Here is a 117,397-nt window from a genome sequence, read left to right as displayed (position 1 = left end):
CCCAAATTCATTTTTACCCCAGCTGTCATCCCGTAAAATGTTTGTTCTTTTAAATGTGTAAAATATTAATGTGAATACACATTGGCAATCGGATGTGGATCCGGGCGGGTGATGTCAATAAGCCAATGTTGACCATTATAGGTGCATGCGCATACATTCGTAATTCCGAAGGTTCGGATATTCCGAAGGTTCGGATATTCCGAAGCTTCGTTATTCCGAAGGTTCGGATATTCCGAAGGTTCGTTATTCCGAAGGTTCGTTATTCCGAAGGTTCGTAATTCCGAAGGTAGTCCGAAAAGGAAATGATTAACGAACCTTATTTCGTTTTCGGACTAACGAACCTTCGGAACAACGAACCTTATTTCGTTTTCGGATTAACGAACCTTATTTCGTTTTTGAATTAACGAACTTTCGTCCTTCGGAACGTCGAACCTTATTTCGCTTTCGGATTATCGAACCTTCGGAAGAACGCCACAAACGTTCGGATTAACGAACCCTTTTAGGTTTTCGGATTAACGAACATCGAGGTATAGGTAATTTACGTGATTCGGAATTACGAACCTTCGGAATTACGAAGTGTCAGGGCCGTCACCAGCTTTTTTCTAGGGGGGTGCTTTTTATGAAAAAAAAAACACAAAAAACAACGTATTAACTCAATTTCATGCAGTTATATAGCCCGCCGGCCAGATATTTTTCAAAAGAGCCTTCAAGTATCCCCTCCGGTTGTTTTTTTTTTTGTTTTTTTTTTTTTATTTTTTTTTTTTTGGTTCTGAAGGGGGGTGCGTTCGCACCCTCCGCACCCCCCCCCTGGCGACGGCCCTGAGTGTAACCAGGTGCATGTATATTTCTGATTAAAATGGGTACAAAGTCATGGAAGTTACCATGAGAGAAGAGGTTAGCTTCAAAAGAAAGGAGGATATCATAACAAACTAGACCGTAATTAAACCATCTAAAATATCCTGACCAGCATGATAACGTATTTCACCGTTGACATTTTGATATACAAGAGAATGGGAACTATATTCTGATCTTTGAAGTAGTGAGTTTCATTAAATGTGACAACTTAGATGAAAAAACTAGGAAAAATATGAGTACAACGAAAATTAGTCTGTGCCAAATACCCTCTTATGCCTGTTATTAAATTGGGACAAAAATGACGTCATTATTGAGTCCTGGGTGGTGTTTCATAAAAACCGTTCGTAAAGTTACGCACAACTTTACGAACGACTGGAACATGTTCTTATACGTAAGTCAGCTACATAACGATATATCATATAGCACAAGAAAGGGTCATCAGTCGTGCGTAATGTCATTCGTAACTTACGAACTGCTTTATGAAACGGGCCCCAGGGACCTCTTCTCCACCCCCATTAAAATTTGGCGCCTCCCTCGGACAAAATAGGATATCGATGAGCCGATCACGGCTATGCAATCAAATTCATTCTTTTCATTCCATGTGACACTGACGTCATCATAATATTAGTCAATACTGGATTTCATTCTGCAACATCGAAAGTATAGTATTCATGGTATTAGTGATTCGAAAGTAAAATGATGCGACGGCCAGCAGTGACGTCATAATTAATGAAACTACAGCATAAAGAAAACCATGATGACGCAATGTGAGTCACATGGATTAGTTAAAGAAACCGAAACAACATGAGTAGTAAGCTTTGAAGAAAATAAAATAAAATAATAGGCCTACATACCAACAATAGTAATGAAATAACTAAAATCTATATAAATGAATATTAAGTTTATTCATTTATATAGATTTGAGTTATTTCATGTTTTTCTGAAATCTAAACGCAAGATTACCACTGATGCAACGAAATTACAAGATTGAAAATGGGGGGGGGGGGCACGTGTGGCTCTGACAGTGGATCTCCACAGGGGTGAGGGACGACTGCCTCTTGTGATTTTTCAATAGGGAAGAAAAATTAAATCAAAGAGAATAATTAATTCAGCTATAAAAAATCAATGAATAAATAAATGTTTAAGCGAATAACTCAGAAGGGAAGAGAAATAGACAGATAGATAGATATATAGATAGATAGATAGATAGAATGAAACAATTACGATTTCATGTAATAGCATATAAAAAAGGCGAAAAGCGGGGATGTGACATCATCAGTCTAATATTCATTACGAAATGTATATGACTGTTTTCACAAAAGATTGCTAAACTTTAAAATTCAATAACTTGGCTTTTTGTCATCAGATTTTGATGGAATTTTCAGCATTGTGCTCTGTGAATTTTACTCTATTTATTTGGATATAAACGTTTTCAGCCCGGAGTGTCCCTTTAATGACCAATGCCCATGCGTTGTCATGGTTGTCCGTAGAGATTATTGTTGGTATATTGTTCCTTTTTTTTCACACACCCACACGTAACATCCACTGACCTCGACCCGATATAGCAAGTCTGATAAACTAAAAGAACAATAGTTGACCACCAGGTGGATTATAAACCCCTATAAAACGAGGGGCAATCCCTTTTTTTCACCAGTGCAAATAAGGAAATTGTATTACCAAACAATCAATCACTGATAATAATAAAAAAAAAAAACGTGCAAAGCTCCCACGACCCAAGGAGCTTCCTTACCACGACCACTAAACCATCCCACATGGCCCCGGGGAGCAGGGGCGCTGCTGGTGTCCCTCCTACGGAAAAATTGGTATAATAAAAGTAAAATCTAGAGGTTTTATCCAGAGCAAAATACCCTTTTTTCGGGGGGGGGGCAATTGTTAACAAAACAGAGTACCCCCTCTTTAAAATCATTCATAGTCCCCTGTCACTTTAATCCTTGTATAGAAAATATCTTTATTTTGGTAAAAATGTTTCTCCGTCAATATAATTTTGTCGGATGAAAAAAAGGGGGGGGGGGGCAATTGTTAACAAAACAGAGTAACCCCTCTTTAAAATCATTCATAGTCCCCTGTCACTTTAATCCTTGTATACAAAATATCTTTATTTTGGTAAAAATGTTTCTCCGTCAATATAATTTTGTCGGATGAAAAAAAAGAGAAAGATAAATCTAAAGGCCTGGTCACACCGCCCGAGCGTCGTTGGAGCGGTCGTGGAGCGGTAGGGAAAGAGGGTCGAATTTCGCTTTCAAAATTGGGGGACAAAATCGAAAACATACAAAACAATCAAAATCGAAAATGGTGAACGGTAGCGAGCAGTGATGATTTTTTTCTCTCCGCTCCACGACCGATCCAACAACGCTCGGGCGGTGTGACCATGCCTTAATCATATAATGAACAACGGGGGGGGGGGCAGTCTGCGAGTCACAACCCATACAAAGTCACAACCCATGCAAAGGACGTATCCCTGCCCCCCCCCCCTGACGAGCATGAAACATCCTATTTGCCCCCCTGACGAGTTTGAATACCTTTATTGCCCCCCCCCTGACGAGCTTGAACGAGCTTGAAGACCTTCTTTTTTTTGCTTTTCACTTTTTTTCTGCTACAATATCCTTTATTAGTGATTTTTGTGATTGAAGACCCTTTATTTTTTTATTTTGGCTTGTCAATTTTTTTTAGCGGACGGTTTTGCCCCCCTCCCTGTGGAAAATCCTAGGTACGCCACTGCTTATCAACAAACTGATCAAATTTTCCCATGCAATCATGCCAATACTTGTGATCGGACACGAATATCATCAACACATTGGTGAGTGTATTTAAGTAGAGTGGAGTATTCAATAGGCCTATATACAAGCTATCATGATTGCATTTATATAGCTTCTCTCCTGTATGCTTTGAAAAACAAATCTACCCCATCGTGGATTTTTTTTTTATAACTGAATGATAACTCATGTACCATGGACCAAAAGTGTATAAATACATGTATACCACGAAACAATGGCTAAACGACCCGAAATGCTTTTCACAAGCTTCGTCATATTTGTTTTAGGCCTATATTAATTCAAATAATTTATTTTTGAACGAAGGATTAAATTAAATATTGGGCCCCAAAAGATGCAATGCATGTAGGGGGTGGGGCAAAGGGGACGCGTGCCCTGCATAATGAGCGACATTTTCAGGGAGTGAAAGGGGGACGATAAAGGAACTTAAAAATACAATTTTAAGAAAAAAAAACATTGAAAGAACGACCAAAGAAGTCTACCAGTGTCAAAAGTTGGAAGGGAATTTCAGAGGGTTGGAGGCAAAATACGTTTAGGTTTATATAACTCTATGGTTGGAGGGGATATACAGCGCGCATTGTCTACACCACATCGGGGGAGCGTTTCATGAAAGGACTTGTCGGACGTTTTATCGGACAAGTCCCATTTTATCCGACAGTTACCATAGGAACAGTGCCTCTCAGCCAATCAAATTCATGGAAAGATGTGAGATCTGACAACTTGTCGGATGAAAATGTTGATGAAACACTCCCCAGGCCTGCACCACATGATCTATCTGATCTTGCTCAGATGTTGGTTAGGCCCTAAAATACAGTACTTAAGATTATACGAGGGTTTATTTGCCAAACACTTATGGTGGTTTATACAACCATTTATATACCATTTACCTGCTTGAATTTTAAAAGCACATAAGCAAATACAGCTCGATGCAAATTATGTTTGACCTATCAAGTGACAATCTGTTGTACTTGATTAATTTCATTTTTAAAAGCCTGTACTACGTTTGGGATATTTTTTAAGATAAATGTCACGGCTTCACAAGTGAAATTTCATCTCATTGCAGATGAAAGGAATAAAAGAATGTTACGATGAGACAAAATTGCGATATGAAAAACTGGTAAATTTACTTTTATATTTATCATAACGGCTACTGTACGTTTGTAAATTTTTGAATGCTTTAATCACGGTCAAATCTGTAATAAACATCATTGATGGGTAACGTGCATGTAATGACTACAAAGTACAGTATTTCTTTGTCTGCCTATTGACTGTATTCAACTCAAAACAGTACCATATTAATTAAAAGATATATATCATCATAATGTATGTGTCCCTCAAAAACGGATAATTATCGATGATTTGTCGTAACTAAATCACAAATACAATAGACAAATTTCATATCATTGTAAAGTTTAGAGTCATCTGGTACTTGGATGATTTCCCATTCACGGATGAATGATCGATATATACAGGCCTATATATATTTTTAAAGGTACCAAAAAGTCACTTGGCGGGCGGTATTTGATATTTAAAAAGAAAATCACGTGTCTAACCAATTAGACGTCTGCTCTTTAATTTCAAACCACAATCACAGAAAATGGTCAAGAAATAACAAAGTTCCGTTTCTTTGGATGTCTCCTCGGATTACCCACCGTAAACATCGCACGGTTAACAAAAGACTTTATGCATGGCTGCACGGAGTGTCGAGAAAGTCTGACAGCTCGCCTGAAAAACCTCTTCATTTTGTAAGATTATTGTAATTCAAGCGAATTCAAGCCTTATTTTAGATTTACAGAACTTACTTATTTCTCCACTATTTCTGTAATCAAGGAATCAAATTAAAGTGCAGATATTGTACTTTCAATTTCAAACATGTAATTTTTTTTATACTCATACCGCCCGATGACAGCTGACTTTTTGGTATCCTTTCTTAAAATTGTTTTTGCTCACTCATGCGTGAATGAGGAATCATCTACTATAGTATAACAGGGCCCCATTGTAGAGTTACAATTTTTTATTGATCCGATCAATCGTAACTCTATGGAAATCCATCAGTGTCATAATTTTTTCTACGAAAAATTTGCAAAATGTCCTTTGTAATCAAAGGAGAACCCTCCAAATTGTCAAGAAATCAATGAATTTATGTGGATTCATATGTAGATTTTTTTTTTTGAACAAACATGCATTTCATATGTTGACTGTTCTGGCTTTCCATAGTTGCGATTGAATGGATCAATCGTAACTCATTGTACAGTGGGGCCCAGATGAAAGGGGAGACTCTAAGCTTAACACCGATAGGTCAATTTATTTGTGATTTAGTTAGGATAAATCATCGATAGTTTCGGTTTCGTGTTCTTTTTCCTGGGACACACTGTATAACAATATGGCCTTTAAATAAATCAACTTGATATGAAATGATTACTATAAAAGAAATTCGATAGACCAGCGACCTCGACCTGCGTGTATAAATGGTCAGCCAATTGAATAGCCTCGTATTGCATTTGGTATGAAACGCTGTCTCAGTGGCAAACCAACGGTATATTATTATCAAGCTGCCCTGGTCTGAATCCGGGGGTCTGTCTGAATTAGGGAAAACCCCTTTCATCTCCAATTTAAATTCGATAGCGGAAATGGGGACTCCAGGGCCCAATTAGGCTGCGCCTTGCATTTTTCATGTTAAAGGGCAAATCCCTTTGCTTCTTATACCAAAGACAAACGGTAGATTGCCAACTCGTCCACTGCCTTCTCGTCCACTCACCACATGGTCTACCTTCATTTAGTCTAATGCCATTCCGTCCATCAACATTTCGTCTAACAACCATTAGGTCCAATTTGGTCCAATCATCACTTCGTCTAATCACCAGTTCGTCCATGACCATTTTGTATCATAACCAGTTGGTCTAATTCGTTTTATTTTCATTATATAATTTTGCCCAATTAACACTTAGTCTAATTAGACCTAATTGTATATGGACTAAATGGCTATTGGACCAACTGGTTATTAGACGAAATGGCCATTAGACCATGTGGATATTGGACGAACTGATGGTAGACCAAATGATAGTAGAAGAGTAGGCAATTGGACGAATTGGCATTGGACCAAATGAAAATAAACCAGACAAACAGTGGGCCCAATATTAGATTTGAATATGAAAAAAAAAATATTTATAAAAATAGAATTTTTCAGAAATGCATTTTGGTGAAATATTACCGTTTACATGCTGAATAATTTTTACAATCAACGTTTCTACCATGGCTGTAAGTCCTTTTGAAACCAACCCAAGAAATATGACCAAATAAAAAAAAATGCTTTCAAAGTTATGACATTTACAAAAAAAGGTTAAGATTTGTTCTGAAGAAAAGCGAGACCTCTGCAAGTGTAATAGTGAAAACTACCCAACACATTATTGTTATATTTTGATAAAGTATAAAAAAGGGGGAATAAAAATAACAATATAAAAACTAGGGCTTTAGCAAGAAGTTCGTGGGTAAAAATGATGATCCATAACAGTCTTTTATTGATAGATGAAATTGTGATTTTCGTGTTGATCAGCACGTACATGAATTTCTAGGGTGCAAGGATAACGCAGTCTCTTCATTACGGTTACACTTCGTAATTCCGAAGCTTCGTAATTCCGAAGGTTCTTTATTCCGAAGGTTCGTAATTCCGAAACACGTAAATTGCCTATACCTCGATGTTCGTTAATCCGAAAACGAAAAAGGGTTCGTTAATCCGAACATTTGTGGCGTAATTCCGACGATTCGTTATTCCGAAGGTTCGATAATCCGAAAACGAAATAAGGTTCGTTGTTCCGAAGGTTCGTTAATCCGAAAACGAAATAAGGTTCGTTGTTCCGAAGGTTCGTTAATCCGAAAACGAAAAAAGGTTCGTTATTCCGATGGTTCGTTGATCCGAAAACGAAATAAGGTTCGTTTTTCCGAAGGTTCGTTAATCCGAAAACGAAATAAGGTTCGTTAATCCGAAAACAAAATAAGGTTCGTTTTTCCGAAGGTTCGTTAATCCGAAAACGAAATAAGGTTCGTTAATCCGAAAACAAAATAAGGTTCGTTAATCCGAAAAATGAAAACCTGGAAAGCAGAGGCAAAGGCAAGGGGAGGGGGCGGGGGACACTGTTGCCGTTCAGTTATCATATGAGGATGGGAAGGCAAGGGCGGCCGAACGAATTTTTGTTGGGGGTAAAGCCAAAAAATGAAATTCATACGTCAAAATTGGGACTGTGGTGATATTTTCACCTGAAGATTATCATCTGCTTGAAGTCATTGTCTGTTTGATAGTGATTAAGTAGAGAATAACTTTTTTGAAGTGACTTCTTATTATGGCAAAATGTATATTTAGGCTTTATTTTTCGGGAGAGAATATAATGAGCGAGCGGCTTGGTAAAACAAATTCAAAGGTGAAGTTGTATAACGTTTTTTGTGGTCAGTTATTCTTAAAATGGCATTATTGCGAGGTGTTGCGAGCGTGAATCACAAGCTAAACTTTAGGTTATTTCAATAAAGATGAAAATTAGTTTTTAAAAATCCGAGCAGATTTCTGCTGTCATTAAAAAGATGTGCATCTAAATAAAGAATTAACACGAGCGCAAAACGCGAGCTTGAACATACTGACCAGAAAAGGAACCTGTTATAAAGAAAGCATTTAGTGACCTCTTTAGGATGCATATTGCACAAATCGAATGAGAGTGCAAAGCGCAAGCTGAAATTTTTCAATATTCCAGCCTGAAAACTTAACTTAACTTGTATACTTTAAAAAGAGTATTTTATTTCGAAAAAAACATGAAAAACGGCATATTTATTTTTGAAAAAGGAACTTTCCCATTTTGGAAAATATTAAAAAAATTCATGCAACGGGCCCCAGGTCAGTATATAAACAAATTACAGCTCGCCCTCGCATTAATTCTTTAGAAAGATACACATCTTTCTCACGATTACAAAAAATGCTCCGAATGCTCACTTCACGTCTTGTTACATGAAATGTCTACTAGTTTCAGCTTGCGATTCGCGCTTTCAACATCTCACAAGGACCATTATTAGTATTATTTTTATTTTTATTACCAGCAGAAGTCGTTATTAAAAATGACATCCCCTCCAATACAAATCCTATTATCTAGAGGTTGCTCGCACGCTTCCAACACACTTGATCCCCTGCATCTTTAATTAAACCATTTGCTTATAGGCAGCAATTGCTCAGATAAAATCGAAATTGGCCTATGCTTGATCAGGCTTGATCAAACACACATCATCGATCGTTATTACTATATCATTGCATAATATCGTGTAATCTTGTAATGACAACATCGTTTTTGTTACCAAAATGAATTATTTTCATTTTCGGAAATACGAACCTTATTTAATTTTCGGATTAACGAACCTTATTTCGTTTTCGGATTAACGAACCTTCGGAATTACGAACCTTATTTCGTTTTCGGATTAACGAACCTTCGGAATTACGAACCTTATTTTGTTTTCGGATTAACGAACCTTCGGAATTACGAACCTTATTTCGTTTTCGGATTAACGAACCTTCGGAATTACGAACCTTATTTCGTTTTCGGATTAACGAACCTTCGGAATTACGAACCTTATTTCGTTTTCGGATTAACGAACCTTCGGAATTACGAACCTTCGGAATTACGAACCTTCGGAAATACGAACCTTCGGAATAACCGAACCTTCGGAATTACGAAGCTTCGGAATTACGAATGTATGCGCTTCGGGTTAATGGATATAAACGGGGTTGTTCTGCTTCAATTTCAGAGAATATAGCAACAGTGTAAATATATATTCTTTTAATGGACTATATGCGAAATTGCATCTTCCCTTTTCCTCTTACAATGAACTCTAAAAGAGGTTGTATAAAAAAAATAGGGTAAAGGGAACACATATGTTTTTTGAGTAAAAAATATGGTTACATTTTTATACAATACAAAATAACCACATGTATTTGGTTTTATTTTTTTCTCGATCTTAATCTAACAAAATATAGAGAAAAACGTTTTCAGAGTGTATATAGGCATATAATAACATTCATGGTTAAAGTTATATGATTTCCATTTTAATGAAATATATTATGTCCAGACCTTACTGACGTTGATATTCCTGATGATTTTCAGGCGTTGTCAGAAGATATGAAGAATTTCATAATGCTTGCAAAATTATTAAGACAGGCACTGCACCGCCCGAGCAAAGTGCATGTAATCACTTTAATGTAGGCCTACAGTATGGCAAAAATAGTCTGATTTTAAAAAAAAGATCTGATAGTACAGATCGGGTTCGATTATTGTAATTATAATCTTTGTGATGAAAGGTATAAGGGGCGTCACTAGAAGAAAAAAAATGGCAAAAAAATGTTTGAAAAGCCGCTGGCATTTATAAGTAAAAAATAAGAAAAAGTGAATGAAATTGAATATGTGAAAAAGGGAAACGAATGAAAGAAAAGAATTAAGGAGAGGGGAATAAGTATTTTTTGTTCAGACATCAAACACCACCACCAACATCACTTTCACCAGAATGATACTCCTCTTCACCACCACCACCATAACCACCACCACCGTCATCATCATCCCCATCATCATCACCATTACCATCATCACCAACACCATTATCATCATCATCATCACCATCATCATCATCACCATTATCACCATCATCATCACCATCACCATCATCATCATCACCATCATCATCATCATCATCCCCAATCATCATTAATACCATCACCATCATCACCACCACCACCACCACCACCACCGTCATCATCCCCATCATCATCACCATCATCATCATCATCATCATCACCCAATCATCATCATCATCATCATCATCAATATCATCACCATCATCATCACCATCATCACCACCACCACCACCATCATCATCCCCATCATCATCACCGTCATCATCACCACCAACACCATCATCATCATCGTCATCATCACCACCACCATCATCATTATCACCACCACCATCATCATTATCAACATCATCATCATCACTATGATCATCATCATTATCTTCATCATCATCATAATCATCATCAGCACCACCATCATTATCAGATCCTTATTATCACTCTTATCATCATCTTCATCAATCATTACTCTATTTACCATTCAAATCATAATGCTACCCAACTACAGATCACAGCATTTACAAACCAATTTCAATTTATCCTAGTTTTTTCTACAATTCATATAGCTTCTTGGCTTTCAAGAAAAAAAATAACCCAGCGAGTGTTACAATATTTACATCTGATTAAAATATTTATTCAAGAGATTAGCAGTGATTTTTAACCAAGGACAATGCTCCGGAAACAAATGAAATGACGTTCATTCGGTTTGCAGATCTTTATAACAACTTATTTTGAGAACTTCTTGATAAACAAAATTGTTTAGAAAATGGTAAGAAATATGACGTCATCTCAATGCGTAATTGAGGATAAACCATCGTTAGTAATAGAAGTGTTTTTTGGTGAAGATAATCGCGCGTGATGTAATTAGTTGGGCCTCATTATCAGTTATATTGACAAGGTATAGTAATTAGTTGGCTGGCCTAAGTTTTTTCAAGCCTCTTTTATCACATTATTTTGTGGTTAGGGATAAATATGCACACCCACAACTCCCTTTTTTCTCTCTCTTCCTTCTATTTTTAAACTTTCTGTGACCCCCTCTGTCTTTCCACATCACGTCATATAAATCAATTTGTGGCCAGCGTCATATTTTCTAATTTCAATTGGTTGATGTGAACGCTAGTCATTGAAAACACTGACCCAATCCATTGTGGGAGAACGTAAAATATTGACCCATTAGCATTATGAATTCATTATAGTGTAACAAATGGTTGACCATCCAGCACCATCATGACTTGGTCGACTATCAATTTTTGTTCAATAGCCATTTAGTCTCACTACCACTTGGTCTAATATCCACTTTGGCTAACTACCACTTGGTCTAATTATTATAATTTCATTTGGCATTTCTAAACATATAGAATACAGAGTTACAAGCAAATCAAAGAAAAGATTAATTACAATTTTGCATAATAAAGAAAATAAGACCTGGGGAGCGTTTCATCAATATTTTCATCCGACAAGATGTCAGATCTGAAACGCCCCCCAGGATGAGAGTTGGAGAGGCTGCCTGGGTATGGAAAAGGCTAACTTAATAACCATAACCCACAGGTCTTCCTTCCTTAACCTCCCCAACTCCATCCATGTCAGAATAAAAAATAAATAAGATGAAGATATTCATTAATAATAATATAGGGTATTTATATTGCACACATATCCACCTTGTTAGGTGCTCAAGGCGATCCTATATTACCCGGCTAAGCTAGGCGTTCATAGCGCACACAGCTTCTTGAGGAATTACTTCCTACCGGTACCCATTTACCTCACCTGGGTTGAGTGCAGCACATTGTGGATCAGTTTCTTGCTGAAGGAAATTACGCCATGGCTGGGATACGAACCCACGACCCTCTGCTTCAAAGTCTAGGGACTAATCCACTGGGCCACAACGCTCCTCATTTAGATATCCAAATAATCTAAAATATCTTATCTAAATATCTAAAAAATAAAAGGAACATAATGTTAAATTTTCTAATAAAATGGATATTAGACCAAATGGTTTTATATAGACAAACTAGGATTAGACCATGTTGGATTAGACCAAATGCAAATTAGACCAAGTGGATGTAGACCAAGTGCAATTTATCATTAAAAAACAGTTTGTGTTTCACCTGATGGTGTAGTCAGTATTTGTATTTAAAGGATTAGTCCACCCCAACAAAAAGTTGATCGGAATAAAAAGAGAAAAATCCAAAAAGCATAACACTGAAAATTTAATCAAAATCGGATGTAAAATAAAAAAATTATGACATTTTAAAATTTTCGCTTAATTTTACACAACAGTTATATGCACATCCCAGTCGGTATGCAAATATGGAGGCTGATTACGTCATCCACTCACTATTTCTTTTGTATTTTATCATATGAAATATTCTAATTTTCTCTTCATTGTCAAGTGAAACAACAATTAATTCCTCCCTGAACATGTGGAATTAACGATGTTTAATACTATATGGTTCTGTCAACTTGGTCCTTATCAAATTTGTAAAAAATTACATATTGTATAATTCAAAAAGCATAAACAAAACAAAAGAAATAGTGAGTGATCGACATCATCGACTGTCTCATTTGCATGACACTGATTGTGTTTCAGCAGAACCTTAAACTGTCATAACTTTTTTATTTTACATCCGGTTTTGATGATATCTTCAGTGTTCTGTTCGTTTGATATTTCTGCATATAGCTAATAACAAACCATTATTTTGATTTGAAAGAAATGAAGGTTTAAAATCTTGCAAAACAAAAATTATAATTAAGACTTTTACCCAAAAATTATATAGATATATTTTTATTTTACTTTTAACAATCTTCAACATTGGATTAGCTTTAAAGAGGATGTTCACCCTGAAGAAAACTTTGTTGTAAAAATAGCAGAAAAAATGATAAAAAATATTGGTGAAGGTTTGAGGAAAATCCGTTAAAGAGTAAGACAGTTATTAGAGATCAAAGTTTTGGATTTGTGACGTCATAAACGAGCAGCTGCCCCATGTGTTATGTAATATAAAATGCATGAATTTCAAATTTTGTATGGTTCCTGATGACTTATTTTTGTTTTCTATTCATGATCGAGTGTGAAGGGATTTGTCTATTGATATACAAAAGGTACAGTGAAAAACAATTTCAATTTTCTGAGAAAATGACATTTCATTGATTTTTTACCATTCGCTATGTAGGAATGCTGCTCGCATATGACGTCACAAATCAAATAATTGAAATTCCAATAACTTTTTAATCATTTGATGAATTTCTCTCAAACTTTCGGCAATATTTTTTATTATTTTTTTCTGCTATTTTTACAATAAACTTTTTGTCAGGGTGAACTTCCCCTTTAACACTGCAATGAATGGGGGAATTTCCAAGACTCTTTTCAGCATTTTAGGGCCCCCATGTAAACTTTTCCACTGTAAACAAAGCTGTTGGCAAAGGATCAGCTCTAATTCTGCTGGGCTCCTTTCCCCTACTGGTCCAGCCTCTTCATGTCGGACCAGTAGATACCAGGTTTTTCCATTTTGACTGGTCCGAACATTAAATTTACTGTTCCCCCCAAATAAGGAAAAACATGAAAAAAGGCTCTCGAGTTTATTTTATTGATTATTGCTACCCATCCCCACAAAACAAACAGTACATATACATACACAACATGATTTCTCAGAGCCATTTCTCAATTTTAGAGAGCTATTTTTATAATTTACAAAAGAGAAGAAAATATTTATTTGTATCAGTTTGATCTATTTTTTTACTGGTCATGTCGGATCATTAAATCTGGCTATTTCTGAAAAGTTATTGGCCCAACAGCAATTTTTACAGGTCCGGGACCGTCGCCAGTGTCGCACACTGAATTCCGCCACAAATACACATGCTCAGTTTCCACATTGTCTCCCCAAACAGAAAGTAACGTAGATTCATTAAAAACAAAAGACAAATTAAACTGCCAATTTCAATATATTTCAACAAAAACAAATTTAATCTTGTTCCTTTCTATGAAGTTTCAGAAAAAAAACAGTCTGCTTTATAAAGAAACATTTTGGCAACGTGACATTACACTGGAAGCAATAGAACTGTCTTAAAATTACAATGTAAACAGGTTCCTTTTCTACACATTGTGTTCTGTTTAGAGCGGGAATGGCATTAACATGATACTATCAGCGGCCACGGAACCGGGGGGGGGGGGGGGGGGGGGGGGGGGGCTTCAGCCCCCCCCATTTTTTCAAAAACCGTGTACAAAAACGAAAAAATGACCATACGATTGTGATTTTTAGCATGGTCAGCCCCCCCACTTTGAAAACCGTTCCGCGGCCCCTGACTATATAGCTGGTTAATGCCTTTCTAGTTCTGAACAGATGTTACAATATATGAACACAACTTTCAAATTCTGAGCAAACAACTTATCCAATCAAATTAATGTGTTTTTTTTTGTCTATAAATGCGTTTAAATTTCTAGTGTAAACAGAGTCTTTACATGCGACTCCAATGTGATCCACAGCTCACAGCAGAATAGTGCAAACAGTCTCCCGCACACTTTTCAATGTTTGTTTAACACAGAGGAAAACGATGTATGAAAGAGGTATATAACTGAAACCTTTAAAACAAATATGACAATATTTCAATGAAAACTATAACCATAATTAAACTCAAGAAAAAATCCCTTTGAAATGAAAGTGGAAATAAACCTTGCAAAGTGACAGCCTATTCTTTATATTGTGCAGTGCATTCTGATAATAAATAGAAATTACATAATATGTCTTACTTATTTACAATTTAAAGACAAAAACATTGAAATTGCTATACACAAAAGTCATATGATATCATCACCCATTGATTGCATTGATCAATAACACATTATCCAAGGCATGGTCACAAATGTTTTTTTTTAATCAAGACAAAATGATGTTGATTTCAAGTTCACTCACAAAATTTCTACCCCCCCACCTTGAGAATGAAGAAGTGTTCAAACAATAGTTTTAAAAAGTAAATATATTACATTTCAAAACATAGGCAACTATTAGGAAAGTAGTTTGTGACCTCTCTATACCTAAATCAAATATGTGAAAATTTTTGCACAATTAACGTACATGGACCTAAGTATTGTCCACAAACATTTCCACAAAACCTTACCAATAATCATTTGTTAATCTCTGAAGGATATTTTGTACCAACATGAGTTTTAAAACGCTTAATTCCTCAATTTCAGAACAGCTAGTTTCCTCATGGAGTACTAAAATACCATCCAACTGAAGGCAAATGCTTCAATTTTGTTGTATTAGGGAAAAACTTTTTAAAGTGCATTTTTGCACTGTACCCAAATAGCTATGGTGAGTCCTTATACCACGCACAAATGCAGGAACTTGTGTCTTTCTTGCACCAATGTGACAAAATAACATGTGGTTCTCTTGAAATTGGCATGGTCCCAAAGAATGTTCATAATTCCATTGATTAAAAATGATTACTGAATTTGGTATTTTCCCCAAAACGTGGTGGTGCAGTGACCACCCAGATCTAGACGGTTAATTAAGGCAAGATGTTTTTCCCTTTTCTCTCTTTCATTTTCTCAATCTACAATCACACAAATGAAAGATACCACATTGCAAATAATTCAACGTCATATCAATCTTACAATTTCAAATAATTCAATATATCATCCCCTTCTTGCTGTTAGAAATAAAGCAACAACATATTTTTCCCAATGACTTCATGAAAATAAAGAATAAATTGTTGATAAATTTTCAAGCATAAGCATGACAACGATATACTGAGGTATGCTTATAAAAAAAGGCATTCTTATAGACAAGTATGAATACATGCTTATTGCTACAATCAATGAAATTTCATGGTATAATCTTACAAACACCAAGCAACCAATCCCTGTTAATTTTTTTAAATTCAATTTTCATGCAGTTTACAACAAAATTGAGTGAATCCATCCTTAGGGTATATAATAACCAACTCCTTTTCTTTCATAAACATTTACAATTCCGATAAATTGTCCATAAACTCGACATCAGCATCATTTTCCCAAATTCTAGATTAATATCAATCAAAGAATTTTTCTAACACAACATCCTCTTGGGATGAAGCCTAAGTAATGTTATCACAAGGATTGCCATGGTAACGATGCTTAATACATGAAGATCTCAGAGATTCTGGTGACAATGGAGCAATTACCATATCATTATGCTCGTTTTCAATTTGTGCCAGGCGCCTGATCTGAAGATCACTTTTGATTTCAGTGGTGAGGATTGACGAGGGAAAATCCCTGATCGATAAAAAAACATTGCTAAATAATGAAATCGGGGCTATAATCTATTCTCATCTCTATTTTCAGTATTGTTCTTGGTTTACATTTTCTTTCAGTCGAGCAGGGAAAAACCCCTCAACGTCTACTTTGTTAAATCCATATATTTTCTTCAGATTTCATTACACAAATCTCAAAAGCTTCCTTCAATGCTATTTTATATTTTGCTTCTCAGCAAATCTCATCTTCCAAGAAAATCATCCCTGTTACAAATTGCATTCTTGTAAATGTAAAGCCTTATCTCCATTAAAGCATTAGATATAGATTTTTCTTTTTAAAACAAAAGTTAGATTAAGGATAAGCTCCTTACAAAAAAATCTGTATGCGCTAGATATATCAAGCAACAAGATAAAGATCTTATAGAGTTTATGAACAAAGTTTTATGTATTTTTCATCATCCTTCTTAAGCTAATAATGGTATATTCTTATTTCTTAATATTAATTTCATCAGAATTTTTTGTTGCTTTCAATAAAATATTTTCCTTTCGATAAACATTAACTTGCTTTGTTTTGTCAAAGTATTACTTATTTTAAAGTTGGGATTGCTCAAACTCATCTAATAGGGGGGGGGGGTGCTGTTAATTTTGTTTTCACTTGTTATTTAGTCACCAAAAAGCTCAAGACTTGTCAGACATATTTCAGAATTTTATAAATCAAAACCTGATTGTTTCATAATAACAATCTCACTCACTTTCAATAATATGAGAGTAGCTTAATATATATTGACATTTGTATTTTCCCTTTTTGTGCTACCTACAGCGTGTGAATTTCAGAATTGTAAAAATGTATTAACATGAAAAATTCCCTTATGGGAAAATGATATATTCAGTCCATATTTCCTTGATCTAAACTGATATAAAATCCAGTAATATCTGTAACCTTTTCAATTAAAAATGTACCATTTTTATCTAATAATTAAATCCAAGGACCCCTTCATGATTATACATTCAAACTTGAATCTCGTCTTTTTGTGTTTAATGGAAATGTCTCAAATCAACAAGGATATTTGCTCTTCTTTCCATCAAGAATACTTCCCTAATTTCCCCATAAAAATAAATTCTGATAAATTACCAGAAAAAAAGAGCATGGTTCAAAATAATAGACTTCCTGAAAGAATTATTCAGTAAAATAACACTTTCTGATTACAAAACAAATCTTGTCTGTCGATATCCAAGTACATAATCCTTTACAAGAGTAACTGCTACCAAAAATAACCACATTGCAAAGATCACTTTCGAATTTTATGCCGGATATTACCTTTGTAAGCTTTGTGACATTTTGAAGAAGCCAAAAACAATTGACCTTTCTAAATTTTGCCATCTTACTCTTGTAGCCTTCCTAAAATGTTCCCTCTTCAGTTCTCATTTCAGCACACCCCCCCCCCCATTTTCTGGATGCAATCAACTGAAGCGTCTCATAAAAAGTATCGAATGTAAATTTATGATCTAATAGCAAAAATGTGTAAAGGGCACCTGCCCTTCTTATCGGCATTTCTTCGTCCACAATCCCTCCCATATCTCCCCTTGTTCGTCTCTTGCTATTCAAATTTAAAGTTCACAACTGTCAATTAGATGGCGAAGGGGAAAATCCCAACTGATACACGTCCCGGCAATTAGGCATTAATTAATCAGCAGGAGATAGATAGAGAGAACATGTGTTTTGCCAAGGCCCGGGGTCCTTGCTGAATGTTGACAGGGGGGAAAAAGGGAAAACACCCTCTTAAATTTGCTCATGAATTATTCCATGACTCAACACATGTTTCTGCCGTAAGTAATTCACAATCTCCAAAGTTACGCACATAACACCTGCCTGCCAACTTCGTTTAGGGCCCCATTCCACGGAGGATAACATAGAATACAGCGACAGGATTTAGTGATACACATGAAATGATCACTCATTAGATTCTAGAAGGGGAATGCGCAAACTGTAAGGATCGATTTTGAAGAAGAAATATGGCAAGAAAATCATGCATTTTTTATTCGATTGAAATTGGCCTTCCTGTTTCAAAGAAAGAATATCTAAGCATGACCTAGTTAAATAAAATACTGACCTATATAATTTGTCAATTGTTTGCTTGCTTGCCTTAGTGGCTTATTATTAGAAAGAAAAAGAATTAAAAAAAAACACTTGTACATGTAGAGATGCATAGGAGGGATAGAGAATATTAAGAGAGAGAGATAGAGAAAAGGAAAAAGAAAGAGAAAGTAAGAAAGAGAGGAAGAAAGCAGGAAAGAAAGAAAGAAAAAGAGAGAGGAAGAAAGTAGGAAAAAAAAGAAAGAAAGAAAGAAAGAGAGAAAGAAAGACAGAGAAGAAGAATGCAAAAAAGAGAGAAAAGGAGAAAAAGAGGGAAAGAGAGCTATGAAATAAAATCTTACCTCTGAAAACTGAAAAGATATTTTCTTCAAACATATTTTAGCCATAACTTTTTCAACCCAAAAAATGTGTCATTCAAACAATTGGTCTTAAATCAAACAAAGAATTTCAATCATGTAAATGCTACATGTAATAAGATCACTCTTTTTGGAGGGGGGGGGAATTACATTAACTGAAAGAGACTGCTCAGCTACGAAATGAAAATATAATTTGGAGTTTTCAAAGAAAATTAAACAGTTTTCATAACAGAAAGCTTTTGTTAAACACACTTCCTTCTATTTTCTCCGACTTCTAATCCTGTCAACCAAATATTCTTCTGAAGTTTACCTCTGTCTGAATGATAGCATTTAATTTGGCATAAACCGTACCAAATGAACTCTTGAGAGAGTTCACTCAATTGGGGGACTGTTGCACAAAATGATGCAATAGAAAACAACTGCCATAATCTATTGCTACTAAATATTCAACCAATCAGGGGAGTGGATTTAGGGACTTACATGTGATTGTATGTTATTGTGCTTGAATGCAAGTACATGTATTTGTGCAATCGTTTCCAGGTGTGACAAGGCTTTACAGCCAAATGTCAATTATTTTCCAACTTTCTTATTTACCTTTCACAAACTTCCTCCTTGTATATTCACACGGTTCCAAAGAACTTCCAATCAAATATCACAAGGATGTATGGCATGTCTACATGTCTCTAATAACCTTTTGTTACTTATGTCTACAAGAATGAATTTTATCTCAAATAACCTTTGAACCTTCATCAAAGGTGTAAAAAAAGAGCTTATTTTAAAAAGCTGATCGAGCATGGTTTTGTGAAACCCTACCTATGAGACCTCATTTCACAGGATATTAAACCAAAAACAATTCTTGAAAAAAATTAAAAGCAAGTATAACTTTAATTACAATTAATATCCATTTATTGGCTATGTTGCTGGGCAAACACCTTTGCCTCTTCAAATGGCGATGTGTGCGCTCTATAAAACAACATAGTTATAATTATCATCAAGTATATTATCACTCCTAACGTGGATTACATTTCTTTTTAGAATAGCAGCTTGGATAGTCATTTGAAATGTCAAGGGATATAATCAAAACAAAAATTATATTTGCACTTGTCCAAATGTAATTATTACAAATACTGCATGATTTACATTATTTTGTCCATTTAATTACTCTGTGCTTGGACCTAGAGAATTATGAAGATAAAAGTAGCTCATGATGATAGGAAATTAGAAGGATTACATTTTTTTCTATCGCATTTTTATCATTTTTAAAATGCCACAGACGCAACCATGACGACCTTTGTACTACAATATGTATAATTTAAAAATATATATAGCACCACATTTTTTGTCCTATTTATAAGTTTACAAGTAAATGTACGTTGCCTTCTTTGTTTCTTGCAACCCTTCTCTGCAAACTACAAAACATGCTTGTGCTTGGCTGACGGGCAACCCAGTCTTTGTTTTCAACGTACCATGACAGATTGGGTGATTTCAAGTCTGGTGTTGGCCTTGGTGTTGAAATTTGGATTGCTTCCCTTAGCTCCAAAACATATTCAGAGTTTGTAAAACTGATCCAGATCACATTATTGACATCTCAACAACTAGTGAGTGACTTTTCGGGACCATCTTCATTTTATGTTTGGTGTATAAATTGACCTAACACCAACCAATCATGTAAAAATTGACCTAACACCAACACCAGGTCAACACCAGGTCAACACTGAACTTGAAATCACCCATTGTGAATTTGCTACAATTTTAACGAAACATCCCTGCCTGATTTACATTTCAGTTTTTTTTTCATTTTTACAAAAAAGGCACACAAACGGCTGAAATTCATATTGTAAAATTTGTTTCTGATTTTGTTTGCTGTATATAAGCAATGTTCATCCAATAAAACAAGGTGATTTTGAGAGAATGGGTGGGGGTGAACTCAAAGTAAGCTAGTTCCTCATTCTTCTTATTTATGTAAGGTGGGTTGAGGAAATAAATAGTATTTAAAGCAACGTCTTGATTCTACATACTGTAATATTCTAAACTTGGATCAATCCGTCATCTAAAATGCTTTCATTTTTTTTTCATGATGGTTTGACACGTATATTCAATTAAAAAGACAAGGATATTTCCTATTGTACAGAACAGATTTAAAATGATGTGTATTTAATAATTATAATGCACACTAATAATGATATTTTTATGAATACATATATATTTATACTTCAGAAGTAGTTTATGAATTGGGCACAAGAAAGTGGGTGGGTGTCCAATCAAATGACATACATGAAGGGTTTAAGTTTCATAGTGCACTAACAGTTGTTCTGGAATAAAAAGGATTTTATTCAATGTTAAAAAAGTTAGCCAATTGAGAATTGCAATTAGCCTAAGCCCAATTGGTATAATCCAATAGTCTAAACCAATTTGATTCACAACTATTTTATTTAGAGCCCAATTGGTCTAATTATTATGCTGTCTAACTGTTGATTTCGCTATTAAAGTCTATTTTCACTTGTTTGCATGAATACGGTTTTTGCCATAAACTTATTTGCAGTTGATTGCTTTTTTTGTTGGACTACATTTTTTCTCTCCAATTTCCATAGGAGTTCATATGATCATTGTAACTCATTCTCTTTATGCATGATGAAGGGGGCCATCTAATAGATCTTTACATCACTTAAAACATGATTATATTTACAAGAAAAAACAAAACAAATGCATATCCAGAGAAAAATACATGTAATCTGTATAAATAACATAGATGATGTAAACATCAATTTTTAGTTCGACATGGACTATTAGATGAATAGTTTCACTCAAGATTAGTGCAAATTCGTGCATATAAATGCCTCAGTTATCAATCTTTAATGGCATATAAAGCCTGCATGTACGTACATATTTTATTGCAACTGTTCAGTGTAACACTTCAATGTAGCTACTATATATATTACTTTCATTTGTACTGTCGAAGTTTTACACTAATTGATGAAAGTCTCCTCGATAATGCCATTTACAAATGTGGTTTTAATCTCAGGAACATAATCCGGTTTCTTTGCATCTTCCTTTTCCCGACTCTTCAAAATATCCTTTTCATTTTGAACGTCAGTGAGATTTGCTTTGCCATCCTTTTCATCCTCAGTCTTTGGCTCATTAACGTCTGCACCGCCATTTGTGACGTTGGGATTTGTACTTGATTCAACGTCTATTGCGGTGGGTGGGGATGAGTTATTAATATCTGTTTTGGGATGTTTGTCTTTCTCCCCCGCATCTTTTTTACTGACGTCGCTTTCCCCGGATTTGGCGTCATTGATTGTGGTTTGTTTAATGTCTGCCTCTGTCCCGGTGACAACGATTGTCACAGCTTGTTTTTCATATGGTGAAGGAACTGAAGGCGACACACTCCCTCCCGCGACGCTATTTTCATTTTGTGGTTTGCTTGATTCCTGAGATGAATTAATGTTTGTTGCTGCCTTCTTTGGCGAAGGAGATGCTTTCGGCGGATGCGAGAGCGATATTGAAAGCGATGCCACTCCGCCGTTTGTCGCGGGAGAGCTGGCTTTCTTGATAGGTTTAAAGGCGGAGCTCTTCCCTCCTCCCACCTTGGCTGCCTCCCCCTTCGGCGAGAGTGGTTTGGGCTTGGTGGCAAAGCTGCGAGATGGTGACTGTGGCAACCTGATATGGGCATGCACAGGTTTCTGGATTGTACCATTAGGTGAGGAGGGGGTACTGTAAAGTAAAGATCGTTTGTACGAGGGGTGAGTTAAATGTCTGGTGATCATGCGGGGTTTGGGCAATAGGTGATATCATGCAAGGAAGGCAAAGACAAGAAATAAGATTCATTCTTTAGAATCTGACACATAACACAGGCGCTCAAGTAATCTGGATTAAACTGAATTCAACAATAAGTTCCGACTTCAATTACTGATAAGAAATTGAACGAAAAAGAGGAATACACATCATGAAAATTAAAATAAATAGAATGTCAAATTTGAACAAAATTATTATTTGCCGTAAATGTGGATGAAAACAATACCGTAGGTTTTTGTTTCATTATAAAAGGAAAGAAAAGTAATCTCCTGAATACGTAGAGCATGCATGTTATTTCATGTTTAATTGTCATTTTCATTTTCTTTGAACAGTGCAGGGAATGATCAAATAAAAACTCCATCTCTCTCATTCCCAATTCAGAAACAAAAACATGCATAAATAAAAATAGAAACAAAAACAAAACTAAAAATAAGAATTAAAACATACAAGAAACAAAACTAACAAAGAAACTTTCTAAAAGACAAAGTAATAATGCTTGAACAAAGTAAAATAATAAACAAAAAGTTAAGAGGAAAGTTTATCTATGGTGCTTTTTTTTCTTTAAAAATTACTTTGTGATGCTGGTACAACTATGCCCTGTTAAAGAAATCAAACGTGTGGGGAAAGAAAGAAAGAAGAGAAATAAGGGAATTGATTTGATTTCGACACAGAAGAAAACAAATTTATAGAAAAGTATTTCTAAATGTGTGGAGAAATAAACATACAAGAGAATTATAGGATAGTTTAGAGGTAATTCTTGATATATTTTGTATTTGTGCTCGATTCAGTGCAAAAGCTACCAAATTATAATAAGAAGATTCCCTCATAGAAAATTGAATAATAACAGGGTGAGTACCAAAAGACAATAATATATGATCAAATAGGATCAAAAGAGATAAAAGACAACTTCAAAAGATAACGGGAAAGTGACAAACAATTATAAATTCAAGGTCTGCAGTAATTTAAAATGAAAAATACAGAGTAAGGTATATGTTTACATCTATCAAACACCAATTTGCAACTACTCACTATAATTAAAGGAAATAAAGGAAGTTCAAACACCAACGTAAAGATCCTCCCACTTAAGGTATCCTCAAAATAAACACTGGATTAAAGAATGGGGTCATAGTAATAATAATAGCAATAATAATATAATTGCCAAAGGACGCCAGACCGCAGTGGGATTCGAACACACGACCCTCTGTTTACAAGGCGAGAGTCAGAACCACTACACCACGGCTCCTCCACGAGGAGGATATATTATAATATACAATCTCAATGCTCTTTCAAAGGACTCAGATGTTAATACCGTGGCTTTGGCCTTACACGGGCACACAAGCTTACAGGAGCAATGGCATGGTGGCAGAGAGACCATTAGTTTATCCTAACGTGGAGGAAAAGGAGAAATAAAAAAAATAGGAAATAGGAAGAAAAAAAGAGTTAAAAAGAGAGGCCTAAGGTCATTTAACACAAAACCTTCTCTACCATTCAATTGAGAACAGAAAAAAAAATCAAATTTCGACCCCTATATCCCCAGTCTCCTTACCTCTCTTGGACCACGTTTGCATCATCCATGTCGTTCGTATCCGTTGCCTTCACCATCAAACTCTCCAGGTCATCCAAGGCCTGGTTGACGTCCGCAAGCTGGTAGGACTGCGTGGTCACGGTGGTGGTGGTCGTCTTGATCGACTTCCTTGACGAGGGTTTGGCAGCTACCGGCGGCGGTGATTTGACCTGGTGGGATATCGGAGGGGTAGGAAAGATGTTTCATGCAGGTTGCCATGTTGGAGAAACGTATATATTTTTTATTGGTTATCACTTTCATATCATTGTGGGACATTAAACCTCCCTTTCTCAAATTATGGCTTAAGTCTTTTGAGGGAAGTTTATCTCAATGTTAATTTGAAGAAAAAAACCCATAAGAAGCACATTAATGAAGGTTTGATAAAAATCCATGTCCATCAAAGAAAAACCAAGTTAGAATTTCCCAAATCTTAATTTTGAAAAGTCACAAGGGAGCAGCTCCCTATATGTCATATGATTTAGATTGAATAAAACACCATTTTCTTAGAATATGAGCATGGTTTTACCTGCAAATCTATTCAAACATACATCATTTCACACATGCTTCTATGAGCAAAATATTTTCAGTCCTTATGAAACGAATATTACATGACAATGACCAGCTGCTCGCACATCTCTTATTTTGTGGTGGATCTTTGTTAAACCTTAACCAACATTTATTAGATTTCTCAAAATTTCTGCTTTGATTAAAGAAATTCAATATTGTGGTTGATTTTCCCTTCAAAGGACTACATAATCTATTATGAGAGGTACTGTGTGAACCCACCTTTCATTTTAAAAAAAAGAAGCCCCTGTATTTCAAAGGGGAGCATAAAAGTTTGGATATCAAACAAGCAAACTGGAATGAGAACCAATCAATTCTCTTCAAAGAAGATGATGCAATAAACACGAATCGCAAATTTGCAATTAATTATAAGACTTAGGAGGAAAGAGGAAATCTCTGTTTAATGGGCCTACGTGAATATAGAGTTCATCTACTTTTATGATTATACAAGAAATAAGAGTAGAGAAGAGATAGAGAAAGGTGGGGGGGGGGGTGGTATCGACACCCTGAGGGGTACCAAAGAAGAATGAGAGTTAACGGTAACCACTCAACAAGGTAAACACAAAATAATATGATGCACCTAAACTAGCAACATGGAACACAAACCCTTGGCGGAAGACACCGTGTTTGACAATGACGTTTTGAATGACTTGGGTAAGGAAAATTAGAGAACATTAAGTTTTCGAGCAGGCAATTGAAATATCGCCATAATCGTTGGGTGATGATCGTGCAAAACGGGGATGTGACTAGATTAACAGTGGAGCACATGACAGATGAAAGGAGAGAGATGAAGAGAAAGAGATGGGAAAGACAGAGAAGAGAGGAACAAGATCAGAGAAAGAAATGATATATAAAGAAAATTAGGAGGGGGGAAGAGGGGGGAGAAAACACAGAAATGAAAGGGAGATATGGAGGGAGGGAGGAAGAAGAAAGGGGGAAGAGGAAGAGAGAAAGATGGGAATAAAGAAGAGGTGTGAAAGGAGAGGACTGGAAAGAAAGTGACAAAGAGAGAGAAGGGAAAGGAGCAAAAAGAGAGAAAGATTGGGGAAGGAAGGACAGAAAAGAAGGGATGGAGAGAGAGAGAGGGGATGGGCAGAAAGTGAAAGGAAAGAAAAGAAGAGTTGGAAAAGGAAGAATGGGGATACATCAACTTGTGAATAGTGGACATAAAATAAAGGAAAATAAGGACACAAAAGCTCTCATAATGATTCATTATTTATCCGATCATATCCATCTGCTCATAAATTGTTTTCAAGATGATAATAAACACTGAACTATTTATTACTTCCTCATTGCAATTGTCCTTGGAAGCACATAAAGGTAACTAGGGCAGGTCAGATAAACATAAACTATGTTGTTGGTTGCTAATTCCATCAATAGTTTGCTAATGACAATGGATGAAAACGTTTTTCTTTTGAATAAGCACCATTAAAAAAAAGCTTCTTGAATGGGATTTAGAGAATTGAAATGATGGAAGCATGCTGTCTATGGAAAATGCTTATCGGAGAATGGGGGAAGTAGGGGATGGGGGTACAAAATAGGAGAGTAAAGGAAAGAGGTGAGGGAGAGTGACAGAGAAGAGAGGGGGAAGTAATTGAAAGGAAGAGAGAGATGAAGAGAGGGAGAGGAGATGAGGAAAAGGGAGGAATGAAGAGAAAAATGGGCAAAATACAAGATAAATGGGGGATGAATGAAGAAATAAAATCCATACAAATCCATAATTTATGGTTTGAAATAGACATGAAATGAAGTACTCTGAAAATCTGCTTTGCCCAATTGATCGTGGGCCCGGCGGCCGCTGTGCAGCGCCAGATCGACGAGGCTCTATCCCTTTAATCGTTGAACGCCAAACAGGGTAGCAGCAACTCCCATCTTTTTACGTCTTTTGGTCTGACGCGGCCGGGGTTCGAACCCCCGACCTCCTGGTTGTGAGATGGATGCTCTACCAACTGAGCCAACACACCGGTTAAGAAAGAGTAGGACATCAAGAATAAAAAAAGAATTAAAGGAGGTGAAAGAAGGGTGAAATGAGTATTAAAGAAAAAAAAGAAAGAAAAAGACAGGTAGAAGAAAAGAGATACGAGAGAAGAGAAGAGGATAGAAGAGAAGAGGATAGAAAAGAAGAGAAAGATGGATATTAGGTGGAAAAATTCTAGAGACAAGGAGAAAAATTATTGGTGGGAAAATAAAGGAGAGTTAGCGAGAAATATAGAGAAAGAAAAAGAAAGACACAAAGAAATAGAAAAGAATCGGGCATAATGCTGCTTAAACTGAACCACTGCTTCCCATTTTCTGAATACAATAGGCAACTCCACCCTATCATTGTTTGACATGTAACAACATAATACTTCATTGATATTATACAATTTTTCTGAAACGAAAGGGGAATCCCAGAAATAAATCACATCTGAAATCAAAGACAAAGGGACAAAAGGAAACATGTGCCGTCGTCACATTTTCTCGATTAGCTTTCAGTAATTGCCTCCCCATGAGCACAATGGGACATATCAAGGGAAAAAAAAATCCTTAACGAATAAATGTGTTTTTCTTTTCATGTGGAAAAGAGAACATAATGATTGAATGATGTGGGGCTGTAGTTGATTAGTTTTTATGAATACAAGCCGATGGTGGAATTCTTAATAAAATTTCCTTCACGTGTATATTGAGGTTCTTGGAATCTTTCAGAATACAAATATCTTTAACGACAAAAGGGAATATTGGGAACATAACGATAAATATTAAAAAAATCAAGATGAAAATATGTATGGATTTATATTCAAATAACTGAATGAAACAGGGATGTTGAAAATGATTCTCAACAGAAGAGAAAATTCAAGAAAGTCATTGGAAAAACCCCAACATTAAATATTCTTTTTCAAACATTTGCTCAGATTTCATTAACGATTGAAAAAAAATGCCTCACTAATAAAAGAATTTGATCTATTTAAATTCCTTCCTTGACTATACTATGCATGTTTCCACTATTTCCGATCACTTTCAACTTAAATGAAATATTTAAGAAAACAAATTTCATATCAAGTCAGTGCAATCTTTGGAAAATGCAAAAAAGGAATTTAAAGAAAAAAAATCAACATCGAGTGAACACTATATTGAACTATCAATATTCCATTTGAAGGTATACTGGTAGTTTAATTTAATTTAATTAAATAAATGAGTGAAAAGGGAAAATGGTGAGACAAATAAAGACGAAGTCCACATGAGTAAGTAGCTAGATTTTCAGAGCTCAAACTACTAATAATGTGTCAGATAGGCTTATGCAGTGCTGCCATCTAGTGGTCAAATAATATACATTTTTACCAAGATGTACCCAAATTTTATTCTATTCAATTAAAACAATTAAAAAAACCCCTCTCCAAACATATATGATCACATGGACTTTACAGCCATCAGAAATATATAATTACACCAATCTGCATAATTGCTGGAATTTCACCAATATTTCAATATAATTGAGAATGGTTTGTTAATGTATTTTTTATTTACCGATATATTTTATTTTGCCACATTCAATGTCAATCACAATTAATCATCCAAGGACTATTGATTTAATAATTCAAGCACATAAAAATGGGGGATTGATTTTAATACTTGAATACTGACTGCCTCTACAAATAGTCATTTGCCAAATCATGTGAATAAAAAAAATATTGAAAATCAATGGACTCTGACAGATTGCTTGATGTAAAGACAATAACTTTTGAAAATGCCTCTTTTCAGTCTCGATTAACTCGATGAAATCTACTAAAATTAAAACCATCCTGAATTAGAAATTAATTGTGATCGAATCAGAAAAGTCAGGAGGAAAGATCAATAAAAACTTTGAGAAGACTTGCTGAAAATAGCAATGACACAAAAAATGGAAGTTATAATCTATCTTTCAGTAACAATGTCCGTAAAGGAAAGAAAAGTTATATTTTTGCCATTACTACAAATAAAATCGATTTGATTTAATAAACAGTAAGAGCACTCAGCCCCCAACTAATTTGCAAGTGTAAGTCTTTGAATGTTGATAATGATTTAAAACTGCAAATGAAAGCAGATGAATGCTAGGTCCTACTATGTTTTTTTGTAAAATTGCCTTCTTCTTTTATTTTGGTTTTTAACAGAAACAATTCGCACAATGACTGCTTTTTTTCAAATAAAAACAAGATTCCTTGTGCTAGAATTAACTCAAGACTGTATGTTGATAAAACTGCAATTTTATAAGGTCTTTGTCTGAAGACTAGTCCCTATACATGACCGATTGATCATTATTACAAGTGAAACAACATCATTGAAAAACAATCATATAAAATCAATGAACTGAATAAAATACACAAATTATTCCAATCATTTATATCAATCATCATATCAAGAATATATCATCATCCCATTTCCAAATCTAATGTCATAAATCAAATACAATTCATAAAACGCCATCACATCAACAAACACATACACAACCACAACAACAAAAACCTATAAACCATCAATCCAACCACCACCACTACTATAACCAACAAAACTGAACTCACCAACAAATGATTTGTCATATAACCCATCACCAAATCAAAATAAAATATCATATAACCAATCACCAAATTAAAATAAAATATCGCCAGGATTATATGGCTCTTTTATAATTTGAGGAACTAAAATGAAGTTGGTGTATTTGTAAGCTATTTCTGTGGATGTTTGCAGCTTTTGTGTTAGTAAAGGCAATGAGATTGAAAGGGTAGAGCAGTATCGATTGCATAATTATGTCAAACAAACTTTTCTATTTTTGTTCCATAAATAAGTCTGATACACAACGATGACACAATCATCTCATAAAACCGAACTTTGTTTTTTCTTTGTTTGTTGGTGGTGCATGTATCATGAAATGCATAAATTGTCACTATATCTCTTTCTTATTCCCCATTTTGTCTTTTGACCAGATAAACAGAGTGGTGATAAGATAAAAGTGATCAGACAAAATGAGTTTGCTTAACTGGAAAGTAAACAAGATGATAAGTTAGCCTAAATGGACTTAGACCAAAGGGTTTTGACCATATGAAATGAGCCAAATGATATTCCACAAAATTGTTTAATCTCAAGGGCTAAATTCACATAAGGATAATCTTAAATAAACTAACAGACAAGTGAAAAAAGTCATTAACTGAATAGTTTTAAATGAAATGGCAAAAAAAAAGAATTTGACCAAGTGGCAAATTTCTGATGTGATTTTCTCACACGTACCAAGAGGGAATTAGATCAAATGCTTATAAAAAAATTTGGTTGTAAATAAAATGAGTTTTATGATCATGTAGAATATAAAATTAGACCAAATTGGCATAATACAGAATGGTTTTAGACAAAGTTGCAGATCTTCCTTGTTATTATCATTACAAAGCCCATATGAGTTTGACATATGCAATACATACTTGCCCATTAAGGTATTAGTAGTGATATGTGAAGTTTCAGTAATAAAAAGTGAAATAGATAGAATTCTACACTTCTTATGTTCATAGTCGATTTTCACCATATAGCCATACTGTTTTATTACCAATTTTGTGTTTTTTAACAAGAATAGGACCAAATCATTTATGTGATAAGTATGCAAAATGGGAAAAGTTTTGATTTTGAAGAAGTAAAATTTGATGAATATTCATGTGAAAATTCTAAAGCAAAATAAATGAGGCTGTGTTTAATAAAAGAAGTCCAGGCAAACACAAAAGTGATTGAGAATTCTTACATAATTACACATTTGTCTGGTCAAAGAGGTTATTAAAAACTAAAATTTTGTCTGCTTCTTTCAAATTATAAATAATTCTCTCACAATTTTTCTCTAGCTATACAGTGTATACCTATAAACAGTGCAAAATCTTATTTCCTTCAAAATTAGACAAAACAAAGGAACAAATTTAACATTTTGAAGGAGTAATAACCAAAATAGATTATATTTGTAAAAAGGCTGGTATTTCAGAACTATACTTGTTATGTAATGTTTATAGCAATACGGGCACATCAGAGTGAGAAAATGTGTTTTTGTGGGGGGGGGGGTGACAGGAAGAAAGATCTAAATGAAAGCACAGGTCAGGGAACTAGAGGTATCGGTAGGATGGGATGGGTGGAACTTTATTTTTCAAACATTATGTTCAGCATTGTTTGCTTTAACATTGATTTATGGGAAGCTTTTGCTGCATCACTATATGAGTAACTTACCTCTTTGTCTTTTGGCACTTAATAGACCAGGGGGGTGTTTCACAAAGATTTAAGTATGACTTAGAGTCGCACTTAAATACCGAGTTGCGTACGGTATGAAAGGCTTGACCGCATTGGTCAGATCGTGTGATGAGGACGCGCACTAATGCGTTTCTATCAATAAGATCGCGCGTTGCATATCATGTACGCGTCGGCATTTAAGCGCGACTTAAGTCATGCTTAAATCTTTGTGAAACACCCCCCAGTTTTTATTTAGAGAATTGAAGGAGATCTCCACAAATATCAGTAGAAAAATAATTTGTAAGTTCGTGATTCGACCTATCACATTAATGGTCAAATTCTAAAAGGCAAAATAGTGCAAACATTGGTCAGTACTTCAAAATAACTAAAAGGAAATACTGATGAATTTTTAATAAATTAAACTGAATTTAAAACACTGGTCTATTAAACATCAAATGATGAGGAGGCCAACATGATAATTTGTAAGATAATGAATGAGATGTTAACTCAATCTTTGTATTTTTGGATGAATTCTTGGCTGCTGCTGAATAGTGATTACAGTGTATATGTATTTTGCAAAGACAATAAAACCCGGCGCACACTATGCGATCCAACTGTGATTTTTTAATAAATCATATTTTGCATTAAACGTGAAGGTTCCTAGAAGGAAAATTATTTTATTTGAAGTTTTTCATTATGTTATGGATAAATAAAATCATAATTTTGCTTTGCCATGTGGTTGGAGTTAAAAGTCCAAATCGGCTTCAAGTCGCAGCCGATGATGACTTAATTACTATTTTACATTGAATTTGCTTTTATTCCTACTGATAGGTTCGAACTAGACTGAATTTTGATTTCAGTGGTTCTTACCATTATTCTGAACTCTGATCACTAAGATTTTTCTGCTTGAACGTTCATCTCAAATGTTTCTTTGAAATTCATATCGCAATGAATCCCATAGTGTGCGCCAGACTTAAAGGAACCTTGTGAATTCTTTATGTCTTTATGTTAAAAACTCAAACCCAATAGGTGCAAATGGTAAATATGTGTTAGATGATCAAATAAAATATAAGAATAATAAAATAATAAAAGAAGTGGAAAAAGCATAGACAGCAGGATAGAGCCCAATTACCAGAAACTAAAAAAAAAATAAAGTCCAAATTATAATCTAAACAGATGAGAAGGGAGGTGGTGGCAAAAAGAGAAGAAATTGCATTTTTTCACTTCCAAATTGCATTATTTGAAATGAAGGCTGCAAGGAACTAATTTTGGAAGGGGGAGAGTGCTGGTTATGCACTAGATGTTAAAGAATATATCAAGGGGCATGGAGGTAGCTGAGAAGGGATTGTTTTGCTTGAAGGGGGTAAAAATCACCTCTTTCTTTTGTGGACTGCTCCCGGGTTGGGCGAGGTCTGCAGGTTTTTCGGTGGCAGCGGTGGGATGGTTCTCAAGGTTGGTCTGTTTAGGGACGGCAGCGACTGCTGGTTGGGGGTTTGGTCCATTGGTGGGTCTCTCATCTGGAGCCTGGCTGACATTTTTGTCCTTCTGAATGTTCTGAACCTGCATCTGCCGAAGTTTGGCATACTGGGCTTTGAGTTGCAATGTTCTGAGGCTATCCTCGTTCCCAGCAGATGTAGAAGGTTGGAGCTTCTTCGGTCTAACCACAGGGTCGGTCTCCCGTCGTTTGATTTCAGCGCTAGCAGGTGATACTCGAGGCAATTGACCTGAGGAGTCTGAATTAGTTCTCCTTGGACCGGACACTGACACGACCACTGGTTTCCTAACTGGTGAGGAATGTGCAGAGTCAGGATCCTGGATGATCTGCTGTTGTTGGACACTGTAGATGCCTTCCGGGGGATACATATCATTGTCAGGAGAACTGGACAGGCAAATGTTCTCTGCTGACTTGGCCATCCTACCCTGATTGGTCACTTGAATCGACCGATGGCCAGGCCTCTCGGGAATGGTGATCTGCTTGGCATTGTTATTGATATTGTTCTCACTAGTAGCAGTGACTAGAAGTTTCTTTGCACGTTGGGTTGGTGAGTCCATGCATCCCCGAGGAGGCTTTGGGGGAGGTCCGACCTCACCTGAGCAAGGACTGTTTGCTTTTTGTGAACTATCTCCCTTCTCATGATCTCGCCTTAGCAGCCTCGCCAAGGCCCCACCCATTTTCTTAGATTTTGATTTCCCACTACTATTACTACTACTACCCTGCTGCCCACTTTTGGACGGACTCCTACTGAGGAATGATCTTTTGGTCTGTGACTTGTCCTTCCCTACCTTCCCATTGGAATGTGCCACACCCCCATTCCCGACTGTGACCAGAGTCTGTGAATGGAATGATCCATTGATTTCTTTAGGGGTGGTGAATTCTGTTGCACCCAGGGACGGGGTTGATTTGGATGTCTCTTGTGCTTTGACTGTGCTGGTGATTGGCGGGGGATCCACCGCGGCAGTTACTGCGTTGATTAGACAGTCTGCGGAAGTGCTGGAAGTATTACTCAAGGGTTTCTGTTCCTCAGTTCCCCCCTCCCTTTGATCTCCCACCCTATCACCCACTGCTTGAGATTCAGACTCAGGCATACTCTCAACCACTGCCTCAGACTCAGACTCAACCTTCTCCTTGACAACCACTTCTTCACTAGGCACCTTGGGCTGACTAGTCGTCGTCGTGCTCGACCATGAGATCTTCTTGTTGGCCTGCTCAGGAGATGCAGGTGATGCTGGGAAGTGCTTCCTCGGTGGAGGCGGTGGTGGAGGACCTTTCTTCTGCCCTCCTGCAGCTTCTTTCTGAGCCTCCCTCTTGGCCGCTTTCTCCGGGGTGATGATCGGTGTCATGGAGTCGTGGTTCTCTTGATCAAAGATCTCGCGCAGGAAGCGGCGTTGACGGGTCTGGTTTGCCTCTACGTTGTTTGTCTTGCGTAGCACCTCTCGCTTTCCTGAGAGCGTACTTTCAAACTGATCCTGCTCTTGGGGTGATCTGAATCGATGGGGCAGGTCATGGTGTACAACCTCATCCTGTGCATGAATTAAATGTGTTAGTTGTATAGATTAAAGAATAGCCCGTTATCCTTATTACTTTACAAATAAAAATGTCAGTAAAGTGATTTTATATCAGAAGCTATATGTGCTACCTGAGGTGAATTCATGACACAACTGGTCAATGAATTCCAATAACTTTTTTTTTCAAATGATTATTTATTTGATTTTCATTCTATTCACTTGACTGACTGCGAGGAAAGACGTTAGTGAACATCACTGACAAAGTTCCATGAAATCCTCCTCAGGTATTACACTTTGGTTTAATTTTATTGAATACATACACAATGAATAAAGAAAAGTAAATAACAAAAGAGAGTTTTATTTATCGTATTAATTTTTTTCATTAAAAAAATCTGTATCTTTAATGAAAGTTCAATGTTCATTACTTTCAATGATACTCATCATCCCTGTTGTTTGAGTAATTTTCTTCAAAATGTCAATGAGCAATTTTCTTACTGGAAAGTAAATATTCTATGATAAAATCTTTTTCTTAATCCAAAAACAAAAGTACTACTGATTAGCATTTAAGAAATAGCTAACATTTGACAATAAAAATGTGAGTGTAAGAGAATAACTTATGATGCAAATTTAATTTAGTCCCAAAATATTGTTACATTATATAAATTTAACACCAAATATTAAAAGTAGTTTTGGCAATTTAAATAAGAAAGGCATACATTAAGAATGTAGAACATGGCATTTTTAAATGCTTGACAACGATATACACTTTGTGAACACTGAATCATACATATGGCAATATGTGAGGAAGGAAATAGGCAATTATATTTCATAGTGTGAATTTCTGAAAGCTATTGTTGGTGCATGTTACTGTTTGTGCCTGTGATCTAAATATTGTTTAAAAGAAGTAATAAGAGAATCTATCAATGATAACAAAAAGTTACATAACATATTCAGCTGATAAATATGTAAACATATATATATGTATAAGTGCAGAGGTACTTCTTTTAGTGAAAATAAGTATCGGAATATAGTTAATATGATGAATGTGCATGACAGTAATAAAAAGCATTCATGTAGCGTCATCTATTTAAAACTAATTTAAAGCATTGATAACACAGCAAAGATAATGTCTTACTTGATCGCTCTCCACTGTCTCTCGTTTAGCTTCTAACGACGTCGGGAGAGGGGCGCTCTCAACCCGAATCACCTGCCTTGATGTGGTCACGGTAGGGGTGATGGTGGGAGTGACAGTAGGGGTAAAGTTAGGGGCACTGGTGGGGGCGTTGGTAGGAGACGAGGGGGAGATGATGTAAGGTTCCTCGTTAGTAGCTGCCATCCTGGGGGAGAGAAAAATGGTTGAGGTTAAGGATTTTATGGTAGAATTTTGAACTGCAAAAATGTGAATATTAGTTTTTGTATGAAGAATGCAGTTTTCATTGAAAGTAATTGTAGTTTTTACCACTTTTCAATCATTCAACTTTTCCATTCGCACTCATTCATTTGATAAATTCATATAATTTTTGATAGATTTCTGTTCTCAGTCTATTCATCCATCCGTCCATCTATTCCTTCCATCCTTCCTTCCACCCATCCATCCATCCATCCACCATTCATTATTCCTTCAATCTATCCATCCATCCATCATTCATCCATCCATCTACCCACCCACCCATCCATCCATCCATCCATCCATCCATCCATCCATCCACCACCCACCCACCCATCCATCCATCCATCCGTCCATCCATCCATCATCTTACCTCTTCAGCGTATACAGAGTACTAGTGATCTTTTTACATCTCTTGAAATGATCGTCCAACCTCTGTGGTTCATGTTTCATCCAACTGTAAACAATCAAACCAAATATAATCAATTAAAATGTTCTTGTTCAATAACATATAAATGAACCCTATTCATGCAAACATGATCATTATGCATCAAATCTGACTGCAAGTAAACATTCATATTTCTCATTAGAAAAAAAAACAACAACCAAGCAACAAAAATCACTGCTCTTACATCAGTAGTTGACTTTTTAATTCATTTTTTTTGTTAGGGGATAACTGCTAGGCAGATTTTAAGTCTTTTAAAGGTCAAGTCCACCTCAGAAAAATGTTGATTTGAATCAATAGAGAAAAATCAGACAAGCACAATGCTGAAAATTTCATCAAAATCGGATGTAAAATAAGAAAGTTATGACATTTCAAAGTTTCACTTATTTTCAACAAAATAGTTATATGAACGAGCCAGTTACATCCAAATGAGAGAGTCGATGATGTCACTCACTCACTATTTCTTTTGTTTTTTATTGTTTGAATTATACAATATTTCAATTTTTATGAAGCACAAAATGTTAAAATAATGGAATTCCACGTGTTCAGGGAGGAATGAAACTTCATTTCACATGACAATGACGAGAAAATAAAAATATTTCATATTTCATATAATAAAATACAAAAGAAATAGTGAGTGAGTGATGTCATCAACTCACTCATTTGGATGTAACTGGCTCGTTCATATAACTATTTTGTTGAAAATAAGCGAAACTTTAAATTGCCATAACTTTCTCATTTTAAATCCGATTTTGATGAAATTTGCTTGTTGAATTTTTCTCTTTTTATTCAAATCAAGTTTTTGTTGGGGTGGACTTGTCCTTTAAGAAACAACAAGTGCAATATTTCTTATTTCATTGCAGCAGGAAGCATGCCCCTTTTGTCTGCACCCGCCACCCCCGAATTGAGACTAAATAAATGGTTTAAAGAATGAAAATGAACTTACTTCTCTTCTCTGACAACTATCTCCATCTCTCCTTCCTGAACAGTCTTCAAATTCTCAGACAGAACTGGGAAATTCACTATAAACCAGAAAAAAATACACAAAAGACCATATTATGTTAACTGACTCACATACATACTGATGAAGGTCTGGACCAAGGAATAAACCAGCTCTAGTACACAATGTATGAGAAGCTTTGGGAAAAAATAAAACTATTCCAAATTAACTACTTTTAGGACTTACATGACTGAGCACTGTATCATTGACCTTTGACATTGTGACCCAAAATCTCATTAGATCACCATCACATATTGTACATACTGTAGGCATAAATGGTTAGAGATTGAAGTTTAATCAAATGGGATTCATGTGCAGTTTCATTTGATGAATTCAAGACCTCAATGAAGTCACCCCAAATTCAAAGGGTAACATTGATTTATCCATGCACATCTCCTAGTTCAATGAAATTGATGATGATCTTTACCTTTCTGTTCTGCGATTCCTCTGCTGCAGTTGCCTAGCAACTGAGCTTGTTGCTCCAGGCTCTCCATGTCGACACTGCCTCTGTTATTAATCGTCTTCTCTCGCAACTTGTCAACATTCTCGTCCAGTAGTCTGCAAATACATTGAAAATCTTGACTTCAATTCTCACTCATTCATGTAATGACATAACAAATATGATAGAATTGAAACTTTCGATTGAGTCCCATCATTTTCTGTTATGATCAATTTCTGTTTTGGCATCCCAACATGAACCCTACTTTGTAGGTGCTGGCTACTTTCCTCAAAATGAAAGATTAGATACAAAGATTCACTTTATTGTTTTCATACCAATTCAAGTACAAGTGTTTACTTTTCCTTTTAAAATGTTTGTGTAAAATTGATCTTAGATAACACATAAAAGACAGGTGAAGAGCTTACACTATTCCTTTGAATGGAGTAACCATGCACATTCTAACCAATGGGCAATTTCTTAAAGAAATGTGAATTACAATATACATCTAATTTTTGACGCAAGTTTGAAAAATATATCAATAGAAATCAATATTGGTAAATAAAATTTTCAATAAACAAATCATGTGAAATAAATATTTCATACAACTGTGATAGAGATGAGTAATACTTCTACAGTATAGAGAAAGCCACAACTAATGTTAAAATCTTTGGTTCTCATACTACTCCAGGGCACTGCACCAATTACCCTCAGCCTACGGAACAAAATGTTTTTTTAGACATCTGATCCCATTTTCTTAGCTGCGTGCCAAATTTACATTACTAAAAGCTTTCATAAAACAATAAATAACAAAATCAAATAACTAATTTCTGGAAGGTCCAAATAAGTAATAATAATAATAATAATTAGACCATTTATATAGCGCAGTCACTATGTAAAAAATGTATATATTCAAAGTTATGCATCGATTGATTGATTGGTTAATTGGTCGGTCGGTCGATGGGGAGGGGGATAGAAAGGGTTAAACATACAGATTTAATGGAATACCTTTTCATTGGTGCGCTCGTGTCCTTTGGTAAGGCATTAATCCTCATTACCAAGGTCCTTCGGAGAGGACCTTAAGCCGTCAGTCCTCTGGTTGTTTGCTTACAAGCATTCAGGCTCTCTTAGCAATCAGGTAAAAAATCCCCATCGACCGACCGACCGATTAACCAACCAACCAATCAATCGATGCATAACTTTGAATATATAAATTTCACAATTTCTTACCTTAGATCCCTTTCAATTGCTTCCTGTGTCTGCATATACTTGATGTAATCCTGGTGGACTCTGGCTCGCTGGTTTCTGATTGGATGAATATCAGAGCCTGGGGCGCCCTCTAGAGCCAAGCGGATCTTGTGGGATGTCGAGCGGAAGTTATTGTTCATCTGTTGCACCTGTAGATATGCAAAAATGACAGAAAAGGTATCAGCATGTTTTTACTTAAAGTACCTCTTTTCATCGAAGAGGGATGTTAATTTTGAATACAAATTCTTTTAAATCATAATATGATAAATGAAAAATACTTCTATTACTTCTTTCTCTTCTCTTTTTAGTTTTTTGTTTTACCTTCGATTGATTTTAATTTGCTAACTATTAAAAACTGAATTCTTTAACTTCTAACAATTCAATTTGACTACCATTACATTACATTGCAGTAATGGATTTAGTAGCTGAGCTAATTATTACAATGCAGCTACTCACCATATTTAGATGCATTTTCCTGACTTGTTTGAGTTGCATTCTGAGGTCGGTTGTGCGGTGTTTGAGCACCATGGCGCTTCGCTGGATGTTGACGCCCCCTGGATGGTGCATACCGGGTCTACCTGCCACGCCCGTACCGGGGTGCGACGAGGGTCTCGGGGACTGGGGGCCCAGTGTTCTTGATTGCTGTGGTGGGGGTTGATGCTGTTGTGGGGTGATGGTTCTTGATTGCTGTGGTGGGGGTTGTTGTTGTTGAGGTGTTGGGGTTCTGGCTTGGACCGGGGCAGAGTCTATCAAATGAAGGGGATGGTGGGACGGGGAAAGAGATCAGAAAAAGGATGACAAAACTGACAAATACAGAAGAAAACTCAACATGATTATAACTATATCACAAAGTCTTATTGCAAAGGGGCACCCCGCTAAAAAAAATGATGCTTGAACACCATCTTTCACACCATGTATTTTTCTGACCCTCCCCATTTTCATGTGACTTTCTCCTTAATAATCTACAACATTAACTAACTACATGATATGCACATGAAGTACATTATTTTTGTGTAAATATACACTGCATTTCAATTCATTAAAATAAAGAAATCAATTTCATTAGATTCCTGTTCCCTCTGTACTATTTTCATTTGATAATTTGTAAACATGTAAATAATTATGATGATGGTGTCAATATGCAACAAAAAGAGTATAGCTATCTTCTAACATACCTGTTCTCATGGGTGGGGCAGGCCGATCCCCTGGTGGTCTTTGGGCAGCATCCTGAAATAGAACATCATATAAATTTTATCATCTAATACACAACATGTGTCAAGATTATTATTTGTTCTATACTTTGTATGCTTTCTATGACGTTTCTATGTCTAACCTGGAATATAAGCAACTGAACATTGATATGATAAAAAGCAAAAATTAATGCAAATTGCTATTCTATTTCCAATGTACACAGTGTCATTCTGGAATTCTAAAGACTGTAGTAAACTCTCTAAATGTGCTACTGATGATACCTTAAATTGAATTGTGCAGTAATCATTTATTTTGACTTATCATATATCCATATTTATTGTAATACGTTAAAAGGAAAGGTTTTGATAATTGATGCCAAACACATTAATTATTTTCACCATTAGTGTTATGACTTGGATGGGGTTGGGAGGTTTGGGGAGGAAGACCTGTGGGTTATGGCTATTAAGTTAGCCTTTTCCATACCCAGGCAGCCTCTCCAACTCTCATCCAGGTCTTATTTTCTCTATCATGTACAAGTTTGATTGATCTTGTCTTTGATCTGTTTGTATTCTTTGTTTTTCGAATGTCAAATAAAATGATAATAATAATAATTAATTCACATCTTAGGGAAGTTTTAAAAGAAGGGCCGTACCTGGGGAGGATGTCCCTGTCTCGGTGGCGGACCATTATGTGTTCCAATGACAGAACGAACCATGCCGGCAAGATTGGCTATCTGCTGCTCCATTGCAGTGATCCTTTCGCTGAACAAAAAGGTCAAAGGGTGATAAATTAAAGGTCAACTGAACCTCAAATATGGAATAACTTAAATTTATACTTACTATATTCCATAAAAACTTTATAGTTCATTGCACTAACTAAAACAATCTATTGCATATTTTTGACACATTAATCTAACCTATAGTTTCATTTATTGTAATGAAATAGCAAAAAAAAACTTTATTAGAGGGTAGGGGAATTATTTCATTACTTGTTTTATAAGATCTCTCACCTGTAACTATGGTCATTAATTATACCAAACTTTCACATCATCTTAGAGCATTTTTCATAAGTAGATGAACACATAGTGCAAAATGAATGGTCATGTATGTCTGAGAAACAAATCACTATGTTAAATTTTGCTTTATCATCTTATGAATAAGACAAATACAAATGAAAAACAAAGAGTAAATCATCTTACACCAACATGAGTTGTAGACAAATGTGAAAACAAAATGGTTTTGTTCAGAAAATGAGTTAAATCCCAAAAATGAAATTACATTATAACACATGAAAATAATGTTTACATGTATTCTGAAAGCACAAAATAATGAGGATGAGTATTTACAAACAAGTGGAATGCCTCTGGCCGTCTCACCTGCACCACGCGGTTCAATATAGCAGCAGTGCTGACTTTAAATACTACTCGAACTCGCACAAGATGTTCAGTGATACATGGTTACTCTTATGTCCACTTTTTATGAACTAGACCAATAAACTTACAGAGATATGATGGTTATTCAACAAAAAACCCCAACATGGCCAAAGTTCATTGACCTTACATGACCTTTGACCTTGATCATGTGACCTGAAACTCGCACAGAATATTCAGTGATACTTGATTACTCTTATGTACAAGTTTCATGAATCAGATCCATAAACTTTCAAAGTTTTGATGGTAATTCAACTGATACACCCAATTCGGCCAAAGTTCATTGACCTTTGACCTTGGTCATGTGACCTGAAACGTGCACAGGATGTTCAGTGATATCTGATTACTCATATGTCCAAGTTTAATGAACTAGACTAATAAACTTTCAAAGTTATGATGGTAATTCAACAGATACCCCTGATTCGGCCAAAGTTCATTGACCCTAAATGACCTTTGACCTTAATCATGAGACCTGAAACTTGCACAAAATATTCAGTGATGCTTGATTACTATTATGTCCAAGTTTCATGAATCAGATCCATAAAATTTCAAAGTTATGATGGGAATTCAACAGATATCCCCAATTCGGCCAAAGTTCATTGACCCTAAATGACCTTTGACCTTGGTCATGTGATGTGAAACTCATGCAGGATGTTCAGTGATACTTGATTAACCTTATGTCCAAGTTTCATGAACTAGGTCCATATATTTTCTAAGTTATGATGACATTTCAAAAACTTAACCTCAGGTTAAGATTTCAATGTTGATTCCTCCAACATGGTCTAAGTTCATTGACCCTAAATGACCTTTGACCTTGGTCATGTGACATGAAACTTTAATAGGATGTTCAGTAATACTTGATTAACCTTATGGCCAAGTTTCATGAACTAGGTCCATATACTTTCTAAGTTATGATGTCATTTCAAAAACTTAACCTCAGGTTAAGATTTGATGTTGACGCCGCCGCCGCCGCCGTCGGAAAAGCGGCGCCTATAGTCTCACTCTGCTTCGCAGGTGAGACAAAAACAATAATGGGAATAGAACATCTAAAAGGTACGAAACTTCACAACTTTCTTTCCTTCTTAACATGTTCATGTAATGACCAACTAGTCCTTATTTTTATTTATTCAATTGTTATAGCAATCACTACTCAAACTGCGATAACGAGGTTTTATTCAATTTCATGCTGAGCAGTTGTTTTCAAGCCACACTGAATTGTGAGCAAGCAGTATGCAAAATATGTAAGCAGTGGTCTTTTATTGGGTTTTTAAGAATCAACAAATGCAAATATGTCTTATAATGCTTTTCCAAAGTGGGTCAGAATAACTGAGAAATGTACAAATGTTATTGAAAAGTTTAAGAATGTGACTTAAAAAAAACAGACATTTTCTCAGCCTCTTTCCATCTCTGTGATTTCCCTGTTTTCAGGTACGATGCTATGAATTCCCCATTTCGAGGTACTTTAAATTTTCTAAGTACAACAGGATCTAATAACATAAAACTCAACATTGGTGACGACTTTGCAATTATCATAAGCTCCTAGTAATGGCATTAATTCTTAGCAAATTTCATTTTGATTGGCTATTGAGCTATGCTACCATGGTAGTACGCAAAATCTCACACCCTGCCATACCAGCAACCTGCCACGCCCAATGTGCCACGCCCCCAATGCGCCACGCCCATTTGTGCATCTTCCCCTGTGCATGCTACCTACCTGGTCCCTTCCTCCCCTGGAAGGGGTCTGTGAGGGCCTGTACGGGGAGCCGGTTGGGAGAACGGCCTCTGGGCACCAGGATGGGCACTGGGATGGGCACCAGGTCTATGTCCTGCGGCGCCATCTCCCATCGGAGCACTTTGAGGTCTGGGGAGGGGGGTAATTAGTAAAACACAACGCAGAAGCCATCACCAGCATGCCAAGCAAGTTGTCAATCATGACTTTATAACGAGGTTACATTTACACATTTGCATTCAACAAAGTATTAGTACTAACATAAAATGATATAGACAAAAAAATTGATCATTTTCAAACAAATAAGAGAGAGTTTTTCTCCTTCACATAACACACCATCAGCTGTATACATCCAGTCATCATTTATGCATTCACTATAAACCAACATTTGCATATCATAATCTCTCTCGCTCAATGGATTGAATTTTATAAATCTTAGTTTTCTTCATTCTACAGAAGTCAAATTTAACTGAATCGTATATACAGTAGAGATGGCATTATCATAATGAAAATGTAATGTATCAATTAAGTGTCATCCTCTACAGCCAAAACGATAAAGGGCTCATACTTTTTGACCAAATGAAATAGGTATACAGCACATGCAAGCAGCAATAATTAAAACTTAGTAATCACCATTTAGAAAAATCCCCTATAAACCTTGATGTCTCATATAGGTTATCATCAATATTAAGTTGTCATTTAATGTTAGTTACCATGGTGATACTTCTCAGCCAATTCTAATTTTCATTAGAACTGTCAGAGAATGACAACCCATCATTGATGACAGCCTTTGAAAATAAAGCCCAGAAAAAAAATCCATGCACCCACCAGCACCCATAAACCCAGCAAAGCAATTTTCCAAAGCCATCTATTTCACTTTAAGGATTGGTTTATTGGGATTATTTTTAGTTTTGTTTTTTATGTATCAACTCACAAGTTGATAAGTTGATAAACATAGCCAAAACTATAAACTAGAAACTAAACATTATACGAATTCCCCCTCCCACAAACTGTCAGAAAATTCAACTCCCGGTTGATATCCTTCAAATGTCAGAGTGCAAAATACCTTGAGGGACAATCCCTTTCAGTAGCTCCTAAGCTATCCCAGAAGACATTTATGGGGAGTTGTGAAAAACTAGCAAACAATATCACATCAATTTTGTGTGTTTGAAACAAGAAGTTCAAATCAATTTGTTATAGTTAAAATTGATCTTTCAATTGTAAATCTGCAACAGAAACTTGCATTCGATTACAGATAGTTCATTAAAACACCCCTATAGATTTGCTTGGTAGAAAATGATCAAATATCACTTTTCTTGAAATAAATGATTTTAGTTAGTTAATCCTTTTAGATGTTTGTCTCGTATTACTAACCTGCCATGGCTGAATGTTCCATCATGACTACCGTGCCGCCGTAGAGGGGGCTGTCCACGATGCTGCGGACCCATTCCATTGGGGATGGGGTGTCTCATCCCCGGTGCCCCGTTCCTAGGGAGGGTACCACCCTGGGGTCGACCTGGTGGCGTCTGGTGGTGCTGGGGTGGTGGGCCTCGCTGTCTGGGATGACCATTGGGCATGGGGGCTGACATGACCTGGTTCTGCATCACTTTTGTTACTAAATGAACAAAAAAAAATCATAATGCAGGAATAAGGGTATATTGATATGGTTTGGTATCATTTGATTTGTCATAGAACAGACTGATGAGAAACTGAAATGCCGAAATGAGCAAGAGCTTTCAGAAGTGTCAAGATCAAAGGAAGGGATGTCTCTACGGAATAGCTCTAAAACTTCCCAAAAATAATTAAACAACAATCATCTTAATATAATTTGTTAGTTGTCTTCAATGCACTTCTTGTAAACTTCAAGCAAGTCTTTCAGTAGCCTTCAGAAGGCTTTGAATGATCTTGTTATTATCTTAACAATCTCATATTACTCTTTTGAAGAAGAGGTGGCACATTTCTCATGATCTATCAGTGGTATCCCAGCAGATTTGTCCATTGTGTAATTGAATATAATGATAAAAAGGTTGCATTCAATTGAGACAGGGATTTAGTATCTCACCTGGCGTACTGTTTTGACTCCTAGATACCATATCCCCGCTGGAGGGCCGACTCCCAGGCCTGCTGCCCCCGTCCACCACCGCCTGACCGCCCCTCGGATGCTGGCGTGGCATGGTTGCACTCCCGCCCTGGGGTCTTGGACCCATCCCAGGTCCTCCCCCACCCTCATGCTGCGAGGGCGGGGGCATCCTGCGAGGCAGGGTAGCACTCCCATGCTGTTGAGGCTGGTTGGGGTGGGGCTGCTGTCCCCTCCTTCCATAGGGGCTCTGTAGGTGTGGCCCACCAGGGCCCCCTGGTCCTCTGGTGACTGGGCCACTGAGGGTGGCTCTCTCTGGGGTCATGCGTTGGAAGGCTTGATTGTGTGCGGCAGGACGCTGGAGGGATGCACTGGCACGCTCTGGTGCCCCACGTCGGAAATTCTCCTGTAAAGAGAAAACAACCAAATGTGGTATTAAAAGAGGTATTCTCGTATCATTAGAAAGTGAACACATATGGAAGTAATCAAAATTACTTCCACAACCTATAAAGACTTTTTTTTTCATCACAAGTAGATTTCCATTTTTTATGATAATCACTGACTGCTTGTTCCACAACTACTGGCACAATTATACCACATCTCCTGCAAGGTCTAATATTTTCAGATACTCCATTTCCACGTTACCTAATAAATCATTTCAAAACAACACAAATGGTCTGATTCTAGTATGATTACTGCATCTTCTAACAAGACAAATAGAAATGTTCAAACTTAAACTAAAAACCTATCTGTTCAAATAATTTCCATACATTTCTTTTTCCCCCTTTTCTAAATTTTTCCTCAAGCATTTAACTTGCTCTTTATTGCAGCACAGTAGGATATATGCACATTGATTATGCGCTGTATAAATCAGTATATATTACAATAATGGCATATTAGATTCCATTATATTCTGAAATTCATTCTTCTGATGAGCTGAGTGTCATTACTTCTCAATATCTTCTTAACCAGTTGACTACTAAATTCTGTAATTCCCATTGTCTTTGTACAGGGATCATCCAGTTCCTGTAGCCAATGTGTTAAGACATTACAAACCTAAGGAACCCTGATTGAACTCACCAAAGACTGTGACTGCTGTTTCTTCTCCGGTGAGGGATTGAGGTTCCCTGCACCCTGACCCGGTTTGGCGCCCTCGCTCTCCATCTGCGTGAAATGCATGTTGCGCGGCAGCGTCATGGTGTTGTAGCGGTTCTTCCTCACGTCCCTCTTCTGATGGTCCACCTCTGGTTCGGAGTAGTAGTCCAGTTCTACCGGGGTGGAGGTGGTGCTACGAGGGGAGGAGGGTCCAGGGGCGTTGGGATCCTCAACAAATCCTGGCTCGTAGATCTTGAGAACAGTCCTATCTTGGATCTCGCTAATAAAATGAATTTAAACATTTATAAATGAGAATAGAATTAAATTTAGGCGTACCTCACCCTGGTTGAGGACAGTAAAATATGAATAAGTTTGTTGGTCTTGCTGAAGTAACATGTTATCAATGGCAGATGGTAGAATTCGCAGACATGACAAGATAAAAGCAACAAATATTAAAAACAGTAATGACAAAGAATGAACAATTTGTAAAGCTGCACTATGAATCTAATACCTCAGTGCAGAGGGTATGTAAGACGTAAAATGGAACATTGCTTCTTATTGACATACTTATTGCATTCACACTCTAACATATCAGGATTCAATGAGGTATTCAATAATACATGTAATAACATACAAAAGGAATAGTGAGTGTGACATTGCGTGTTGCGCAAAAGTCAGTGAGAATTTCAAATATCATATCTTTCTTATTTTACATCTGTTGTTGATGAATTTTTATTAATATGCTTTCTTAAAATTTCTATACTTCAATATTTTTATTGTTACAATTATCATTCACTTTTTCTCATTTATTGATTATTTATTTTTATCTTTATTTTTATATTTATTTATTTTTTTTATTCATACATTCATTTTCTCTATTTTTTTTTTGGGGGATGGACTTGAGCTTTAAATACTACAAAACTTTTCCAAAATATTCCACATATTTTGCCCTCCTTGATCTCAACTTACTGGGCATCTTCCAGTTCATAGAATATTTCTGTTGTCGGATCCCTGATGTAGATCTTCCTAACAGGTTGTTCCAGCATCTCCATGGTGAGCTGCTTAGGGAACGCTCGGACGTAGAGCGCCCTCACAGTGTCGATGCCGGTCACTTCGTTTGGCATGAGCCCTCGCTTGGTTTCATTCTTGTACTGGAGGTAGACGAGACCTGAGATGATGAGAAAGAATATGGTTGGTGCTGGAACGATCTTTGATGAAATTTCGAAAGTAGTTCAGTTTCATTTTCAAGCATTTAACAAGTAGAGTGTTTAAACAGGTTTGATCAATAAAGCTTCTTGGATTTCAATTCAATTCTGAGGGACCTTTTATCCGCAATAAAACTTCATAGATAGTCTGAATGCATTATCTATCAATATCAACATTGACCATATACTCACACACATGGCAACTGGTATAGAATTACCAGCCACCTATATAACACCAAAAGTTTTGCTTCTCTTCAAAAATTATTCTATATTGAAACACATATTACAGGAAACTGTTTATAAAGACCATCTGTTCATCAAATTGTTTTTCTTGTCTTTCTATGGCCTTTTTCTTCTTCAACTTATACTGTCTCCTCGATTCTGAAGATCCTTGCATTAATGTATAATACTAGGAACAAGCAGGTCTTGATATTCAGGATTCACTCTAGATTGAATTAGGGTGAAAATCAAAGTTCTTGTTTAACTTTGGATTTGAGCAATTCTGAGATAACAGCAAACTTCCAATTACCTAATGGCCTTTCCTTGGTCATATTGACCGTTGGTCTGATGACCGGCATACTGGACCTCAGTCGTCCACCACGAGAGAATCCTGTTGCTTCTGTATTGATCTCCGACATGGTGTCCATATTGTCAATGTTATCAAGGTCAGTCTCGCAGAAAACTCCATTAGTGATGGGTTCCTGAAAGAAAATAAAATGGATAAAATTATTTTTGCAATACTTACTAAGATGAGATACTAGTAGTGCAATTTTATTTTACCTGATTGCTATGAAAGCATGAATGCTTGTAAGCAAGCAACCAGAGGACTGACGGCTTAAGGTCCTCTCTAAGGGAGAGGATTGAGGTTAAAAGTAATGCAAGAGGAAAGGCAAGAAAAGTTTTGCATTTGCTTTCTTTTCTCCCACTATTATTCAAATGCACATCTTAAATCAATTCTACGCATAAGAAAAAGTTGAAGTAGTGCAATGTAAATACTATATCACCTTTGCACTTGAATGAATAAAATGAATCATTATTGAGAAAAATGAACGAAATAGAGTAAAAAAATACATATATTTTCTATCAGTTACAAGGTATTGTGGTCATGAATTGGCAAATTTCAGGAAATGCACACAACATAGTCCTATAGCACAAAGATAAATAAGAAAAACATAAATATGTTTACTGCCCTTTATGTCATAATATCAATCCTCATTGATGCATATATAGTTTCTGCTTGGCACATATTTTTGAATGAGTAAGCAAGAGACAGAGAAAAAGAAACAGGGAGAGGGATGAAGAGTAAGAGAGAGGGGGAGAGAGAGATATGAGGATTGTGAGAGGGGAGAAGGGTACTTTTTTTCGGAAAAAAAGGAGAGCGAGAGAAGGAAATGAAAGAATAGAGAACATTGTGTTCCTTGGGGTCACCAATAGTTCATTTGTGGCTGTGTTCTCTGGTTGCCATAGTAACTCAGACCTATGGCAATTGGAGACGAAAATAGAACATTCTGCTAATGGACAATCTACTTCAATACGTTCTGTACTTACACTACAGTACAAACAGAATGCATATGTCGCACTTTATCAGACAATGCTGGCGATTTTTCTCGCATATTTCCGACATGATTATATACACTACATAATTACAACACATTATTTATATAAATATCTGAAGGCCAAATCACATCAAGATGACTCTAAATATTTTAATTAACCAAACAATCAAAAGAAAAATGACATAAGCGTAACGCTAAATATTCCTTAAAAAGTAATCTGTAAAAAACATGAATCTTTGAGCTGAAAAGGGATATGCAATTCCTTGGTCATATGAAAAGATATTACAGTTACATGTTAAAAAATAAGGTTTTAACAGAAAACAAGTTTGAAAAGGAGGCTTAAAGATGTGTGTAGAAATGCAGTTTGGTATTATTCATTCAAGCATATATTCCAAGGATTTGTAGTATAATGACAAGAAGCATCAGTAGGTCAAACTCCCCTCACACTTTGTGACCTTAAACTCTTTGAATTACTTCAAGATTTCTTTCTAAATTTCCATCACACCACTACAACTCTACATCAGAGCATATACCGATAAAAGGTGTACTTTGACATAAGATGATTTTGCAAGTCACTCAAAACAATAATTATTTGGAAAAAAAATCGAATTATTTGTATAACAAAAAAAATTAAATTCTAGGCACCATTACAATCACAAGTTGTATTAATCTAAAAGTAGACTGGGTTTTGATACAATTATTAAATTATTCGGTTAAAAAGAATTACCATATTGGGCCTTTTTCTCACTTTTCACATCATTCCCTTCCCTTCCCCTATCACTAAATCAACTCCGAATGGAAGTGAGTTTGGCATATCCATTATTATCACCATCATCAACATCATGACCTTCATCAATTCTAAAGCTATTAGTTTTCAATCCTTTTTATTTTTATAAATGGCGGTGATTGACATGAATGTAGAATCTATGTAGGCTATGTATTCTTCAATTTATCAAACACGGCTCTAAACACATTTGAAGGTATTGATCAAACACATCTACACATGCCAATGTCACATTCATTTCACTATGGAACTAGGTTTAATATAATTCCTCAAATTCATGTCACCATTTCAAAAAAAATCTTTTCAGTCAATAGTACAGAGAGATATTAAATTAATATCAGATGAACTAGCTAATATAATACAGACTTCAACACCATCTTCTTTTCAGTCAAAAGCACAGGGAGATGTAAAAATACTATCACATGAAATGAATACACACTTCACCATTTCAATATCTTCTTTTTCAGTCAATAGCACAGGGAGATATAAAAATACTATTGTATGGAACACACACTTCATCATTTCAACACCATCTAGGTAATATCTCCTTTTCAGTCAATAGTACAGGGAGATATAAAAATACTATCACATGGACTAATATAACACATTGGAGATGTATCTTGTGATTACAATACACTGTCTATACACCTCTTCCTGAAAATGTACAAATGCATTGATTGGAATATTGATTTTTCTTTGGATTCAATAGACCCTTTCATGGCCGGCCTACACGCTTGGTATTCCGAGCATGAAGGCTTTGTCAACTACGGGGGCGGTAGATAGAGGGGTGAATGACACCTTTAATACACCTTTCGTTGTTTTGATGATCACATCTTTTACCTGACCACAAATCTCAAAAGAGGAGGGCATGACTTCTCTGCAAGTCCACCTATTGTTAAATATTTGAGTAACGGGAGATGGTATTTTGCTTAGTAAAACCCAATTCTTGCAAAAATAAAAGGCATTGAATTTGATCAAAGATTAATAGGCAGTATAATACAATATGTACACGTATGAAAGTCTATAGAGAAGCAAAAGAATCAACCATTGAGGCCCAATTGAAAGATATTACACAAAATTATGAAAATGTGAAATGGTCAGTTCTATCATCAAAGTATGGTATCAATATAAATCAAATATTCTTAACCTACTTTGATTAAACAAATTGTCATACATTTATTAACCCTTAGCGTGCTGATGTTGCAATTTTGCACATTCGTACAATTAAATTCAACAATCGTAATAATTAGTTTTCTCCCCTACCTTCCCTTCAAATTAGATAAGCTAATACAAGGCAAAAGTTCTCGGATAACATCTATTCAATAAGAAGTATCAATGGTGCAATATGGATATTTTGAATTTAAGAAAATAACATGGAAATAATTGTTACTAAAATCCCCCCAAACTTAATTCAGCGTGCAAATAGTTAAGACATACATGTAAAGAAACTTCAAATTCTCTTCTGATTTGCACCAAGCAGGTACCTACCGTACTCTATGGACTGATATGGTAGCCTTGTATATTAAAAAGAGATTACAGTTATTCTTGATCTACCTCACAATAATCCTTTCATCACCAGTCAATGTTATGGTTAGCTTCACTTTATTACAGTCAGGTAATCTTTTGTGAGATAAAAAAATGACAGCAATGAAAAAATATATATAATTCTAATCAACTTGTCATCTATAGGAAGTCTGCAGTATATGGCTAATATTGCTTTTTTAAAGTCTTTTGGGAATACAGATCACATATTGATAATTACATTTTACTGTATGTATATGCCCTCAAGATACAGAAACTCAGTGTTTTCAACTGATAATTTTCATGTGCATATTTTGAAGGAAAAGGTTAAATGTGACAAAAACATTTTGGAATAATTACAGCACTAAAAATAAGTTATCAAGTTTAATATCATTGTAACAAGATGATGTCTGACAGATACTAATTATATTGGATAAACATATTGTTAGATTTTTAGGCCTTTCAGTGATTCTATTATCATAAATGATATAGGCCTGTAGGCAGAAACCTATTTTATTTTTCAAAATGATCTTGAATGTCAATGAACTGTAAAAATAATGTCTGCATTAATTGTAAAATTGCAAATTTTGTACAGAACTCACCATTTTATAAAATTAAAACATTTTTTCACCAATTGCAATGATTTGTATGCATTTAGGATAGACAATGAACAAAATGGCAATAAATGGTTTTCAATATTCATCCCTTTAAAATTCACACACACAAGTCCTTTGTGTGGCTCACAGTAAATATTATCAGCTTTGAACAGAAAAATCAAATTACACACCTCAATGCAGAAATAGCTTAGTTGACTTGTCCATAACCCTCAACAAAATTTAAATTAAAATGAGAAACATATCGATCAGGGCAGTGAATAAAAAAATTTATGATTTTTTTTCTCAATCAATAATGAAAGACATGGTAGGAGCTTTTGCACCCACTCAGCCACAAAATATACGTAAAATTATGAGAACTTGTGCAGGTTGAATGTACATTCACACCTGCATTAACCAGAGAAAGTTCATGTAGTTATGGGCCAAGAAAAAATTGTATCACTACAATAGCACAATGGATGCACAAACTCCCTCACAAATTTTCACATTAAAGTTCTTGGAAAAGTAGTTTTCAAAAGTATTTTTAAAAATCCCACTGACCTTGGCAAATGCCTGCAAAGATTTATTTATTTATTTTTTATTTTTAAGTAGGCCACCTACCCACTACCTTCCAGATATTCTCAACAGAGATATTGTGAATACATCCCTTTCACAACATGTAATTTATTTACCTGGTATTTCACCTATGAGCAGAATTACCAAATTATAAATTTATTTTCTGTAATGGGATCGGTCTAAAAGCATCAGGAGTGAGACAACATCCATTGTATTGCCAATTTGAGGGGGGTGTTCCAGACACTGGTGCCACATGCCCGCTACAGACAACACCAATTTTTCAATATCCTAAACCACATGTTTTCTACATCTGACAAGAGACGCCTTGTTCCCCCACTTAGGAAAGGATAAAAGGACAAACCGAGTGGTTTTGCGGTCAGTGCATGAGCCAAACAATTATAGAATGATCATGGTTTTGGGGGCTAAAATTGTATTATATCTTCAAACTTTGAAGAGTGTGTTGTTAGCCACTTACAGACAAACTACAAATATATCTACATTTTCAATTGTATTGCAGCTTACAAAACATTCCTTTCTTCTGACAGCATAATAGTACGATAAAACACCAACTGAATCATTGGTTATTTTTGAATTGCAGATTTAATATATCTGATGCAAAATATTTTCAAATTTATGAGAAATATCAACATATGATGAAGGTTGATTCTCTTGGAAGCTATTTTCTTTTTATTTCTCATACAACCTACAGATTTTGGTTGAGTCCAGTATGTGTCATAGTTAAAGGGGAATGAAACCTAAGTTGGAACAAATAGGCTTGTGTAGAAACAGAAAAATCAAAGAATAAGAATAAAGAAAGTTTGAGAAAAATCGGACAAATAGTGAGAAAGTTATGAGCATTTGAATATTGCAATCACTAATGCTATGGTGATCCTCACATTGGCAATGCAACAAGGATGTGTGATGTCACTGATGAACAACTTTCCCTTTGGTGGACTATAAAATACCCTCAAAATATCTCTTTTTGCTTTTTCTTATGATGATACAAACTCTTTATCCATGATGTATTCTTTAAAAATATGTATTACATGCCCTCATGTAAACAGAACACATTATTTATGGATAGATGTGATAAAAGAGGCAATTCTAGTGAAATATATACTAAAGTAATGGGAGAGTTGTTCACAAGTGACATCACACATCTTTGTTGCATTGCCAATTTGCTATCTCCATAGCATTAGTGATCGCAATATTCAAATGCTCATAACTTTCTCATTATTTGTCCGATTTATCTCAAACTTTCGTTGATCTGTTTCTTTGATTTTTCTGTTTTCACACAAGCTATCTTGTTCCAATGGTTTCATTCTCCTTTAAAGTTCACAGAACAATTAATATGACAATGCTACCAAATGACCAAGGTGAGTATTTGCGAGTTTGCAATGCATGATCATATACATGTAGGCAAATTGAACTTTATATTTTTGCATGAAGAAAGATGAATGTCTAAATGTACACAAAAGTGACACCGATAACTTACATTTTAATATGAAAATATTCCACCACACACAAAAAGAGATCCCTAACAGCTTCGACTAATATGATGACAAACATACTCTCACAAATTGGCAACAGCCATATGATTCATATTTCACATTGTTAACTCAACATCACAAGACAAAATTCAGTCTGACAAATGCCTCTTCAGAGGGCACAAATTTCCTTAATGACAAACTCCATGCCAGTTACATCAGTGAAACCGACCCCAGTCCAACCAAAGGTTATTACTTGCTATTTCCTATGGCATACCATCGGTCGGTTTGGGGTTGGTTTCATTGATGTGACTGTATCATCAACTTGTTGATTTTACGTATCCTGAGAGATTGACAGACATGGGAAAATATTTCCTCCAAGAAGTCTGAAAATCATTCTTTCATAATTCACCACTGGCCTGCCTATCCGTCATCACATGTCATTCAGTGAATCTGATGATATTTAGATTTAAACTTAAAGGAACCCGTCAAATAAGTGTTGAAATATGATTTCACAAATGGAATGAGAAGAGTAACTTAGGTAGCATTGATTTGAATTTCAAATTTGCATTCCTATATCTAACTAGAATAAAATAATATTAAGGCCCGAGTATTTCTACACAAAAAGAAATTTTAACAATATTCTTTAAGCTTTGTACATGTATACAGTTTAGTCCTATGGATTAACATAATATTTAGTACACCTGTAGTCCATTGTTAATATAAAGAAAATATTAAAGAAAAACATTGGGGACAGGTGGAATGCATAATCCCCCTCCAGATATCAATGGAGGGGTGAGGGGATGCACAAAATTCCTGAAAATATCAAAGCTACAAAAACTGAAATATAAAATATACAAGATAAATCTTACACCACAATAAGAATGCTTGAATTCATCAAAATTCCTTCGCACGTGGGCCCCCTATCAAAGTGCACACACACTCCCAATTATAATAATCCGACCAGATGAGATCATTTCAAGATCAACTTAAATTGGTTAACGGAGCAATATTTTGAGAAATAAAATTCTTCCCCATTGTCGTATCATCCCATTAAGGCAATAGCCTTGGGCAATGTTTCCTTTTTCATTACGAGGACAAGGGAATTGATGCGCCCGTCCCTCTACATGAATTTCAATGAGTACAAATTACATGTGTCATGCCAACTATCCTGAATGGAAGCACCGCAAGAATGCCGAAATGGAAAATTCCTCTAAAATGATGGAACTTTTGTCATCTCCGATATCTTTACTTAATCTAAAGTGCAATGATTCATTTCTAGGGCTTCCAATTACTGGCTGTTCTAATTTTGTAGCTTAAAATCTCTACTTTTGGACATGAAAGCAAGGTTGTTTCTTCCAAGTACAATGCACTTATGAGGGTTCTAGCAGGAATTTGAAGGTGACTTCTCCCTGGATACTCTTCCAAACTGGCTAAGAAATCTTTCATAAAGGGCGGACGATTTAAAGAATTGAGGAAAAAGTGACAATAATAATGTTTTATTTACCCAGGGTAGCCACTTCAGTTAGGACACTGCTCTACCAGCAGGCCCTGCATAACATGTTATTATTACCCTTCTCCAATCTAAATGCTGAGCGCCTAGCAAGAAGGCAGAAGGTCCCATTTTTTTAAGTCTTTGGTATGACTCGGCCGAGGATCGAACCCACGACCTCCCGTTCATGAGGCGGACGCTCTACCACTGAGCCACAATGACCGGTAAAATGAATGTGAAAAGGAATAATCTACCAAGATATTGTAAGCAGTCTTCAGACACTGACCTTAATCAACACACAATCAATAAGTGGGTCTAGAGAAAAGTCTAGCACAGGTTTCACGCGTTGAGAAGTTACAGGACATGATTCCCACTTATCTAAGGTAGTCTGAAAATTCAGACATGTTAACAAAATCACTATTTGCACCTGCAAACTTGATTACAATTAAAGGACTGCAGCATACAAATTATGAATTAAACCAGAGTTTTGACAAAGTTTTTACCCCCCTACCCCCAAAAAGCATCACAGATGTATTAAAAGAGGATTTTGATAATTCTGCCCCCACCTCTGTATAATAGGGAGAGGGGCGGGGTGGTAGGCCCTAGCAACCCACTTTAGCGATGCCCTACAGCGGAAATCTTTCCAATAAAGAGATTTAGTGTCATATTACCTCAGAAGCTCGACCTTGGATCCTGTCCGAGTGTTCGGGATATTTCCTTTTAAAATATTCCATGATCAGGGGACTCTCTTTCACTTTGGGTGGAGAACGATTCTGTAAAATAGATGAAGAATAAAACTCATTTCAGGGATTTGCGTGATTCCTAAATTGAAAATATTCCAGGATCAAAGAGTGCCATCGTATATTTTAAAAAGATATGGAAAAATATTTTAAAATGTGTAGCGAGTTAATGAAAATAAGCAGAATATATTAATAAAATAATTTGTGTCAAACAGAATTGAGTAACCATTGCCACATAATACACAATCTTGTTGAGGCCCCAAAATATCCATTATTTATTGGGCCGAGGAACATCTTATAAAGTTGTCAAAGTTTTTTTTTTAAGTTTAGCATTCCTGTAAGGAAGACTTCTTGCCTCATATCAAATGTTCTTGTGACTTTCTATCACATCGCAAAAATCTTCAGACCAGAATTTGCAAAAAAAAAAATGTGCTCTTTGCATCTACTCAGTCAAATTTTGTTAGGATGGACAAAGCCTGTAATCTCAAGACATCTTTTTACTTTGGCAGGTTCACCTGAACTTCTCATAAGGTGGTATCAGACCGCCTCGAACTTCATCAGTTCCAGGTATTCCCTGATCGGGAAATTTACCCCTATCAGAAAATACCAGGTATTTTGGTAATGTGAAAGCAAATAATGCGTAATTTCCCAGAAAGAAATACCCGCTAAATAGTAGGTACTTAGCAAGATTACAAGAACTTTCGCAGGGATTTTTCCAAGGTCGCAGGTATTTTGGCAATGTGAAAGCAATTTACGGGAACTTTTAGCCAGGTGTGTCGTTAGGCGCGGGCACCATGGGTGGCTGCTGGGCTAGTGATTTCGAATCTCGCGCCTTGCCTGCTTATCAGACCATACTGCACATGCTCGTAACTTCAGGAACTTATCCCGAAGGGTATGTTTCAGGGCGGTGTGAATGCATGAATAATTAATGGGTATTTTTAAGCCTAAAAAAGTTCTTGTAATTTAACAGGGATTATTACGATCGAGGCAGTTTGAAACCAGCTATTCACATTGGCGGAGTACCAGTTTATTTTCCTTCTAGGGTAGATTTTGTCACTTACCTGTTGCAAAAGGGCAAGATTCTCTAAGTCTTCAGCATTCTCCACTCCTACAACTGTATGTCTCTTGCTAAAATTTTCTTTCCTATTTTCTCTTCTTCTCACAGCTGCACCAACGAGGCTGTCTGAATCGCCCGAGAGAGACGACTGGCTGTTGTACTCCTGACTCACACGTAATCCTCCTTTCTTTCCTGTGAGAAGAAATAAAAAAAAATATTTACATTATTATTTCATTATAACTTGTTTTCTGCACCCATCGAACTAATACATGGTGTACTGCAAACATATGACAAGCTGTCATTATTACATTTTGATAGGAAAATGAACCCTCACATTATGCACATATAATATAAACTGCTTTTTTTCTTTAAAAAAAATACCCCTGTACATTGAGTAACCCATTTTAAAAGATAATAAATTATAAAACTTGCAATTTAAAGGATTTATAATGCTCTTGATGTGCAGGACAACTCTTAAAAGACATTACAAAATTGTTTAAAAACACGTCATTATTATAATTTGATGGATTTGCATCAACTTAAATTGTAACATATCTAATTATCAGTGAGATAATAAAACCAACTGGCATTTGGACGGTCTCCCCCTTTTATGTAAATGTGATGAATTTGATAACTTGTAAATTATCTCTCATAGTAATAAAATGACACTCAAAATCTACCAAATATCCCAAGTTATCTGATTTCTTAAAGCGAAGAAAAGCTGTTCTTGTATGTTGTGATGTTGACTAACATTAAAAATCAACTTTGTAAATTATGTATTGGACATCTCAGGTAAAAAATCAATTAAAGGGGAAGTTCACCCTGAAGAAAACTTTGTTGTGAAAATAGCAGAAAAAATAGTAAAAAATATTGGTGAAGGTTTGAGGAAAATCCGTTAAAGAGTAAGAAAGTTATTAGAGTTCAAAATTTTGGATTTGTGACGTCATAAACGAGCAGCTGCCCCTTGTGTTATGTAATATAAAATGTATGAATTTCAAATTTTGTATGGTTCCTGATGACTTAATTTTGTTTTCTTTTCATGATCCGGTATGAAATGATTTGTCTATTGATATACAAAAGTTACAGTGAAGACCATTTTCAATTTTCTGAGAAAATGACATTTCATTGATATTTTACCATTCGCTATGTAGGAATGCTGCTCGCATATGACGTCACAAATCAAATAATTGAAATTCTAATAACTTTTTAATTATTTGATGAATTTTTCTCAAACCTTCGGCAATATTTTTTATTATTTTTTCTGCTATTTTTACAATAAACTTTTTGTCAGGGTGAACTTCCCCTTTAAAATATACTTAATTTCCTCACAATACATTGAAACAACCTTTATTATCATGATCATGTAGGCCGATGTTGTCTAACATGTGACAGAACATTAAACCGAAATGCCAGAACCTCGCAGATATAACAACATCAATTTGCACGAGGATGCCATGCATTCTGCTCAGGACGTTGCTCGCAAATGACCCACATGCTCGAATGGGGGGAATTTTCACAGCTTTCCAGCATCCAGCTCTTCCTCGGCAAAGAAAGAACGGTGGGAAAGTTTCTGCCCTTTTGATGACAGTTTTCAGTGGGAGCGATGCTTGCTCCGAGGAAAGGTAATACTACCATAACAAAGCACCCTGACTTTATACTTTGTATTTCTTCCACCCTGGTTGTAAACTGGGTTGTGGAGGAGGGGGTTCAGGAATGAGCCTCTGACTGGGTAGTTGTGGAGTCTGAACCATGAGACTACCTACTATATACTGAAGAGCGTCTCCTGCTCCTGCTCCTCTTTCATCTCATTCTTTCACCTTCTACTCTTTCCTCTTCTCTTTCTCCTACTCTCCATCTCTCATTTTCCATGAATAAAACATTACTAGAAGCAATCTATCAAGACCATCATAGAATATTGAAATTTTGTTCAGAAAATCCTAGACTTTACGGGGGTGTTGCAAGAAAATATTTGCAAATTTCAGAACTATGCAAATTTACAAATTGTGATAGATCAAATTTCACGACTACATGAAGCAAATCAACTTTTACTTGTTGGCGCAAGAAGCAGACCATCAATCGATTAAAATTTGCATTGAAATGCACGACTTTCACTTTCAGTTGATTTGGGGTCTTAAGTTTGTTGCAACACTCCAAGAAATCACGAATAAAGGATAAAGGCATACAGTGCATGCATTAACACAGTATAATTTTAGTGATAAGAAAAAAAATCATCATTTGGTCACAAATACTAAACTGTTGAATTGCACCAAAATTAAGTAATTTGGCTGCACTTTTGCAGACTAGCCTAGGTACGGAAGGGAGGGGTGGGGTGGAAGTGGATAAGACGTGATGGTATTTCAATTAGAACGGTTGGATAAAGGCAAACTTCAAGCCCTTGACTTTGAGTAGCTATTGTACAGATAATTGAACTTTGAAATGCCACTGATAACATTGAGACAATGTTTGAGATTTGACTATGAATTGTAGAATAAACTGAATAAACTGAATAAACTCTCTGTTAATGTATAATTACTGAGCTAGCATTATTTCATTGTTTGGGAAATCGAGCCTCATTCACAATGTCAAAACTGAATGAAATTACAATGAGTAGGGGAAGGCGGGGTAAGTTGTGACAGTTTTTGCTTTTTGCATGTTAGAATTGATATGATTAATAATCTTGTCGAAATAAGTACCTTGCCTTGAAATTTAATTCTTCTGAAATATTTTCCACCTATTCATAACTTTCTATCCCCACACTGAAAGTCATCGTGACCTTTGAAAAAAACGATGTCAAATGGCTCAACTTGCCCCATATATGGGGTAAGTTTGAGCCACCTTCTGGGGTAAGTTGAGCCACAAAAACTATGTACAACATGTATGAGGGGAGAACCAGCATGTCAATTTTTTGTTTAAAGTCTTTTCACTTGCTAATTCTCTATAAATACTAACATCCTTTAAAAGGAAAAGAGCAGTCATGTAAATTTGCTCCTTTCAGCCAGCATTTCAATCGATTTTTATGGTTTGTTTGTTTTTTAAGATACATTACCATGGGAATTACCATGGCTCAACTTGCCCCATGCTGTTTGGCTCAACTTACCCCAGTCCGAACTTAGTGCGAAAATTTTGTATCCACACATTTATTATGCATCCATCATATAAAAGACTATGGCAAGAATGAAGATCCATACCTGGATTAATAATGTTGTTATCACGTCTTTATTATATTAAAAGACTTGTGTGTTTATAAAGCACTTATCTATTTCACACTCTTTTTTACTTTTTTGGCTGAAATTCATGTTTTCCCTCTAAAAAACTACTTTTTGTTTCAAAGTTGAAAACAATGTGGTGGGGTTAGGGGTTATGCTATGGGTCATCAATACATGACACCACCACAATGTCTGACTCATTCATTATTGGCCTGGGGCTGGTGGCTCAACTTGCCCCTATGCTCAACTTACCCCACCTTCCCCTATAACATCTTGAATATCTTTAAGATAAAATTGAAATGTTGTTGTTGACAAAGTTTTGAAAAACTTACAAATAAAGCTGTAAATAGAGACTACAAAATATAAATATCCTATACATTAGAATCTGAATTAAAATACATGCAGCACTTGTACATTAATTCAGCAATCAATGATAACATCCAACTATCCATAGCGCCTTTAAAGTTAATTTATGGATAGTAAATTGGAGTAAAGTAAGTAGCCATGTTAAAATATTTTTGAGATGTAGTGAATCTGGATGAATGGACGACACAGATTCACGCCACATGTCTGAGCTCCACCACCCAAATAATAAAGTGCATGGACACCAGGGCGCGACAAACCCGCTTGCCCGCTTGCCCGGGGCAAGTGAAAATGACGTGCGGGCAAGCACTTCTCAAAGTCAATTGCCCGATCGGGCAAGTGGTTGTTGCGTCTTTTTTCTGTACCGTTCCTCGTTTTTCCATAAATCATCAAAAATCCACACTCAAAATCATGAATAAGCCTTAAAAAATAGCGAGTAGCGCAGTTTCAAATTCCGAAATTGCGTTATTTTTTCTGTACCACGTATTTCCATACATGGTACCAGGTATGAAAAAAATCAATGCAATGGCCGGGAAACAGTTGAATGTAGTATAGGGGTCCATTATGACTACCATCATGTGCAATTTCTAATGCACATTTTCCCCCTTCCGATATCACAATTCTGTGATAAAATAATTAGAATTACACAGGAAATAAATCACAGTCTAGTAACCGCGCATTGGTGAGTTGTCATTCGGCTTTGCTTTTCAAAACGGCCTATTAACATCAAAAATAACTTGCCGTATTTGTTGATTATAACTTAAAATTCATTTGTTTCCCTTTTTGAGGGGATGAGGTAAATATCAGACAATAAATCATCAAACAAAGCTCCATCTATTTTACAAGGCCGGCGGGAGGCTCACGCACGTGCGCATACTAGCTAGCCAGTCTGAGCTCTGTCTCTCTGCCAGAGCTCTGGGGGACAATTCGCTCAGTAAAGGCCTCAATGATGGTGATTTTCTGTTTCAGACAGAGTTTACATTTCGGGTATATTATTCAAAACTTCCAATAAAGTTTGATGATTTCTTCATTGTCATGTATATTTAAGTTATTAATGAATACATTCCCACCAAATTTAGACTCCCCCATGGAGAAATGCAATTTTCGTAGAAGTCTGCGTTTTCAAAGAACTTCAGGAAAAGTTAGGGTATGTGGGCCTTTATTACATGGCCGAGTACAGGTTATTGTACTGGAATAGGCGAAGTAGAAATTAGATATTGAATTCATTTATATCAAAGTTCAACTCACAGTCACACCCACACAAACACCCACACGCACACACAACACACACACACCCAAGATTCTAAGCATAGTGAAAAAAATTACTTAAAAATCATACAATATTAAACAATGTTAGTAATAATTCATTAATAAGTGAACAGGTATTCCTCAAAATAGATAAAAAAGTAGCATGTGAAAACATGTAGATAAAATTATTGACCGAGTGGAACATCATAAAATTATGAAGAAAAGACTTGATGGTTTCCAAATAATTTTTTTTTTAAAACAAGAAAATATGGAAAATAAATGACCATTTCATGGATTTAAAGATGCAAAATGTGAAATTTTAGCCACTCCACTTTTGATGATAAAATAATTTTTTCCGAGTCAATAAAGAGCTGAACATTTTTCACTGGCTTTCTTACTTTTCTAACTACGGTAAATGAAAGCAATTCTAAGGAAATATGGTACGCAGGAAGCAATTTCATGGATTTAAAGATGCAAAATATGAAATTTTAGCAACTTTTGTTGAAGGGTTTTTTAAAACCTTAAATACCCATAAAAAATTGATTTTTTTTCTCCAAAATAAACGTAAAGACTTAGGCCTACGTTGCTGAAAATATCCTTTTCAATGTGTGTTCTTTTATACTGGACATGATTCTCAATTGTTATTTTGTATACCTTAATAAAAACAAGAGTAGTGCCGTCATAATGAAAAATTATTTAAAAAATTGGGCAAGCAGTTTTTTCTATCGGGCAAGCAAATTTTTTCATCACTTGCCCAACAGGGCAAGTGACGAAAACAATTTTTGTAGAGGCCTGGACATGATGACTCAAGAATTATTTATATTAATTGGTTGTAACTGGTAGGAAGCGGCATTTAGTCTTATTTGAACAACAGGTAAACCAACCCTACAACACAAATACGATTGGAAAGTAAATAGTACAGCGTGCCTTAGTATGTACCTAGTGTATTGGGTATATATATCACGTACTTACTATTTTAAAGAGATGGAATGAAGAAGGGAGAGGGGAAAGGGAATAGGAGAAGGGGGAGGTGGAAGGGGAAATTAAATAGTACAGTGTGTCTTATGGGGTGTTGCAAGAAACTTGCGATCAATTGCAAGTATATTTTTGGTCCCTAAATCAATCATATGTCTTGCAGTTAAATTAGTGATTGATTGCTAATCTGCTTCTTGAATCAAGAATTTTGATATGATTTGCTACAGCTAACATGGAACTATCAGTTGTAAAATTGCAACAGAATATTTGCAATTGATCGCAAATATTTTCTTGCAACACCCCTTAGTATGTATCTAGTGTATTGGGTATATATATCATGTACTTACTATATTTAAGATGGATTAGAGAAAGAAGGGGAGAAGGGAAATTAAATAGTAGGCCTACAGTGTGCTTTAGTATGTACCTTGTGGATTGGGTATATATATCATGTACTTACTAATTAAAGAGATGGATGGGTGAGGGGAGGGAAAGAGGAGAGGGAAAGTAAACAATACAGCATGCCATCATGTCTTCATTAGGCGGTTTCAAACCGCCTCGATCACAAGAATCCCAGTTAAATTACGAGAACTTTTTAAGGCTAAACAATACCCGTTAATTATTCCTGCATTCACACCGCCCCGAAACACATCCTTCGGGATAAGTTCCCGAAGTTACGAGCATGCGCAGTGTGGTCTGATAAGCAGGCAAGGCGGGAGATTCAAAATCTCTAGCCCAGCAGCCACCCACGCCGCCGCGCCCAACGACACGCTGGGATAAAAGTTCCCGTAATTTGCTTTCACATCGCCAAAATACCTGCGACCTTGGAAAAATCCCCACGAAAGTTCTCGTAATTTCGCCAAGTACCTACTATTTAGCGGGTATTTTCTTTTGGGGAGATTACGCGTAGTTTGCTTTCACATTACCAAAATACCTGGTATTTTCTGATCGGGGTAAATTTCCCGATCAGAGAATACCTGGAACTGGCGAACTTCGAGGCGGTCTGAAACCACCTTTAGACAGGGAGGGGGAAGGAGGGGAGAAAGAGGATGAGACGTGAGTATCATACCCCTTTCATAAACCCAATTATGCGGCTAATAGCAGCATAATTTGGTCGTAAAATCGGAGGAGGACCAGAGTTATCCGCATTATTTTGGTGCTGCTATTATCCGCATAATAGCAGCATCGGGATCAGATTTTGACTTTATGAACGCATTTCCAAATAATGCGGATAATTGCCATGGTGCGGTCACAAGGTCACCCTTTTCCAACGCAACCGCATCAGAGGGGTGTGTGCGGTTGCCATGACGATTATCCTCCTTTTTCAGGACGGGCGCTCGTAAAAATAGTGCGGATTATTTTCGGAGTTTATGAACGCAATTTTTATTGAATTATCCGCATTACTCTTAGGCGGCTAATTGGAGGATAGGTTTATGAAAGGGGTATAAAATAATGCATTATTGCATTGAAAGCATAAAAACAGATTCTCTCCCATGGACATTATCTTTGGGGAAACAAAAACGGCTTGTATCATCGCATCTAGGATTGTCGGGTCGGGCAATCAAAAACCTCAACCATTCAAGAAAGGGCTCCCTAAATTCCAAAAAGCTCGGGTCCAGTTTACCTGATGTTGTGTGAAAATTAGAGCAAATTTTTCGGATGTTCAGGTAAACTGGACCCGATGTTTCAGGAATTTAGGTGGCTCTTCTCTTGAATAGTCAGGCACACGCAACTGCCTGACCCAACGCGATATGGCACAAGCCAAAAAACTTGCCCCAGTGGGGCAGTGGGGGGGTGTTACACTTAAATGGAAACTGTACCCAGAGAATAGAGAGGGGAGAAAAATAATAGAGAAACAGAATGGGGGAATTTCATATTACAGATCTGTAAGCTAATTAATGATACAATAGCTCTAAGTTGAACATTAATTTTGATGACTCCAAACTCAAAACGATTTCAAGCAAATCATTTGATACTGAAGTTTGGTGCAAGAATTAAACATCAAGAAATCAGAAATTGCTCACATCCAATAATATCACCATATGTTAACATTGATAAAACTGAATGAAAGTTGGACCGTGACATTTGTGCATCAAATTGGCAAATCACAAGTGTCTTCCAATACCTCACAAATATCACATGTCTCGAAGAGAAGGAAACTTTATCTGGCAGAAGTGCTTGTTGATGGCAAATTTTGTGTAAAAAGGGGAAAAATGTGAAAATCAATCAGGCTGCAAAGGGAACAACATTCACGCATTTCACAGTCAATTTGTTGGGGATTCGTTTGAATCTGAATGTATGGTTGTTTTGATGACAATTGTTGATACAATTGATGAATATGTAATGGACCAAAACAATATTTTCTGACAGAGTACACAACCATGGTTCCTTCAATACAATGTACATGTTAAAACTCACATTTTTTTCCCATCAAAACAAAATGCCCACAATGATGGATTTCCTTGTACAGGCAAATAAACTTCTCCAAGACTAACATTTTTCTTTACTTTCAAATTTTAAGATTTTTGTTTATTTTTTTTTTTGGGGGGGGCATAATATTTATTAGGCATAATAAAACTCTGTACCATTTACAGTCAATGTATTATCATTAACAAGGACAGATTGTTCTATACTGGTAGTTTATTGCCCTTTTTTTTCAAATGACAAAAGAGACTTCCACATCGTGGTGAAGGTGCAAAGATGATCCAGAAACTCTCCTTTGTCATTCTCTTGCCTTCAAATCTGACTTATCAAATGGCCTTTTTCTGATATGATATAAATATGCAGAATACAATGTTCCAATAATGGTTCAATGACATTTGCTCCACTGTAAATTCCATACAATGTGGAGCGTTGTGGCCCAGTCGATAAGTCTTCTGACTTTAAAACAGAGGGTCGTGGGTTCCAATTTCCAGCCATGGCGTAATTTCCTTCAGCAAGAAATTTATCCACGTTGTGCTGCACTCGACCCAGGTGAGGTGAATGGGTACCCGGCAGGATTAATTCCTTGAATGCATGAGCGCTGAAAGGCAGCTCTAGCTAAAGCCGGGGTAATAATAATAACAACACGCCTCGGAATAGAATATTTCTAGATAGATGGCGCTATATAAATGCCTATTATTACACTAATCGTATGACCAACTTCAACCCTTGGTTTAACCATGGTTTAACACTACCCTACCCTAAACCTAACATGAAACCCTATTGCAACCCTGACCCTTACCCTGTATCTTAAGGCCACCGCACACCTTACGACTGCTCCCGATCCGATTTTGGAACAAATCGCATTTTGCTCATTTTCTGAAGATGTGAGTGGAACATATCATTTTATTTGAGGTTAAAATTAATAGAAATAATATTATAACCATTTTGAAAGATTGCAAGCCTTTATTTTGAAGTAAAGGCCAAATTGGTTTTAAATCATACGACTGCTATGACGTCATTACGGCTAGATATTAAATTCGCTTTTATTCTAAGAAGGATGATAGCATAGTCACAGATTTGATCATAGGTTTTCGTACGATGATTTAGAACATTACACAGTAAGATATTCCAAGTCTCAATATTGGCATCAAATTCTACATTTTATTCTGAAATCGGGTCGCAGACCAGTCGTAAGGTGTGCGGTCACCTTTAGATGAAATTAAGCCCAGAGCAATTGTTTTAGGAGCAAATGTCGTGTCACTCCATAATACATGTGATAAAGAACATATTAAACATAAAATCTGAAGGGCAAACCTCGGAGTCTCCTCTCCCTCCATGACACAATCAATCTCCAAAACCAAGATTTCTCCTTCTTTTCCATCTTTAATTAGTCGGCTTTCAAGAAATTTCGACTCAGCTGTTTACTCCTTGCAGTCATGCAATAATGTCGGAATAAGCAGCATTCTCCATAACATATAATAATCATAATTCCGTAGTGAGGATGCGATGCTCAAATCATTTGTTACAGTATTATGAATTTATTTGATTAGCTGGCAACGTAACAATGTTTGTATCCATGCAAGGAAATATGTTGATTGTTACCACCGGCGCTGCAAATTATAAAATGTAGTCAGAAATATCTGCTAGCATTATATTCCACTGATAACAATATCCAAGATATTCCCAAATTGAGGAGTTATCAACAATGATTGTATTCCATTTAGGTAATACACCGATAAGTAGCTCCTGTGCTATGAAGTACAAAATATATTCAGATGGACCTGCCAAAGGGTCGTCTGCTCGGAGCGATCTGACATTTTCAATGAGAATCTGTGCGATATTGGGAATCGCCGAGCGGCCAATATGGAGATAATCCCTCCCAGTAGGAGATGTTAATCGTTGATGCCTAGATTGCGGCTTAATGCCACCTCCATTTTCCGTTACAATTTCAGCACCCTCACTCCTACACGCAGCTCGAGGCAAGACAATGTTCTGCTGGGCTATGAGCAACTGTTTTATACACTCAAATCAAGTTCACTCATTTTTCCAGCAGCCTCGGGTTTCACAACATCTTAACAACTTTCAGCCGCAGGTTCATGACGACTCCACGAAACATTCCCTTGCCACATCTCCCGTCAGAAACTGCTCCAGACTTGTTTCGAGTCTCAAGACGGGTCTAAAACAACCACAAGCAACTGTTTCATGCATGTTCACTCCAATCAAGTTCAGCCGTTTTCCCACCAGCTTCAAGTTTCACAACATCCCGACAACATTTAGCTACAGGGTTTACGACTTCAGAAAACATTCCCCAGGAAACTGCTCGCAGACTTGCTCATGTCTCAAGACGGGTCTAAAAGTAACACAAGGAACCCCCAAATCGAGGGGAACCTTGGCAGAAATGCCCCTCCAATTGAACCTAAATTCCTACACTCACAGGCTAATAAGCTGGACAAATGCTGCCAATGAATACTAATACTTATTCCCATTTACCTCCCAGGTTCGGAACAACTACGGCTTTTCCAGAGATTTAGATTTGCACAAGAAATATTCTACTTGTACTCGATCACTTTCAAGGAGTACAAAGGTTGCTTGGAATAATACTCAGCGATTTCTGGGCACATAAAAAAAGAAAGAAGTCATCGGTAGACATAATAAGGATTTTCTTTTCAAGAAGCACAGAAAAAAATTATGCCAACTGGACTTAAAACACTCAACAATAGCTAACAAAGAAAAGATTGAAGGGGAAGAAAGGAAATGGAAGAAAGAAGAGGAGACTGGAAAAGATTTATGGATTTAACCTTTCTTGATAATCAGATTAAAAACAGCCTATTGAAGTGTTCAAACAAGGATTTTTTAGAGAGATTTTTTTTGGTGGAAAGGTTCCCGCCAGCTGGGAATCAGACTTTTGTAGTTTAATAGCAACATGATACTTGAGCACCACAAATGAGATCACAATAAAGAAAATCTATTTCAAACATGTAATCAGATTATGATACATGGAATTTGCAAAATTAGCATTTCTGTTTCATTCCATTTTCCCTTTTCTCCTGGGTTTGAGGCATCTTCTTTCTTTCCCATTCTTTAGGAAATTAAAAATAAAATTCTTCCTCAGAACTTATCCTCATTATTGTCTGATCCGGATTACAGCTAATCCGATCTTATCAGATTGAGAAGCCTTATAATTAGTAACTAGAGAAAGGAGAGGAATATGGGTCTCCATCTGCATGTGTTCACATTAGTCTCGGAGCAGACAAGAGTTCTCCTTAGGCGGTGCTGCACCAGCCCGAGTTTGCTCAATCTCAAGATTTTAGCCAGATCGACCCTCTTCGCAATTAATCTCGAAATTCAAGAAACCCCGTCTCCACCATCGCAAGAAGAGCAATTTCTGCTCGAGCGAGGCACTGATACATTATGGTCTGACGCCCTAAATAAATAATCTCGAGTGCGTCTGCACCTGCCAATTAGCGAGAAAATTCGTAAAATAGCGTGCTATTTTGCAAATAATCCCAAGTTGACTTGGGATAGCAATCTCGAGATTAATCCTACAAACTAGCGTGATAATTGCATCTCCATTACAAATAAATCTTGAGATTGTTCAGATCTGGATAGTTTGCCGGATCAGAATAGCGTGCTTATTTGAAAACTCGGGCTGGTGCAGACGGCCCTTTAGTAAACGATTGTGAGATGATTCACGTCTTTCAAGGGCTGGTCTAAGTTGGTAGGAGAGGGTACACAGATAACCTGATGACCAGCCCAAATCTTTCCAATAGGTCCTTTCTAAATTCCAATCTTACAATTGCAGGGCTCGACATTAGCAGTGGCCCGGTGGCCCGGGGCAACCAAAAATGAGAGTCGGGCCACCAAAATTTTGTAAAAGCCAACACTTGGTGGCCCGGTTGGGCTACCAAAGTTTTGATAAATTGTAATGTTTTCTATTGTTTTAGGGCCACCAAAAATATGAAATTGATGATTTTGGTAGATTGTTTGGGCCACCAAGAAAAAAAGTTAGTGTGGAGCCTTGCAATTGTATCAAGAAAGGGGTATTTACCTACATGTAGCTATTAAAAGAAAGAGAAACATTGTGAAATAAGCTCGATGAATTCAGTATCAAATTTTTATCTACCTGCCAATCGGTCAATCGAGAGAAATCATCGCTCAAAATATAAACATTGAATGTGTACATTGCTGGGTTTGATCTGCTTCTCTCACCTATAGAATAGGGGCAGATAATGACTCAAACTTTCAATCTCAACAAAATGTAGAAAATGGAAAGTGAAAGTTTTTCGAACACTGAGCAGGGATGGGGTGCCTCTTATTTCAACAACAGAGGATAAAATGCCTTATCCGAGGATGAACGTTGCTCAGGTGATGATCAACTTCCCAATCAAATGATAGAAAGCAAAATAATCAAAATGGATCTTCTTAACTAAATATTTTGTCTGTGCAGTGTCAAAAGGACAAATTCATTTGTAAGGGCATGTTCACACTTTCTCCTGTTTCATGGACTCAAGTCGAGTACTATTTTAGTGCTGCTGCTGTAGCTTTTATATTTTTTACAGAATCATGACATCTATCTGTTATACATGATTTATGTATGTTTGAACTGGTCCTCTGTTCTTCATAATTTGAATGTTTATGGTGTATGTTGATGTGGAATGGTAATCAGGGAGGACCGGTATATTTTTCATAATCAATGTACTGTAACAGCAGCTAAACAGAACGACATATTGCAATATAATGCATGACTTTGCAGTAACAAAGGGGATGAGGAAATATTCTAATGGTGAAGGTCTAGAAAATTAATGAAAAACAATAGTGTCTTTTATTGCTGGAAATAGCAATAAACATAAAAATGAAGAGAGATATCACGGCAATAATTCCTCTAAATTAATGTACTGTAAAACTATCTGAAAAATGGATACATGTACATAATCTAATCCTGTAAGTGTAGGTTCTTTCTATGCTTTTTAACCATTACAAAGGGGTAGCTAGAATTGAAAAAAAATTGGAAAATCTGAATTGGAAAGTGATCATATATATAACAAGTGAATCTAGTAAAGAGACTCATGGCGTAGATTTTAACTGGTATTCATAAATATTATCTTACCATCCTGTGACTACATGCATTGTCAATTTATTTTAACAAAAAATACAGTGCATACATTATGATCAAGGTCATATGAAATATATATTGCCAAGCAACAAGCAGCCCGTTAATAGCATAGAGCACACTTATAGCCACAGAGAGAAATGGGGACAATTTATGAAATTTCCAGTTTCAATTGTGCATATGGATGCTGATGATAATGGAATTGTAGTGGTATAAGGGTATATAGTAAGTGCTCAAAATGAGATCTAAATCCATATGGGCAAGATTAATTATATGTGAATGCAGTGTGGCCAAGAGCCTTTCCACTTTTCAGACAGGTGGTTTCTTTCAGCATAATCTGAATGTTACTTGGAAGTTTAATTGATTATTGATCAAACATCGTTCACATGTTAAATATGTTAAGCTGAAAACACATATTACAGTTAAAGCAAAATGATAATGAAGAGTGTTTATTTGTTATTCATTTATTCAGTCTTTTTTATACAGGTTAGCCCTTTAATAAAATAAACAATTATACTGAAGCATACAAGAATATCTATGTTATTTGCTGAGCATGTATCATCTCAAAACATTTGACTCACATAAATGAGAACGAATGAGTGAACCATCTGACAGAGGGAAAGGATAGAGTGAAAAGAAAGAAATAAGACGAAATGGAAAAAAGAAGAATATCACAGTAAGGGAAATGAGGATGGATTTCAGAAAAATGGGGATTATACTTTACGGTATAAGGTCATTCGCTGGGACAGTATAGCCCCCTCGCTTATTTCGGACACGGGATATTATAGAAGTGCGTGCATGCGTCCATTCGAAAGGGGGCATTGACATAAAGCCATTAGTGACTCAGTCCGTTTTGAGCAGGTGCCTTCTTACGCCCTGTGTTTACCCTCCCTAGTCTGGAAGCGCAGACCCTTATAGAGTTGTGATCACTTGTGTGTCAAATAAAGCCTGAAATGCTAGACTACACCCTCGACTCTACACCATACACTGACCCGTAGCAATACGAGCACAACGTGAGACCATCTTGAACTAGACGTAGCCCAAGGCTTTGTATGTATTCATGTTCAAGTGTCAAAACAGAGTCTGGCCTTGAAGACTAACTCATCCCATGGTGCTCTAATATTATTCACACACCCCTATCCACTGATTGACTCATTCTTGTGTGAAGTTAATAGGGGTTCCCTAACACAAAGGGTGTAAAAGATAATGGTGCTGGGGTGTAAAGTAATGTCATACAAAAGATGTGATCCCTAAACACAAAGGGTGTTAACAGTAAATGGAGATAATGAATGTGTTTGTGAGATGATTTTTCTCCTCCATTAACATGTGTACAATGACATTAAGGTCAGAAAGAGGGAGAGAGTTCTGGATCGCTAACATGTGTAAAAAAACTGTCCCCTAAAACCATTTGTGCTACATAACTCCATGATAAAAAATATACAGAGTGGTGGGAAAGGGGGGGGGGTGGGTGTAATTAACTGAGGCTGAATATATTGACTGTTGAAAAGAAGATTGTATAGACACAGAAAGAGAGATAATAAAAAAAAATAGGAGAGCTAGGAGAAAGAGAATTAAAAAGGAGAAAGGCAATTTAAAAAAAACACATTCAAAGAGGCGAATGAAAAAAGAAACGGGGAAACAGAAAGAGATTACAATAAGAAAGAGAAAGAGGAAAATAGAAAATGATGGAGAAGAGGGGAGATGAGAGAGAGAGGGAGAGAGAGAGGGGGGGGATTTTTTGAACGGATATGACTCTCTATGAACATTCAACGATGACTGAGGAATGTTGCATTCATGTGAAGAATGATATCACATTTCAATCCTAGCTGTGGGGGAGAAGGCATCATGAATGGAATGAAAGAAGTGATGGAGAATGGTCTTCAAATTTCAATTCCAAGAACGAATGAGCCACTTGTGTAGTTATTGTGCAAAATGTCCATACCATGGTTTATAGAAATTGGGAATAACCAGGGAGAATTTCCATCTATTACCTTAGTAGACAAACAAAAAAATGTTTGGGCAAGCCTGGGTTTGGGAATAAATCATGGAATTGCTAGGGGAAAAAAAGAAAAGTCTACATCAAAGTTGATTTACAATGAATTGAAAATAAAAATAGTTGATTTGGACATTACATTGGCTTATGTATTAATAGAAGATCATGAAAATGAAACCAACAAAAATTCAGCATAATTCAAGTAATTAATCCTGCAAGCTTTACCACTTTTATTCAATAAATGCATAATCTCCTGCTCTATAACTGGCTTGTAAAAGAGATATTTTACTTTACACAAGATGTGAGCACTCAACTGAAACAACTCAGATTTGAATCTTCAAAGTACGGGCTAGGAGCCAGGCAAATTACCACTTCATTTGGCAATGATGCCTTGATTCAACTACGTGTACAAAATTTGGAAAAATAGGATCACAGGAGAAATATAAAACTAAGAGAAAAGGTAAAGTCTGACAAATGAGAAAATAGGAACAGGTTACAAATAAAATATTAATTTACAAGTACCATGTACACTGAAGTAGATCCTCAAGTTTAAAGTACACATACACATAGAATGATAGAAACAAAAGAAACAAGTGTCATTGAAAAAGGAACAAGTGTTTCGGAACAACAATGACAGCAAGAGTACATGGTTGCTACATGGTCGAGTTACAATTTCATGCCTCAATTGCTTTATTGCACATACTCAATCACATGGTGGTCTCGCTAGCTGGTATCGTTCAAAATGATTTTTCACATTTTTATTTTTGCATGTTCCGAGTCCCTGATTGATGCTAAGCATATATGTATAACGAAATGAAAAGGAACTAACATTACAGGTTGGGTCATCAGGGAATAACATATATGTTATCACATACAAAAATTATGTTTATGAATACCCCAATCTGAGGATAATAGAAAAAGATATTGCATTAATACATTCTAATTATATTCATTATTGATTAAAAGATACAATATACATGTAAACCCAAAGTAAGTATTTGATGACATAAACGTAGTAAGGAATGATTCATTTATCAATACAACACTTACCTAAAAAAATAGCACCTCCAAATAAATAAAAATATTTTTCTTCAGTATTGTCTGAAAAAATTGATGAATGGGATGCCAAACTGCCACAATGATGACTTGAATATTAAATCCAGTGATATATCCAAAGTATAAAGCCCTTATAGTGTAGTCCTCGGTCTCATATAACAGATACAGATACAGTGAACTTAAATTGGAAACATGCACGTTTCACTCACAAATTGACATCTATTCGTTGCTCTCGCTCACGTTGGAGTCACCTCTCCCATAACAAATTCAGTCTAAATTCGAGCGGAGGCCTGCGATGCCTTGAATAATTCGACAGGAGGCTCCAGCGCATGAAAACAAAATGAAAATCCTTGTTCTGCTACCTAGCTGCGAGGGATGTTGCGGCCATGCCCCGCTGAACTCGGGCGGCGGAATGAAACACAAGGGGGAGAGCGTAATGGACCATGCGTGGCCAGAATCAACAATTGAAACAAGGGGGGTTTGAATGGTTTGTATGTACCCCAATAGACACCTGAAGACACAATGGCCAGTCAGGCAACTTGGCACCGTACTGTGCTGATGCTGTAACTCACAAATGAACCATACACATGTGCTTGCTCACAAGTTAGTCTCAAAATCCAAACCTTCTCAATCCTTCAGTGCTTAATCATGATAATTCTTAACATTTCCTGTGATATAATCACAAAATTCATGATTTGCTGGTGTTATCAATGTAGACTGTAAATTGTTACATGTTTGAAACAGTCTACAGTAAGTGAGATGGTAGGGTTTGGCATCAAATGCATCCTGAAAACATCTGGGTCTGCTGGTAGACTAGCCAAGGATGGAGCTGTGTTTACTCTTCACAGATTGTTCTACTGTTTTCAGAGGCTGATTGGGTGAAGGGCTGAGTAAACTTGAATAGGAGAAGGGAACAATGACCCAGTCTGCCTGATCCATGTCATTGCATGTCTTTACAGTCTAGTAAACATTTCAAGGTCCTTCACAGTCCTCAGGCCCCCATGACTAATAGTTCAAAGAATACAAAACAAAAGAAAACTTATGTATCCTTGAGGAGTGGGCACTTCTCATCCAAGTGGTATCTCTTTCTGACAACAAATATGGTGAGATGCATTCTTGAGATGGAAAACAACTCCCCTGCCCCCTCCCCCACTAAAAAAATCATCCCAGTTCATCTCACTTCTGTTACATAATCTAGTGGTATATAAACATACTATTACACTGTATATTCCATGGATGTTTAAAAACACATACAGGAAATTGTTGTAAAACAAACCATTGTTCAGAACCAAACCTGTTAAATATTTTAATTATTTGTGTGATTCATCTTGTATATGTATTGCATAATGAAATTCAGATGCACATGTATGTACAGTATGTCAAATAGCTGATAGGCCTACACAAAAAAGTAGGCCTAGTATACTTGATTGACACACCCCCTCTCTCTGAACCCATGTAAAATGTATTTCTAAAGGTATAAGGAGAAAATTAGGCAATAACAGCACACTATTAGATAAATTTAAAAATACTAAAAATGTCATACAAAATGAAGACCAAATATGTAACATGATTTAAAATAATTTAGAAAAATACATTCATTTAATCGTTAAAAAATACTGTACATTGAGTTGCCATAGACTTACACATACCAAGAAGTTAATACCCCCTTTAACTTTTTAACCATATACTGAACCCAAATCAACCAGTACTGCTTACAAAGCAACATATGTGTAGAAATGACCATCACAATTCTTTTGCCAAGGTTTCAAAGTCTAAAGGCTGGAATAATTATCATATATGCAGTCGATAAGCTCTATACTCACTGACCTTTCCATGCACATACATCCTTTAGGCTTGATACTCTAGCTGTTGCTATCTTGCGCTTTCTGCAGCTCCCCTTGTCATTAAACTATCACGATTTCACAAACAAATATCACAAATATTACTGCTCCTTTTGTTTTGCATCCCTAAGGAAATGGCTGAAACAAACCCAATATTTCCACCCAGATTCACACTCATCATTTATACTCGATGAATATAAAATATAATCCTGTTTTCTTCTTTGTCAAATTTCTCTGTAGCTCTATAGCCATTTCATGAACAATTGACGTAGATGCACCAGAAAGACAATCACTTCAAACTGTTTTACGGAACAAACTTTTCCGCAAGAGAGCGACTTCAATCCTATCGATTCCTTGAATTGAAAAAAAGTGTTCCAAGTACTTATGTTTGGGATGGTCTTTGTGCAGTTGTTATTGTATTGTGACTAATGATGAATGGCATAGCTCTATCTACTAATGTAACAATAGCATGAAGATAAATCAGTGGCCCTGTATCACAAACATTTCAATTGCCCATATGGTTGACTATTGTGTTTGCTTACATTATATAGTGGTCAATGCAATCAATCACAAAAGTCAGGCCAATGATCAATCACTGAACTATGTGTTAGGGTCCTGGGCCCCATCTTACAAAGAGTTATGATTGATCAAAACAATCGCAACTATGGACGGCCAGCAACGTCAACATCTATTATGCACGTATGTTCAAATTATTTTCTAGCTAAGATATATATTCTTGCATTCATTGTTTTCTTGAAAAATTCACTGCACTTCTCTTTGCATATAAAGGACATTTTGCAAATTTTTCATAGAAAAAATTATGACACTAATGGATTTCCAAAGAGTTACAGTTGATCGGATCAATCGTTACTCTTTGTAAGACGAGGGTTCTGGTGTCACTGTAAAAATCCTATTATAAAAACATTAATCAGGGAATTTTATGCTCTATATATTTTGCGATTAAGTGATAGTATTGCCCCATCGATCGATTTCAGTTTTAAGTCAGATAAATTTGATGCATTTGCCACTTTTTGTTGTCTGTTTTGTCTGGGTTATTCTGCTACTTCAATAGCAATGTGATTAGGGCAAAAAAATTAATCATGGTATGAGTACCACTACACAAATGTATAATCCACTGAGTTTACCCTGTTGTATCTACCTTTCAATGTAACACAACTCATGAACTTTGATATTTCAAACTAAAATTGATGGCCACTATTCTTTCATTCCTCTTTTGAGCTTTGCTTTCTTCCTTGAGAACATAAACTGAGAAGAGAACCACACATGACATCCTAAAATTGAATGGGAAAAGGTAAAAGAGCTTTGATATCTACATGTATTGTTGCAAAACTGGTATTTATAACTTGCTTCTTGGAAGTAAATATCTGAAATGCCACAACATGCAAAATAATTTTTGTTCTCGGCTTCTCGCTGTCAGTATTCAATCCAGGCTCTTGACAAACGGCCACCACCCACATGAGCCTATTTTTGTATTTTGGATTTAGAAGTGATTATATACTTCAGCAAGTATTTGCTTTTCACATAAGATCAGTTTCCTTTGTGTGCAATAAACATGTATCCTCATACACAGTACACAATGTATGAAAATACCAACTTTTAAACAATTTTTCCGCATCTACGATTTAACCAGAGACTTTAATTAGTTCTTTCCTTTTCTATAATCACATATTTTCTTATTTTATTGCAAACATGAAGTCTATATTCATTTTAGCTCACAATTATAGCTTGAACTGAAATACATGTAAATCTCTTTCTACAAAATAAAATTGAAATTAAATTCTGAAAATAAAGACAGAAAACAAGTTCATATCTTCAGAAGAGATAATGCATTGCAATGATGGAGGCAACTCAGGCAAGAATAATATCACTGAATTGACTTCACTAGCATAGAATAAATAACGAAAAGAAATAGATATGAGGATTCTCTAACATCTTCTTGAGAGAGAACTAATTTTCAAAATTATTAAAGGTAATATCTAAAATGAGTTTTTGCCACTTCCCTGGGTTATTTGGACCTTCCACAACCTATGATACTGTGTGAACAAAGACATGGTCAATTGGCTGGAATTTATATATTTTGTACACAATTCATCTTTCTAAAATTATGCTTTCAACCCAATATTTTTACAGAGACAAAAAAAAACCTCAAGTAGAACTTTTTTCCATAACATATTTGATTTTGAGCAAAATATTTGAAATATACGATTCATTAACTTCAAATCAGGTCGCTTGTTATCCTTCTGCACGGAGACCAGCAAGCCATATAAATCAATTTTCCGAAACATTCAACAAAATTAAGATATCCCACTGAATGGACCATTAATTTGTTTGTTCATAATAGAGGGGACATCAAAATACATTTACAAAATCTTGAATAATAACAATGTTCTGGTTTATGAAGTGCTTAATACGGTGGAACAGTGTTATCTCTGAGCTTAAAGGAATGTTATTGTCCACAATATAGCTGAACAGTACAAGCCTCATTCAATGAACTCACATCACGTTAATCAATCCTTAACGGTACATCCTGGAACACAAAACGCAATTCGAAACGTTGTTCTGCTGCAAGCAATCTAGATTCATTCATGGTTCAGCTATGTAAAACGTAATATGAAACGTTGTTCTCCAGGCTACATAGAGTGCAATGCAAGTCAACCGTCTCTTATATTAAAAGCATGTTCACTTGATCTACGAGTAGGACCAACCTCTTTCTATCCATTTAAAACAACTGTATTTATCATTTTACAATGTGACTAATGACAATTGAAAAGTACAGTGAATTGTTTTTTATCATGTGGGTATTTCATAAAGCTATTTGTAAGTTCTGTACAACTTTATGAATGACAGGTGATCATCTCTTAGGAGCAAAGTCATTTTCGTTGCAAATTTGGAATGTATAATTTCCCAAAAGAAAGTGTCACCAGTCGTGCATATAGTCATTCATAACTTACTAACAGCTTTATGAAACCGCCCCAGAACTTAAAATCATCCAAATAATAAAATGTTATTTTAAGTTATACAGTTATTTGTACAACATTTGTCATTGATATCAGATATTTTGATAATGAAAATAAAAGCAGAGCTCTATAAAATAAGAGATGCAAACGATCAGTATTGTAACCATTTCAAAGGAAAGAAATGAAGGTAATTTTCATAAAATGAATAGTTTGTTGGCTGTGGCAAACCATATACAGAAAATTCCAACCAATTGTAAAGCTACTTTTTGTCACAGTGGCAATATTACTGTGGTCATTTCAAATTTACAGAATAAAAGAACATCAGCTTTGCTAACAATACCATATTTTAGACTTTACAGTAAACTGTATACTGAAAATAACAACCTTGTGTTAAGTTCCTTTTTGTCACAGTGACAATATCACTGTGGTCATTTCAAATTTACAGAATAAAAGAACATGGGCTTTGCTAACAATACCATATTTTAGACTTTACAAAGGAATAAACCCCATTGGTCTGAAACCAATATCACTTCCCTTCGAGGGAGACATTTCTGTTACTTTGTGAAACATCTTTTGTCAAAAGAGCCAGCTAAGTGGTGGTGGGGTGGGGCGGGAGGTATAGAACAGGAGGGAAAAATGAAGACAATTTCATTCAGGGAGGTCCGGAACACGAAATCAACACCCCTTTTTTCAATCGAACAATGACCCGGGCAGGATTCAGTCAATTCCTCATATTTACATTTGAATCCAAACTGAAACAGAATCAAAATCTTTTTGCCCCGCGTGGCAGTTTGAGAAGATTTGCGGATTTTGAATCACCCTGGCCCCATGTAAGCGATTTTATACATTTGGTATCAGTTTTCAAGATGGAGGGATTCAATGGGAGGTGAAGACAAAATACCTGACAAATCGCAACTTTGGTTTCATTCAGGTGAAGGTGGGAAAGATGGATCAAAATTCTTGCGGAAATGAAATTTTGGTGACAAAACTTATCCACAATGACTTTTCTAAAATGCCTTTCCTCATGTTAAAGGTTTGAGGATGAGGTGTTTCTACGGTTGCAGGGAAAACTAAACACATGCTTTGTTTGCTGCAAGTAACATTGTTTACATAAAATCAGCAAGGCAACATAAGTTGCTTTCTAATTTTATTGGAGTTATGGTATTCAAGAATTTCATATGTGTAAATGTTTAAAAGTCCTAAAATTGCCAGTAAAGGTGCCAATCACCTGATTTTTATCCCTCTGTTATTACATTCTTGCCTTTACTACACTAAAGGGGATGATGAATACTTAGAAGAGACAAAGTGACTGTTTTTACTACATGTTTATAACTTATTATCTGTTGATAAGCTGTACTTTTTCTAATGTAAACTAATAATGTGTATGCTGCTTTTTTATTTCTATTTTCAAACTACTTGTATTGTTTATATGTGATTTGTTACACAAAATCATGAAAACCCAAATAAAAAACTTAAAAAAGAAAAGTTGCCAATGGAGGGATCAAAGCTTTTAAGTTGTTCTCTTCAAAGTTACATCTCTGATGGGCAATTCCACATCATACATATACATTCAGAGCAAGGTAGACAAGGCCAATTACAAAGAGTAATAGGCATATAAGCTCTCCCAACATTATAACCTTACCAATGCTAAAGTCCGGATAGCCGATGTCATCAAGAATAATTATTGTTGATTCATGGCAATGTGGAGGGATGTGTTATATTCACAACCGTATGTGAGTCATATAATTGGTAACTAATTAACTGACCAATTGGTCAATTACACTGACCTTGCTACACATTACAGACCAAACATGAAGGTCTACACATATATTGACCAATGCATCATCTGTTAAGAGACAGAATCTCAACAGACTTGGACAGTTTGTTTGACCATTCAAGTAGGTCCATGTTTGACAATGTGTGGTTAAATGGACTCTACAACTTATGAATAAAATAAATGATTATGTTGCATTGACATTATACTGATGTATAATTGGAACTGGCAAGAATTTCTTCAAACATTCCAATCAAATGACAGGAAAATATTTTCATAATTTTTTTTTTTTGGGGGGGGGGCTACACTCTAAAAACAAAAACATGATAAATGAGACAAAGTACCGAAAAGTGTGACAATGTGTTATACCCTTTATAAAAACATAGTCAGTCCTTAGCAATATTAAGGGGTGATTTATCTCTCTCCACCCTTTTTGGACTTTATATTTTGAACGAAAATATGATAACAACATTGATGTATCTTTTCTATTCTTCCATTGCAGAAAAGCAAAAAAAATATTTCCATTTATCTAACAATAGTATGAGATTGCCCTTTAACAAATATGTCTGAAATGCTGCAAGCAAGTAATTGATCTATTGACTCTCAACTCGCAAACAAAGTTCATGGAAGGCAATAACCAAACTGTTGTTGAAATTAATAAAAGCTGTTGCCAAGCAACCAGGGGTAAATCATTAAACTTGTACAAATTACACATATAAGCATTTCAAGGGCTGGTTGGAATCAACCAATTACTATATGCCAGTAACACAACATTATAATTGAATTGGTAATTCAGCTTTGATTGATAGCAAATTCAAATTTTTAATATGGATTGTTTCTAATCAGAATTTTCACTAATTGTTTTGCTCATTATTTGCTTTTTTATTGTCAATCAACAAAAATCAATTTCTTATCAGCCAGGAGAAAACCTGTACTCCCCTACGTCTTCTATCTCTCATTCTATACCCCCCCCCCCCCGATCTCTTTGACTCTCGGGGCAGATGCTGGAGAGTGAAATGTATTGTAAACAGGTGAGAAAATTCAAGTTTAAAAATTCCTCATCATCTACACAAGCAAATCAAAATTCACTCTAGGGAGAGAACAAAAAGAAGAAGTGAGTGTTATGGAAAAACATGTGAACATGTTTATATCATTGTTGTATCTTGATTAATGAAAGGATGTAATTGATTAATGAAAAGTCCTTTGACCTATTGATGAGGATCCATTCAATAAATAAATGATATAACTTGACAGATGGGAGGTGTCTGTTCTAAAGATGAAACAGCACTCAGCAGATATGAACAACATACGCAAATCAATTCACAAACAAATAGAGGTAGGGTCTGTACAAATGGTGTACCTAGGATTTTTCACAAGGGGGGGGGCAAAAATGTCTGCCCAAAAATTTGACAAGCAAAAAAAAAAAGGTCTTAAAACCACAAATGTAGAATTTTGTACTAGAAAAAAAAATGACAAGCCCCCCCAAAAAAGGTCCAAGTTCAAGCTCGTCAGGGGGGGGGCAGGGATACGTCCCTTGCATGGCTTGTGACTTGTCAGCAGGGGCAGACTCCACCCTTGCCCCCCCCATAGGTATGCTAGTGGTCTGTACATCTTGCTTCTTCAAGTTCCTGCAAGAAGGTCCATAAAGCATGGATCCTACTATCCTCAGGTCCAAGTGAGAGATCACGACACATAAGTCTGTCTTTAATACATTGTGTCAATTTCAAATGTAACATCTTAATACCAAACAGTTTGTGTATTGGAATAATGGAATCATCTACCTTATACCAAGGTTTTTTTACCTGACTGCTAAGCATGAATGCCTGTGAGCAAGCAACCAGGGGATCAATAGCCTAAAGTTCTTTCCGAGGGACCTGGTAATGAGGATAAATGCCTTACCAAAGGGCCTTAACTCTAGCTTACACTTGTATGCATGTAATTTGTAAATAATTTAGAACTTACATTTAAGATATGGAGCAGAAGAGTGCATAAGATAAGGAGCAGAATTTATTGATCATGATAAGTGTTTTGCAGGTATGACGTGTGCAGCACCAGGAAACATACTACTTATAAGTATAAACAGTTCTCGAGACTCTGTTACAATCAATCAAGGAAATCGTTCGCTGACCTTACTATATGAATGGAATTAGTAAAGCTTCAAGCATCAACAAATAGTAACCAGATGAGATTGATTTCAAAGGTGTTTAATCCTTGTCTGTGGCATGTGTCTGATGAGCCATGGACAGGAGAGCTGTTCCTGTTTTTTATTTACTTTTAGGGGAAGGAGGCTAGTAAGGTAAACAGAAGTACCAGTTTCCTCCGTTATTCAAGGTTTGTTTTGCAGTTGAATTACACCAAAGTTCTGGATCAAAACACTGTATGAGAAGTTTTGAAGGGGTTTTTTTACTCTAAATTATCATGGATTTCAAAAGAGTTTTTTTTTTTAAACTCTGAAAACAATTAAAAGATTACTACATACTAAACATCCTTTTCTATGATGTGACATAGCCGAAATGTAAAACAACATTTTAACTGTCAGGTGGCAGATTATAATTATGGGTTCCCCGAGGCAACTTCATGTTTTCATGGGACTTGGTTTTATTTTTAATCAATACATTCTGAAATCTTTCATTATTAGTATTTTATCTATATAACAACTGTGAAAATTAACACAATAAAACTATAGAACCTACGCACATTTTTTCATAGCTGAACTATATTTGTGTAGTACTAAAAAGGGGGATAGATGACAACAGGAATATTAGGATATCAGAAAAAAAAAATAAAAGAAAACATGAATGAAAGAGTGGCAGAGATGGTGAGAAGCAGAAGAGGGAGGTATGGGACCAGCAGAGAGGACGTTCATCATGAATAATAGATGCCATCAATCAATTATTGACTGGTGGAGGATGAGATGAAAAGACATCATTGTTTACTGGTCCACCTCATCACTGAGGAATGTGTGGTCTGAAGAACCACGCTGGCCGAAGAGATAGTTTGCACAAACTTGACAAACAAAAGTTTCATCATCCTACCCACCTTCACAGCTAACTCAAAAGGATCTTGGATGAAAAACTGAACAGAGAAATAAAAGTTGCTTAAAAAAACAACAAGAGAAACCCTTCTTTCGGAGAATAAGCCTGCTGTACATCAGTGGTAATAACAGAATAAAAAAATTATAAGAGTTTTTTTCATTTTTGGGTGACATAATAATATTATAAAAACATGTTACTGAAATAATCCAATAAGTCTTCTTGATAATCATGATGACAAATAATTTTTGCATTCAGAACTGCGCTGTTGAAGAAAAGGGATTGAAATTAGTGCTTACATCAAACTTGGCAATTGAATTAGTTTAGTTTATTGCCATTATAATGTAGCTTTGTTGTTGCTAAAGATAATCTTGTCTTGCCAATCTTATTCAGTACTGTGAAATGCTGTGGTGTTCAATCATTTATTTGGTATAATCTTACTTGCTAATATGTTATTCTTTAAGTCTAATTTTTCATTAAAAACATAAATCCCCCAAAAGGGGGAAAACCCAATAACACATATTAGGGAAACTGTAGTAGTTCAAAATTGATGACCATTACTTTTTCAGTCTTATCTTTTGATAAATAGAGAAATACACCCCAAAAAGTAGATATTACAAAAAAAAATATGAAAGAATGAAATAATATCAAATTCAAGTAGCAAGTAAATCAAAATAGAGTCTTGATTCCATTATGAACCTAAGTGACCTCGGATAATCATAAAAAATAAACATCCATTCAGAAAAGTGACCCTCTCCAAGTTTCAATGACCCCCAAATTGGAACAATTACTCAAAATAAAGGCTTTAACCACTCCCCCATCAGAAGCCTTTGAACTTATGAATGACCCCCTAATTGGTAAAAATTGGCCAGATATGGTCAATAAACTATTCATAGCTCTTTTTGACAACTTTATTAAAGTCACCCCACACCCCTCCAGGATGAAAAGAAAGTGGGTTTGTATCTATCCAGGGAAGTGGGAGTTGTCTACCTCCCTGAAGTTGAGTTTGCTGGACTGTGGGTGAGAGCTTTTTTTTTGTAGGAAACAAGTCAGGGGAGAGTTCCATCATGGTTTCATGAACCAAATAGTCAAATATTTTCACTGGCTGATTTGTTTCGAGCCAATCAGATGCAAGGATTTCAGTAGCTTATAACAGTTATCAATTAAAGTCACTACCATTTGCTTTATGAAATGCTCTCCAGAGTCCAGTTGACATCCATGCAATTGATATCAATTAAGAAAATTGTGAGAGTATTTCTGGAATGGTCTGTGTGGGCGGGGTTTTGGTGAGTGATGGTGAGGTGTGGGGGGGAGGAGGGGGGTGATGGAGAGGAACGTGAAAAGCAGAATGCATCCAAGCAAGATCATCGTTCATTTTATGTCGATCTCCAAAAGAGAATTCATACATACTTTGAACTCTGTTGTGAGAGGGGACAAAAAAAATTCTTCAAAAAAAATTCTATCATCATCACCTACAATTCATGGTCTTTATTCATGATCATATATGCATAACTTCCAACACATGGAATATACATGTATTAAACATGTGAAGCAAGCTCATGGTATCACTCAACATGAAGATTGCATGATCAAGCTATGCTTCATATTCAGGGAGGGGCCAGGGGGACATGCCATGGGTGCCAAAAAAGGGTCGAAGGGTAGAGCATTGTGGCCCAGTGGATTAGTCATCTGACTTTGAAACAGAGGGTCGTTGGTTCAAATCCCAGCCACGGCGTAATTTCCTTCAGCAAGAAATTCATCTACATTGTGCTGCACTCTACCCAGGTGAGGTGAATGGGTACCTGGCAGGAATTTATTCCTTGAAATGTCACCACGCTGTAAAAGGCTGCGGGGCTACAGCCAGGGTAATAATATCCAAGTCCTTTGGAAGCGCATAGGGACGTTATGACATAATGTGATATGCGCTATAAAAGAACCGCGTTATTATTATTCTACAAAAATGGAAAGAGTTGTAATTTGATGATCTATTATCAATGGAAGGGATGTGATATCAGCATCAGACATATCATAATGTTGGAAGGGGGGACCTTCGTGTTTGCCAAAGACACCACTTTTTCTATGTAGACCACGACGATACAGGAAAAGGGTAAACGTACAAGACTGAATACAGTCTGATAGAAAAGACTACATCAGGCAAGAGTTCCCTCTCCTCACATGACCTTTGACCTCATATTTCTTATGTCAATAAAGCTTGTCAAACATGACTCAAATCACACCAGAAACACACATATCCTGGAAAGGGCACATTTCTGATAGATTTATGGGCAACGCAGGAGGAAAACACCATCATATCATCTTCCATCTCTTGGAAAACTTCTCAAGTTTTTATTTTCTTGACATGTCTTTACTTCTGACCTTATCATTCATGTCCTACTGCAATAAAACAAAGGAAATGAGATTAGATATGACAGAGTGAGGAGTGGAAAATATAATGAATGCAATATGAAACTCAATATGATATTTTATGTGCAATTATGCCAACTTTGAGTGACCTATGACCTTGTAATCTACTTCCATCCAAGCAAGAGTGAGATTGATTAAAACCATATACAAATCCAGTGATTTACTTCATAAGGTGAGAAGGCTACGTGTACATGATCATGTAATGTGCCACATAGACTTGGGATCAATCAATTACTGAATATGTCAATAAACCATTTTATTATTAGTTAATGTTAAAAGGCATTTTCCCTTGCAAGATTTGATCTTGATTGGTCATATCCAAATTGAGATTGATTGCAAACTGTAACTGGCTCATTGTTTTTATATGATAAAAGTTGCATCCTTCTCTCTGAATTAAAAGTAAATCTAATAGATTTTGGTCAGGGACCAGTCCAAAAATTGGATCAAATGTTTCAATGAAATAAGACTGAATTATATATCTATTAGATTGAAAACTTCAATCCAAATTTGGATTGGTTCCTGATTGCAATCTATTTCAATTTAAAGAATTTAGAAAATGTGAAAAATTCTCATGTGTTTTAATGAATAAACCAAAACAAATACGTGTATAACAGCAGTCATATTTAGGAAAAATTGCACTTTTGTCAAGGAACACTTAACACCAGAATAGCTTCAAGAAAAGATTATCAAAACTTTTCTTGACAACAATTATGATCAGGGCTTTCTAAAATGACCTCCCATATAAACCTTCTGGCATACTCTATCCCAGACTCCCCATAATATTGTTCCCTAGGGCCTCTTTATATCATTAATTATTAGCACTCATAAAGGGACCAAGTTGAGTGAGGTTTACATGAAAATAAGTGAACTTGAAATATCAGGTCATGGTCTAAAATCTAATCTGGCAGAATAAATATAACAGGCAATTTCTTCAATGTAGTTGCCTCACAGAATAACTCTAGGTTTGAGCTTGGAGGAGGAGGGGGGGGGGGCAATTAGCCTTTTCAATTTCTTTTAATTCCATTTTTTTTAATACTGGTGAATTATTTCCTGTTATCCCAATCTCACATGTCATGCATAATTCCCCCGTTGTCTGAATAAGCCGATAGGTGACAGATTCAACACAATTCAGCATCATCGTTTCCTGTCGATTGTGATTCTGTGCTTTTAATCTGAAAGACCCAACCCTCTGAAGAAGATAATGATCTTTACCAATATTTTGAGTCATTACAGGGAAATCCTAATGAAATCATGCCCCTGGAGATGATTATTACATTCAAGCAAGTTTTGAAATATTACATTATGTAGGCCTACACAGCAAAAACTGTGGTTTAACTGGTGTACATAGATGACCACACCAGTTATGTTAAATTGGTGGTGTTAGTTTTACACCTATAGGTGTTAATACAACACCTTTGGTTGTTACATTTACACTCTTTGGTGTTATGTATAAATCTATAGGGTGTAATTTTAACACCTCAGGGTGTGGTCCTCTATTAACACCAATTGGTGTCAGTTTTAACACCACAGTTTTTACAGTGTAGATTGAACTATTCAATTCAATTCACTTCAGGCTGTACCAAAACGCTCCTACTGAATATACCAAACTTCATTATTTTCTTAGATATCTATGATTTGGCAATTTGTTTTATTCAATCAAATCCTTACTTTTATATCAAAACTTTAGAGACTGGTTGATTAGTATGATGCTATGATACAAATTATCAGGTTGTGAGCTAGCCAGCTCACAAAAATTCTTGCGACATCTCCAATGGGTTATTAAAAAAATGTTTGAAAATTTGAGTAAAACCTGGGCTTGAACACACATACATATAAAAGTGACCCCTAACAATCCCTTCATTCATCTTTCTAAAAAAGGAAATATGAAAATAAACAAACTAAGAAATATTATTAATGAACAATAAAACCACAGGTGGCCGTTTTAATGAAGAGGAAATGGGTACTTGGGGGTAAATGAGAGTTTATTTTAATCTTTGTTCATTTCTGTATAATGGATGCCAATCTGAGATTTAATAAACACCAAGCCCCCAAAACCACAACCGTTTTTAAAAAAAATCTCAGGAAACTTCTTAACGGGTTTGAAGTTGATTTTAATTCACGCACAAGTATGATTTTGATTCATAAACTTTTATAGTTTAAACTTTTGTGGAGCGTTGTGGCCCAGTGGATAAGTCTTCTGACTTTGAAACAGAGGGTCGTGGGTTCGAATCCCAGCCATGGCATAATTTCCTTCAGCAAGAAATTTATCCATTGTGCTGCACTCCACCCAGGTGAGGTGAATGGGTACCCGGCAGGATTATTTTGTTGAATGCATGAGCGCTGAAAGGCAGCTCGAGCTTAAGTCGGGTAATAATAACAACACGCCTCGGAATAGAATATTTCCCCATAGATGGCGCTATATAAACGCCTATCAGTATTATTATTATTAGTCATTTGTAATTCAGAGGATGGATGAGCCACCAACAGTCCTTTGAAATTACACCATGAAAATGAACAATATGTTTTATTGTCATTTTATGAATATGCAATAAATGTCAAAATATATCAATTCATTGATTCACAACTGAATTCAAATTTGAGCTCCAGTGAGTGATAAAGACAGTCACATAAAGGGCAAAAAAAGTGTCGAGTTTTACAATAAATGCAAATGTGAGATTCACTTCAGCCAGGATAATTTCTTCTAAATTCACAATATGAGTACACAGTATAGATGTCTGAATACTTCTTTTGAGAAAATTAATTACTTTAATTTCCTCCCTTAAAAACCTAAATAACAACAGTGTACACAACTAAACTATATAGCAAGAAATTGCAATTGCAAAGCATACACTGAAAATATGCTGTTTGCAATTCAAAGCATGCTGTTTAAGTCCATCACTTTTAACAACTATTGTTCAAACTTCAAAGATATTTAAAGCTAAATTACAGTAGTTGCAGGGAAACACTGATTTCGTGAGAAAGTCTGTTAAGTATCACTATATCATCGTCGATCTCGATCTAGTTACATAAACTGAACTTTGTGAAATCATTAAATCTAAGCTGAAAAACAATCACACTGAACATTGCCAACACAGAAAGGCACACGTGGGACAGTGTATATTATATTGCTGGAATAAAGACCCGACGGAAGTGCCCGAATCCGCGCTTATTTTGCTTATTTCTCAGCAATTACACAATTTCTTCCAGAATCCTTTGGCACATATTTTTTTATTCATATAAACAAACACATTGGTGGTCATTATATTGGATTCTGTAAAAAGTCATTTTGAGATAGTTACCAAAACTGGCATTTACCTTTAACTTTTAAACAAGTTGTTCAAAAATAAAAGTTATTAATTAGAGTGACAAAGTTCAACAATGTGCTTAAAATGGTCAATAATATTTTTACAGTGTACTTCACACATTTTGATTTATGTGCAGATTAAATCTAGTTTTTATTCAGGGTAGATGAGATATATAGATTTTAAATCTTTTAACCAATCCAAATCACCTTATTTCTTCCCTCATGAGGATCTAACCAATCACTGATGGAAATGACTGAAGCTTGGACTGATGATTCAATACAACAGATCAACAATATTTCTAAAAATACAACAAAATCAGTAGTAGCCTGCCATGAGCAAATCAAAGTAAATTAACAGGTGCAGTATCATCTGAAAGTGAAATTGCACATGAAATTTGTTCAAAATCAGTCAGGTAATCTATCATTGAAATTTACATGACAAAAGGTGTTGGTGTTTAAAATGGGATGGTCAGAAATGACATCGGGCAACAGGTGCATCAAATGTCACCTGTAATTTGTGACAGTCATACATCATGTGAGTTATACTTATTAATCATCCATATTAGGAATACAGTTGACCTATACTTTCATAGTGGAATGATTAAAGGTTTGCCTAATATAGCAACAAAGTCACACAACCACTTGTATTGTGTGTAACAATGCACAAATTAGGTATCATTAATGCAACCTGTAATTATAGAACATTCAAATTGTTATTAGATATTGTTCTGCCAATTGAATCAGTCAAATGTAATCTACATTAGATATAAATTTATAATAAAGCGCTATTTTGCCTAAAAAGCAAAAAATGCATGATCCTCCTGTTGTCTGATATGGCAAGATACTCTGCCTGCTTGGAATTAACAAAACCAGGTGACTTTGTAATACATTTTAGCATGAAGCAAGAGAAATGCAAGAAGCCTATGAGAAGATGGTATATCAAAAATGCTCTGTGCACTTGGTTGGATTATAGAAATCAAAATTAATTTTGAAAAAAATATATATATAGTTTGAAAATTATTTTCTTCAAATGGCAGGTGAATCTTCTTGTATTTCTATACAAGTTTTTTGTTAGAAAGAAAAACGACTGATTTATCAAGGGAGAATTCAATTGTGTTTTTTACCCAGTGAATAACCATAATTATTCTATGTGCAAGAGTTTCATACCATTTTTTTGGAAGCCGACACACAACAAGGAACTAAAATAAACTTCCTGAATTACTTTTGTTTTATTCAGAAATGGAATCCCAAAGGCCACTGTCTGAGTTTAACTTCTCAAGTTTTATTTCATAGTGTCTTCCAAGGAATGATGATATACATTTTTTTTTCAATCAAGTGAGTGAATAATGTAACTCTGTATGTATCATACATGTACATGTATAAGCAGGAAGGAAAAATCATCTGAAACTTCAATGAAAATGCCCAAACACTGAAGAATCCCTTTTCTCTCTCTGATACACTCAAAAGAGAGTATGATAGAAGTTGACAGAGAGGAGAAATAGACCTTGGCCTTTAATCAAAAGTTTAGAAGCAAAAGAAGACCTCTCTTGACTTGGAGACACACCCCCTCAAAAATAAGAACATTTCTCATTGTTTCATATTATCATGTACAGTACATGTATACGGTTGTATCCATCAAATATATCAAAGATATTCAAGGGATTTAGAATACTTCGAAAAGTGAGTTTTGTTTTATGAACACAGAGATATATAAGGGAGAGAAAATATATACACTTAAAAAAAAAGGTTTCAAGGATTTTAATACAAAGCATGACCTGTGAAAAGTGACCAGTCAAACATTGGACTTATTTTCAATCTTAAGGATTCATTTTGAATATTTCAAAATAAAGGATTTAATTTCAAATCTTTTAAGGTTTGAATCTAAATGTAACATTCAGCAAGTTACTATCTATCCACAGCCACCTGAGGCTTATTTTGAATCCTTGAAATTCTACAGGAAATTATAGAAATAGGTAAATGAATAACAGAAAAAAATCACAAATGAATACAGACTGGGTGGGAAACTGATTCATAGAATACAGACACGATGAAAAATGAAATATTGAAAACTTGATAATGCCCAGAAGACCTCTTAATATGATGAATTTCCCATCAGAAGAAAAGTGACTGCACCCGACTTTGGTTTATGTCATGTCCGTAAACTGGTACCATAACAAAGATGGGTCTTGATTACTAACCGAATGACAGAAGAAAATGAATGAGGGAAGTAAAACACTGTAAAAACTGTGGTGTTAAAACCGACACCAATTGGTGTTAATAGAGGACCACACCCTGAGGTGTTAAAATAACACCCTAGAGATTGAACATAGCACCAAAGAGTGTAAATGTAACAACCAAAGGTGTTGTAATAACACCTGTAGGTGTAAAACTAACACCACCAATTTAACACCGGTGTAAAATAACTGGTGTGGTCCTCTATGTACACCGGTTAACACCACAGTTTTTGCTCTGAAGAGAGAGAGAAAAAGATATAAGAAGGGAAGGAAAGAAAGTAAGAGAGAACAAAAGAGAATCAGTTAGTTTAGTAAAGAGTGAAGAAAATTATGATTAGAGGACAGGGTTTATGGCATATAGAAGGTATAGGAAAAGGGAAAGGAATATCTTAACACTGGCACAAACAAAAAGAAACAATTTTTAATATATAATTCATGGAGGAAAAATTAAGGTTCGAGTGCAAAGAAAGGGGTGTGGTGGAAAAAGAATAACGGAAAGAAACAGACAATAGACGGGGGCGGGGGGGGGGGGGAGGTGGCATATATGCCGGAACAAAGGGAGACAGGTTTAATGATTTTCAAAATGTCAGGACCCTATGGATGCCCAAGTAGGATGGAACCGTGAGGTACCTAGGGGCTTCAAGTAAAATGGGGGTACAGTAATATTTGTAACATTCCTATACTTCTGCAATTCAGTGAAGTATATGTAATATCGTCACTAGGGTGTTACAATCTCTCATCTCAAAATTTATAAATCTTACGGCCGCGGCTCAGTGAAAGCTGTATTTTGGAGAAAAAAAGGCAATGGTGGTAACTGCAAAGTTTCAAAAAAGGTTCTCCATATTCCTGCAGAGAACTCTTTCAAGGTAAAAAAAAATCAATTACAAAAATACTATTATTACTTTAATACTAAACATTTCCCAATTATTGCTAGACTTTGAGATAAGGGGTTGTTTTAACAATGACACAATTCCAATATTACATGAAGATATTGATATATTCCATGCAATGCAGCAACTATGGTCTATAAAGCAATATCCTGCTTCTTCTGTGTGCTCTCCGGAGAGCTTTATAGAGGTACAGAGTACAAATTATAATGTTTGCTAAACACATATATATGTAAACAAAATGACTCAAGGATGGTTGAGCCTAGAGTCAACACAAATAGTATACTGTGCACACAAACACAATTATACTTGAATAAATTAATGGCCGAATGAGATGAGTAATCAAATAAAACTACCATAGCTGACATACCATAAAACATGTCTGTTCCAGTAATTTGCTCAAGTATGATATCCTTGTGACAGAATAGCAGATAATCCATTGGGATCAAAATATAGTAAAATGAACAATAGCATTGTTTTGCAGAACTTCATTAGTCAATTTTACATTGGCAGAATTTATCTCTTTAGTTGTTCAATATAAAACTGTAGCAAAAAAATAATTCATTGGAGTTTCATTCTTAGGAACATTAAAAAGATCACTGCCAGCTCACAAAGCAGGGATTTGTAAATATATATATATAACACAACTTGAAGAATTGAAAATGGTGTACTTATTTGGAAATTACTTACAAGCACCAATATATTTCAAGTTGAAATATTTACACATGTGAGTTTCAGAGAAATATTTTTTCCCCAATGTAATTCTGATATATGTTTGCATTGTGAGTCATATCCCATACATTGTTGTTTACATACAATGGTTATCAATTCTCACATGCTCACATAACTATCATGTAGAATATCTGATTTGGGAGGGTCTTGCACATGTTTTATGCATCACACTAAGAAAAAAAACCCAAATTATCTACTTACCGGACATGTTTCCAGATGTCTGTGTCTCTATTCCATCCAATAAACTGGTATAAATCATATCCTCATAGTAAAATAATCACAGATCATGCAATAGATATATAATCCTTGTTCTCGGGTGCTTTTAGGTCAAGTTTTGCAGAGTCTAAAAACAGCTGATGTACAAGTTCATGAATGGCTAATAGTAGATCCCTGTTTGGCAGGCAGAATAGAACGTATGCATAGGTCAGTACTATAAAGCATGCAATGTCAAAAAGTTCTGGTGAGTCGTCTGCGACAATGTGTGTTACTGAGTTACGTTTGTTGTCTGACCCCAAAGTTTGATGGTTTATATCGCCCAGAGATGAATGTGCACCAAGGGAAAGCTTCTCAACTGCCGGAGTGACTCAACCAATCTAGCCAGCTACATGTACCTAGATCGTGTTGCCCCCCAAAACTCTCTGGCAGGGGGAAAAGGGAGAGAGAATTGAGAGTGAGTGAGCTCGAGGAAAAACACAAAAAGTTTTTTGGTTGTCAAGTGCGAAATGAAACCTCCAACAGGAAGCACCTCCCAGCAGAAACCTACATCACCAAGGACGACGAGGTCGTTAGTCCATGATGATCTAGGGTGGGGCGCAACACCTCTGGAGAACCCGAAAAGCCCCTCTAGTCAAATTACAGTCATCAGATTCAGACCAAGTTCAGAAACTCTGCTGTTCCTTGACAGCCTCTCATCGGATGGAGTTACGGTCTTTGGAGCGGAGAGACGTAGACTTTCATTTATCAAATAAAACCAGATCTGGAACGTATGTGGAGCAGAAACGAGCACAGATGACATTACCAATAAAAAGCTACTCTGCCTATATTAGGTGCTAGAAGGGTGTATAAGCTGTGCTTCAAATACACTTCAATCGATTCCTCTCAAGGCACTTGTTTCATGAAAGCTGTCAACACTGATAGGTTCTCATTCAATGTCAGTACAAATCCCAATGTCTGATTGGCTAATAAGCACGAGTCAATGAATCTTACCATGGTAACTGTCGATGAAAGACAATTAACAAGAAATGACAGTATTTGTGACACTGGGTCCTGGTTTTAAAGGAGAATGAAACCTTTGGAATAGCATAGTATGTGTGAAAACAGAAAAATCAAAGAAACAGATCAAAGAAAGTTTGAGAGAAATCGGACAAATAATGAGAAAGTTATGAAGATTTGAATATTGTGATCACTAATGCTATGGAGATCCTCAAATTGGCAATGCGACAAAGATGTATGATGTCACTTGTGAACAACCCTCCCCATTACTTAAGTATATATTTCACTTAAATTGCCTCTTTTATCACATCTATCAGTAGATCATGAGTTGTTTGTACAGGAGGGCATGTCATACAAATTTTTGAATAATACATCATTGATAAAGAATTTGTATCACCATTAGAAAAAGCAAAAAGAAACATTATGAACGTATTTTATAGTCCATCTCAGGGAAAGTTGTTCACATGTGACATCACACACCCTTGTCGCATTGGCATTGCCAACGAGAGGATCTCTATAGCATTAGCGATTGCACTATTCAAATGCTCATAACTTTCTCATTATTTGTCTGATTTTTCTCAAACTTTCTTTGTTCTTATTCTTTGATTTTCCTTTTTCGACACAAGCCTACTTGTTCCAAAGGTTTCATTCCCCTTGAAACAGTCATCCAGATATTCTTCTATAGGCCCGGTTTCACTGAGGAAAAGACAGCAGAAGATGAGTTTCATTTCATGCAATTGGAAGTTGTGCAGAATCACAAACAAAATGAATCTTAGTCAGCACTTCATGATTGCATTTTCAAAGCCTTGTAATTTCATATCTGACATATATATGAAAATTTATGTTTAAAAAACTAAACTTTTTTTTGAAAAGCATAATTCCAGGGTGAAAAATGGCAGCTAGAAAGCAGTCTATTAATAGACAAAATTTTCAATTTCAAACACCAGGTTCCTGCTTTTATATTACAACACAGTCAAGAAAAGAGAAGACATGAGACAAAATCACTTTTCAAAAGCACTTTGCAAAATCACCTTGCTCCGAGAAACAATCGGCTGGGAATAAATTGGTTCACTCCTTGAGCATCACAACAACAGTTTCATAAGATCTCGTCAAGAACAAGATGGTTTCTGGAAGGGCAAGGAACTTGGTTGACTTCCTCATGAAATCAATTTACGTTCTGAGCTCTGATGACAAATAAAGAAGAAGCCCTATCCCATCCCAGGGCTCAGGAGATTGTGCCCTCCCCAACCTCCACATCAACCCCCCCCCCCCATCCGCCCCTCTCCAATGTCCCATTCAGTAAGTACTTACTACTCTAATTATTGCAACTTCATCATTATATTAAACTGACATGGTTTTAATTCAATTGCATGGTATTTTCCATGCCTGATGGTAACTTGTAATCTCCTATGCTTACCAGGGATGGCATCTCAAAGCGCTTTGTATCTCACAAAAAAGTGCAATATAAATATGAACTATTATTATTACTATGATATATAATAATAATATGTCCATTTATATAGCACAGTTACTATGTGCATATACTCAACTGCACTTTGATACTTGGTATCATATTATTACCCCGGCTGTAGCTGAGCCGCAACATTAATAGGTGCTAGAGCGTTTAAGGAATAAATCCTACCGGGTACCCATTCACCTCACCTGGGTTGAGTGCAGCACAATGTGGATAAATTTCTTGCTGAAGGAGAGTACGCCATGGCTGGGATTTGAACCCACAACCCTCTGTTTCAAAGTCCAGAGACTAATCCACTGGGCCACAACGCTCCACATATGCACAGAGAACCAAGATCTGCTCCCTAAAGCAGAATCTTGCATACATCAATTATAATAATCAGGAACAAAAAAATTCTAGGAATTCCCTCTTTGTAAAAAAAAAAGTATGCATGAACCTGTAGGGGGGAATAAAATAAAGAGATATGATACAAAATAGACAGAATTACTGTAACTGATCAAAGAGGCAGTTTAGTTTTTTTCACACCCCCCTTACAAAAGATGGCTATTGAAACTTTAAAAAGTTTTTCATTCATCTGGTGTCTAGCATGGGAAATGGTGAAAACTTGGACTCGGTCTGTAAAGCATTAGCAAAGAATAACCAGGGGGCACTTTTATGTGCAAAAAATCTGCCATTCATACAAAACTCACTCGTTCAAACACTAGGGATCGACTCCAATTTACAGCCAAGATGCGTTTTGTTAATGAGAGACCCAAAGAATACATGGTTCACAAACTTTCCCAGAGGTCCCACAAAAGGATTTTTTTTCATATTTAGAAATCTGCCAGCGTTGCAGCACAAGGCTATTATTCTGTCCATTATGAGCACATGTTCCGTACTAAGCGTTTTGTGTGAAGTTGAAACGTGCCCTACATTCACGACCATCAAGCGGCAAACTTCACAGTGTTAATGGAAGCAGACCATGAATGTTTACACATATGAATCACACTTGTTAACTTGAACCCCCCCCCCCCCCCTTATTCACACTTTTCAAAATAATGCTGAAAATGAATCCTAATGGAGAAAGTTTGATTCAATTCTTACTAATGAAACACAAAAATTATACAAAATACAGAGATATCTAAATGACCAAACAATAATATGATTAAAGGCTCATTTTTTTCATTTCCAATTTCTATTTTCTTTCAGAAAATATTGATTTAATATGGAAAAGTATGTTTGATAATAACACGATTGCAAAAATTAGAACTATAGGTTTAAGAACATATTTGAAGAATAATTTGAGGTTCAAGGTATATAAAAAGAAGAAATCCAAGTACCTTTCAAATGCATAGTTTTAATGATTTTATATATTTATATCCCATAATTTCATACAAAAAACTCAAATTAACTGTCCCAGTACCTATAGTTTTCTCTCTTTTAGTAATATCTATTAAGTATTTCTTATTACTTTGAACATATTTTAGTGTGTGTGTGAATGACCTGTAAAAGACCTACTAAAAGTACACTTTTGGTTTCGAATGCTATCGGCACTCCTCGTCATGTGCTTCCAAGAGTTTATCGATCACACCTAAAGCAGCGCACCATCCACGAATCGTTTTACAGCAGTTAGTTGAAATTGCAGCCAATAAAAGTGGAAATGTCTGGTGGAAATTGGCCCAAATTACCTCGAAGAAGACACCCTGGTTATCAGGTTCACCAAGAACTCTACAACCCAACAGTGTCCTCACTGACGGAAGGTTAATGCAGGGAAGTGTTATGTAACATAACACTTCCCTGGTTAATGCATACCTCCATGGTTAATGTGAATCCAGTATAGGTTTCGGATGATAACGGGTGGGTCCGGGGGTTACATTTCTGACACAATATATAAAAATGTTTTCTAAAAACGGTGTTTAAGTGATTACTGGCTATGGGGTGGGGTAAAGATAATATTGGAGTAGCAAGATCAAGTGACAAATCGGATACTATATAAAACCAGGGGACATGGGGCACGAGTGGTTCAGCCCCCCCCCCAGAATTTTTTTTCTTAATGGGCATGTACAAAAACATAAACACATATGATGGTTATTTTTATGTTGTATGTTCAGCCACCCCCCCCCCCCATCAGTGCGATCAACCAGGCTTTTACACCTTGATGAAGAGTGGCCAGTGCATATGGCTTACAAAAGGTTTACAACAAAAGCCCAGTCAAGTATCCCAGATAGAAACCCAACAAAACAAGAACCCTGAGCTTATTACACCACAAAGACTGCAATGACCACATTCAACAGCAGTAAAACCAGTCACAAGTGCATGCTAAAACACAGTCTAAACTCTAATGATCATCTTTTTTTATAAACAAAATCCAACAGATAACACTGTGAAGTCCCACAAAGCCTGGCAAACAGTAAGAGAAGTGCCACTCCAACATAAATAAATCCTGCAAACAATGATTTTGAAAAGATATGAAACATCAGAACCACATACAATCCAGATCAATCATTTTCCGATGATAAACCAATTAAAGAAGACAGTCTTAGTCTCTCTCCTGGTCCCACAATTTTCAAAAGGTGGCAAAAGCAACTCACAATCAAGCACATGGCAATGTTTCCCTCCAGAAACCAACACAAATGAAAGCAGATTCCAATCGGAAAAAGGTCACACCAATAACAATCCAAATTGGACCTTGCGCCGAATCCTAAACGAATCCTCACCATGCTCTATAATGGTCGTTCTCCAATGGTTGTCATGCGGATTCCTCCACAATCAAACATGTGCAAGTGTCGTGATTAACCTTCCAGGGAGGACGCTCCAACAGCTTTTTCAATGAAAGTTGGCAACTCCTCGTTAAATCCTCACCTAGCTGGCCAGGTAACATCAGATTCTTAATAAGTACTCCACTTTAAATTTACCTTCATTAAAGGATTTCTTGAAAGTGAACTCCAGTAATTTCCATAGATGTAAAATGGCTTGATTCTCACAAGGTGAACCCTAGTTCCACTCAAACCACACTAGACCATGGTTCCTCGCCAATGAATCTATAATTCACTTTTCTTCACCTTCACACGAATAAAAAGCTTAAAATCTATTCAGTCTCTTTTTTGGGGTGGTAGTTGGCATGAAGTGTACCCAGACACTCTTTGAAAAGAGGAACAATACGGGACGAGTTTGTATAGCTTGATGGAGAGAGGGGTATTGTTGAGTCACTCTTCAGATTACAATGGGGTGCAGAGGAGAACATGAGGGGTATAATCAATAACGAGTGGCCCCCAAAAGTGGTCCTGACGCACTCAATTGGTAAACCGAGCCCATATCGGAACAGGATGTGGGATATAGTCTAAAATTCAAGTAACAGATAAATTGATCGCTTCTCAAACAATTACAAAAAGAAAAGTGGATACGAATATATAATATCAAATCACAAGTATATAATAGTATATTAACAATATAACAATTTTCTGGGAAAATTAATGTTGGTGTTTTTAATCACAGACAGATTTGACAATTTTAAGCAAAGTCAAAATCAAAGAGCAGCAACATATTTTTGTTTTTAATATATCAAATTCTATGAACATGGGTTCTATACTGCATGATTGTTGGGTCTGTAACTAAAACTAATTCAAAGGTAAACATGGACTTTTAAACTGCAAGGTCATATCAGGTATTTCTTTATTTGAAGAACATGTTAGTCCTTCATGTGTGATTATCATGATGAATCGACCTTCAAACGTTCTTTTCAAAATGAACATAATTATGATGATCCTTTACACTGATTCTATGAAACACAGGAAGCTTGTTTCAGTTGATAAAGGTGTTACATCATCTCACTATATTTTCATGAAGCCTATTAACCGACACACAATCCCAATTAGTCAAAGTTTATTCAATTTATGTGTTGTTTTTAAATATATTCTCAAACATTTCTCTGAAAATAATCTAGCATGAAAAACTGTCAAATGATTTTGAATATAATATAATAAAAAGCCATGATATGATATATTTTTAATTGCTCCATCAGCAAATTTCCTGATTTAGATCCAGATATGAAATCGTACAATGATGAAAATATAAATAGAAGAGACTGGAATTCATAGCTCAGATATCATGAGGTCATGAAATATTTGATTATTTGGCCCCTTTTTAGATTCAAGAGCAAATTCTCTTTTTATCTCCCTTGAGCAGTGAATAGCATGAAGTTTAGATTACCGACAGTAAATAAACTTAGCGGAATCATGAAGGATTATACTTGTACCTATCAAAACAAATTTTTGATAAATTAATCTGAAGTTAACAACAGACATTCATGGGTCAATGGTTTTTCTCTAGCATGCCAGAATAAACGTGGAATAGTAGGTATCATAATTGAGCACCTATGGATCAAGTTGCTAATATATTTTCTTTTTAAAGACACATAGTGCTGACTTTTCATCTTCTTGATGAAAAGAAAACTTTTTGAGAGCACATGACAATCCCTAACAAAATAAATGACAGCAAGGGGGGGTGGTCGAAGCTGTTGTGGGTTCCCAGGGCAGTATTAAAGATATCTAAAATAAAATTTGTGTTGATCTTTCAGGAATTGGGGAGAATTAACATAACAACTTGATCAATTGAGTGCTAGAAAATGAAAAAAAAAAACTCTGAACAAACCAAACATAAAATATATAGAATATTTTTTAATTTGTTGTGTAATGTTTTGCATTAAATGTCCTATGACCTTAATATTAAACTCTGAAATATAGCTGTGAAACATATACATTAATTACAAAAATATATATTTCATATATATTAATTACAAAATATGTAACATTTGCCATTTTTATCATAAACTCTGTCAAATACACAAGATTACATTTTAACGTTCCAACATTGTAATTATCTCTAAAATGTATCAGACTCAAGACATACAAATGGAAGATATACAGTGCGTATCAAAAAAAAGTTTACACTTAGAAAAAATCCTGTAAAATTATACATTTGTAATATCCTGATGGTTTTTCCACATTTCAACATTGGTACAGGTCCATTTAAGCAAATGACGATAAAACTGTCGAAAAATATTTCCGCTTGAGTGAGCAACACTTACTTTTGAAAAGTTAGTGAAAAATGATTTGCGCAGAACTTTGAAATAGTTATGCGAATAAAAGTAGACCTTAATCATGAATAATACGTGGAATTTAGCTAGTAAAATTGATCTGAAGATATCTTTTACCTATTTAACTTGTTTCATTGCCCAAACCACTCCGAGGAGTGCAGTGCGCCCCACCCCTCTCCCCCTCACACCGAGGCCATCGGGACGATATTTGCTTTACACTGAGCTGTGATTTACATGAAATGGCTTAGGCTTGATTTTCATTTTGTTAATCATTGTCAAGCTTGGGAAAAGTGTGGAGAAACAAGTATTGAATAAAAAATGAAATGTAAACCCACTTTAAATGATAAAAACTTAGTGAAAAAATGCTAGAGATGTCTGATATAAACTTTGGTTGAGATTCGGTTATATCCTCAGATCCAGCAGGCACAAAAAGGGTAAAAGTTGTGTATACTAAGTGTTAAAATTTCAATTTGGGTGGCAAAATTGTTAGAAAATACTTGAATCTATCCGTTTCATTTCAATTGACTAAAAGTGCAAGGGAAATGTATGAGAAATGTTTCGCAGGGTAAGTTTGATTTCACTCTTTCCCCTTGACACAACGTACAAACGGGCATTTCTGCGCAAACAAATTTCTGCGAGCTTTACAAAAATGGACAGTGCTCATTCAAGTGTAACATTCCGTCAAAATTTTTACTTTCATTGGATAGATGAGACCCAAACCCAACATAATATGTGAAAAAATTACCCACATGTCGTATATTTTTAAATTCCCAGGGCTTTTTCAAAGTGTAAACTTTTTTTTGATACGCACTGTAGAAGTTAATCTGTTCTACTTTAAATACTTGTGCCAACAGAACTCTTAAAAAGAACACATTCCACCTCATTAACTGTCAATTTTATAGCCACCTTCAATTCTAATAACCTAATTTTCTTCTGTCATGTGCAAATCCTTGGACTATTCACCCAATACAAACAGTTCTCATGGTTATGAGGACAAGTCAATGAAGGACCTATTCATGGCCTTTCGTTTTTAATAGGAAAACTTAAAAGAAGCTACCCTCATAGTAACAACTGAATGGTTTCCTTTTAAAGAAGATTGTCCCCTTTTCAGGGAATGATAGGTGTTTTGGCTGTTTTTCCCATTAATTATTCAACTGACAGGGACTTTGAAGGTTGGTAAGAGAAAAGATTCAAATCATCTGATTAGTAATAATCATAGTTCTTCCTCATCTTGTAATAGGGTATGAATTTTGTAATCATTATATTACAAGTGTGTCCAAAATCTTAATTTCTTGTGGTTTATTTTGAATGAGATGGCATCCTCCAGTGGGGGGGGGGGGTCAAGAGGATAGTGTACTATTTAGATGCCACTGTCTATGTTTGTCTTTATACAGGGAACATTCTTAAATATTTGTCATTTATTTGCAGGATATCTCATATCTGATTTGAATGTTGATATTTAGAGGGATATGGACACCCATTGCTAGGACAGTTTAGACTTATAAACTTTAAGAACAGTGAGGTTTATTCCAATCTTTTCATATTTCTTGTCTTTCATTTCTCCAGCCAAACTTCCACTTTTCATTGTATTTCTCCTTCTTGCTAATATATATTTTACCAAGAGTAATTCTCTCCAAACTATAACTAAGAAATAAAAATAGAAAGAAAAACATTACAGTTTTGGTAAATTTAATAGCAACTTTATCACTAGTACCAGGATCTTATTATTAAAACAACGTCCTTCAATACCCTAATTGGAATCCATCATCATATTACACAGATAAGCATTTCATGAAACAAATATAGTCAGCACTTTTCACTGACAACATTGCTTTCAGCCAATCACATGGAAGGATTTCAGTAGCTTATAACAAAAAATCAGTGGTAATCACTGGTTATTTGTTTCGTGACATGCTCCCTAGATAAGAAGGACAAACATACCAGAGATGACAAACATCATTTTCAAGAAGTCTGAGCCAAGAGTTGGTTTGTTTTGCAGCGGAGATTATTGAAGTTTTGGCTAGACTTGCAGATGCATAGTTTAGGCTAGTCAGTTTCCTGAGTGTGTCATAGCTTAAATATTTGTCATTTTATTCGCAGGATATCTCATATTTAATCTGAATGTTGATATCAAGAGGGAAATGGAGAGCCTTTGCCAGGAGATTTTAGGTTTTTAAACTTTGTCAATTGTTTCAAGAACAGTGAGACTTATTCTTATGTTTTCATATTTCTTGACTTCCATTTTGACTTTTTCATTCTTTTCATATTTCTTGTTACAGATACATGTATCTATTTTTTTAGCCAATTCTTTGAATTTAACAAACACTTTGATTATTCTGGAATCTTCCTTCAAAATAATGCTGGAAAAATGAACAATTTTATTTATTATATATAAATAAATAGGAAAGAGGGAGAGAGACAAAAAAAAATTGGGAAAGGGAAATAAGAGAAATGGAAGTAGAGGGAGAGAGGGGGGGGGGGCAAAAAAAGAAGCAAAAAGGGAGATCAATAAAGAGTTTGAATGAAGTAGACAAAGAGAAAGATAAAGAGAGGGAGAGAGTAAGAGAAGAAGAGAGATAGGGAAAGAGGGGAGAAAGGTGTATCATCCAAACTGTGGCAATCTAATATCTGATACCCCTTCTCCTCCTCTAGGTAAGATATCAATATTTGTGATGATGAATATTCCTGACATCAGATATCAGATCAAAATGATAAAGATTAATGACTGCTCTTTGATAGCAATTACTTTCATATTCCTGTTTATTGCATTGTACAAGATATATATCTATTACTCCCGTGATTGAGTCAAGATTGAATCAAAATTGGCATGATACAGGTAGAATTACTGCAACTACTGCACTGTACTTCAGATCAAATCGGTTAGGCCTCCAAAGAGATAATTTCCATCATTACAAAATTCTAATTCGCATTCTGTGTCGCAAGATTTCCTAAAGAGATTTCCAGATTATGAGGTAATTCAATTAAATTTAACTCTGGCAAAAGACAGTAAAGTTTTGAACTAGGAATCAAGATAGAGAAATTCATAGATAGGCCTACAGTAAAACCTGCTTTAGTGGCCACCTGCCTATAATGACCACAAATTAGGTTCACTTGATTAGTATTCCACATCGGACAGCAGATTTCACTTCCTAGAAACATCAAACCACCATTTTTTTTCTCAGAACTATTAATCGAAAGATTACCCAATAGTCCTTTCCATGACTATCCTATGGTGAACCATAAAACTATGCCATCTAATCCTTTGCATGAATTTAGAAAGTTGATTTCAAATAAATACAAACACTACTCCAACAAGGTATTGAGTAAATTCTTGGAAGGAAGAGCTAGCAAGACATCAGGGCTCAGTAACATAAGGACTCACAACCATTGTAACTTTGCCATTATCGCACCTACCATGGTAACAGGGCTCAGCAGCCAATCAGAATCAAGGTTACCATTGCAGTTGCCATAATGGCAAAGTTACAACAGTTTTAACTCTTTATGTTAACATAAAGCCTTGTGACTGACCATAAGGCTGATTTTTACGATTGATTGTATCGATCGATCATAAAACTCAGACCCACGATCGATTGCTAAGCTTCATGTTACAGAACCTTGTTGGAAAGAGAAACACATCCCCAGTGCTCCCATCAAGTGCAGATAATTGATGATGCATGTTGCGTGAGCTTTCTCGCTTAACATCACACATGACATGATTAGCTTGTTAGCTTCTACAAGTAGTAGTTAGTACAAGCTGCAAGTGTATCATGTGCTTTTAAGCCATAAGGTCACAAGTCCATGAAGTTGATTGAATTGTCTACTGCAGAGCTGCCAACCTGAACAAGAACATTTCAGTATTTTCAAGGCTGAAAATCAGTATTTTGGTGAGGAAATTAGTATTTTCTCAGGAATACCATAGGACAACACATAAACTGAAACTTTATAAATCAGTATTTTGCATGAAACCATTAGTATTCTTTTCCATTTTCAGTACTAAATATGGAAAATCAGTACTACTTGGCAGCTCTGCTACTGCGCTCTCTTGCTAACAACATGCATTACAAGATTACCTGGTTAGCTTATAGAAGGGCCTTTTCACACGTGAATCTTAAATCATCATTGTTATGATTGCAATTCGTCTTAAGAATCATCGGAACTGTCATGAGGAAAATTTGTACCGTAATTTGAGTGAAACTTAACTAGAATTCAACTCCGGAGTACAATTTGAATTCAGGATTGTGATTAGCGTTCGTGATTTTAGTATGGTTTCACACTTGCTAAAAATTTGTCATTAGCCTTATTTTTCACTGGAATCATCATATTCAAATTACCATGTGAACGGGCGGCAAGTTGGCTCACAGTAGACTTGATCTGTCTGGATTTCCGAAAGTGATGCTGCAATGCAAGAACACTATACAGATAAAGCGTGACATAAGAAATGGAAAACTCATAGGGTATGTCTGTGTTATGACTACATTGCCATAGCATAATGACATCAGCAGTCGATACCAGAGATGCATCAATGAATGACATAAGCCTATCTTCCTTGGTAGGCATATCAAAGACTTGTATCATAATTTGTTTCACCGTCGAAGCACATTTACACTAACATATAATAGTTATATTGCACAGGATAGATGCACAGGCTAAAAAATTATCCTCATCTTCTACATAAAGTGTTGGTCTGAAAAAGACATTCTTACATACAGCTTGATAATTTCATATATATTGTAGATTTTCTTAAATGAGATCTTTAGGTTGTGTCTATGGAAATATATCACCGTAAGAACACAAACCATCACAGAAATCAAAATGCAAAAAAATAGGAAAATAACCCTTCAATCTATAGAATACCTTACAGACCTAATGGCTTTCAATAAAGTTAGCCATCAAAATTATTAGTCATATAAATTATTTATGGCTTTTTAATAGGGGTCTTTTCAGGGGTGTAAATATCTCCCAGTTTTATTATTCAAAAAATTATTCACTTTCCTAGAAAGCTGCATTTTCCCCTTCATTTAATCATGGTGGTAGGGTCCATGATATACTAAACTGTAATAGATCTTTATTGTGATGAATATCACACCGGCCATCAAACGGTATATAAAAAAAGTCAGCTGCCAAGTCCTATGGCACACAGCTTGAGCACAGTGTTTGCATCAACATCCCTCGTGTCTGAAATAAAAGTATGAAAAATACAAATTATCCGGTCTGGAAGGACATAACTCATACCCCCTACCCCTTCCCCTTCCTCTTTCCCCTCAAAACTCCTCCCCTCCTCTCCGTTGCCATGGTAACAACATCCTTTCTACTGTCTGCAAAGGTGGCAGCTGGACATTATCAATGTCACTAACTTAGCCCTATTAAATGCAATACATTTTGAAAATTGATTCAGGGGTCTGGATCGTAAAACTTGTTATCAAGATACTGTTAAAAGCCACCAAAATCCTGCCATCTGATTGGCTTAAAGTAGATTCATTATAGAGTTCTAATATTTGTAAAGCATTCATTGTCAGCAGATGTTGGCTCATTGGATAAGTCACCTGACTGCAGACAGTGAATGAAAGAATTCCGTTCTTAGCATATTATATGGTGCAGAATTTGTAAAGGCACTGACCTGGAGCCCGTTGCAGAAAGAGTTGCAATCGATTGCAACTCTAAAAATCATGCGCAACTTGATTTTCAACCAATCAACAGCGCGCATTTGGGAGTTGCGTTTGATTTTTTGACTTGCGTTTAAACGCAACTCTTTCTGCAACAGGCCCCTGGACTTGCTTCTCTCTATCTAGGTACACAGACAAATGCAGAAAGTCATAATAGTATATTAGCATTTCATTTGAAGAAAACTCTTATTCACCCTATAGACACCCTCTCGCTTTGCCCAATCAACAGCAAGCAAAGTTGATAAAATGACATGACATTTGAGGGAATAATGTTAGTTTGAAATTGCTATTGTTCTTCTCTATTTCATCTGGTGTCAATCTAGGAAGGGGAAGGGAAAGCATTCGGGGCTCCATCATATCTGTTCACATCAGAATTTTGTCAGCAAGTTAAAGGACAAGTCCACCCTAACAAAAAGTTTATTTGAATAAGAGAAAAATCCAACAACAATAACAACAATTTCTTCAAAATTGGATGTGAAATAAGTCATGACAGTTTCTAGTTTCTCTTAATTTCACAAAACAATTACATGCACATCCTGTTCGGTATGCAAATGGGCACACTGATGACATCACCCACTCACTACTTCTTTTGTATGCTATTATATGAAATATTCTAATTTTCTCTTCATTGTCATGTAAAAAAGAGTTATTTCTCCCTGAGCATGTGGAATTACCATTCTTTCAACATTTCATGGTTCAGTTAAATCAGTCCTAATTGTCAAATCAGTGAAAATTGAAATATTCTATCATCGATTCTCTCATTTTCATGTCACTGACTTGTGCATATGACCATTTTGTGAAAATAAGCAAAACTTCAAAATGCCATTACTTTCTTATCTTACATCCGATTTTAATGAAATTTTCAGTTTTACCCTTGTTAGATTTTTTTTCTTTAGATTCAAATCAACATTCTTCTGGGGTGGACTTGACCTTAAATGTGTGTGATGAGACGGGGCAGATCCAGTGGGGCATTGGGGGCACATGCCCCCCTCTGTTCCTTATTCATTCAAATCTGCACACTAACGATAGCCTCAAAATTATGCAGAACTCTTCTTGTGCTCCCATGACCACTCTAATGCCCAAAGCCCCCTTTTATTTTTCCCCTCATCCCCCAAGTTCCATCCCACTGCTGCCACTGTCCTGCCACTTCCCCCAAAAACGCAGTTTACCTCATCCCCTTCACCCCACCAATACTACTCATCTTCTCCCTCCCCCAAAAAAAAGGGGGTCTAATTCCTTCCATTACCCATGTCCCTCTCCTGGCCTGCTCGTTAAAAAACACTTTTGCCTCATCCCCTCCCCTTTTCCAAAGCATTATCATTCCCTCCATCCCACCGCTGCCACTCTCCTGACTCCTGTCCTGGCACTTCCCTCCCTGAGCAATGATGCAATACTCAAGATTTTACATTCAAAGAAATATTACATGATGAAGGTGAATGGAAAGGAAGGAGGGAGGTGGGGGTTCTAATTGTAACAAGGGGGTACAACTTTGAACTAGACTCTCGCCTATTTTGCCATCTTACACCTCCACTGAAGAGAGAGAGAGAGAGCTCATAGTAGGAAGACCAGTAGGAGAGCAGGTGATGGTGTGACCCAATATGGTGATGCATGTAGACAGAGGAAATAAACATGGCATGGGGATACATCACTCATCTCCTGGCTTGATGATTAATGTCCCTTTCAATACATTCAAGTCTTGGCCATAACATGGTAGGGTGCATCCAGCGAGACATTTCTTAAAGACACCATACCCTCATTTCTCTTTACCATAACATGGTAGGGTGCAAGCAGAGTAAAATGTTTTAAAGACACCATCTCATCATCTTAGTCACCTTAAAAGGCATCTTTCTCATAACACTAAAGTCTCTGCAGAAACACGGTAGGGCTTGACTCAAGACACAATCTCAACAATCTTCTCAGCACTATCTCAAAGACAGTGAAAATGGTTTCTGTCGCAGGTTAACACAGCAGCTTCTGGATAGATATTAAAATTAAATATTAATACATTCACTTCTTGTCAAAAATATGGTAAGGCACAACTTGTAAGACGGGTCCTAATCTCAACCTTACTAAAGACACCATCTCAAAGACAGATTGGCTGTTGCTCTTATTATAACATATGGTAGCCTTTGGACCGATGCTTAACAACCTTTTCAATTAAAGTCTAGGCCAAAACTTGCACTAGTGAAGTGGATTAATCATCATAAAGTAGAATCAAAAGCATCAAAATGATTAAAATTAAAACTACCATCTGGAAGAAATCAAAAATTCTAACCTAGAGGTGCCGTGGCCGGGTCAGTGGATAAGTCTCCAGACTGTGAATCACAAGGTCCGGGGTTAAAATCCCACCACAGCAGTAGTGTCCTTTGGCAAGGCGTTTATCTACATTTGCCACTCTCGACCCATGTGTAGTAAATGGGTACCTGGTAGGAAGGAATTCCTTGAATGCTTGATGCGCCCGATCAGGGTAGCCGTGCTAAAGCCGGGGTAATAGTATGCAGCGCTTAGAAACATAATTAAGCGCTATATAAAAAATTGCATATTATTATTATCATTATTAACCTCTTTTTAAAGAAAACAGCAGCTTTAAAGGGGATATATTATTCACTCAATCAGTCAGGCAAACAGCCAGAGGAAAAAGAATAAAAGTCCAAAAGCAGAATTATTGTCTGCAAGCTGTCACGGACAACTTAGAACGGAAGCAGAATTTGGTCATCATCTCTTCAGAACCCTCACATGATACCGTCTAATGTGTTCTTTTGCCTCTGGGCTCTCACAAAACTCAACAAGTTCAAGAGTCCTTTTTGCCTTCAGTATTTCTAGAATTTAAGAGAAGAGGGCTGTTAAAACTAAAGCTAAGCTAACTGTATATTAAAAAATACTACTAGAATGATCATTTGTAAGGATGGATACATAGATCTCTGTTGATATACAAGAACAAATGGTACACCTATTTTAATTTCACTAGGTGGTTTCAAACTGCCTCGATCACAAGAATCCCTGTTAAATTACGAGAACTTTTTAAGGCTGAAAAATACCCATTAATTATTCCTGCATTCACACCGCCCTGAAACATACCCTTAAGGATAAGTTCCTGAAGTTACGAGCATTCGCAGTATGGTATGATAAGCAGGCAAGGCGTGAGATTCAAAATCACTAGCCCAGCAGCCACCCACGCCGCCGCGCCCAACGACACGCTGGGCTAAAAGTTCCCCGTAATTTGCTTTCACATCGCCAAAATACCTGCGACCTTGGAAAAATCCCCGCGAAAGTTCTCGTAATTTTGCCAAGTACCTACTACTTAGCGGGTATTTTCTTTCGGGGAAATTATGCGTAGTTTGCTTTCACATTACCAAAATACCTGGTATTTTCTGATCGGGGTAAATTTCCCGATCAGAGAATACCTGGAACTGACGAACTTCGAGGCGGTCTGAAACCACCTACTGTTCCATTCTCAATAATATCATTGGAAGAACAGATAGGAGACATTCTGAACGTCATGTGTCATCAAATAAATAAATCTTAAAAAGGAAGACACTTGGTAAGCATAAACAGATGGACTAAATACATATAAGTTAATAAACATACAAAATGATTACAAATTATGGAAAAATTTGTTTGAATTCCATTATAATTGCCTATCCATCAGAAAATGAAGCACAATTGGGACATCATCTCTTCAAGTGCTTGACATAACACCACTTGATGTGTTCTGGTGCCTGAGGCTTCTCACACCACTCAACATGTAGACAAGTGCTTAAAGACACCTTTGACCCTGATATATTGTGGAGGAGCTAAGAAGTAGTATTAACTGGAAATGTTCCCTCAAGGAAAGAGGGAACCTTTTAACCAGCTAATCCCAACATATTTTTTATGGAAGACCTATTGACTTTTATCTAATAGCATGTAGACCAGCACAGGGAGACTGCACTGACCTTGACATTGTCAAAAGAACTGAAGGGCAAAGTGACATTTCTCATCAACAGAGCCCTACAAGCTTGATCATTTAGTATTTCCTTAAGAACTGAGAAATGAAAGGACCTCCTTGAGTCCTCAATATTCATCAGGAGACATTTGACATTGACTTTGTCACCTCAGGAGCTCAGAAGCATGAGATCACAAACCTGACCAATGTCTAATGGAAGATTCATACATGGTTTTACAGGAGTCCTAAAGGACAGAGTTCAGTAAGGCATAAAGATAAGTGGAGATCTAACATGTTACCACAAGTTGATGTGGCATTAACATTGTAAATGTGAAAATACATAATGATCAGACAAGCCTACAAGACTTTGAAAGATTCATTGCTTGTAAAGAAGTCTAGGTGCAGAGGTACAATGATGTAACCAGACCGACCGGAAAAGACACCTGAGAGACTCTTTGGCAAGAGCAATTTTGGGAAGTTGAGTTGCACAATAAATATTTTTATGAAGTTCTGGGACCTGGAGGAAGAGTTCTAGGAGACCCTTGGCCTTGATATCCTCAGGAAATGAGATGAGGAAGGACTTTAATATCATCAGAGATTGAGAAGAGCCCTGACATATTTATTGGTTGTGGCATCCTCACAAACTTTCAGTAGAAGAAGGTTCTATAAATCAACAATACAGAAGAGCAGGAATATATCAAGAATGTGGCTTCCCCCCTCACAAGTGAGTGACAGAAGGACCTTTTTCATATGTTGAGATCAAAATTTCAATGGTTTGGTTTTCCTTAAGAACTGAAGAAAAGAACATGACTTTGCAATGTGCCAAGATCTTCAAATTCTATTAGGATTAATTATATTAGGATTAATTATATTAGGATTAACATCCACTCCAAGCCACTGTGATCTCCATTTTGTGGGCCTATTGTCATTCTTACACAATGATTCATTTTTCCTGATTGATCAAATATTCTAAGATTTCCCCCATGTTTAAACATATTAGCATCATTTACAGACAAAAGATTAATTGTGTCATATACAATTTTTTTATCCATACGTTGACCTAATTTTGGTGTTGATTTGTACTACTCCATGCAAATGTGGAGTATATGATTTTCATCATGTTCATGTAATTTAAATGCTCGGCAGTCATGCTCAGTGCAAAAAAAATGGTAGGACATTTTATTTTCTCATCAATATAATTACTCATCGAGAATGGAGATCCCCCAGCAGCACTTTGAATAATTCATACAAATTTGAATGTAAATTGGAAGTCGAGTTCACAGTTGGCAAATGCATCACATACAGAGTTTATACAAAATTGATGGATTTGGTGTTTGAGCAAGGCTCAGAGGGTTTCCACATGGGTGAAAACTGCATTATTAGAAAGATGATTCCAGAAATGGAGCACCGTAACATAATAAAAATAGTTTGGTCTGGTGAGAGATACTTAGAATTGAGGGAATGCTGACTTGAGTCCACAATTCAAATCCTGGCCCTCAGGCCTGTTTCACAAAGTTTAGTGATTTGAGTGTTCTGTTAATTTGTAAGGTTGGTTGCTTATAACAATAATTGTGAACAAACATATCAAAAGATCAGCCAGACTATCAAGAGCATGGCTGAAAAATCTATTTACTTCTTAGTTGTGATCAAACTTGTGAAGTTTTTTAAGTTCCTAGATATTTTTACCAAAATACCATGCTGTTATTGCTTTACGTGTTTGAGGCAGTGAAAAACAATGCTGTAGACTCTGTAAGTCATTTGTTGCCTGTTCACCTTGTAATGCACATGCTTTCATTTTAATGACACTAGAAAGACATGTGTAAAAAGCCCAGCTCTTGGTGTTTTGGGTAAGACACAGTCCCATATGTTGTGAATAATGTAAGGTTCGTGACCTGCATTACTCACACCACAATCACTGCATTTCATGACAGACATGCCGACATGGTAAAGGAGGAACACATTACCCAGGTAGTCAAGTCTTTAACGTTTCTCCTAGGAGTAAACCACAAACACGTATAGGTGAGTTCACACAGATAAAAAATGTGTTCACACCAGGGCTCCCTGTTTTAAAATACGGATATTATATTTCCACAATCCTGATGAAGTCAGCCACAATAATGTGAAGTCAGAATAGTACCATCAAGTCCTTGAAGACTAGCCAATTATTTTTTGTTAATCATAATAAAACAATAGGTATTTGTATAGCAGCATCTATCCAGAAATAATCACTTCAGAGGTCCTCTATCATTATTATGAAGACTTAGCTCAAGCTGCGCCGTGGCTTCAAGTGCTCTGATTTCAAAGAATTTATCCTGCCGGGTACCCATTCACCTAACCTGGGTTGAGCGCAGCATCATGTTATGGCTAGGATTTGCACCCAGAACCCTCTGTTCAAAGGATCAGAATTCTCACAATCATCAGACAATCAGAAGAATAGAAAGAGACCCACCATTGACTTGGCAATATAAGGGAACAAGGGTACAGGCAGGAGAGGTTTGGGGATTAGTAACTAAATCAGTTGAAGTTCTCTACAAATGGATCTCATTTGGAAAAAAAAATAGTTCATGTATTAATACCCTTTTCATAAACCTATCCTCCAATTAGCCGCCTAAGAGTAATGCGGATAATTCAATAAAAATTGCGTTCATAAACTCTGAAAATAAGCCGCATTATTTTTACGAGCGCCCGTCCTGAAAAAGGCGGATAATCGCCATGACAACCGGACACGCCCCCTCCGATGCGGTTGTGTTGGAAAAGGGTGACCTTGTGACCGCACCATGGCAATTATCCGCATAATTTGGAAATGCGTTCATAAACTCAAAATCTTGTCCCTATGCTGCTATTATGCGGATAATAGCAGCATCAGAGTAATGCGGATAACTCTTGTCCTCCTCCAATTTTACGACCAAATTATGCTATTAGCCGCCTAATTCATTTTAATGGGGTTTATGAAAGGGGTATAAGAGATATATGGCTGTTTAGCATTCGACTGTCCCAAACATTGACGAAAGACAAAGGTAACCAACTGTCAACTGTAGGGCACTGGACATAAATGGTGCCCTGGCCTTGAACCAGGAACCTAGCTAATCACATTCTAGGAAACATAACCACTAGACCGCAATCTCCAATTGGAATTCTAATTTAATCCTAAAGCAATGGATCACAAAGAAGCATTAGAAAACATGAAGTTTTGATGAAGGATAGTGGAAGTGGGAACACGGCAATTCCAATCGGACCAGAAGCCAAGAATCACACTTGGGCCTAGATCCACAGGCAGCGAAGACAAAAGTCAAGGGTTTGGCATTTGAAAGTTTGTTGTCCCTGTGCTTAAAGATCACTACCCAGTGACAGCAAACATCATCATTACTTAAACTGCATTTGAATTGAAGAAATCTTGTTTACATGTCCTGTTTGAGAAAATAATCCTCCCAGATGACAAACTTTCTTTCTTCATGTATCACCCTTTTTTCTGGAATAATCAAGGATTAGATAATGATGATGAAATCAGAAGACAAAAACAAGGGTGCTAAGGGACTCACGTCAAAAAGTGTTGAGGACAGCATTCTTGAAAATTAGGATCACAAGTAAAGTGTATAAAACCAATGATGTTTATCTAATACTAAATAGGTTCATTATCGCGGATTGAAATGTTTATCTACATTATAAATTTAACACTTAAGCACCAAAATTACATGAAAATAACACCACAGGTGTTGACTGTTGGACCAACACCTTTAATTAACAGTGGTGTAAAATGCTCAGTGTAATTACGTGTGAACACCAGTGGTGTAGTTTTAACATCAATGTTTTCACAATGCATACAATGCATGAGCAACTTGAATTGATGTGGCCAGATATGTGGCACTTGATGCAATCGGTGTCATAAAAATATAGCCATCTCTGAAAAGATTTCGAAGAAATCAAAGAAATTGAATATCAAGGTCAGATGTTGGGATACAAAGAATGTTGAGAGAAAAATCCTGAATACAATCACCGTTTGTTGCCAACACTGATGGAAACAAATCTGATTTATTGAGGGTTGCAAGGTGCCACAAAGGAAGAAAAAGAGGTGAATTTGAACGTGACTTAACTTTGATCTCGTTTTTCCAGGCATCAATGTTTGCAAGCCAAATCTGGGAATGACAAAATTCAGATCTGGGGAATAAAAGAGCATAATCTATAGAAACAATAAATCAGATCTAGGTATGAAAGGCAAAATGGCAGTAATGAAAGGGAAAATACAAGCATGAAAATACTAAACGTATGCATGGAAAACCCACTTTGCAATAATTTATCACAGCAGTGGTAGATACAGATAACTGAGGAGACATTAAATTGATCTTAACCCACTTTTGAGGTCCTATGACACAAATCAACAGGATTTATCATAGGAATAATCCAAAACATTACATGTAATACGTAAAATTTGAGGCTCCAATAGAATCATAATATGTTAATATCTTATATAGATAGCTAGGTATATGATTTATAATACATATTAACCATTCAACATTGCTTTGAATATCACATCTCCATCAAAATAATAAGAAATACCTTAATTCCATGCACTTTTGTAAAAATGCTGTTGAAATTTTAAGCACATTGTCTGAGTCTGTCACTCTAAGAAATATTTTTTTTTCTTTCAATAGCATTTATTTAATCATCTGTATATACATTTCACATTTACATCAAAATACATTAAACATAATCAAATAATACATACGGAAGACGATACAGAGATTTACCAGTAGTTTTTGTTCATTTCTAGCCTCCTTCGCAATTCTGATTTAAATAAAAACGTTAGATTTGATGGTCTATTGTCTACTTTCCTGTAATTACGTAACAAAATTGATTTATACACAGTCCAAAAGGCTATATTAATGATATCATCTAATTCTTTGTGCTCGTTATTTTTTATCAAAAGATCGACATCGATAACAACGTGTTTATTGAAGGCTTTTTTGATCAACCAAATTATATAAGACCAAAAATTTTGATTCAATTTACAAGTGATCAAAGCGTGTGTTATGTCTTCTTCTACATGGCAACTATTACAATAAGCATCTTCGCTTATGCGCCATTTACATAAATTTCTTTTCACAGGCATAAATTTCTTTTCACAGTATTTTGAAATTAAATGATCTAAGTTTGTTTTCTTTTATTGTTAACAAGTTTCTCTCGAAACAAATATTCCAGCCTATACTTATTTTCGAAATATTTTCCCAAAAGAAACAACAACGTGAATTTGACCCTTCAAGACGTATAATATAATTGTAAAAGTATCTTGAAGGTACATGGTCCAGACATTTTACTGAGTTACCTATTTTTAGTCTGGGTATATCAAGATGCGCAGATTTTTGTAGGTTCTTAATAAAAGATTTTGAGAGCCAAATTTTTGGTATAGCTTGCCTCAATTTTGAATAATAAAAAATGACAGATCTTTTACTATTCTTAAATTTCAACATTGATGAAATTTCGGATACATCTTTGAAGCCTCCATCAACATCTAAAATGTCTTCCAAGTATATTATTCCGCTATTGTACCATTCCTTGAAAAATAGTGGTGATTTATTAAAAACAATATAATGATTGAACCATAAAATATTTTCAACCTCATGTTCTTTTCTGAATAATATTTCTTTATCAATCAGACTCCAAGCCCGCACTCTAAGAAATATAAAACTTGTATTAATACTACTATTTGATAACATTTATGATAACATTTTCAGTTAAACCTTGTTTATGTGTTTTATTTTTTTAAATAGTTTATTCAAACTAACTTTTTGTTGAAATGCAAATGGCCTTTAAAAATGCACACACTCTCATAGCCTTAAGTTGACTATTTAGTGCCAGAAGGGCATGGGATCTTTGTTGAATCCAATGAGACTTACGTCTTTTTAATCTGAACAGTCAATGAATAGGATTACAGTTTGTGACGCTCACACTATACATGCTGATAAGTGAATGTCTTCACATGTATTAATGATACTAGGTCATATCAATCAATTTGGTATTGAGAACAAGAACATGTATCGTGCTGACACGAGCATGCTTGCACCTAGAGTGGCATTTACACATGAAGCAATAAACCACATTAGCATGGTACTATCACTTTCACTCAATTAACAATTTATTTATTTTCCACTTTTTTACCAAACAATCTTCCGGTAAATGAAGAGTTAAAGCATGAAGTCGCAGCTTATCCGTTGGCACTAGAATAATGATCTTTAAAAAAGACTAATGAAATTGAAAATGATTTGAAGAATATATGTTGGCATGATACAACTATTTAATAATCATTTTGGGATTCTCCTTTTCTGTTTTATAGACAAATATCCCAAAGAACATTAATTCCTCATTAGAAAATTAATAGATAGACTTCACAAAGCTGAATGTACACCCAGCTTGCCCCAAAATACACCTGTTATATAAACAAAAAAAATCAGACTCTATTATGACTATTGTGTTTGGGGCTTATTCTGGCATGTGCATTCAATATGTTGTCTTGTATGTCTCTTACAATTCACAATGTTGAGTGTGAATGGGATGTAACCTGTCATGCACATAAATACATTTTCTTGTATCTCTCACTGTCCACCATCGGGAGTGTGAATGGGGCTTAACATGTTATTAGCATTAAAAAAAATGTTGTCTTGTGAGATATTTCATAATGTTCATAAGGTAGAGTGTGAAAACACCTGAATTTGTCATCTGCATAAAAAATGTTTGCTTAAACCTACCTCCTACTTTTGAAAATATGAATGTGGGAATGGGACTGTCATCTCAATGTTGTGCGCATAAAAAAATGTCTCGTTACTCTCCACCATGTTGAGTGTGAATGGGGCTGAACCTGTTATGTGCATACAAAAATGTTTTCCTGTATCTATCTGAGGACCAAAATAGTCATCTCATGAGGAGATGAGGTGACTGGATGACAGGGATAGCATCACTCCAGTGGAGAAGGAATGGGGGCAGGTAAAATAAGGGTGGGGCTTGCACATTTAATGTAATCTTTAATACCCTTCCCTAAGAAATCATTACAGAATACTTTAAGATGGAAATTTTGAACTGAAAGTCTGAAATACAGAAGGAAAACTTCAGGTAAAACTGATCCATTTCCATATTCAATTGAAATTTACTACTATCTCTGACCCGTATGATAGGGTACACTTTTAGAGATATAAGGCATTTCAATAATGTGTTCAAACTCCTTTGCAGTGACTTAGATCCTATGAATGTCCAAAGTTTAAATTAAACTGACTGACCCAATATTGCAAACAAGATGATTCAAGCTCAGATAACGTATCAAACCATC

At 36.0% G+C, this 117,397-nt stretch overlaps 1 protein-coding gene and 1 long non-coding RNA gene across 5 annotated transcripts; both read right to left on the bottom strand.

The window, feature by feature from the left end:
- Positions 1-19,403: 19,403 nt before the first annotated feature.
- On the bottom strand, positions 19,404-73,616 carry LOC121426043 (SRC kinase signaling inhibitor 1-like). Of its 3 annotated transcripts, none has more exons than XM_041622178.1 (20): positions 73,523-73,616; positions 57,161-57,348; positions 56,031-56,132; positions 47,880-48,051; positions 47,115-47,313; positions 46,131-46,425; positions 45,036-45,456; positions 44,348-44,588; positions 42,959-43,105; positions 40,468-40,576; positions 39,800-39,851; positions 39,081-39,370; positions 38,607-38,773; positions 37,368-37,498; positions 36,887-36,962; positions 35,869-35,952; positions 35,244-35,445; positions 32,477-34,123; positions 24,317-24,504; positions 19,404-22,689 (listed from the first exon to the last, which is right to left on the bottom strand). In XM_041622178.1, the coding sequence occupies exons 3-20, from the start codon at positions 56,091-56,093 to the stop codon at positions 21,942-21,944; spliced, it is 5,232 nt and encodes a 1,743-aa protein (XP_041478112.1). In that variant the 5' UTR covers positions 56,094-56,132; positions 57,161-57,348; positions 73,523-73,616; the 3' UTR covers positions 19,404-21,941. The 3 variants fall into 3 exon arrangements, with proteins under 3 accessions (XP_041478112.1, XP_041478110.1, XP_041478111.1); XM_041622176.1 differs by lacking the exon at positions 73,523-73,616 and adding an exon at positions 66,684-67,955; XM_041622177.1 differs by lacking the exons at positions 42,959-43,105; positions 73,523-73,616 and adding an exon at positions 66,684-67,956.
- Positions 73,617-93,237: 19,621 nt separating this feature from the next.
- Positions 93,238-98,703, bottom strand: LOC121426793. 2 transcript variants are annotated; one of them, XR_005971630.1, is made up of 2 exons: positions 97,991-98,703; positions 93,238-93,372 (listed from the first exon to the last, which is right to left on the bottom strand). It is a non-coding gene; the product is annotated as an uncharacterized LOC121426793 (long non-coding RNA). The 2 variants fall into 2 exon arrangements; XR_005971629.1 differs by having other exon boundaries at positions 98,117-98,703.
- Between the last annotated feature and the right edge of the window lie 18,694 nt (positions 98,704-117,397).

The sequence above is a fragment of the Lytechinus variegatus genome, chromosome 13 (genome assembly GCF_018143015.1).
Source record: "Lytechinus variegatus isolate NC3 chromosome 13, Lvar_3.0, whole genome shotgun sequence".
Taxonomy (NCBI): domain Eukaryota; kingdom Metazoa; phylum Echinodermata; class Echinoidea; order Temnopleuroida; family Toxopneustidae; genus Lytechinus; species Lytechinus variegatus.
Note: the sequence above shows the minus strand (reverse complement) of the source record. Positions and strands in the feature narration are given on the sequence as shown.

Excerpts from the sequence above, each read along its gene's own strand:
- LOC121426043 (XM_041622176.1), bottom strand. The coding sequence starts at position 66,750 with ATGGAAAAGAAGGAGAAATCTTGGTTTTGGAGATTGATTGTGTCATGG. Across the intron at positions 48,052-56,030 it reads TCCAAGGTCGAGCTTCTGAG|GAACCCATCACTAATGGAGT; the intron begins GTAATATGACAC and ends ATTTTCTTTCAG. Across the intron at positions 22,690-24,316 it reads GCAAACGTGGTCCAAGAGAG|TACCCCCTCCTCACCTAATG; the intron begins GTAAGGAGACTG and ends TTTACTTTACAG.